The sequence below is a fragment of the Mus caroli genome, unplaced genomic scaffold, assembly GCF_978045245.1.
Source record: "Mus caroli unplaced genomic scaffold, Mus_caroli_1 scaffold_18, whole genome shotgun sequence".
Taxonomy (NCBI): Eukaryota; Metazoa; Chordata; class Mammalia; order Rodentia; family Muridae; genus Mus; species Mus caroli.
The window spans coordinates 67,099,169-67,219,686 of record NW_028227273.1 but is presented as its reverse complement, the minus strand read 5'-3'; the positions used below and the strand labels follow the sequence as shown (position 1 = coordinate 67,219,686).

General features: G+C 43.1%; 2 protein-coding genes across 4 annotated transcripts; both read left to right on the top strand.

The window, feature by feature from the left end:
• The first annotated feature begins 15,051 nt into the window (after window positions 1–15,051).
• On the top strand, window positions 15,052–74,256 carry Crebrf (CREB3 regulatory factor). Of its 2 annotated transcripts, XM_029471005.2 has the most exons (10): window positions 15,052–15,152; window positions 36,758–36,955; window positions 37,132–37,175; window positions 39,576–39,701; window positions 41,954–43,043; window positions 57,301–57,495; window positions 57,885–58,074; window positions 60,287–60,360; window positions 61,370–61,492; window positions 68,907–74,256. In XM_029471005.2, the coding sequence occupies exons 4-10, from the start codon at window positions 39,591–39,593 to the stop codon at window positions 69,020–69,022; spliced, it is 1,899 nt and encodes a 632-aa protein (XP_029326865.1). In that variant the 5' UTR covers window positions 15,052–15,152; window positions 36,758–36,955; window positions 37,132–37,175; window positions 39,576–39,590; the 3' UTR covers window positions 69,023–74,256. The 2 variants fall into 2 exon arrangements, with proteins under 2 accessions (XP_029326865.1, XP_021041620.1); XM_021185961.3 differs by lacking the exon at window positions 37,132–37,175.
• Window positions 74,257–78,430: 4,174 nt separating this feature from the next.
• Bnip1 (BCL2 interacting protein 1) lies at window positions 78,431–89,945 on the top strand. Of its 2 annotated transcripts, none has more exons than XM_021185963.3 (6): window positions 78,431–78,664; window positions 80,939–81,031; window positions 84,252–84,343; window positions 87,167–87,268; window positions 88,412–88,530; window positions 89,377–89,945. In XM_021185963.3, the coding sequence occupies exons 1-6, from the start codon at window positions 78,581–78,583 to the stop codon at window positions 89,571–89,573; spliced, it is 687 nt and encodes a 228-aa protein (XP_021041622.1). In that variant the 5' UTR covers window positions 78,431–78,580; the 3' UTR covers window positions 89,574–89,945. The 2 variants fall into 2 exon arrangements, with proteins under 2 accessions (XP_021041622.1, XP_085689471.1); XM_085833345.1 differs by having other exon boundaries at window positions 78,569–78,664; window positions 80,745–81,031.
• Window positions 89,946–120,518: the final 30,573 nt, after the last annotated feature.

Below are 120,518 nucleotides of genomic sequence, written 5' to 3'. Positions count from 1 at the left end.
ACTGACACAAGGTCTGAGCTCAGGCTGGACTGGGACTCACTAGGCTGACCTCAGAGTTTACGATCCTCCTGCCTCCCTCCACCCTGCTTTCTATCCTCTCTGCATACCGGGGCTTGAAGCTAGGGCCTCACGCATGTGTGAGGCGAGTGTGGGGTGTAAGGTGACTCACATAGGTGAGTGCTCTGGCCCTAAGATATAGTCCTAGCCCTTTACTGTCACTTGAACTTAAATGTTTGTCTACAAGTTTAGCTGGGGATTGTAGCTCAGGTAGATGGCCTAGCATGTGCAAAGCCCTGAGTTTCTCTTAGCCCACCTTCTTGTCCTCCCCAACACACACACACACACTGAGGATTCTTTTAGAGTTAGTACCTCCATGCTTTGTATTTCCAACCAAGGAGGCTATTTTGTTATTTTTAAGTATTTATAAATATAAATATAAAAATATTTTTGCTGTATTTATTTATTTGGGGGATGAGAGGATATGCCTCGGTCTGCATGTGGAGATCACTTGCAGAGAAGTTGATGGTCTCACTCTTTCCATGGTGTCAGCTATGGGGATTGAACTCAGGTTTGTCAGGCTTAGCAGCAAACACCTTTTACCCATTAAGTCATCTCAGTGGCCCTCAAAGAACCTCATGGAATCTACAAAACACTAAAGATTTGAGGTTGAAGTTGCCATGGTAATGCATATGAGTGATCTTCATGTATGTTTGGTCCTCTGGAACAAGAGCTGCAGGTGGTTGTGAGCAGGCATGTTGTCCAGGGTCCTCTTACAAGAGGAGCGAATGCTCTTAACTGCTGAGCAGTCTCTCCAGCCCCAGGATCTATGCTTTAGAATTTCCACCCTACTTTGTCCCTGGCCACCCACCCCTGCCTCTCTCAGACTGGCCAGTAGCCTGCTCTGGATATCTGGTTAGGGAAGGAATCTGCCATTACAGAGCACCATGCTGTCTCCCTCCAAAACAACGTGTGTGACCTTTAGTGATGCTTTGTCATGAAGAAAGCAACAGCAGGTACACAGGGCTCTTCGGGCTTCAGCTGTAAGCACACAGAAGTGTTAACTGCCATAGTCATGTGTCCCCTAAGAAGCCTTGCAGCCCACTATCACTGATAATCCATCCAGAACCTTCTATTTACCACTGTGTATCCCCCTCTCAGCAGACTGAAGTGTCTGCCCAACTGTCTGCTGCAAAAGACACCGTCTCCTTGTGTTGCCAGGGCTACCGTCCGTTGAGTCCCCGTCAGTGGCTTTGAGGCAGGGTTCTTCAAGCTGCGTCACACTTGGTCCTGCAGGGGTAGGAGAGCAGTAGCTGTGGCGTGCCTTGCCGTGGTGGTGAGGGGCAGCTTTGGGAGTGCTTCTCATGGATGACTGGCTTATTAGCAGCATAGTTGAAGGACTCACAACCCCGGCTGACCTACGTCTGAAGGCTGTCTTTGCTGATCCGCTTTTATGCTTGTTCTAATCAAATTACTCCTCAACAAGTGGTCTGGATTACACTGCTGGTTTGCTTGTGATCTCGTTTCCAGATGGGTGGGGTCACTTCCTGCAGTCATCTGTGAGCATGCTTGCTGTGTTAGTACCTGTACTGAGCTGACAACAGTGTCAGTGACAGGTGTGCATGTGGAGGGATCTGGGGCTCAACTGGGCCAGCCATGTGTTGATGGTTTTGAGGTATCAACCATCTTGCTCCAGAGCCCTCAAGGGATGAGAAAAGCCTGGACCTTCAGTGTGTCTCTCTCCCTTCCTGTGACTTTGTTCTGATGAGGCCTCATGGCACCAGTGTGAAGCAGGAGAGCATGAGAGGTGAAGAAAGGAATTTGGCCAAACTGGAGATGGGAGACGTCTCAGAAAGACTGCAAGCCTTGAAGGGGCAGGGGTTGTTCTTGTCTGTCACTCAGCCATGGGAGTGGCTTTGAAATGAAGGGGGAATGACATCTATTCAGTTGGAGGGGAAGCTTTGTAAGGTATTTTCACCCAAGAAGTCAGTTTATTCTTGAGCTCCAGTTTCTTCATTTAAGAAATTTTAATTTCACCTGTCCGTTTAGCATGCCAGGGGTGCCCTCCACTCACCCCATGCTTTCCGTTAATGTGAAAAGGTCAAGCTGACCTTTGAACTCTGTGTCCTAAGAGGTAGGATTACAGGTGTGAGCCAACACGCCCAGCTTCTACCCAACTTTTCTATTATGCAAAGCTATTACCAAATGAAGGCGAGATGGCGATACTAACCTGTGAGCTGTAATCACACACATAGGACATTTGCCCAGGAAATGGCCCAATCCTCAGAGCACGCTGCCAGTACTTACCTGTTAGAATGGGATGACTCGGAGGGGCAGCTGACTGCTCTGTTGTGTTTTAGTCCTACCTAGGTTTCTCTTTTATTGGTCATTTGGCTTAGAGGACTCCAGAAAAAATCAGTAAGAGGCACCTGTGCCCAGCCTGAGCACTGAGAGCATAACACGAGTGGTCGGACCTCACCCTCCTGTCTTGCAAATTCGACTACATTACCCCAGGGATTCTGGTATAGGTTAGAAAAGCCTTTTGGTTGCTATGGATGGACCCCAGGGCAAGTACAGCTCCTTTTGTCGCTTTGTTATTGATCAACTTGATAAGTATATTTATAAGATGCTTCGTTAGAGTCAGGCATTTAAAAAATGACTATAGCTCATAGCCCTGTTTGAGAACAGATGTATTTACAGTGTAAATGAAGACTTAAGCGGCAAGCGTGTGTTATTTTTTTCATCCTATGTGTCTTCTAAAGCTTTCCACTTAAGTGGATGAAGTTGTAGAAAATCCATTATTTTGAAAAGAAAATGACACAAAATACTACATAAAAGATATTTATGGTGGAACAGCTGGAAATAGTATTGCTGTCCTAGGCCAAAGGCTTACTAAAAAGAAGTGGCCCGTGCCTTTCATCTCAACACTCGGGAGGCAGGTGGATCACTTGAGTTCAAGGTCAACCTAGCACACAGAGCAAGTTCCAGGACAGCCAGGGCTATACAGAGAAAAACCCTGTCTCGATAAAGCCAAGAATGAATGAATGAATGAATGAGTAAATAAAGGTATGGTGGTGCACAGTGAGTACAGGTGAGGGGAGAGGATGGGCACATAGACATGTCCCTCCTACCACTGCATCTTAATCACTGATCTGTTGTTTAAAACTGTATCTCCAGAAGAGATAGAAAAGAGACAGAACAGTTACTTTTCTATCTCTACCATAAGACACCAGGAAAAAGGCAACTTACAGAAGGGAGGGTATATTAAGGACTTACGTTCTAGAGAGATGAGAGTCCATCATTGTCAGGGAGCATGGCAGCAGACAGACAGGCAAGGTGCCAGAGCAGCAGCAGAGAGCTTGCATCTGATCCACAAACAGGAAGCAGCTCCCTAGGGATAATGAGAAGCTGTGAAGCTTGAACACCTACCTGTAAACCCTTCTCCAAACACTCCTAATCTCTCCCAGACAGTTCTACCAACTGGGGACCAAGCACTCAAACATGAGCCCGTGTGAGCCATTCTCAGTGAAACCACTGTGCCTTTAAATAATGATTTTATTTATTTATTTTTTACTTTTACAGCACATTCTTTAGCAAAAAATGTAATCTATTTAAAGACTTGTGGGGGGAACTAGGGAGATGGCTTGGGTCCCAATTAAAAGGGATTTCTGTTCTTCCAGAGGACCCAAGAGTCAGTTCACAACTGCTCATAACCCAGCTCAGGAAATCCAATAACCTTTTTTGACCTTTCAGACTCCTGCATACAGGTAGTAGATAGACATACACACACATACACACACACACACACACACACACACACAGATGTTTCTTTTATAACTTTTGAAAACATTTTTTTGTGTGTGGCTATTTTGCCAGCATATATTTCTGGGTAACATATGTGTGCCACCTTGTTGGCCAGAAGATGGCAACAGATCCCCCGGGACTGAAGTTTCAGATGGTGGTGAGCCACTGTGTAGGTGCTGGGAACCAAGCCCAGGTCCTCTAGAGGAACAGCAGTGTCTTAACCACTGAGCCATCTTGCCAGCCCTTAAGGAAACAATACATTTAAAAGGCAAGTGTAAGCCATGTCTGTAAGTCCTTGGGAAGTGGGAGAGTCTCGAATCAGAGACTAGCCTGGGCTGTAGAGTGAATTTCGGACCAGTCTATACTGCATATCAAGATCCTATCTCAACCAACACAAATGTAATAACAATGAAAAAAGCTTACTGATAAACGATAATAGAGTATTAAAAGACAATCCCTGTGGACTGGAAATGGTCGCAGAAAAATGCATGGTAGGAAGTAATCCACAGTGTTATCATAAATGATTACTTCTTTCATAATTATGTATAGTTTCCTTTTTTTTTTTTTTTTTTTTTTTTGATTTTTTGAGACAGGGTTTCTCTGTATAGCCCTGGCTGTCCTGGAACTCACTTTGTAGACCAGGCTGGCCTCGAACTCAGAAATCCGCCTGTTTCTGCCTCCCATGTGCTGGGATTAAAGGCGTGCACCACCACGCCTGGCTGTATAGTTTTCAAAATGCCACAAAGCATGCATTACTTCTTAATGTATGCTTTTTAAAAAAGATTTATTCTATATATGTGCGTACTCTGTTGCTGTCTACAGACACACCAGAAGGAGGCCTCAGATCCCCTTATAGATGGTTATGAACCACCATGTGACTGCTGGGAATCGAACTCAGGACCTCTGAAAGAGTAGTCAGTGCTCTTAACCTCTGAGCCATCTCTCCAGCCCAACGTATGCTTTTCTTAATGGGTATGTGTGTTTCTTGTGGACTGTTGTTTAAAACGTTAGTACTTCTACACTCCCCCACAGCCCATGAACATTCAGGATCAGGGGAAGTGAAGTCAGATTTATTGAGACACAGAAGCTATTCTGAATCAGCAAAAAGCAGTGGGTTCACAGGGAATGTTTGAACGGTCCTGGCAGTTCAGAGCCTTCAGGGAATGAGGCCTCTCTCTGGCTTCCTTTTGTGTAGGTGTTCACAGTGACCTTGTGGGGTGATGAAAGGGAACATTGAGGTTGATTCTGCCCACATAGAAAGTTGGAACTGTGGGGCTGCGAATGTGCTGGGGTCCCACACGGGTTAAAGAAAGCCCCAGTGTTCCAGCCAAACAAGAGTCTGTTTTAGACTATCATCAGGATTTTGGCTTGGTTTCCAACGTGTCTTCACACTGACCAGAGAACACTACTACCGTGGGCTGCCATTCCAAAATTGAACAAGCAAGATAAATGTTTTAAATAGTAAGCCAGTGTTTGAGGAAGTATTGCCTAGGAAGCTAAGAGCAACTATCTCAGCCCCTCCATGCCACGCCATGCTGTCCCCCCCACACACACCCCCCAACACCCCCGGGCTTTTGAGCAGTATTTCCAGCCAGCCCCTGTTTGTACCGGAGGAGCCTACTTTCAAATGATAAGCAAACTGGTGACCCTGCCCTGTGCATCAAGGGAGACACATGATAAAGGGTTGTTGTTTATAGGGCTGGAAGGGTAGTTCAGAGCTTGCCTAGCAAGCTTAAACCCTAGGTTTGATCCCCATCAACCTTTGGGGTGTGTGTGTTGGGAATGGGAAGTGGCTAGAGAGATAGTACAGCTGCTCTTCCTGAGGACCCAAGTAACTGACACCCATATATATATATGTGCTTTCTCTCTCTCTCTCTCTCTCTCTCTCTCACACACACACACACAAAATTGAATTTTTTTTTGTTGTTGTTTTTCAAGTCAGGGTTTCTCTGTGTATCCCTGGCTGTCCTGGAACTCACTTTGTAGACCAGGCTGGCCTTGAACTCAGAAATCGGCCTGCCTCTGCCTCCCAAGTGCTGGAATTTAAGGCATGCGCCACCACGCCCGGCTCAGAATTGAAAATTTTAAAGTAAAGCTTTTTGCTTTATGTGTTTACCCCAACTCCCACCCCATCCAGTGCTTCCTAGGAAAATAAATTTACTAAGTAAGGGCATTAAAATCACAAATGCTGGAAGAAAGGATTTTTGAAGGAAAAAAAAAAAAAACCCGCCGTTAGTGGCAAACCCATAGAAAGAGAGCGTACCGAATTCCAGGCTAGAGAAGAGGTTGCATGACTCAGGAGAGGGAGACATGCAGGGCTGTGGTTATCTGAATGAAATGGAAGCCAGGAAGCAGCTACCTTCACCATAGCTGTCAGCTCCTACAGATCAGTCATGGCGATGGGTTGGCTGTGGGCAGGGGTGGGGAGGGCAGGAACGGGTTAAGGATTGCATCTAGGTCCCTGGAAAGGCGGATCCTGCAGCTTTCCAGCTGTGATCAGGACACAGGTGATCCGTTGCCCTGGCAGAGTGAAGTTCAGCAATAAGTCTTGTTGACAGAGCTCATGGGATAGTGACTGGGGCTCCATTGCATGGGGTCTTGAGGGCAAGAAGGTCTAGCTGGAGATAAGAGTGTAAGAGGCCGACACAGATAGCTGGGGTATTTGTGTGTGATTATGTGAAGAAAGGAACTGTCTAGAGGCCCTCACATTCATGCAATCCTCCCCAGGAGGCAGGCCAAGGAAGGGGTCTGTAAGAAGGAACCCTCTGAAAGGACCACGGCCCAGGTAGCTGTCAGCACCACCTTCCCCTACACCGTACCAAAAATTGTACATATATTAACCTATGAAGTAAACAGACCACAATCCTATTGTAGCTGGAAAAACAGGTAACGGTGCATCAGATTCTCGTCTCAGAGGCTCTGCTGCCTGTAAGTCCTAAGTTATAGAAGTCCATTTGAAGGGCTGTAATTAAATATGCAGGGCAGGCTACTTTATAAGGAAAAGGGGGTTATTTTAGCTTACACCTCTAGAGGTCAAAAGTGTAGGGCTCACATCTGCTGATGACAATAGGGACAGTGTCCAAAGGCAGCACAATATGTCACACAGCAGCAGATGAGACATGCCCTGCCTATAAAAAGTGCCAGGTGATTCTGGCCCAGAGGCTTTGCCCGTAATATTTTAATCTCCATCATTCCCAAAGGCATCAAACACCACGATGAGGTTCCTACCATTCAACTGAGATCAACATCAGATACAAGAGGCTTTGGGAGACATTTAAACTTAAGAATAAACCCAACCAGCCCTTGTTCAACGGTCCTATACCCGTGTCTCATCCCATTTCTGAGACCTCAGGAGCTTTTAGAGCTGTTTTGGGGGTTGCCGTTGTCACTGTTGTTTGGTTATCCTGTAACAGTGTGGCAGTTCTCGGTACTCGGGTGCAACAACAGTTGAGGGAATGGCCAGAGAGATGACTCAGTGGTTAAGAGCACTATTGCTCTTGAAAACAAGAAACAAAATCAAGCTGAGCGGTGGTGGAGCATGCCTTTAATCCCAGCACTTGGGAGGCAGAGGCAGGCAGATTTCTGAGTTCAAGGCCAGCCTGGTCTACAGAGTGAGTTCCAGGATAGCCAGGGCTATACAGAGAAACCCTGTCTCAAAAAAAAACCAAAACAAACAAAAAAAGCAACCCCTTGAGCTTGGTCCCTGACACCCACATTATGCCACTCAGCCCCACCTATAACTCCAGCTCCAGGGGACTCAATGCCCTATTCTGGCCTCTGTGGACACCCACACTCACAAGTGCACACACCCACATATAGAAGGAAGGAGGAAGAGAGGGAAGGAAGGGAGGGAGAGAGAGAGAGAGCGAGCCAAAGCTCTGTGCATGTGTTTGTATAAAACAACTGCATAGCCACTGAGCTGTCGTCCCAATTTCCCCACCTCCACCTGTTCTTGAACTTGTACTCCATCCAGCCCAGCATCCCTAATATCTTGAGACTGCAGGCATGCATCACCAGGACATACTCCATCTGTCCATCACTTTTGTGCCAGGGTCCCGGCCTTTTGTTCCTTATTTGGCTCTGAAAATTATATATTATAAGGGTGCCTCTCTCTGAGCTCCATAGTTCCTAGCTGAGATCCATGAATTCCTGTATCTATGGTGCTCTTTGCCCCCCCCCTCAAGAAATGTTCAAAACCATGTATTTTTATTAGTGATAACAGCCAGTTGTAATGGTGCAAGCCTCACTCCCAGCTTATCAGAAGACTTGGGTCGAAAGAACACAAGTTTAAGGCCTGCTTGTGCAATTTAGTGAGACCCTGTTCCAAAATAAAATGGAGCTGGCGAGGGAGGGTTCTCTAACATAGCAGAGCCCTGGGGTGGGATTGAAGCCTTTGTACCTCAAAGTAATTACAATATCAATAGCTAACATTTAGGCACAGCTTGCCTGTTCGAGGCTGGGTGTGTGTGTTGCCAGATTGTAACTGGGTTGGATCTGGGCCAATAGCAGCATAGGACTTTGCCTTCTTCCTGATCTCAACTCCTCAGTTACCGACCCTCCAAACAGAAGAAACCCACCACAGGATCCTCCCTTCCGGCAAGGCGTTTGCAGGAGCCTAGCCCTGCCCTTACCTCCCTTGTTAAGAGAGACGGTAACCAGTAACCGCTGCATACTTTGCTCTAAATTCCCACATCAATTCCATCATTACTCCTCTCTCACAGAGGTGGCTGCCTCCTCCGCCAGGCTGGGAAGAAGGGACTCTCTGGCAGACTGGCGCTAGTTGCTAGGAGCTAGTGAGTTCCAGCCAGCTCTGTGGGCAGAATCTTCTAGCTCTCCTGACCTAAGAGGAGCAATCTTTAGTGCAGTATTAGCAGGTGCAGTGGAGAGGCAGGCTACCTTACCTCCCTGTGGGGGACCTAGAGAGAGGTACCTTGCAGGCTAAGCTAAGCGCTGAGATGGGGGCTTGGTCCTTCCTTTTAGCATTGCTTCTCTTGACAAAATCTGCAACTGCTATTGGGTCTTGTTAATCATGTTTGTGACTTGGTGATGTAGTTGTGGTTTGTTGAACTCATTAATTACTTAGTGAGCCTAGGCTGTGTGAAAACAAAAGGAAAACTAAAACCTAAAAAGCAAGCTGATGGTCTGTCATATCTCATAGCTGATGGGCACGTCCTGGGTTTTTCTGCATCTCAGGGAAACTTGTGACCTTGTAAATTTGCATGAAATCAAATCTTTGGTTGCAGAGGACTCCGGCTCTACCCTGTGCTCTCTTAGCTTTGTATTACTTCTTTCCTTTAGAAATCTTTGTGAATTGTTTATTTCCTGCCCCTGAGAAGTTAGTTTTGCTATTATACCAGTTTGTTTGTTTGCTTGTTTGTTTTGGAACAAGCCTTCTCTCCTAGTTCAGTCTGGGTTCCCGCCTCTTATCATCTGTCCCTCTGCTTCTGGCTTTTACCCTCCCACTCTGGCCTCACCAGCAGAATGTCTTATTATACCTGTGAGTAGGGAGTCTTTCCACAACAAATGCTAGATTGTTCTCACTCCCCAGCCTCCCGGTTTGCTATCACTTACAGCCACTGAGCCGAACAGTGTATGTTCGGCTCAGCCCTGATAAAACAAAATTAAAAACCCGAGTCATTGTCCCAGGAGTGTTCGGTCAGCAAAAGAGATGAAACAATTTTGACAAGAATGCTGCATTGAAAGATAAGCGAACAAGCTCAGCTGCCTGCTGAGGCCGCTCTGCCAGGAGGCATTTTTCTTTTCTAACTGCCTCCCTCTCTTCTAAGAAGTTTCTGGTCACATTCCTCCCTGAGAGGCAGAGATGGGGAAGCCGCTTATGCACCAGTAGTCTTTCAGATCAACCTGGGAGCTGAGTGAGGAGATGGATGTAGTGTCAGATGGGCTAGGAATTTGTTCAAGTAAGCTAACTGAAAGGGGCCCTGAAGCCTGTGGCCCACACTTAGTACAAAAGTCCCTTCTCATGAATTTTGTCATCTTCCTTCACTGGGGTCTAAGGTCCTTCAGGGCGAGGGCAGTGTATCGTGTACACATCCAATATTTCACAAACAAATGTCCATTTCTCTCCTTTCCCTGAGTTGTCAATAAAGACAGGCTTGGATGTTTAACTCAGTAGCTAGAGCGTATGCCCACTTGGCACACTGAAAAAATAACCCCAGCATATATGGCATGAATAATACAAGAATTATATGCTGTGCTTAGATGGAGAAGGGGGAAGAGGAGAGGAGTGAGGGTTTAAGCAGATTGCACGGAGGAGAAGGGGGTCTTGCACCTTGGAAGATGGGATAGGGTTTGGATCTTAATTGGTTCATCAGATCCCCAAGTCTGCCCTATACCATGGCAGGCCTGTAGCTGAGTGTGGGGTAGGTTGTGGAATCAGGATAGATAATGGGGTATTTCGGGCTGAAGTTGGTACTGTCAGGGAGAAATGAGAAACTGACACTCAGGGCTATCAAATAAGGACACCGTCCCATTGAGAGATCACAGTGGGGACAAGTTCTCCCCCAAAGAATACTTGTCAGATGAAATGAATGAGGGATGGGATCCAATTACCAGTGTCAATGAGTCTCTTTTAGACTACTCAGCAATACTGTCATCTTATCAGGAAAAAGTCAGTGCCAAATATCAGAGCAACCCAGCTTTTCCTGGAGATCTTCCAGGTTTGAGTTAATTAGTCCCACTTTTGAAGCTGTGACGTCGACCATATTCCACAGTCCAGATTGTCCAGAAAGAAACACTTAGTCCCAAAAGGTTGACACTTAAAAAGATGCGTCAGGAGTCAGCAAGCAGAACCCAGTCTGCTAATGAGGATTCACACACAATACAATCTTCAGGTCATAAGGCAAAGTAGGGCTGGGTGTGTTGGTGCTCATCTGTAATCCAGTGCTTGGGATTCAGAGGCTAGAGGATCAGGAGTTCAAGGACTGCCTTAGCCATATAAGGCCCCGCCTCCAGACAAGCAGAAATAGTAAGAAAGCGCTAGGCTTTTGACAGCTGTTTTTAAAAAAATTCTCTGTTTTTCATGTCATCTGAATTTTCAGTTGCCAGCACTACTTTGCATGGCCGGGCACAGCTTTAATTCTCAGAGCACACAGGATCAGAATGATGGAGAACAATTTGAAACCCTGGTTGCCTTGCATCTCATAGCTCCTATTAGGACAAAGCTTGTTTGTCTGTCTGTCTATTTGTTTGTTCGTTCTTGAGACAGTATCTCAGGCTAGCCTGGTACTCATTGTGTAGAGCAGGCTGGCCTGGTACTCATTGTGTAGAGCAGGCTGGCCTGGTACTCATTGTGTAGAGCAGGCTGGCCTGGTACTCATTGTGTAGAGCAGGCTGGCCTGGAACTCATATAGATCTGCCTGCCTCTGCCTCCTGAGTGCTGAGATTAAAGGTGGGTGCCACCATTCCCGGAATCTTTCTGTTTTTGACAAAGGAAGTAATGCCCTGTGTTACCCAACCTGGCCCTAAAGCCCTGGAGTCAAGCTGCTTACCTGCTTCAGCCTCCTGGACTCTAAGGTTTAAAGTGAGAGAAATGTCCACGTATACAGAGAATACCTGTGAAGCTTCGGCAGAGCCCGAGCAACTTAACACTTATCAAATACATTTTTGTACTTTTAGTTTTTGAGGCAAGGTCCATACTCACTATGTAGTACAGACTGATCTACTGGGATAGAGGCATGAACCACTGTGCCTGGTTCTTTTTGAGCTTTTGAATATTACACCATATATGATGCTGCCTATTGAAAACTAAATTACTTTGAAGAATTTAGTGGCATCCAATGTATCTCTTACTGTGTTTGTGCCGTTGTCTCACCTTTGTGGAAAACTCTTTATTTTCTGATTCAGCCTGTTCTATGACATAATTTTTTCTAAGGAACATTGTTACAGACTTTTGGAAGTGGTGTGCCAGCTGGTCACCACTTTGTGGCTAGGATAAAAACCTTCTAACCCTCAAGCCAACACTGTCCCAGAATCTTTACGCCAACTTTGTGGTAGAATCTGGCTACATCTAGCCCCCCCACCCCACCCCCCGCCAACCACCGATCAATTAGGAGCCTGTGGTTTGACTCCATTCAGAGCAGGATACAGTCAGGCACAAACCTTGATTGAAAGTCTGCACTGCCCAAGCTCCATCCCTTCCTAGATAACAGAGAACATAAAGACTGGACAACAGTGTAACTGACCAGCATATGCCACTAATGGCAGAGCCCTGTGATAGGATGTGAATGTGTTGCCTGGACGATGTACAAATGCCTGTCTAAAAGGTAGTATGATAGCAGAAGGGCTAGCCTTCTGTGGGAAAGCTTCCATGTATGGAACTCTGAGAAGGTAAATAAGTGTGGGTCAAACTCCTGGTGCTTTAAAGTGTGAGCCCCACAGAAACAGGTCCAGAGAGCCTGGCTTCAACTTCTCAAGCCAAGTTTTCCATTGGACTTTTTTTTCAATTTTCAATTCCACCTAATGGGGAAAATTAGAAGGAGCTATGGTCAGACGTAACGAGGTAATTATAATCCTTTTAGTTCCCATGTGGCTGGGTATCAGGGTCTTACGTGCGGTTGGCACTCTGAGGGAGAGGTTTACTATTTTATTTTCTTCCTATGGAGCTACAGTTACCTATTAATCTGAAGTCCAAAAAGTTTGTTTTAGCCCAGCATGGTGGTTCATGCTTGTAATACATGTGCTCAGGAGGCAGAGTCCGGAAGACTGTCACGAGTTTGAGGTTAGCTTGGTCTAGGAACTGTTAAATTGCTGAGTTGCCTAGAATTATGACTTGCTATTCAGTCTACAACTGGTCTTCCGATTGAAGTCCGTGGAATCGTCTAATGCTGCCACGGTTCATTGTGTGCTTACTGCACGCCAGGCACTCTGGTAAGTGCTCTATATGACTTATTTTTTAAAACAATCGTTTTATTTTTATATTATATATGCAGCATGTATACAGATTGTGTGTGTGTTTGCTTAAACTCCTGTGTAAGAATGTAGGCATGTACACATATTCCAGTGTCCACACCGTTTTAGATAGGGTCTCATTATCACTGTGTGCCAGGCTGGCTGGCCTGTGAGTTTCTGGGGTTCTCTTGTCTCAGACTCCCATCTCCATGAAGGAGTGCCGCGATTACAGATGTTCCTGATACCTACTTCCTGTGACCTCCATGTGTTCCCCAAGCTGGCCCTGAGCCCAGAAATCCCCCGGCCTCAGCCTCTGTCCCTGCTTGTATTTTTCCCTGCTTGTATTTTTGGCTGTGGCAGGCCTGAGTGCTCACAACAATGTTGCGTTTCTCAGGCTGAGACCGAGCTGAGGTTCTCAGAATTACGTCTCCCAGCATGCCTCACCCGTCCGGCTTTAACATAGGTTTTGGAGATTCATATTCAGGTCCTCACATTTGTGTGATAAGTGCTGTACCCATTAAGCCATCTTACCAACCCTATGTAAATTATTTCACCCAGTTCTTACACCAATCCCATTTTTACATAGGTAGAAATTTAGCTTCCTGGTTCACATGTGGTGAAGCAAGGATTCCAATCCAGGTTATTACTAAGCCTGTAACATAGTGACTCACTATTTAATATGCCAGGCATGGAGAACATAGGACAAGGGGCGTTGCTAGTCCCACCCAACCTTTTTCAGGATTATGATCTAGGCAGACTTTTTATCCCCAAATCCGTGGTTGCTTGCTTTTGAACCAAGGAGCAAATTACAATGTAGTTCACACTTACCCTGAACAGAGACACACCTGCCTCAGGCTCCCTGCTGAAGTCACAGGTGTGTGTCATCACCTTTCATCCCAGACCATGACGGTGATAGTGAGACGCTACCACAATGGTTCTCAACCTGTGGATTGTGACCCCTTTGGAGGTCCAATGACCCTTTCACAGGGGTAGTCTAAGCCCATCAGAAAACACATTATATTACGATTCATAACAGTAGCCGAATTACTGTTTTGAAGTAGCAATGAAAATTATTTTATGGTTGGGTCACCACAACATGAGGAACTTTAGGAAGGTTGAGAACCACTGATCTACCACTTGCCTGAGTCTTTGTGCATGGGGGAGGGGGAGTCTTAATTTGGCGGAGAGCGGAAGGTTACTTTGAGACTTGGTCTTATGAAGACCGCCCGGGCATGCAATTCAGTGTAGCTAAGAACACACTTCAATCTTCCTGCTTCCATATCTCCAGTGTTGAGATCACAGGGGTCAATCACAATACCCCCTTCCTACATCCTCGACTGCTTTGAAGCCCCGAGTACTCCCAAGGGAAAACTGTTATTTGAAGGGAATCTGATGAGGTTTCTCTGTCCTTTAATCTTCTTTTCCCCTGCTTAAGAAAGTATGTTTTTCTGTGTCCATATGTGTGTGCGGGTGCAGACCTGTAACCCTGCACCTAGAAGACTAAGACAGGAGGATCCAGAGTCTAAAGAGAATTCTGGAAACACAGGCTGCTATAATTAGGTAGGTTGTTTCCTTGAACAATAATTCTCCTGAGGTTTGTTTTTGTATTTTTTTAAAAAAATAGTTCTCTTATCGTATGTGTCTGTTGGGAGAACTATTTGGGATAATGAACCTACCACAAACTACACATCCGATAAAATATCAACAGGATTAAGAGGCATAAATCATCACATTATCACAGGTTAGACAGTTTTGTCCATAAAGCATCTAGTAGCAGTTTCTACAGCTGAATACAGGTCCTATCCCAAAGGTGTATGCAGCCGACTCTGGGTCTGGGGATCCAGACTCAATAAATATGAGTTGATGAATGAACAAACAACTGAAGGCCAATTCAATCGGGGAACAGGTACGTCATTTACTAAACAGAATGTCGATGCAGCCCCCTACTAGTTAATATTCCTGTAATGCCCCGTGGTTCAGTTAAACTGTAAAGTGGGCATTTGGACTCCTTGGCCATCATCTTAGTTCTGAGACTACAGACTGAATATGGAAGCCTCTGAAAAGAACATCACGCACGAACGCGAGCTTGCTGCTCGCTATCCCCAGCGGCCCACGCCCACGCTCAGCAGCAGCCTCCTAGCCCCCGCTCCGCCCTCTCTTCCTGGTTTTCCCCAGCAACCCGCCCCTCTGGTGTCACGTGACGGGCGCCAGCCGGGCCGAGCCCCTGATTGGCCAGACTTCAGGGCGCCTCGCGATTGGCCTGGGGCGGCGGGCCCCCGCCTCCCTCCTCCTCCTCGCCGCGGCCCACGTGAGGGGGGCGAGTCACGCGATTTCCGGGAACCCGTCAGGAAGGACATAAACAAAACAAACCGAGGCAGCATGGAGACGGGCCGCGGCCGCGTAAGCGCGGCCGGACCCAGTGCCTGAACCGCCTTCAGTCTCAGGTGAGTGCCGAGCGGTCGTACGGGCGGGCGGGATGCGGCGGCAGAGAACCGCGGGTGAGAGGCGCGGGTGCCCGGCTCCGGGAGAGCGGGGCGGGGGCCGCCGGGCCGAGGGCGCGCGGAATGGGGTCGCTGATGCGAGCCGGATCGGGCTGCCCCCGCGGCCGACGGTTATATAAAGGGCGGGCGCGCGCGGGCGGGCGACCCCGTTAGGGCCGTGCCCTTTGCGCTCCCGGGAACCGGGGATCGCGACTGCCGGCAACCGGCCTGTCAGAGCGGCGAGCGGGTGGGAGGGGCCGGGAGGGAGGAGAGGAGAGGGGCGTGTGAGGGAGACCCGCACAGCTAGTGTTCGGAAGGCCCGGGACGGAGGAGCGGACCGGGAGAACTCTGGGCAGGGGCGTCGTGGGGCTGCTGTTCCCCCCGGCCCCTCCCCGGAGGCTGCGGGACGGGGGCCTCCCTCTCGGGATTTGTTTATATGTCCTCTCTAAGCAGCTTGAAAAGCCCGGAGGCGGAGCCCTCGCTGTCGAGTGGCGGCCAATGCTGTCCAATGGAGGAGGCGGATGGGGTCCGTGGCGCCAATGGGCGCAGGGAGGCGGTGCCGCGGGCCCCCCAGTAAGTTAGGTTGTGCTGGGGGTTGGGCCGGCAGGGCGGCCATATTAGATGGGAGGGGACGGGCCTGGGGACGAGGGGGTGCTGTCACTGAGCGGGGCGGAGACGGGGCAAAGGGCGAGGAGCCGAGCCGAGCCGGGCGCGGGCCGGGCGGGCCGGGTGTGGGCTAGAGTCCCGGAGGGACCCGGAAGACGCCCGGAGGAGCCTGACCCGGCTCAGCCGCTCCCGAGTGGAGGCGGCCAGGGAAGTAGCGAGGGCAGTCTAGCCTCCCAGGGGGCGGTTCCTGGGTCTAGATGAAGCTCAGTCTCTGGCTTCTCCTTCTTGGTCGGCCCTCCGCTGCTTGGTAGATCCTGCCGCCAAACCCTTTAATCGCCCTCCTTTAACCCAAGAAAGCAAACCGTTTTGCTATTTCTGAGCAGGCCTGAATCTTAAGACTACCTTAAGGAGGTATTTCTGTAGTTAGGGGTGTGTTTCTATACCATGTCTCCCGTGTAGAGGCAGGCATTCAGAGGAACTTCTGCTTTTCTGGGTATTGCAAAAAAAAAAAAAAAAAAAAAAAAAAAAAAATTGGGACTGGAAAAGCAGACAAAATTGAGTGAGCGGCGTTTCTATCCTCCACCCCCCCACCCCTCCTCCCCCGAAACGTGGATATCTTCCAAAGATCAGGCTCTTGTGTTTCAATTCTTAATATGTCTCCCTTACTCACAGAAATTGGAAGCTAACATACATCAACTTCATGAGAAAACAGCCTTGAGAAAAGTATTTAGGTCTGATGAGTCTTTAGACTTTTGTCTTTCCAGTACCAGCAAGTGAGAAAAAAAATGAAGGTCTGACTTATTTTTTCAAAAGCAGAAATAGGAATTTTTGTAAATTTTGTGACCTATGGTAAAATGATTGTCACTTTAATTCTACTTTAAAATAATTTTCAGTGTTGCCTAGTTTTAAAAAGCTGAGAGATACACCAAAGGGGAAAATGTGGATACAAAATTGGAATTGTTTTGGCACCATATTAGCCTTGTTAAATGCTTTTTAAAGCTTTTAAGATGCGTTTATAACCTGTGACCTCATTCATATTGTCAAAGGTAGCAGGCCATTGATACATCTTTGGTGAAGTACTTAGGAGTAGGTATACATCATAGATATATCACCCTAGGCCGCTCTTCAAGAGTTGAGCTGAAGAATATTAACAAATAGTAAATAAATTTTCATCAACTTTGGTATTGGTTTTATGTGACTGACCCTCAGTTTTGTTAAAACTTGGTAAAAATATAATCCCGGGTTATTTGATATATTTTTAAAATTAGATATAATTTTTAATTTTATTTTTTGTTTGTTTCTCAGGCAGCATTTCTCTACATAGCTCTAGCTGTCCTGGAACTTACTCGTAGACCAGGCTGACCTGGAACTCAAAAAGATTCATTTCCCTCTGCCTTCTCAAGTGCTAGGGTGAAAGGTGTGGGCCACCCCCCCCCCAGCTATATAGAATTTTTATAGTAAGTAAAATATTACTTATATTTTTATCACTTAATGTTGTATTGCTCAGTCCCAAACTATCCTAATGCTACAATCAGTTATGAAAGGTCTGACTAAAGTTAAAACCAAGCAAAGTTGTTTTGATGGTACCTAGAACACTTAGTCAAGGGGTGTTCGTTGTTTTGTTTGAAAAGTTAGTTTTCATTGCTTATGTACTAATTTTTTTCAAGATTTTTTTTTTATTTCTTATGAGTACACTGTAGCTGTCTTCAGACACACCAGAAGAGGGAGTCAGATCTCATTACAGATGGTGAGAAGCCATGTGGTTGCTGGGAATTGAACTTAGGACCTTCCGAAGAGCAGTCAGTGCTCTTAACCGCTGACCCATCTCTCCAGCCCCATGAAGTAATTTCTTTTTTTTGTTTTGTTTTGTTTTTTGTTTTTTTCGAGACAGGGTTTCTCTGTGTAGTCCTGGCTGTCCTGGAACTCACTTTGTAGACCAGGCTGGCCTTGAACTCAGAAATCCGCCTGCCTCTGCCTCCCGAGTGCTGGGATTAAAGGCGTGTGCCACCACTGCCCGGCTGGTAATTTCTTAAGAATGGCAAATATAATACACTAGAGATTATTTTTGGCTAAAATTCTTTCATATGTTTAATATACTTTGGGGTTTACAAAATGTTGTTATGGAGTTAGTGTTTTACTTTGTAGTCCAGTTGGTTTTGAATTCCTGGTCCTCAAGCATTTCTTTCCTGCTGGGACTACAGATAAGTATCACTATGCTCAGGAATTTCTAGTATAGTAAGAATAGAAAAATAGATACTTCCAGAGCAATATTGGGTTCTCCACCTACCTTGACATTTTGTATGTTGTATAACAAACTGAAAAATAAACTTTGATGAAGAAAATAACCTAATAGGTGTAAGTTCTGTTGTAAAAGGGTAACTGATTAAGGTCCTTGGTGGTGGTGACTAAATCCATTGGATAATGTGAAGACGGAGACATTCTATTTAACTGTCGTAGTGTAGTGTAGTAGTTTTTATTTCTTGTGCTGTTCTCCCTCTCCTCCCCACCCCCTGTCCTGGAACTGATCGTGAAGTCTAGTCTGGCCTTGAACCCACAGATATCTGCCTGCCTTTTCCTCCTAAGTGCTGGGATCAAAGGTGTGAATCACCACACTTGGCAGTGTAGTGGTTCTTAAAATAGTAAACTGAATTCACTGTTAGCTTTTAAAACTTAATTTTTAGTCAAGACTGATGATAGGATTTTGAGAGTCATTAGTATAGGCTTATTTCCAGTTAGGTTTGTACGTGGCTGTTTTGGCAAAGGTCTCACTGACTTTTACTACATATAGTAGTGTCTCATTTTAAGGTAAACACATTGGCTGGTCATAAATCTATCACACTATTTTGTTTGGTTCTGTGAGGTAGGGCCTTGCAGTGTTGCCCAGGTTGGCTTTGAACTTCATGATCTTCCTGCTTCAGCTTCATGAATTCCTGGAGTCACAGTGATGTGCCACAGTGCCTAGTTGTTCTAATCATACCAGAACAAGAGTAGTTGAACTTTTCCCTGCGTAGGATTAAATAGTAAATATTGAATAATCTCTGTGGTGGCTGTTCACCTCTGCAGTTTGTATGGTGATGACTGATAAGATAGTATAGAAAATGTATTTGGACTGTATACCAATGAAACTTTATAAGAGGTAAGGTGTGTCTATTAGTAGCCCATGGTCATTGTTAACCTGTTTTTAAAAATATTGCCTTGAGTTTGAAGTTTTTGCAGAGAAATTGCAGAGAATGTGAATACACACTTCAGATAGTATTGGATCAATAGTCTATTGTATATATATCTCCTACCTTGAGAAAGTTTCATTGGATGAACATAGGGCACAATATCCATGTAGATGTTTTGAAACTGTTTAAAGTAGCTATTGGTATATATTAATATAGTCCTGTTTGTTTTATAGGCACCCCACCCCCACCCCATTTCTGAGACTTTCTTTTTGGTATATATTCCAGGCTGGCTTTGAACTGGCCTACAACTTTTGTTGTGTGATGTTTGTTTGTTTGTTTGTTTATATTTTTTGAGATAGTGTCTCCTGTTGGCCAGGTTGAACTCAAATTATGTATCCAGTAATATGACCTTGAATTCCTGATCCTCCTACATCTCCCATTCCAGTAGGGGATTGTAGGTGTACACTACCATGCTTGAGAGAGCCTTGCATTTTACTGGTTTGTGATAATTGGGTGTTGTTGTTGTTGTTGAGACAGGGTCTCTCTTCATAGCCCTGGTTGTCCTGGAACACTAGTCTATGTAGACTAGGCTGGCCTTGAACTCAGAGAGATCTTCCTGCCGCTGCCTCCCAAGTACTTGAGTTAAAGGTATGTGCCACTAAGCTACATCCGGTTTGTGATGATTTTTTTTTAAGATTTATTTATTTATTTATTATATGTAAGTACACTGTAGCTGTCTTCAGACACTCCAGAAGAGGGAGTCAGATCTCGTTACGGATGGTTGTGAGCCACCATGTGGTTGCTGGGATTTGAACTCTGGACCTTCGGAAGAACAGTCGGGTGCTCCTACCCACTGAGCCATCTCACCAGCCCGATTTTTTTTTTTTTTTTATAGCAAGGTCCCTTTTGATTGTGTGTGTGTGTGTGTGGGGGGGAATGGACACAAATCCTTTTTCAAAAAAAAAAACTGTATTGAATTTGTGTGTACAGGTCACATGTGCTACAGTGTGCACAAGAAGATCAGGCACCAGCTTTCAGGAGCTTCTCCTCCTCTTTCCATTGTGTGGGACCTATGAATTATACTTCAAGATTGTCAGGCTTGGTAGCAAGTGCCTTATTCACTGAGCCATCTTGCCAGAGTGTAAAATCATTCTTGCTGGTTTAGTTTGAGTCATACTTTTGGAACAAAGTAGACTAGGAGATTTGCAGAGGACTTCAGTGTTACTTCATGTCTGTAATGCTGTTCTGTTCCATCACTAGCCACTTCTTGTCTGCTTTTCACCAAGTTTATGACTTTTCTTCCCAAACTCTGTATCTGAAGTCACTCTGTAAGCAGTTTTCTAAGCTGCTGTTGATTTACCAGTTCCAGTTTATCCAATTCTTCTTTCCATCTGTCTTTTTTGAGACTATCTCAGGCTAGGCGTGTGCTCTATATAGTTGAAATTGGCCTTGAGGTCCCACTAGTCCTGCCTCCACCTTTCAGGTTCTGTGATTAAAGGCATGAAACACAATGTTTACCTATTTTGTCCTTTCAATACCAACACTGATGTGATATCTTGTGTTAGAGACTTGTGTTTTCAATTAAATATCTTTTCTTTCTTCAGATAGGATCTATGTAATGTAACAGTGCTTGCCCTTGAACTCACAAAGGTCCACCTGCCTCTCTCTCCTTGGTGTTGGGCTTAAAGGCCAGTGTCTTAGTACTTTGCTGAGCTTGCTCATCTTTTAGTTTTTCCAGACAGGGTTTCTCTGTGTAGCGCTGGCTGTCCTGGAACACACTCTGTAGACCAGGCTGGCCCGGAACTCAAGAACTCTAACTGCCTGACTATTGGGTGTGTGTCACTACAGGCAAACACTTGTTGGATGTCTCCATGTGCCTTGAGTATAATACTGTGTCTGAGGGTTTGCTACTGCTTGCTCTTCCTGATGGACCTGTCACCTTCTCTATTGCAGACTTGCTGTTCACTGAGGAATTTGAAACACTACAAGAATAAAACTTAAAAAGAAGTCTTTATTTTTGTGAGGGAGGAGTTAGGGATAGTATGCATTTCTGTTTATAAATTTCTGTGTAGAAGGGCTAGAGAGATAGTTTAGTGGCTAAGAGTACTGGCTGTGCCTGCAGAGGACCCCCCCATGTAGTTCCCAGCACCCACATGCCGCCTCACAACTATCTGTAACTCCTATTTCAGTAGATCGTACACCTCTTTTGGCTGTTCCAGGCACTTCCTACATTTGGAGCAGAGACATACATCCAGGCAAAACACTTGTACACATAAACACAGTAAATACATCTTTTAAATAGAGACTCAGAACACCTTGAAAACAACAAGGCTTAGTGTAGTATAAAGTCAGATGAAGGAGAACTGAGGGGATAGATAGCTAAGTGACTACAGGTGCTTATCACAAGCCTGATACCATGAGTTCAGTCCTCGGGTGGAAAGAGAACAGTCTCCTCTAAGATTTCCTCCGACTTATTTGTTCACTCACACAAAGAAATGTAATAAAATGAAAAAATTTAAAGTCAGACTTTTACAATGTTACTATCTGGTGGTATGTGTGTGTGTGTATGTTTGTATGTATGTGCACATGAGCATGCGCATGGTGCCATGTGTTTGTAATGTATATGTGGATAAAAGTGATACTTTTATTCAAGTGTCTTCCTTAGTCACTCTCAAATTATTTCTGCACTTGAGCATGCATGATGCTTGTGGGCGGGTTGGTTCTCTCTCCCACTTTTATGTAGGTTCTTGGGATTGAACTCAGAGTAACTGGTTTGCACATCAAACACCTTTACCTACTGAGCTATCTTTCCCCCATCACATTTTCTTTCCATTTTTAGCAAAGTGAACAGATTTACTAGGAAAAAGAAAAAAGGATTCCCCAAGAGTGGGAAGGGTGCAAGGGAGATTACTTTGAGACAGAACTCAGAACGTGGAGGTGGCTCGCTGGCTGGCTAGTAAACTCCAGGGAACTGCTTGCCTTCCTCACCACACATAGTCCCTGTTCGGAGCTTACAGTCGCAGCACCAGCACCTGACTTACATAGGTGCTGGGGATCTGATTTAGAGATCCTCTAGCCACTTTAATTCCAAATGCTGGGATTAAAAGCATGCACCATCACCAGTTAGCCTTTTCCAGTAGGTCTTTAAACTGATTTTTTAGTAAGGTTTTCGCCCGTACTCTTAGAAGTGAATTGTCTATGGAGTAGGAGAGAAGATGACAGCTCTATGGTTAGGTTTCTGAGATCTGTGTCTTTTTTTTTTCTTTCCCCTCACCCCAAGCCCCACATGCTCTTAACTTTGATTAGTTGGTCTCTTTTCACAGTGCTTTCTGTTTTGGAGGTGTGTGTGTGTGTGTGTGTGTGTGTGTGTCTAAACTTAGGCCATTTGTTATTTTTCAGCCTCTCGTGCTAGAATTTTAGGAATGTTCCACCACATTTAACTACTGCATTAGTTTTTAGTTTTTCTTTTAGTCTCTGGCTAGTGTCTACCCACACCACCACTTTGCTTCTTTCCCGATGTATAGGTGCTCAGATCCCCTCCTTTCTTTTACAAGGTTTTACTTCTTTCGTCTTGCTTTTTAAATTTTTAAATAATTTTAAATTTTTGTTTCACTTACATATTACCCTTTCTAAATTTACTTTTATTTCTTTTTTTTTTTTTTGGTTTTTTTTTTTTTTTTTTTTTTTGGTTTTTCGAGACAGGGTTTCTCTGTGTAGCCCTGGCTGTCCTGGAACTCACTTTGTAGACCAGGCTGGCCTCGAACTCAGAAATCCACCTGCCTCTGCCTCCCGAGTGCTGGGATTAAAGGCGTGCGCCACCATGCCCGGCTTTTACTTTTATTTCTGTTGCATGTATTTATGAATGTGTACCTGTGTTGCACGTTTGCAATGGTGTGCATGTGGTGGAAACTCAGAGGAGTCAGTTCTCCCTTTCTACAATGTGGGTCAGATCGTCAAGCTTGGTGGACGTCAAGCTCCATTGAGCTGTCCTAGCCAGCCTTCATTTTTTTTAAACTTAATTTTTTTTTTTTTTTTGAGACAGGGTCTTACTATGTAACCTTGCTAGCATGATCACTTGTAGATCAGGCTGGCTAAGAAGTCACTGAAATTCACCTCTCCTCTGAGGACTGGGATTAAAGGAGTGTGCCACTACATATACCTTATTTGCTTTTTGAAAGAGGGACTCATAATGTAACCCAGGTTGGTCTGAAACATTCTGTAGCCCAAGCTGTCCTTGAACTCATGGCAGTCCACCCTTCTGAGTCTCTTGAGTGCTAAGATTACAGGCATGTGCCACCTACTTCTTTAAAATCAGCATTATTAAAGAATATCATATAAATAAATCTTCATTCAGATTCAACACTGCTCTTGCCTACTTCCCCTACCAAGAAAAAAATAGAAGAAAGTTCACAGAATTTTGAGCTTTAATAAATACTACCAATCTAGCCACTGCTGTGACTAAATCTGTAATTCTGTACATAGTTCCTCTTTGGTAGTTAACCCTCTTCTCTCACCACTGGCCCCAGGCATGAAATTGGTTTGTCTTGTTATGGTCAGCAATGGAATTTCCTATACACATAGGCATCTAAGCTGTGACAGGGTTTCTCTGTATAGCCCTGGCTATCCTGGAACTCACTTTGTAGACCAGGCTGGCCTCGAACTCAGAAATCCGCCTGCCTCTGCCTCCCGAGTGCTGGGATTAAAGGCGTGCGCCACCACCGCCCGGCATGCTAGTCTTTTAAATAACTTTTCTAATATTAACCACCTTTTACTTGGCATCTCTGCAGAACTGTTGAAAGAAAATTCATGTAGTTTCCCTTCATAAATTGGCTTTGTGTGAGGTCTGTTGTTTGGAGCGTCTTTCCCCTTAGCCACCTATGTGTAAATAAATGGTCTGGGTAGAAAGTGGGGCAAGCTAAAGAGCACAGTGTGGAGGAAATGTCTCCGCAGGGCTCTGTGATCGTCCTAGCAGTGTGTGCCCGGGGTTGTCTGGTCTGATGCTTACCAGAGAGAGATAGGAGGGATTAGAAACTTTAATTGAAATGTCTACATTAAGTGCTGTGGTTGAATTTAAAATGTTAACCCCTCCCCCAAAAGTAAGCAACCCTTCTGTAGGAACTAAACAGAAACATTCTATGGACATTGGTTTCTGGCTGTGGTCCATTTTGATACTTGTGCTTTAAAATGTTAATTTCTACCTTCAGTTTTATTTACTGTCCAGACAGGGTCTCACATATCTTAGACTATCCTTGAACTCACTATGTATTGAGGCTGATCTTGGAACTCCTGCCTAAATCTCCTTAGTGCTGGGATTACTGGCTTGCACTGCCATGTCTGGTTTATTTGGTTTTAGGGGTGGAACCCAGGGTTTTGTGTACGCTGTGCAAGTATCCAATCTGCCAGCAGAGCTACATTCTCTCTAAGCTACATCCTCAACCTAGTCTTCTGCTTTGAAATGCACTCTCTGCTGGTAGGACTCCTCCCCTTTTAAGTAGCTGAGCATAATAACTCGGTTATTGTTCAAACCCCCAGGTTTACATTTTATTTTATATGCATGAGCTCATCATGGCACATATCTGGAGGGGAAAGGACAACACGTGGGTTCTAGAAATTAGCTTGCAGGTTTGTGAACTGTTTTGTGAATTCTAAGATCATTTTGTTGATTAAGCCAGCATAATTTACAATCACACTCAGAAAACAGAGACAAGAGTGTTTAATAACCTTGAATGGACTGAGTAAATGTATTTTTTAAAATTATAGTTCTTCTCTGCCGTAAAACGTGGTTCTCAACCTTTCCAATGCTACAGCCCTTTAACACAGTTCTTCATGTTGTGGGGACTCCAGCCATAACATTATTTTTGTTACTACTTCATAACTGCAATTTTGTTACTATTATGAATTATAATCTTAATATTTGATATACAGGTTACCTCACATGTGACTCCTGTGAAAGGGTCATTTAGCCTCCAAGGGGGTCTTGACCCACAGATTGAGAACCACTGCCTGAGGAAGGTGGGATTGTAGGCTTGTGTCACAGTCTCGGTTCTGAATAAGTTTCAGGATTAGATTCTGAACTTGGTTTGGGTTTATAACTTTATAACAGCACAATCCCAAGAACTTGATTAAATGCCAAAGAAGGAATCTGAGAAAATGGCCTTCATTTATTGTCTTTTTTTGTGTTCTGGCTATACAGTTTAATACAGAATTACAATATCTCTGCAAAGTAAGATGGAGCAGTTCTTACATAAAAAGGCAATTAAATGTCTGGAATGATGTTCCCAATATTTACTTAAATAGAACCCTTTCCTCTCATGGTGATTAATCACAACATTTTGGAGGCTGAAGCATAAGGATCATTAGTTTGAGACCAGACTGGCTATGCAATAGTGAGGCTGTCTTACAAAAAGAATAACAACAACAAAAGAAAAGTAAACTGAAAAGGGAGGAAGACTAGGCTAGCCAGTAGCCTGTTCTACATAGTAGGCTACATAGTAAGACCCTGACTCAAAACAAACCAACCCAGTTTTTTTGCATGGTAGTTGTTAGGATTGTCTTTGTTTGAGCTTTTCTTTGTTTTGGTTTTTTGAGACAAGGTTCACTCTGTAGCATAAGCTGGCCCAGAACCTGGGATCCTGGAGTTGGAATTAGAAGTCGTTGTAAGGTTTCTGATCTGGGTTTTGGGAATCCCACTCTAGACATAAGAGCTGCTGAGTACTCTTGACCAGGGAGCCATCTCACCAGCCTCAGTTTCCCACCCCATGAAAATTTATTTTTGTGTGTGTATATATCTGTGTATGTCACATGAATGTGGGTTTTGATGGAGGCAGTTGTGAGCAATTCAAAGTGGGTGCTAGGACCCAAGCTTCAGTCCTCTGGAAGAGCCCCAAACTATTATGTTCTCTCTCTAGCTCATAGAGTTAGTATTTGAGACAGGGTCTTAATTTAGTGCATACTGAAACTCAAGAAAGATGGCTTGAAATCATCATGCTGCTGCTGGTGCCTCTGCCTCTCTCTAGTGTAAGAATTTCAAGTATAGGCCACTATGTCCATCTTAAGCAGAGTATTTAATCTAGAATCTCCTTATCATAGAAGTCGTTCTGGGCACTAAGCAAAACAACACTCAGCTTTTGTCTTTCAGTTGAGAAGAGGTGACTGCAAACTTGATTCTGCAGTCCTCTAGCCCTGTGTCTAACCTGTCACAGACCCTGTTGCTGTAGTGCCAGGCTCATGTTACAGCTTGTGCTAACATGGAAAAGTGCGAAATCTGAAAAAGAGGGAAACAGTGAGTTTTGAAGAGCAGCCCAAGTCACTGAGGACAAGAGTACTAGAGTTGTGAAGGTGCCTTCAGGTGTCTCCTTGTCTTGCTACACTACTGTTCTTAATCAGTTTCTCTTCCTGTTTTCTGTAGCTTTCTGTAGAACAATTGAGAAAGCCATCTGTTAAGGGAGATGGATTATTTTAAACAGTCTGAACAAATGATATCTATGTCAGTTCTAAGCAAGGGTTGAGTTGGTTTTCTACGTTTTAAATCTTATTCCTTCACCCTTTACTTCTTAGATAAGAATTATTGCAGGTCTCTAAAATCAACTCAAGGGTTCTAGGAATTAAAAAATTTAAGAGTTCGACTTTTAATATTTTTTCTATCACATATTAGTATTTTAAAGACAAATTAAGAAGCTGTTATAAGATGCTTTGGCACACATACAGAGTGCTCAGTAAGTTAGTACTGAATGTTAGACTTCTCTCTGGTGACCTCATTGAGTATGAAAGTCAGAGTGCTTTACCTCTGATTCATTGTCCCCAAGGATCTTTGGAGATTTTTCATTCATTGTCAGCCAAGCTTCCCAGTTTCTGTTATTGGTTTTGGTACTATAGTGAAATAGACAAAAGGAATATGATGATTAGTTTCAGAGGCATCTGTCAGTGAAAGCAGGGAAGAAGAAAAACATGAACAAAATACACAAACCAAAGTCTCACTGTTGGAGAGCCTTAGGGGAAGTGAAGTTGGATTGTAAGCATCTCAAGGGTGCCAGGGAAGCTGGTGAGGTCAGTATAATATTCATGTTTAGTTAAAGTGGACAATAGGGGTGGGAAGATCGTTTCACTTGTTATCTTGAATATTTCAGATATTACAGAAGACTTTGGAGTACAGTGCTAAGTAAGATCTGGCAGGCAAGGGAGATTAACTTCAAAATAGGCCTCTTGTCAGGTGTGATAGCACATACCTGTAATCTAGCATCCAACTGGCACAGGCAGAAGGATTGAGTCAAGATCAGCCTAAGATTCTTTAGGGAAATAGGACAGTGGCTGGTGGCTGGCATGTACCTTTAATCCCAGAGAGGCAGAGGCAAGAGGATCTTTGTGAGTTGGCCAGCCTGGTCTGCATAGTGAGATCCAGTCCCAGGCCAGTAAGGTTATACAATGAAACCTTGTCTCAAAATAACAAAAGTAGAAGTAAAGCCTAAGGACTAGAGAGAGAAAAACTGGATAGGCAAATGTTAGAATGATTCAAGGTAATGAGCGCCAAGTAAAGATTACATTCCATGGATGTCTTTGTGTGCTTAGTAGGTCTTTATTAATGAATCAGCAACATGATTTAGTAAGATGGTCAGGGAAGAGTTGAAGCTAAGATCAGTCCTCTACACCCGATTGTCAGAGAGAGAGAGAGAGAGAGAGAGTTCTGTTTTATAGTAGGAGTACTTTGATGGAATTGCTGGCACAATACCTGTGAGGTGGTGGGCTATTAGCACAGAGATACCCTAGCTGAAGGTGGTAGGCACATGTATGTGTATGTAGAGGTTGAAGGGAATTTGGGAATCATTTAGACATTGGGGAATTGAGAGTACAGTGTCTGTAGTGGTAGGTTTGTTCAGAGGCATCATTTAGTTAATGACCTTAGGCAGATCTCTTTCTCTTGCTGAAGTGTGTTTTTAAAATTAGTATAAAATAGACAACATGGGAAAGTGATGAACTTTCACCAGTATAATTTTACCAAAACAGTGACTCCTGTTATTTCACTAGATTCTAACATGTACTTTGAATCTGTAAACAGCAGTACAACTATAAACTGAATATTTTGTCAATAGCGATCACTAAGAGTAGCTAGGTTAGAAATGAAGTCTCTGCTTCTGTCAAGAATTTACCCCGCCCTTGTGCTCTGGACCAGGTTAAATAGAAAACACAGGCTCTATGGAACTCCCCTAATGTCTTCTAGTCATGAGTTTTTAGAAATAAGAAGGAGCCCTCCAATCTAACTTAAATTGATTCATTAATGTCTTCCATATTGCTTAAAAGGGCCTTTAGCCTTCCAAAGAAACTGAACAAAGTGTGAGAAGTCTTCAAGACTTCAAGGAGAGCAATCACTGTTTTGTTTTAAAGGAAAAAAGATTATTATGTGTATGAATGGTTTGCCTACGTATATGCATTTGCACTGTGCATGTGCCTGGTGCCCACAGATGTCAGATGAGGACTTTGGATCCCTTGGAACTCCTGGGTTACAGATGGTTGTGTGCCACCATGATAGTGCTGAGAACTGAACCTCTGTAATAACGTGTTTCTTTTGTTGTTTCATCTTTCAAGACACAGCTTCTCTTTGTGGCCCTGGCTGTCCTGGAACTTTGTAGACAGACTGTCTAAAGATCTGCCTGCTCTGCCTCCAGAGTGCTGGGATTCTAGAGAGGCATGTGCCACCACCGCCTCGCTAACAAGTGCTGTTAACCACTGAGCCATCTCTCCAGCCCCAAGAGAAAGCACCTTTGAGACCTGAAGATACTCTTAGTTCCTAGAAATTTTCAGCAAAATGTGGCTTTCATTCTTCTTATTTATATTTTTTGGTTGCAAACCTAGTTCAGCCCCTGTATTTTTAAAATTCTGTGAAGCTAGTAGAATATTTGAATTGACTTCAATAAAGGGGTTTACAGGGTAGCAGTGCAGAAGGAGCACAGTGGCTCAATACTGTTTGGGCTACTCAAGTGACCTTTTGATCTTCATTTTTAATATTTATTCTTCAAGAATTTCATACACTTATACACTGCATTTTTATCATACTAATCTCAACTCCTCTCCAGTCCACTTCTCTGATCTTAAAAAAATTAATATGTATCTAATTTATTTTCTTTGTCTTGTTTTGCCTTGTCTGTCTCTGAGATCTACCAGCAGTAGAACTTGAGAAATAAACAATGAGAGTCTTATGATAATAATTCTTGATATAATCCGTAATTGTCTATTTGGGGATTTACATGTCTGTAAATTCTTGAGTCTAAAGGACTCTAGCAAAGTGTAAACTGTAGTGAAGTTCTTCCACAAGGCAGGACTGTGTTGTGTGGGACTCTTGACCTTGCCCTTGCCCTCAGTGCATCCTTGCAAAAGAGGCCTTTGCTTTGTCAATGGTCTAAGTCTTGTGACCTCTTAGCTCTGCTGTATTAGCAAGCAGTGGCTAAATTAATAATGTCTAAAGGATTATTTTGACCAGAGTAGAGTAGTTTTCAAAAGGGAAAGAATTGTTAAAGAGAGTGACTGAAGTGTAGCAGGATGGAACCATGTGTGGCAGGTGGGCTCTGGTTTGCTACGGTACTTAGATGACTGGTAAGCTGCTTTTCTTTCCAAACAAGGGAATTCTGTGGTTCACCCATTGTATAACCTTTATACATATCCAAATCAATAGTTTAGCCTTCTGCTTTACCGTCTCCTCTTCCTCTGTTCCCCTGTTTTTACTTTCCTTCCTTCACATGTTTCCTAACTTTTGTTCCTTTGTTCCCTTCCTTTCTTCCTTTAAGCCTCTGGAAAAATCCTATTTAAATTAGTTATTGGGAAAGTTCCACCCATTGTTTGTTTTTATGAGCTGGGATCTCTCAATACATAACCTGGCTGGTCTGGAACTTTTGTATAAACAGGGCTGGCCTCACACTCACAAAGATTTTCCTACCTCTGCTTACTGAATGCTGGCATAGTAGATGTGAGCAATGTACTTTAGAATGGCTAGTGTGTATAGTTTAAAGATAACAGATACTAAGACCTCTGTTATCAGGTGGGAAAAAATCTTGAATACAGACTAGTAAAGATTAGGACAGATCAAAATAAACAGTGGTCTGTGAATTACATAATAGTATATAATGCATTGGTATTTCTTGCCTAAAATACTTAGAAATTTGTGCACATACCTTCCAGTATTTTTTGGTTTATTCACTATAACAAGGAATTGAAACCAATTTAGTTGTCCATCAACAAGTAAATGGATAATGAAAATCTGGTGCATACTGTATTAAGGCCACACAATCTCAGAAAGAAGGAATCCACATGTCTTCTCATCAGTTCCTAGCCTGTATGGGTATAACACAGAGGACATCAAGAAAGGTCAAATATGTGATAAGAAAGAATGGAACTCAAGTAATGGACACATGAGTTATGAGAAAAGGTAAAAAGCTAGAAAGCTAATTGTTTTTCTAGTTTTAACTGTCATAGACTTTTTTATGTGTGATGGATAAGTACATAAAAATATAATAATTTTAAAAAAGATTTATTTATTTTATGTATATGAGTACACCATTGATTTCTTTAGACACACCAGAAGAGGGCATCAGATCCCATTACAAATGGTTATGAGTCACCATGTGGTTGCTGGTATTTGAACTCAGAACCTCTGGAAGAGCAGCCAATGCTCTTAATCACTGAGCAATCTCTCCAGCCCAATATAGTAGATTGTTAAAGTGTAAATCCAAAGTGAATCTCAAAGCTTCAGCATGGTTGCTCTAACTCTGCTCATTGAGATGGATAAACTTCAAGTCTTTCTAATCTTTCTGTGTGATATCTTTTATTTACAAGTTCTTTATAATATGTTACTAATAACAGCTTAAAATATAAAATACATTTGTTATGGGTTCTCATTGTGTGATCCTGGCTGATCTGTTAATTGCTGTGTTATTATGGTTCACCTCAAACTTAATGCCAATTCTTCTGCCTCTGCCTCATGCATGAGTGCTGGGATTACAGGCATGAGCCAGCATTCCTGGTACCATTTTACCATTTTTAAGTGTGTAATTGTCAGTGTTGTATAGCCATCACCATTTTTTTCCAGAACATTTTATATGTGCCATTTTAAACAGAAACTGTCCATTAAACCACAACTTCTAGCCCCTGGCAACCCCCATTCTACTTCCTATCTTTATGAATTTTTTCTGTTCTAGGCTTGTGATATTAGTGGAGTCATACAGTTGTCCTTTTGTATTGGACTTATTTTACTTCACATACTGTGTTGATGGTTTGTTGTAGCATCTGTTAGAATAGCATACATCTTTATGGTCAAACAATATTCTGTTGTGTGTCCATGCATGGCTATTTCAGTTGTTTTCATGTCTTGGCTCGTGTGTTTAATTTAATGCTGTTCTGAATGTGGGAGTGCACATCTATCTGGGTTTTGCTGTTTAAGTCGAGAATAGAGTTGCTGGATCATGTGATAATCCTTTAACCTTTTTGAGGAACTGCCAGATTCTCCCTTACCATCTTTGTCATTCTGCATCTCTACCAGCAAACAGTTCATGAGGGTTCTGATTATTCCTGTCCTCTTCGACACTTGTTATTTTTCTTTTTTTCGAGACAGGGTTTCTCTGCGTAGCCCTGGCTGTCCTGGAACTCACTCTGTAGACCAGGCTGGCCTCGAACTCAGAAATCCACCTGCCGGGCTGGTGAGATGGCTCAGTGGGTAAGAGCACCCGACTGCTCTTCTGAAGGTCCAGAGTTCAAATCCCAGCAACCACATGGTGGCTCACAACCATCTGTAACGAGATCTGGTGCCCTCTTCTGGAGTGTCTAAAGACAGCTACAGTGTACTTACATATAATAAATAAATAAAAAAAAAAAAGAAAAAAAAAAAAAGAAATCCACCTGCCTCTGCCTCCCAAGTGCTGGGATTAAAGGTGTGCGCCACCACTGCCCGGCTACTTGTTATTTTTCTTCTTTTTTTAGATAATAGCTATACTATTGGGTGTGTCAAAAATTTTAAATGTTGTTCCGGTGATGTTGAATGACTCAGAAAGCACTTTATCACTTACTGTGAGGAGCTATTTTTAAGTTATTAAAAGGAGTCAGTGGCCTAAAACAAGGCAATAAAAAGGAGTTCTGACTGTATAGTATCTGCTTCCTCATTCATAAGCTATTACATTTATAAAGAGGGCTTTCTGTGTATATGTGTGTGTTTCTTTCCTTTTTATCTTAAGAGACAGACTGACTTATTATGTAGTCCAGATTAGCCTGGAATTTGAGCTGTGATCCCTCTGCCTCAGTCCCCAAGTGTTGGGATTATTGGCATGAGCCACCACGGTTCCAATAGTCTATAAAGAGGCTTCTATGTTTCTTGATGTGACTAGAGAGTATAGCAAAACTCAGGAGATGGTCTTGGGGCTCAGCAGTGAACTCTTGGATTTGCTTTTGACGTCATTTATGATGAGTAGTTTGCAGAGAACTAGGAATGAGCTTCTGTAAGATGACCTTTGACTGTGTGTACTGTCTTGTTTTAGCTGTTGCCTTGTCTAACATCCATAGTAAGCCTTAGCATATGTTTGGAGAATGAAAAGTCTGAGAGCAGGGACAGGGCTGTGAAAGAGAGTGGAACTATCTTCTTGGTGTACTGTTATTGCTCAGTGTTTACTGACCCCACTGCCTTAGAGAACTGGCTCTCTGGTGCAGAAGTGATTATGATACCTAGAAAATGTTGCTGAATATTTTTTTGAAACCCAAGTACAAAAATTCTATTGACAGATATTCTGATGGTGCAGTTTTGTCTCTGATAAACACACACATACACAACTGTCGTGAGAACTGGAAAGCCAGTGTGCTATAAGCAAAAGAAGGAGTTACTGGAAAACTTGAACTTTTTCCTTGTTTGTATTTTATCTGGAAATAGTAGTCTTTGGGGTCTGGAGGAAAGTTTCATGAACAATTTTAGGAAATGGCACGTGTTGTGTTCAGCTCTTAAGATGTACAGTGCACAGAAGCTCCTTAAAGTTCTGAGGAGTCCCATAGTGATGGCCGTAGGTAGTTTTGTTCAGTGTTTTCCAAACCATAACTGTCCTCTGGTTGAGTAAGTATACCTTGTAACAAGTATTTTAGCCACATTTTGAGAAATTATAACCCTTGATTTTGATGTATTTTGATATAAAAAATTTGAATATTTTTGAGACCCATGAAGTGTAAACATTCCCTTAAGTTCAAGTTAGACCTTCCCTTAAGTGTTATTCTGCCATCTTTTTAGTACCTGGGCTTTTTCAAGACTCAGCAGATACTAATGACCCATTTTTAAATGCTGGTCATTATCGGGGTACAATTTTAGAGCAGTGTCTCATTATGGGAGATGCTGTGTGTTGGTGAATGCTATAGAATAGATACCTTATCTTTTCTTCCACTCTTGTTACACTGTTAAAGTAAAATCACCCACATCGCAGATCTAAATGGTAAGGCTTTATTTTATTTTAAGACAAGGTCTCTTGCTATGTAGTCTTGGCAGTCCTGGAACTCACTAGAAATCTGCCTACCTGTCTTCTAAGAGTTGGTATTAAAGCTGTGTGCACAGGCCCTTTCAATTTTTTGTGTCTGTGCATGCCAGAGTGTACACATGGATGTTGGAGGGCAGCTTTGTATAATCACTTCTCTCCTTCCACTCTTATGTGGGTTCTGGGAATGGAACTCAGGCTTGAGAAGCAAGTGTCTTAGCCCTTTGAACTATCTGGTCAGCCCTTTAATTAGTCCTTAAAGTTAGCGTATAAAGTAATGGGTCTCATTACATCACCTTTGTACATATGTGTAATTATACTTTGTTCATCCCCCCCCCTCCATTGTTCTACCCCATTCCGGCCTTTAAATAGTCTCCTTTCTGCTTGTTTCCTTTCTTTCTTCCTTCCTTTTCTTTCTTTCTTTCTTTTTTTTAAAAGATTTATTTATTTATTATATGTAAGTACACTGTAGCTGTCTTCAGACACACCAGAAGAGGGCATCAGATTTCGTTATGGATGGTTGTGAGCCACCATGTGGTTGCTGGGATTTGAACTTCGGAAGAGCAGTCGGCGCTCTTAACCACTGAGCCATCTTGCCAGCCCCCTCCTTTCTGTTTTCATGTCATGTTTTTCATTGCCTTTTTTCCCTGTCTCTGAGCTAGACTTTTGCTGTGTATACCTTCTAGGCTGACTTTAAATTCACTACTCTCTGCTGCAGGTTTTCTGGGTACCTGACATTACAGACACGACATCTCACCAATTAGGTTTTATCTTGTCTTTTCCTTTCCTTTTTTGTTTTTGTTTTTGTTTTTTTTTATTCTTTTTCCATTTATAGATGACCCAATGCTATGTAATGTACAAGTGAAAATTGTGTCTGACTGAGTTGCCCTCTTCTGGCTGCTCTGTTAGTCTGGGCTGTTCAGGTGGCATTATTAGTAGACACCAGTAAGTATGTATTGACTAGGATTTTTATTTCTTCCCAGTTTCAAACCCTGGTGTTCGTAATGATAAGTTTGAGGTTTTAGAAAGTAGCAGCCCCAAATTCAACTGATGTAGACTACCAGGATTTTACTTTTGATAAAATTTGATGTACATTTGATTGAGTGGCATGGCATGAAGGAGTTGTCTTGGAACTAAATAATGGATTTGGAAAAGATGACATGACTTTCCCCCAGGAGTCGGGTGGGAAGGTCAGAGCAGGACCAGGCTGCACACCTGTAGGGCTGAGCAAGAGCAGGTTACCTAGCGAAAGCGTGTCTGGCAACTGTGCGCATAAGTTTTCAACCTTCCTAATGCTGCCTGCAACAGTTCTCATGTTGTGCTGACTATTATCCATAAAAATATTTTGATGCTACTTTAAAACTGTAATTTTGCTACTGTTACGAACTATAATATAAATATTCTTGGAGGTAGACCTTTGCCAAAGGTCAAAGGAATCAAGACCCACAGGTTTGAGAACCACGGCTTTAGACTGTTGCACTGGGGTGAAAGGCATTGCTGACTGTTTCTGGGCCTACCTTGCCAATGTTTCCTCAGCTGGACCAGTGTAAGTAGGAGTGAGAGAGCCCAATGGAAGGGCCAGCAGACATCCAGGAAATACAAATCACTGTCAATTCATTAGCCTAATTAAGTGAACAATTAGCATTCCTTCTCCACACTCATTTGTTCAAAACATCTTTGAAATCAGAGCCATGTACCATTCTTACCCTCTAATCTGCTGAGTGTGAGAACTGCAGAAGGCAGTTCAACTTAAGAAGTGATGGCATTTTTTCTTTTTATTTATTTGTTTTTGTTTTTGTTTTTTGAGACAGGGTTTTTCTGTGTAGCCCTGGCTGTCCTGGAACTCACTCTGTAGACCGGGCTGGCCTCGAACTCAGAAATCCCCCTGCCTCTGCCTCCCAAGTGCTGGGATTAAAGGCGTGCGCCACCACCGCCCGGCCCATTTTTCTTTTTAAAGAAGTGACATTCTGTCTGGACTGTAGAGCAAGACCAGGACACTGGTTCTTAGCCCCTGTGGAGTCCAGGAGAGCATATTAAAGTGCACTGCTGAACTCCACCGTTCCAGTGTGCGTTCTGGTGGTGAGATTAGGGCCTGGGATTCTGTATTTCTAATACATCCAGGTTGATGATGTTGGTTCTAAGATTATACCCCAATAGTCACATTTTGGAGAGGATGAAGGTGGGTGTAGCTTTTCAGTTTCTTTACATTAAGGTTTTCATAAGCAAGGAAAGAAAGCTTCCACCTCTTTAAGACCCCATGCCAAGTGCTTATAGTCAGCTTAACTCAACCCTTGGAAATACTGTGCAAAGTAGCTCTTGTTCCATTTACCATATGCATGCCATTAAAAATGGACTAACTTGGTCTTTCTTTGGGAGCAATAGCTCCTAAGTATACTTTATGAGGGAACTGGACTGGGCAATAAGTAGAGAGCTCCTTGCAGCCTAAAACAGTAATTTTTTTTTTAAAGATTTATTTATTTATTATATGTAAGTACACTGTAGCTGTCTTCAGATACCCCAGAAGAGGGCATCAGGTCTCATTACAGATGGTTGTGAGCCATCATGTGGTTGCTGGGATTTGAACTTGTGACCTTCAGAAGAGCAGTCGGCGCTCTTAACCGCTGAGCCATCTCTCTCCAGCCCAGTAATTTTTAAAGGACAGCTTTTACACATATATAAATCATACATAATGTTGATGAATCTACAAGTATTACATTTACTGTAGAGGATATGTCAAATTCTCTGTTTATTCATGTCAGTTGTGTAGGTTATAAGATCTATAAACTGTAGATCACTTTATAGTCGATGATTATACAGTAAAATGTTAAGATTTATTTCTTCACAACAATGGTAAAGGGAATAAAAACTTGACAAGAATTAATATATCTTTCAAATCATAGGAAAGATAAGGATATATTAAAGTTTTTTTTTTAAATACTGTTACTAATTTACTTTTTTTACTTATCTTTTTGATAGAGTTTTTCTGAATAGCCTGGGCTGGCCTAAAACTTGTTTTGTAGTTCAGGATAGCCCAGCCTTGTGATCTTCCTGTCTCATCTCCAGATGCTGCCCCACACACATTAGGTGCATGCCATTGTTTTCAGTTGCTAGTTGGTTATTGACAAACCTTATTTCAGAAATAAACAATGTTTAAAGGGTATATTTCAGAATAGTAGATATTACAGCATAACGAAATTCTTGAAAATTCAACTCTAAGACTTATTTAAAGCACAGTGTCATTTATTAATGTTCATTTGAAAGGTCAACTTGTTTTCAGTGGAGCTCAGTGAAGTTACTTTCTGTTATTTGACAGAACCGCAAATTTATTTTTTTAAAAAGTGGTGACCCAAGCAGTTGAACTGAAGTGAAGGTATCTGGGAAAATCTGCTGTTTATTGTGAAAATCATCTTTGATCTTGGAACTAAAAGTAAAGCTGGAAAGGAATTTACAAACAAGAAAAAGAAGAAGTTTGGAATTGGACTCACAGGATCTGGGCTTGGAAATGCCTCAGGTAAATCCCATGTGGAGTAGTGTACAGTGTGATTCTCTGTGATGATACAAAGGGCATGGGGTTGCTGCTGGAAGCCTTCTGCATCTTAACACAGCTTGTCTCACTAACTTCAAAGACAGCTTATTTCTGTCCTTAACTAGATGTGAGTATGTGCTCTTTGGTTTCCTTATTTGCAGTAGCCTTGAAGATTTCAGTGAGCTTGACACAAGCAGCATGGTGGGTAAGTAGGCTACTTGCTAAACCTGCTGGCCTTACGAGGACAGAATGAATTACCCGAAAATTTAATCTGCCACCCAAACCCTATTTTTGGTATTCTAATATTTTGCTTCCCAACTTTCCCATTTACAAGAGTTGACAAGTGGTGATTTTTGTCTCACACATAGAAGTACACGCATTTGTATGTTCTGTAAATGCATCCAAGAGTGGTATATTCATATTCTTATACCTTAACCCCCCCCCGACATCCAAGCACATACGTACGTACGTACGTGCGTGCGTGCGTGCGTGCGTGCGTGCGTGTGTGTGTGTGTGTGTGTGTGTATTTGTATGTGTATGTGTATGTGTATATGTGTATGCATGTGTCTAGCTTTTCTTTCTGTTGACCTGGTCTTGCTGTATAGGTGAAGCTGGCTTCAGTTTCACAATCTTCCTGCTCTGGCCCTGAAAATGCTGGAATCATAGGCGTACAGTACCACATCAGGCTGAGACAACTCCTTTTTTTTTTTTTTTTTTTTTCCCGAGACAGGGTTTCTCTGCATAGCCCTGGCTGTCCTGGAACTCACTTTGTAGACCAGGCTGACCTCGAACTCAGAAATCCGCCTGCCTCTGCCTCCCGAGTGCTCGGAGACAACTCCTTTGTATTGGTCTCTTTGAGTTTGAAGCAATCACTGAAATAAAAACCAGGAGCTTATATTTTCTTATCCAAACTTTCTCTTATTTCTATTCATGCTTGATTTTCACAACCACCTACCCACCCACCCCCCAGTTCGAGTACTGGGAAGAAATGTAGAAATAATAAGCAGGTAGAGACTTCTAAGTAGGAACCCCTTGGGCACAGGGATCAAAAAAGAGCTACGATGGCTTGGTGACTCTGCAGCAGAGGTTAACAAGGAAGACTTGGTAACTGAGACTTAAAGGACTAGAAGCCGCTTCCATCCCAACTTCTTTGCCCAAAGAGCCACAAACAAGGTGTGGTCTTCTATCTATTGGCTGCTTGAATTAGGACTCTAAAACTTGTTGGCTTAAGCTAAATTTTTGTAAAAAGAAAGGTCTCAGTTTTGGAGGGTCTGGCAAAAATGAAACAAATCTGAGCACATGTGATGTGGGAGTACCTAGAACAGAGAAGGCAGGTCAGGGTGAGAAGAGGAGGAGTAAGTAGGTAAGCCTCTAATGCTTATAAAACTCTTGAAACTTGTGGGAAACTTAAGTTGGATGTGTTTAGTTCTTGCAGTTAGAGTTCAGAGTGTGGCTTCTCTTTTAGTTGAGCCAAGGTGTGTAGCTGAAGTGGTTTGGACAGGTGATGAACTGTAAAAGGCAGAGAGGAAAAGAGTAGAGCAAGTCCATATTTCTAGCCATGTCTTAGAGACTTAGGAGGCTATTGTTTTCTTCCTGTTGGTTGGACTGAAAATATCTAAATTGGGCTGGCAAGATGGCTCAGTGGGAAAAGAAAGGCTCTTGCGACAGAGCATGATTGGCTTGCATTTAGTTTCCCAGACCCTCAAGATGAAAAGAGAAAACTGACTTCAGCAAGTTGTCCTGTAACTTCCACATCCCCTCCCCAAACTTACAGAAAGATACCCAGATGTTCTTTGTTTGGGGAAGTAAGACACTGAACTCAGGAATATAGTATAGGTCTGACTTACTTTTGCTGCAGTCCTCAGAAAATAGGAGGACATTCTCTTCTTTAGGGTAATTAGAATAGAGTCTTGTTAGAGAAGGTTTTTTTGTTTTTTTGGGGGGGGTTGTTTTGTTTTGTTTTGTTTGTTGTTGTTGTTTCTGAGACAGGGTTTCTCTGTGTAGCCCTGGCTGTCCTGGAACTCACTTTGTAGATCAGGCTGACCTCGAACTCAGAAATCCCCCTGCCTCTGCCTCCCAAGTGCTGGGATTAAAGGCGTGTGCCACCACACCTGGCAAGAAGGATTTTAAGAAATATTTATATACCTTAAAAAATAAAGAGTCCAATGTTGTATTCTGACTCTAGTGCCCAAACCTCAAGTTTTAGAAGTTAAGATTTACAGTTCTGATATTTTTATCTGTTCTGATTTTATATATATATATCTTAGCTCTTTTCCTCATAGAGGTCCAAGTTCATTGCTAGGAAAGCTCTTGGTGTGCTACACAAAAGAGACAGGGTTCTTTCTTTCTTTCTTTCTTTCTTTCTTTCTTTCTTTCTTTCTTTCTTTCTTTCTTTCTTTCTTTCTTTTTCTCTCTCTCTTTTTTTTTTTTTTTTGGTTTTTCAAGACAGGGTTTCTCTGTATAGCCCTGGCTGTCCTGGAACTCACTTTGTAGACCAGGCTGGGAGACAGGATTATTTCTTGAAGTTAATTATGTACTGAGGTATGTGTAGTAAGTTGGGCTTGAAGCTGTATGTAAATGAAATGTGGAAATGGTTTTGTTGTAGCCCAGCGTAAGCGGAATGGACCCGCCTTTTGGGGATGCCTTTCGAAGCCACACCTTTTCAGAACAGACTCTGATGAGCACAGATCTCTTAGCCAACAGTTCTGATCCAGATTTCATGTATGAGCTGGTAAGCAACATTTTTTTTTTAGTTTAATTGATTTGAATCAAAATGATGATGCAGAGTTTTTGTTTATGAATGTCTGAAAAGAGAAAAGAATGTTCATGATGTGAAGCCTCACTCAGGTAAAACCATTCCCCAAGAGGCTGAAGGAGGAGGATTGTGGGGGCCACACAGATCTGGTTTTAAGAAAAGGGACGTGACTAGGGGCTGGGTTTGATTCTTGTGACTAAGTCTGGTAATTTTAAAAAGATACCCAAATTGATGAAAGTAGTATATGAAGAGATTATCTGTCCAGTTGTTCACGAGGAAAGTAAGCTGTGTGTGTATATAGTACAGTAAACTGCTGAAGGGCTTTTAAGCTCACAAATTAAGAAATGATATGTGCACAAGATGTATGGCAGAGATGATGAGACAAATTAGCCACTATAAGCAGTGTCATAGGGTATTGACTTGTTTCTGAGGTAGACACAAAGTTCCCAAGGTAAAAAACAACTATTTTGTGTGCAGGGATAGTTTACTTGCATATGTCTGTGCACTACATGTATGCAGTAGCCACAGAGGCCAAAAGGGCATATGTTGATCCCGTGGAACTAGATAGTTTAGTTGTAAGCCACCAAGTGGGTGCTAGGAATGGAACCAAGGACTTCTGTAAGAGCATCAAGTTCTCTTAAGTTTTCTGAAGCCCCACTCCTTTTTGTTCTTTTTCTTTTTCTTTTTTTCTTTTTCTTTTCTTTTTTTTTTTTTTTAAGGCAGGATTTCACTTGTAGCTTTGGCTGGCCTGGAACTTGCTCTGTAGACTAGATTGGCCTGAAACCTCACAGCTACCTGCCTACTTATGCCTCATGAGTGCTTGGATTAAAGGTTTGTGCCACTATGACTAGCTCAATGGTCAGGGGTAGGGGACTTATATTTTAGCTGTGCACATCAGTGAAGGTGCCTAAATAGGCCAGAGGTGACACATATCCCTGAAGCTGGGAGTTAAAGGTAGTTTTGAGCCTCCAGACAGCAGTGCTGGGAACCTAGCTTGGGTTCTTTAGAAAGTCAATAAATTCTCTTAACTGCTGAGCCATTTTTGTAGCCCCCAGTATAATTTTAATTACATGTTATTTAAACAACACAGAAATGCTGAAAATTTGTAAAGTTGAGTATATAAGCCTGTGAGTTCATTAAAAATCATTGTTCTATATCTAATAAAAATAGGGTATGGTATATAAACTACTAAAGTGAAGCTACTACTCACACATACACAAACTATAAATTCATTGGAACAAAGTAAACTGGAAAACTGAAAACCCATTCCTTTTTTGAGCCTTCACTCTTGAGATTTTCCCCAAAAGGTAACTACTGCTAGCAGATACAGATGAATATGTAAACATTTGAATATGCCTTTTACCTTGGATGGAATGGTATATAGTTCATTCATCCCCCACCCCACACTTACTGAGTGTGTGTGTGTGTGTGTGTGTGTGTGTGTGTGTCTGCACACATAGCATAGTGTAGATGTTTAGGACAGAGGGTAACTGAGACTGGTTCTTTCATTACATCATATGGGTCCTGGGGTAGACTAAGATGTGATGGATAGACTAAGATGTCATTTTCCATGGCTATAGAATATAACTACATTTTATTTATTTATTTTTGAGATAGGGTTTTATGATGAAACTCTGACTGGCCTGGAAGTTGCTATATAGACCAGGCTGGTCTCAAACTCATAGAGATTATCCTGCTTCTGCCTTCTGAGTGGATTAAAGGTGTATGCCACCACTCCAGGCCTTTTACTACACTATAAAATCACATTTTTGTGGTGCGTGAGGACTGTTTGACTTCCCATGCCAAGAATTGTTACCTAGGTCTTATCCAAGTCCTTAGAATTTCACAATTAACTTTCAGCACTCTCTGGGCTCTTTGTCTTCATATTTAATTTCTTCCTTAAGTGGAGGGATTCTGTGATGGAGGGAAAGTCTTCAATATTTGGTCCTTCCTTGAAGTTCATTTCTAAAGAATACTTCTAAGATCAGGAGAGGCCTTAGTGTGTGGGCCCATACCTCAGCCTCTCAGAGCATTTCCCCATTTGTTCTTTCCCAGTGAAAGAAAGGTAATAGATAGAAGGGGAAGGAAGCTATCATGTCAGTCAGTAGCTTTTCTCTTAAAACAGACCAGAGGTAGAGTATTTATTTTGGCATTTGCAGGTATGGGTGGAGGTGAATATTTTCTTCCTAAAGCATGGTATGTGACTTCCCGTTTTAAACCTTCCTTAGGATAGAGAGATGAATTATCAACAGAATCCTAGAGACAACTTCCTTTCTTTGGAAGACTGCAAAGACATTGAAAATCTGGAGACTTTCACAGATGTCCTGGACAATGAGGATGCTTTAACTTCAAACTGGGAACAGTGGGATACATACTGTGAAGACTTAACTAAGTACACGAAGCTCACCAGCTGTGACATTTGGGGGACAAAAGAGGTGGATTACCTGGGTCTTGATGACTTTTCTAGCCCTTACCAAGATGAAGAGGTCATCAGTAAAACTCCAACACTGGCCCAGCTCAATAGTGAGGACTCTCAGTCTGTTTCTGATTCCCTTTATTATCCTGACTCACTCTTCAGTGTCAAACAAAATCCCTTGCCCCACTCCTCTTTTCCTAGTAAAAAGATCACAAATAGAGCAGCTGCCCCTGTGTGTTCTTCAAAGACACTTCAGGCTGAGGTCCCATCGTCAGACTGTGTCCAAAAAGCAAGCAAACCTACTTCAAGCACACAGATCATGGTGAAGACCAACATGTATCATAATGAAAAGGTGAATTTTCATGTTGAATGTAAAGACTATGTAAAAAAAGCAAAAGTCAAGATCAACCCTGTGCAACAGGGCCGGCCCTTGCTGAGCCAGGTCCACATAGATGCAGCAAAGGAGAACACCTGCTACTGTGGAGCTGTGGCGAAGAGACAGGAGAGAAGGGGGGTGGAGCCTCATCAGGGTCGTGGCACTCCTGCTTTGCCTTTCAAAGAAACCCAGGAACTATTACTTAGTCCTCTGCCCCAGGATAGTCCTGGGTTGGTTGCCACAGCAGAGAGTGGCAGCCTTTCTGCCAGCACTTCTGTTTCAGATTCATCCCAGAAAAAAGAAGAGCACAATTATTCTCTTTTTGTCTCTGACAACATGAGAGAACAGCCAACCAAATACAGTCCCGAAGATGATGAGGATGATGAAGATGAGTTTGATGATGAGGACCATGATGAAGGGTTTGGCAGTGAGCATGAGCTTTCTGAAAATGAAGAGGAGGAAGAAGAGGAAGAGGATTATGAGGATGACAGAGATGATGATATCAGCGACACGTTCTCTGAACCAGGTATAACTCTTGGAGCCTACTAAATTGACCTTTCTAGTCACTGTTTGAAATAGGAAGCTTGTTTTGGATGGTTGCTATATTTTAGTCAGGATTAAAAAATAAATAAATAAATAACTCAATGTCTTTATTTGGATCAAAAGTAGCTTTCTTTTAGCCACATGATTCTAAAATCATTATTTGTGCTTATGATCATTTGTGCCTATGTCATAGTTTATCTTGATTCTTTGAGGGCTTATTCTTATTTTTTTTCTTTTTTCTTTTGTTAAGTGATCTACTTTGCCACCCTCTTGAGCACTTAAGTAAAAACTCCAAGAGTATGTTGGTTTAAAATCGGGTGCCCTGTTTTGCATGTGCCCCTCTTGTGGCTAAGATGGGTGTGTACAGAATAAAGTCAAGTGGTGTCATCTCATGTCACTCATGCTCAGTTAACAAAAGCCTGCTCGGCCGGGCGTGGTGGCGCACGCCTTTAATCCCAGCACTCGGGAGGCAGAGGCAGGCGGATTTCTGAGTTCGAGGCCAGCCTGGTCTACAAAGTGAGATCCAGGACAGCCAGGGTTATACAGAGAAACCCTGTCTCGAAAAACCAAAAAAAAATAAATAAATAAATAAACAAAAGCCTGCTCAGTAGACAGTCTGAAGACAAGCATTTTCTTTGTCTGCCATATTAAGAAAATATATATTGTGCTAGAGATGTTACATGCTTATAATCCCAACACTTGAAGGCAGGGGTAGGAGGATCACCAAAAGTTTGAGGTCAGCCTGGTCTACGCACTTGGTGCCAAGGCAGTCAGGACTATATAGTGAGACCTTATCTCTAAAAAGCAACAAATAGGGAAAAAAAAAACAACAACCAAAAAACCCTAAGATGAGAAAGTTGATGCTACAGTTTGAAGATCATGAAGGAGGATGCTTCTTCATTTTGTGTACAGTACATACAAATGAAACAGAAAAGAAACAGATCTGTGGGCAGCTGATTCACTTTAGCATTTACATGTTTGGGTTAGAGCCACTGTTGGCTTATAACCATTTATAAAAACGTTGTGGCACACAGTTAAAAATACTACACAAAGAAGTGAAGATTTTAAATTTTAAGCAAAAGTTAACTTGCTTCAAAATTAGTCTTGATACTAATAATTCTGCATAAAACCAATTAAAAATTAAACTTTGTGAAGTTATCAGAGTCCTTTTGTTTAAAATGGTGATTTCTGGCATTTAAGGCACAGTAAATAATGACATTTTTCTGAAACTGTGGACAGTGACTATGTCAGAGTGCAGCACTGTGTCTGTGTGCCTGTATGTGTATGCATGTGTGTGGGTGTGTAGGTGTCTGTGAATGTGCATGTATATGTGTGTGCAAGAGCATGTGGTGGGTATGGCTGTGGCTGGTGCAGTGTTGATTTAAACCTCAGCCTCACATATACTAGGTAAACCTACCTCTGAGCCACACCCTACCAAAGCATTATTATTCATCAAAGATTTTCTCATTTTTGATAATTTTTTAAATTCAAATACTTACATTTATGCATTTGATACCACAAATTGTTTGGCTTAGGTATTTTTTAAGTAAGTAAAAAATACCTCAAGTTTAACTTGGAGGAAAAGAGTTTATACCTTTTTTTTCTTCCTTTGGTTTAATTTAGAATCCTGGATAGAATTGTCTTTTCTCTTTGTCAGGACCATTTTTCTCATAGTACATTGATAAAAATCTACATTGAGATGTATAAAGGAAATGTGACTGGGTATAATAGGGGTAGTTTCTGTAGCTCCATCGTTGTTGTTCAGGTGTGGCTCTTGAAGACTGGCAGATTAGATCTAAGCATGAGGGTCTTGTACAGAGTCGTGGTGGGGTGTTAAGGGGTCTGTTAGCACAAAAGGATAGAGAACTGAGGGGAAGACTGTGAGGGAGGAAGTAGTGCCTTCGCCAGTGGTGCTTACAAGCAGTGGATCCTAGGACCAGGAACTCTCAGTGCCACCAAGGCAAGTAATAGGTGTGCTGTTGATGTCATATTAGATGTGATTTTGCTTTGCCTTGACTTTGTATTACTTTCATTGAGATATATTTAAGATACACAGCATGGTATTTTGATACATTTATTACATTGTTGTTATCACATGCTAATTAACATGCATTACTTGACATAATTATATTTTCTTTTTTGAGTACTAGCTATAGTTCTTGTATTGTCTATATGCTTGCTGTTTGTACATTCGGTTTTTAGAACTTACTCTGCAAAGCAGCAGTGTGCTCTTTGATGAGCACCTCACATGGCCACGTCTTCAGTTCCCGACAACCATGTTCTCTACTTCTATATGTTTGATTTTAGTCCCACATGTGGAGACTTTGCAAGCTGTCTTTCTCTGCCTGTTCTGTTTTAGTTGGCATAACAAGTAGATTCACCTTGTCATAAATGTAAGCATTAGAGGATAAGTTATATTGTATGTATTTGCATATTTGTATCTGTACATTTGCTTGGATATTAGAAGTATTATGGTAAGTATAGGAGTACAGGTAGCTTTCAAGAGAATGCTTTCTATTTTCTTATTAATATTTTTGGAGACATAGTCTTATATAGCCCTGGCTGTTCTGAACTTATGTGCAGACCAGCTTGGCCTCTACTTTACAAGGGATTTGTGTGCTTCTGTCTTCTGAATATCTTCTGATTAAAGGTATGCATCTTGCCATTTAAAACAAGCCAAAAAATTATGTTTATTATTTTAAATTATGTTTGTGAGAGGCTGGAGAGATGGCTCAGTGGTTAGGAGCACTTTTGTTGCTCTTACAGAGGACCAGAATTTAGTTCCCAACACCCAAGCAGTATCTGACAACTATTTGTAACTTTAGTTCGGGGTGGGATGGGGGGCTCCAGTGCCCTCTTCTGACTACCTTGAACAGCAGGCACACATGTGGTGTATAAATACACATGTGGGCAGAATACTCTTACACATAAAATAAATCTTATTTTAAAAAATTATAGTGGTGGCGAACACCTTTAATCTCAGCAATTGGGAGGCAGAGGGAGGTGGATTTCTGAGTTCGAGGCCAGCCTGGTCTACAGAGTGAGTTCCAGGACAGCCAGGACTGCACAGAGAAATCCTGTCTGGAAAAAAAAAAATGTGTTTGGGTAGGTATGCTCACCTGAATGCAGGTGCTTTCAGAGGCCAGAGGTGTCAGATTCTCTGAAGTTGGAGTTTCAGGCAGTTGTGAGTGGCCACTGAGTATCAAACTCAGGCCTTTTGAAAGAGCAGAGCCATTTCCTCAGGCCTTTATTTAGGGATGTGGGACTGCTTAATCATTTGGTTTTTTGTTTGTTTTTTTTTTTTTTTTTTTTGAGACAGGTTTTCTCTGTGCAGCCCTGACTGTCCTGGAACTCACTTTGTAGACCAGGCTGGCCACGAACTCAGAAATCTGCCTGCCTCTGCCTTCCAAGTGCTGGGATTAAAGGTGTGTGCCACCATGCCTGGCTGGTATTTTTATTTAGTTAGTTTAGATGATTGTGCTCAAACTCAGGGCCTTGTGTATTCTGTGCTGGACTACTAAGCTAAATCTATGGCCATTGCTTTTTGTGTTGTTTTTCTGTACCGGGCAAACCCTGTTTGTTCCATGTGCTAGACAAATAGCACTGAGATAAATCCCCAGTATCTGGCCTGCCTTTTTTGAGCTAGGGTCTAGCTCTCTCCTTTTTTTTTTTTTTAATAAAGATTTATTTTATTTTATTTTATTTTATTTTATTTTATTTTATTTTATTTTATGTGTGTTCACTGTATCTGTCTTCAGACACTCCAGAAGAGGACATCAGATCTCATTGCGGATGGTTGTGAGCCACCATGTGGTTGCTGGGATTTAAACTCAGGACCTTCAGAAGAGCAGTCGGTGCTCTTAACCACTGAGCCATCTGACCAGCCCTAGCTCACTCCTTTATATTGGCACTGAATATGTAACCTGGGCTGGTCTCTAACTTGTAGTCCTCTTGCAACACAGGCTTCTGAGTACTGGGATTGTAGGTTCATGCTGCCATGCCAGCTATTTTCAGTTTCTTGAGGAACTTCCATACTGCTTTACATAAAAACCGTACCAGTTTACATTTTCACTGACAATGAAAAGAGTTCTCTTTACACCATTCTTTGACAACAGTGTCTGTCCAACTGCTGACAGGTCATTATGAACTTTGTAGCATAGTGTCTCTCTGATTTTTATTTGTGTTTTATTGATAATTAATGGTATTGAGAATGTTTTCTTATACCTGTTGAACATTTGGATGTTTTTTGAGAAATGCCTATTTAGGATCTTTACCATGTTTGTAAGATGAGTTGCCTTTTGTGTTTTGTGTTTTAGATATTAACTTAATGTTGTGTATACTGTTAGTATACATTTCTTCTGTTTTATAGGCTGTCTCTTCACTGTTTTGATTGGTTTGTTGTTCAGAAGCTTTTTAGTTTGAGAAAACCGCATTCCTCTGTTTCTACTTGCATTGCTTATGTTTATGGAGTCTTCCCTAAGATTTTCATCTCCAGATCAATATCATGATTTTTCTGTCACCTTTGTTATTTAGGGTAGATCTGTAGCCTTCTCCATTCTGCTTCTGTCTCCTCCCTACTCTTCGCTCCTTCCTCTCTTACCTTTCTTTTTCCCTCTTCTCCTTCTCTGTACCACCTTTTCTTCTCCTCCTCCCTGCTGTTTTCCTTCACATTAAACTTAAGGTTACATTTTTCTTAAACTATTCCTAAGCCAGGCAACTTTTGTGTGTTAAATGTACAATCTCTATACTTGTGTAAAAGGAATTGTACTGGCTGGTTTTGCGTGTCAACTTGACACAAGCTGGAGTTATCATAGAGAAAGGAGCCTCCCTTGAAGAAATGCCTCCATGAGATCCAGCTGTAAGGCATTTTCTCAATTAGTGATCAAGGGTGGGAGGGCCCTTTGTGGATGGTGCCATCCCTGGGTTCTATAAGAAAGCAAGCTGAGCAAGCCAGGGTAAAACAAGCCAGTAAGGAACATCCTTCCATGGCCTCTGCATCAGCTCCTGCTTCCTGACCAGACTTCTTGAGTTCCAGTCCTGACTTTCTTTGGTGACGAACAGCAATGTGGGAGTGTAAGCTGAATAAACCCTTTCCTCCTCAACTTGCTTTTTGGTAATGATGTTTTTGTAGGTAGAAACAAACTGACTTAAGACAGTTACAAGGAAAAACTTCAGTTGGCCTTTGTTCTGTAGTCTGTTGCTCTTTATTCTGTAGTTCCTATCTGTCCCTCTCTCCCTTTCTTGCTTTCTCTCTTTCTGCAAGGTCTTACTGTATTGTCCTGGCTGACCTGATACTTGCTGTATAGCACAGGTTTTTCTTAAATTCATGGTACTCTTGCCACGGCCAGTTGAATTGCAGACAAGAGCCACAATGTCTGGCAATAAAATCCTTAAACCATTTTTGTTTTTCATTGCACTGATGTGTGTATGTGCTATTAGAAATTAAAAAATGGGCCAGGCAGTGGTGGCACACGCCTTTAATCCCAGCACTTGGGAGGCAGAGGCAGGTGGATTTCCGAGTTCCAGGACAGCCTGGTCTACAGAGTGAGTTCCAGGACAGCCAGGGCTACACAGAGAAACCCTGTCTTGAAAAACAAAAAAGAAATTTAAAAAATCATATGGTTTCATCCTTCATAAGTTTGTGAGACTACTTTAGTTTTGTAGTTTTTAGCAATCTGTCCTAGATAATTGTTTATTCTCTAAATGAATCTGAAGTTCACTGTTATGGGATGGAAGCTTCTATGTTTGTCCATCTTGTTTTCAGTGTTGTTCAAGTCTACTATGTCTTGCTTTTTCCTGTTATTTTAATGTTGGTGATGTGAGTGTGTGTGTGTGTGTCTTTTTTGGTTTTTCCTGGAACTCACTCTGTAGACCAGGCTGGCCTCAAACTCAGAAATCCACCTGCCTCTGCCTCACAAGTGCTGGGATTAAAGGTGTGTACCACCACTGTCTGGCTGTTTGTGTATGTCTTACATCCCTTCTTTTGGTTTTGTTTGTGTCAAATTATTTATTTCCTGTGTATTGGGTATTGTTAAATTAACCTCCTTGGGTTGGAGTTTTCCTTTTAGTATCTTTTGTAGGTTTGTATTTGTGGATAGAAAGGATAGATAGATGGTCCTGTTTTAAGTTACTTTCCCCAGTGAAGGAGGATGGTAGAGGGTGGTTAGGCAGGAGTTTGTGAATGGGTGGGGGAGTACCCTCTTAGAGGATCCTCTTTTTGATCCATCCATTATGGAAGACAAGTAGTAGTTAAGTTCCTCACCACTAAATTAAGCATTTTTTCTTGTCAGTAGTGTTATTATTTGCTTTATATAGTTAGGTGTTTTGATGTGGGTATATTTAAATGTTCTTCTTGATGAAATAACCCCCTTGGGGCTGGTGAGATGGCTCAGTGGGTAAGAGCACCCGACTGCTCTTCCGAAGGTCCAGAGTTCTAATCCCAGCAACCACATGGTGGCTCACAACCATCCGTAACAAGATCTGGCGCCCTCTTCTGGAGTGTCTGAAGACAGCTACAGTGTACTTACATATAATAAATAAATAAAATAAAATAAAATTAAAAAAAAGAAATAACCCCCTTTATCAACATACACAGCCTTTCTTTCTCTTTAGTGAGAGCTTGCTACTTAAAGTTCACTCCAAGTCTAGCACACAGTATCATGGATCACCTTCCCCTCTCATTTGCCCTTAATTGTCTCTCTTGCCTGAAGTATGCTATGTACTTTAGGCTGGCATTGAACTTGTGTCCACCTGCCTCATCCATCCAAGTACTGGATGAGAGGCATTTCCCTATCACACTTTACTTTACTTTGTAGTATCATTAATTATTGATAAGTAAGGATTTATTGTTGGTTTTTGACTGTCGGCATGTAATTTTGAAGTGCTGGCAACAAATCTTGGGACTTGGATATGCTAGGAAAGTATTCTACCACTGTTGATACACTTCCAATCTTTGTCTTTAGTTCTTTGATATTCATCATTCATTCTCTCTCTCTCTCTCTCTCTCACACACACACACACACACACACACACACACACTGAGCACATTCTCTTCATACCCTACTACACCCGTTCTCAACCAGTGGGTCATGACTCCTTTGGGGTCCCATATCAAATGTCCTGCATATCATAGATTTACATTATGATTCATGACAGTAGCAAAATTACGGTTATGAAGTAGCAACAAAATAATTTTGTGGTTGGAGGTCACCACAATGTGAGGAACTGTATTAAAGGGTCAGAACATTAGGAAGGAAGGAAGGAAGGAAGGAAGGGTGGGACACTACCGTGCTACTGCTCTCCCTTACCTCTGCACTTCCTTCCTATGTAGTTCCTCTTTTCCCCTGATGGCACTTGTACTTCCATATTATAGATGATTTCATCTATGTAAAATCTAGGAAATCAAAATGAGATAAGACATATGTGTCCTTATAAGATAGAGTGATCCCTTCATGATAGATCTTTCTCTTTAGCTCAGAGCATCCCTTCAAATATCTTCTGTAGAGCTGGTTAGGTGGTCACAAATCTTTTTAGTCTGATTTTATCGTTTAAAAACTAGCCAGCACTGTGTACAGTGCTGACTTCTTGTCTCCTCCTCCTCCTCCTCCTCCTCCTCCTCCTCCTCTTCTTCTTCTTCTTCTTCTTCTTCTTCTTCTTCGCTGTTTATATTCTCTTGAAATTCATTCAGGATTTGTTTATGTCCTTTTTGTTTCTTTAAATATAATTGTTGTCTGGAATTTTATCTGATTCATTGTCATTGGAGAATATTACTATCCGATTGGTAAATGTTGGAGGAACCATGTTGCCTTTTTTTGTTTGTTGTTTTTATATTTTTGCATAGGGATTTATGCATCTGGAATTAGGTTGATTATTTTTATAACTCTTACTCTTCTATTAGAAATGTTTAAAAGATTTAAGAGAGACTCGGATGTAATAGGATTGAGATGCCATTTTGCTCTGCTATACTAGTGCTTCGTGCACTAGTTAAGTCTCCAGGACTTAAAATGTTGTCTACAGAAAAAAATCACTAGCAAAATATAGGCCTAGTATGAATTTACAGTCATAGTTAAGTAACAATCATCCCCTAAGCTCTAATTATTTCAGGAAATAAAGGAACACTAGTAGCATGATAGACTAAGGTGTCAGTTCCTGTCAGATGAGTAGAAATGGGAAAAAAAGAATTTGTGATTAGTATCGGGTTGATACAGAAAGAATAGAGGAAGAAAAAATAGAAGGCGAAATAGGGACACAGTGAGGCAGTCTGCCTAAAGGAGAATGAAAAAACAAAATGATGGAAAGAAGTGCAACAGAATACTCTAAAAGATCCCAGGGCCCAGCAGGATGCGATAAGGAAACCGTACAAATCAGGCTAGCCTGTAATTTTTGGGAAAACCTATCAAATGAAATGTGAAAAGGCAAAGAGTATAAGCTTAGGAGAAAAGAAAATTGAAAGGGGACCAGAGGAGTAAGGGTAAAGGGAGAAGAGGACAGACCGATGTGGTTAATTGGTACTGGGTATTAAATATAAAGGGAAGAGCTTGGTGGGGTATAGTGTCTGAATGCAGTTTCCCCTGATTGCTGCTCGAAACCTCAATTCTCAGTGGCCCTTCCTGCTTGTCCAGATGTCTGTTAAACTCTTAAGTTGTTCTTCACAGTTAGGGTCACAGTTCTTCCAGTGTTCAAGGCTGCTTGGAATTTACATCTTTTATGTTTCTTTGCCAACTCTGTCTCTAGCCATGTTGTTGAATACTTCATGGTTCTGATGCAGACTTTGTTAGTCAGTTTTCGTCAGTCTGCTTGCTAGATTTCAGCACACAGCCTGGTAATGCTTTTCCTGTGTTTTACAAGAGTATGGGTTGGCAAGCTTTTTGTTGTTACTGTTTTTGTCTTGTGTGGTTTTTTTTCTTTTCATTTCAGTAGAGTCAACTTAACCTTTTTAGTAGTATGTGGCTTCCTCTTCCCTTTAGCACCACCACAAGGTCTCAACAAAAGATGAAGGTGGACTCCTTTGAACGTTGTGTCAGACAAAGCACATCACTCCTGTAGTTGCTTACCAGCAAAGATCAAACTTTGCTGGTCAGGAAAAATTCTTCCTTCTCTTGGATTGTGGCCTTTCTGGTTTTCATAGTGTCTGAGGGATCAGCGGGTGTGTGCCCTGCCCCATAAGAGTCTTTATGGAAGACTGTGTCTAGACACCTCTTCCATTGTAAGGGGCAGATCAGAAAGGTCCTCCTTTGCTTTATACATTTCTGTTTTCCTTACTATTAGACTCTGGATGCTCCCATCCACATCTTCAAACAGCTGGCATCTAGCTTTTCCCGGTTTATTACCCAGAGATTCTTCTAACAGATTATGCTGGTATGCCCACCATATTTGATTTGCATTTTTAGTGTTTTGAGATCACATAGGTGAATTTAAGAAAACTCAGTCTCTATGACACCATTTCCATCTTCTCAGAATTTTGATTTATACAGCGACTACACGTTTTTTAGTCTGTCTAGCCATATCCTCTTTCCTTTTCTTCCATAGCATTTTCTCCTTGATTGGAGACTGCTCCTCTTGAGCAGCTAGGCAGTGGCTTTATATATTAGGAGGAATTTAGTGTAATCTGGCGCTCTTCCTGGATCTAAGTGATAATGCTGCTTAATGTCTTAATGAATGAATACGCCATCTAAATTCACTCACTTTCAGTTGACTTGAAGTGAAGCTTTGGGTTAGGATTACTTGTGCAGTATTCTGAATGTTAGTGAATGACATACTTGCACCATAAATTAACACAGTTTTGTAGAACTTATTTGGGCTTTAAAATTTGGGGGGTTACAAATTATTTCTTTTCTTGAAAGAAAGATTTAAACCAACTTGAGGGGTGCAGAAGGAAATTGTGGGTGAGAAATAGGAAGACATTTTTTAAATCAATAAAATAAGGCTAGTTATACTCCTGTCAGAGCAGTTGTCTGGGGTTGAGTGAGTGGTTTACAAAGGTCCTTTTGTGATGACCAGCTCCTGAAATTCTGTTTCTTGGCAAATGGCTATGCAGTTGATGATCTTGCAAAGTTCCAGGAGAGGTGCAAAATCAAGTTTCAGTTTCTCTTCTGAACCAACTGCCAAGTGCTAATAGAGCCTATTCTGTAGACTGGCTACAACTGGTTCGGGTTGTTAAATTGCATGGTTCAAGAACAAGAACTCACTTCCTTAAAAGTGAGAGCTTATTTTTTAATTCTCATGAACGTTTTTTCACAGTTGACTTTGCTTGTAGTCTATTCAGACCATAGCTGTGTGGCTGGACATTTTGTATATATAGCATTTTTACTTTCTTTTTGTTGTCATTATTTGGTTTTTTTGAGGCACAAGATCTGTAGTTCAGGCTGGCCTAGATTTGATATATACCTTCAGTTGACTTTGAACTCCTGATCCTCTCACCTCTACTTCCTAAGTGCCAGGATATATAGTGAACATCACTATATATCCTATCCTATCCTATCCTATCCTAATTTAATCATGTCAACAAGAAATGAGTTAGATAATTATGGCAGTATATCAACAAAAGAGAAGCAGGGTCAAGAAGAGAATCAAGAAATCATTTATGAAAACATGTTTTAGTATCTTTTATGTTAGGCATTGCATATATTAGGTATTAATTATATGGGAATTAATGGAATCCTTGGCTTAACAGAATTTAGAGTTGAACAGATTTATTTGCTCTTGGGATTTTTCAGTCATCCTTCCCTACCATTGTAGTGGTGGGGATGGAACCTTCAGCCTTCCACATGGTATGCCATAGCTACTCCACCATGAAGCAGCCTCCCCAGATCCTCCGAAAGTCATGCTTTTATTTTTATTTTTTGAGACAGGGTTTCTCTGTAGCCCTGGGTCCTGGAACTCACTATGTAGACCAGGCTAGCCTTAAACTCATAAATCTGCCTGTTCTTGCCTCCTGAATACTGGGATTAACTGTGTGTACCACTATAGCAGGCTCTTTCAGAGTCTGTTAATATGTTTATGTGCTCTGTGGCTTGGCCAGCCAGGGATGAAGGAGAATGGTTTTGTAAAACTTAACTTGGCCACAGATTCATTTTGAGTGGTGGTGGTTAGACTTATGTTATAGAAAAGAGTTCCTCTGGGCATATTTTGTGAGAAGAATGAGTGGCTGTGGATGTTAGATCAGTGAGTAAGCATGTCATTTTTCATTTTACTTGGTTCCATGGCCTTTATATTGAACAGTGTGTGGCTAGACACACTCTGTGAGTTGGGAGTGGAATGGTAATAAATTTATAGGACATGTTAGTAGAAAAGATTGGGTCAGAAAGCTGGCAGCTCCTAAATGCTCCTTGGGAGTATTGAACACAGAAGTAAATCTAGTACCTGTTTTGGGTGGGATGAAGAAATAAACATTGCTGTGACTATGAATTTGGCATAAAAGTGAGCAAGACTTTAGACCACTCAACCAGTTAGGTAGAATAGTGCAGTGTGGATCCAAAGCTGGGCTCCTTGAATCCTAAGAGCTGACCCAGCTCAGTTTTGCTATTCATGCCAGGCTCCTCTCATCATGTCAGTCTGTGCAGCTGAGGCAGTCAGTTCTTAGAAACATCAAATGAGTTCCATGAGTATTGAGTGAATAAACGAGTCTTGCCACCTGCAGACTAGCAAAGGTGGATGCTGACTAAGGGAACATACTGAAATATGGTGGGAAAGGGGGTTGCTTAAGAAAGTGGAATAAAGTCTGTCCCTATGCTTTGGACTGGGGTAGTACAAGATGTGTAAAACACTGGTTATGGGTGCTGGTAGGGAGACAAGATTCTTTTGGTTGTCCATCTTTCTGTTTGGGGTTGAATAATCTCTTTAAGCAGTAATGTTTTGCTTAGTTTACTGTGGAGCAAGCACCAACTAAAAATGCCTCAGCTGGTGGCATGTGACCCTTTACTCTGTTCTAAAGATAGGTTAGTAACAAGAACAAAGTGAAATCCTTTATCTACAATAAAATATATACTCTACACCATTTTTAAAAGATTTTATTTCATTTATTCATCTCTCTTTGTATATTGTGTATGTGCAGGTACCATAGTGCATATATGGAGGTCAAAGAATGACTTGTAGGAGTCAGTTCTCTGTCCACCGTCGGGGTCCTGGGCATCACACTGAGGTTGTTGAATCTGGCAGCAAGTGTCTTCACCTGCAGGACCATTGCCCTTTTTTTTTTTTTTAAAAAAAGAAAACCTAGGGTTCGTTGTCACACTGCATTCCACGTTGTTTTTGGTGAAAGGTAGTCTACAGTGATTGTGACATAGTTTGATCAGGGGTGAAGTGAAACACATTCAACGTATACAACAGCATGTACCTCATTATCTCTCTGTGTACACTCTTTGAAGGCCAGAAATTTCACATTTCTCTACATTGTTGAGCCACACAGAATGTACTGTGAATGTTAGGAATGAAGCACCAAGTTTGTCTGCACCATTGCCCAGACACCATTCTGTGACTTTGGTTTTTTTCCCCTTTGAGTACAAACCTCACATATGCCAACTAAGTGGCCCAAACCACTGAGTTACAATCCAGACTCCTTTCTTTAAATCCTTTTTCTTTATTTATTTTTGTTTTGTTTTTTGAGACAGGGTTTCTCTTTATAGCTCTGGCTGTCCGGAACTCACTCTGTAGACCAGGCTGGCCTCGAACTTAGCATTCCGCCTGCCTCTGCCTCCCAAGTACTGGGATTAAAGGCGTGCACTACCACTGCCCAGTCTAAATCCTATTTATTGAGGTATAATTTTCACACAGCAAAACTTGACTCTGCTTGTCATGCACCCTTGTATGAGTACTTTGGGTGTGTGAGTTCTGACAAGTGAATATAGTCATAATCATGATACAGAGATTCCCTTCATATTCCTTTATAACTATGTCCTGATCCTACCTGAGCCCTGAGAGCCACAGTACCTCTTCTGCCTTCTCATATAAATAGAATCACACTGTCCTGATTGAGACTCTGAAGAAAAGTTGGTAAAATTCTAACATTCAAAGAGCTTTCTCCCTAGTGACCAGGCATCCTCACATTGTAGCCATAGTTCCAGCGCCATGTTTCAGAAGGAAAATGTGGCCATTTTACTTGGCATGTACCTTCCTCAACCCCGCGCCACTGCCCTGTGGAGTTCATCTGTGACCATCATTCTCTGAAGGCATTTTAGGTTACCAGGCTTCCTACACTGACTTTGTTCAACAATTCCAGCAGCTCAGAATTAAGTATTTTCAGGAACTTCTCATTAGTAAGGGAATTCTATACCCTTCAGTGGTATAGAATAAAGTAACAAGTTCACTAAAGAATGATCTAGAATAGACCTGTATATTTATTTGCTTAGGAACTGTCTTTTTTTGTACTCTTTCAGAAGAAGTAGAAAAAAAGAAAGAAAAGTCACTGCTGCTATGGAACTAGGATGCCACTGTAGATACAGCTCTTTGTGAGTGTTGTAGATACAAATATTAAAAGGAAGACTTTTAGAAACCACAGTATAGTTCTAACCTAAGGACCATTTTATGGTGGCACCTTTTTATTTGCAGACTATTAGTTTCTATAACCAATTCATGTAGATAAGGTCTTACATATTTAATACAGTACAATACTCTTGTATACATGGAATAAATGTAATTTGAACTCTTCTAGGCTAATTCTATCTAACCCTAAACCAACATGGTAAACTGGGGTACTTTTGTCCATAGTTGACAGCATTGTTAAACTTTCCAAAAATTCAAATTATACACATATGTGTGAGTACTTCTCAATGCATCGCCAACAATGACATCTCTGCCAGGTTTTATATCATCTGAACAAATTTATAAACATCCAATATACTTGATTTGTAAAAAGCTAGGCATCAGTGAAGTTAAGTTTCTACGTTGTGCCTGGCACCATTTCTTATTAGTTACTTATTGTAATGACACGTTGATTCCTACATAGTATTTAATTATGTTCTTAATCATGTGAAGATACTACAGTATCCAATACTAATTTCAAAAAACAAAAAGAACCCCATACCAGATAGCTATGTAATGAAATGTTTATTAATTTCTGGATATTATGAGTTTGAGATCTACATACTATAATTTATAAACTTGATACATTGTTTTTAACATGACTTTGATACTTCAGGTGAAAGAAATATCTCAAGTTACAAATAGAAGGATTTTTGTTTGCTTATTCTGAGAGACTTATTGAATGTCTGGAGCTTGACAATTGTGGGACCATGTTTTTTAAGGCTATGAAAATGACTCTGTAGAGGACTTGAAGGAGATGACTTCCATATCTTCTCGGAAGAGAGGGAAAAGAAGGTACTTCTGGGAGTATAGTGAGCAGCTTACACCATCACAGCAAGAGAGGATTCTGAGGCCTTCTGAGTGGAATCGAGATACCTTGCCAAGTAATATGTACCAGAAAAATGGCTTGCATCACGGTAAGAGGTTTAAAAAAATATTTAGTGCCCTTTTCTCTTTCTTAGTGGGGGTGAAGGTACTTTTTATTGTGAGTAGATAGCCTAGACTGGCCTCGAAGTCTCTTTTGTAGCACAGTTTGGCTTTGAACTTTGAATCCTCTGCCTCATTCTTCTAGATTCTGGGACTATAAGGTATATGCTACCAAACCTGTCTTTGTCACTGTAAGCAAAGATAAGGAACCAAAATGCTTAGTGTGCTTGGGTTTTCAGCCAGTCATAGGCAACTTGAGAGGACATCAAAGAGAGCTTTTCTGTCTAAAATGAAAAGCAGCAGCCGCTGGGAGCTATAGAAGTTGCACGTCTTGTTCACTAAAATGATGTAACTTACCCTCCTTTCAAATGACTTGTAGGGAAATATGCAGTTAAGAAGTCACGGAGAACTGATGTGGAAGACCTTACTCCAAACCCTAAAAAACTACTCCAGATTGGTAATGAACTGCGCAAGCTGAATAAGGTGATCAGTGACCTGACTCCAGTTAGTGAACTTCCCTTAACAGCGAGGCCAAGGTCAAGGAAAGAAAAAAATAAGCTGGCGTCCAGGTAAGTTTCTAATAATGTTCACCCATGTGAATAGTCTCTAGGAGGTAAGATTAGACCTTAAGATGTTATAGAAGAGGTGACCTTCAGAAATTACTTATTAAATAACTACTGTAGTGAGTTGTTTTTTGTTAATTGTTGTTTTTAAGTGAAATATGGCATTTATGCTTTTAAGAAGAAGTTTGGGGGGTAAGGCGAATACAGTAAGTACACTGTATTATGGCATAACTGAAAAGTTTTAAAACTTAAATTTGTTTTTTTTGTAAGTCAAGTTGACTACATAGTTAACAATAAAATTAATTTATGTATGCTATTATGAATTTGAGACATATACTCAGTTAAATAACCACTAACATGGTCAAGATATATTAACATTTTCATCACCTTAAAACTTATAAAACCTGGTGGTAATGTCACACACCTTTAATTGTAGCACTAGAGAGACAGAGGTAGGCAGACCTCTGAGGTCAAAGCCAATCTGGTCTACAGAGCTAGTTCCAGTACTAAGAAACCCTGTCTGGAAAACAAAACAAACAAAGAGGAAGATTATAAAACAAACCTTTCACTATCATCCTTTTACAGCCATTGGTTATTTTATGTGTGTGACGTTCTGCCCACATGTCCATATAGCCTGTGTGGGTGCTGGGAATTGAACGTAAGGACTTCTTGAAGAGCAGCCACTGCTCTAAACTGCTGGGCCATCTCTCAAGACCCCAAGATCTTTTTATAAATTAACAGTGTCTCATAGTGTTCTCTCCTGTTCCAGAGTGTCATGTAGATGGAATATACTGTAGTAGTCTGGATATGTCTGTCTTTAACTTAATGGGATGCCTTTGAGATCTGTCCATGGATAACTGGTTTCTTTGATTACTGTTTAGATAGTCTTTATAGGAGTAGTCTACATTTTATCTGCTTACCAGATGAATGCCTTTGAGATCTTTCCAGCTTTTAACCTGTTTGAATAAAAAGCTACTATAAACTTTGACTTAGAGATGTTTGGGTGGTTATGAATTTATATTTTAATGTTGACCAATGCCCATGTCTATATGGTTTATTTTTGCCAAACAAACAAACAAACAAAAACCTACAAGTAGTCATCTGTGCAATGGTGGTGCATGTATTTAATCCCAGCACTCAAGAGGCAAAGGCAGGTGGATCTCTCTGAGTTAGAGGCCAGCCGGGTCTATAGAGTGAGTTCCAGGACAGAAAGTTGTACAACAGAGAAACTTTGTATCAAAAAAAAAAAATCATAAAAACAAAAACAAAACAAAAAACTATCAACAACTTTGTCTCAAAAAAAAAAAATCAAAACAAAAAACTATTAACCAAACTGTCTTCCAGCATAGCTTTGAGAACTGTTTTAACCCACCAGGACAGACAGTTCTACCTGCTTTACATCCTCTACAATAGCTGGGACCTTGTCTGTTGCTGTTTTTTTGTTTTTTGTTTTTTTAGTCACTTTAGTAAGTGTCTACATAGCAGCTTTAGTTTTTGAAAGTGAACTTAGCTTTCTAATGTCAATTTGGCTAAATGGTGGTGTGGTTTATGATGAGGTTCTTTGGTAGGCACAAATAAACAAGTGACTCATTTACTATTACAGCATTTGAGGTCTTGCGAAATGGCTCTTTTGGGAGACCCAAGTTTTGTTCCCAGCACCCACATGGTGCTCACAACTGCCTATAACTCCAGCTCCATGAGGATCCAATGACCTCTTCTGGCCTCTGCAGGCACCTACAGACATACAGCATTGTACCCTCGCTAACACACAAGTAAATAAAAATCAGTCTTAAAAAGAAAATGCCCTATAGATGGCTTCACCAGATAAAAGTACTTGCCAATAGAAAGACCCTCATAAACAGATTCAATTCCCAGATCCCACAGTAGAAGGAGAGAACCCTCTAAAATCTGTTCTTTGACCTCCATACATGTAACATGCGTCTGAACACATAGACACATTCACATACACTCTTACTCTCTACCACCCCACACAGACTCGCTCACCCACATTCACTCTCTTGTTCTCTAACACATACCACACACACATATAGACTCTCATTCTCTAACATAGACACAAGAAGAAGAAAATTTCAAAGAGAAAAATGTCTGATAGTGATAAAGCATACTCATTTTTATTTTTTTTTTTCTTATTTAAGAAAATACATTCTGAAGTCTCTTAAAAGAGAAGATGAACTAATAATAGCTCTTCCTTTCACAGAGCTTGTAGGCTAAAGAAGAAAGCCCAGTATGAAGCTAATAAAGTGAAGTTGTGGGGCCTCAACACTGAATATGGTAAACCTCAGTCTTCAACTTCGCTTTCTCTTTGGTTTGCATATTCTTGCCTGAGCTCTATATACTGTTTACTTCTCCTCTGTTGTTGTTGTTGTTGTTGTTGTTGTAGAGGGAGAGGGTTTGAGACAACATAGTCCCAGCTGTCCTGGAACTCACAATATACACCGGGCTGGCCTCGACTTTACAGGAGATTTACCTGCCATTGTCTCCTGAGTGCTGGGATTAAAGGGGTGCACCAGACCCAGCTTGGCTCTCCTCTTTTACATTTATCTATTCAGAATGCCACATGCCCAGCATCAGTTCATTCTTGTCTGTAAGTGTGGCTGTCTGGATCTCTGCTCCCTTAGATAATATGCCACTAGCGTTCTCATGAGCTAATCCATAGTTAGGTCTTTCTTGTTGTGATTGTGTTTCTAGCCAGTGTGGACAACTGACTTCAGTATTTCCCTTCACTTGAACTGTGTAGATCATTTAGATCTGTGTTTTTCAGGTTAGTTGTACATTGAAATAAATCCATGTGTATTTATTAAAATATAGAGTCCTGGACTTTCTTAGATTTTCTGAATTGTAATAGAACCCAATAGAACCCAGGAATTCTCCTTTTCTTTTTTTTTTTTTTTCCTTTTTTCTTTTTGGTTGTCATTGAATATCTCAAATCTATAGCTTTGGCTAGCCTATAACTTATTATAGATCAGGCTGGTCACAAACTTGCAATGACCCTCCTGCTTCTGTTTCCTGATGGCTGGGTTAAAAAGATTCACCATCATATCTAACATAATCCATATTTTTGGCATTTCCCCAGATACTGGGTTATTTTGTTGTTTTATTTTTTTTCTTTCATGGTTAGAAATCCATCCCAAGGCTTTGTGCATGCTAGTAAGGTGAGTGTTCACCCACTGAACTGTGTTTGCAGCCCTTTCATTTTCAACTGAATATGGTTTTACTATAAAATTAAAAGTATATTCTCTCATGTTAGTGACATTCTAAGTGTTTTTGTTCTGTCTTATAGACAATTTATTGTTTGTAATCAACTCCATCAAGCAAGACATTGTAAACCGAGTTCAGAATCCAAGAGAAGAGAGAGAGCCCAGCATGGGGCAGAAGCTTGAAATCCTCATTAAAGACACACTTGGTAAGGAGAGCACTGTTAGAGACAGACAACAGCTTATGATGTACAGTATCAGAGTCAAAGAGGAACTCCTTCCCTCTCCATGCCTGCCCCATCTGCTCCCACCTCTCAGTAGGGATTTATCTTCCTCAGCATTTTCACAGGGTTCTAACAAACTTGCATATCTGACTTTTCATCCCTGACCAGATTGAACACTGTGGAGAGGATCAGGGAGAAAGGCACAGAGAGGGTAGGCTGGTTGGTGGCTTGTGGGAGGAATATCTAGTACATAAATTTGAGATGCTACAGGGTCAGAGCTCAGCTGCAGTAAGAGCAAGTCACCTGTTAGATCACACGCTTCCTGAGGGCTGCACAGCTTATTGCTGTCCCAGAAAATCCCGGACATATCTATCACATTAAAAGGCCAGTTGTTCATCTTGAGTACAATCAAAAATAATTTCAGATGAATAGCAGGTCTTAAACACCAGTATTGTCCTAGAAAATCACCTAGTGAAATTGCATACAGGAAGTAAGGCAGTTTGCTTGGCCTAAGAGGATGGATGATTTTATGTATTCTTTTAAAGTACTTCCAGTATTCTTTTTCTTTAAAAAGCATTTCATTTTTGTGTAGTAGTTTGAGAGAGAATTTAGTTTTATAAGATAAAATTACTTTTTACCTTTTTGGTTTATAATGTAAAAGCTTTTGTATATCCATTAGTGTATGTTCTCTTATACTAGACAGATAACTTGACCTGTTACAAAATGCTTGGCGCACATTTTCTTTCCTTGCCTATCTTAAGATTGTTTCTCCTCCTCTTCTGGCATAAAATATTTTCTGTTAAATAACTGATCCTGCATTGGTGTTTCTTGGTGGGTGGTGTGTTACTTTTGCCTAGGTACAGACTGTCCTCAGGCCTAGATATAGACTATGCTCAGGCCTAGATACAGACTGTCCTCAGGCCTAGATACAGACTGTCCTCAGACCTAGATACAGACTGTCCTCAGGCCTAGATACAGACTATGCTCAGGCCTAGATACAGACTGTCCTCAGACCTAGATACAGACTATCCTCAGGCCTAGATACAGACTGTCCTCAGGCCTAGATACAGACTGTCCTCAGGCCTAGATACAGACTATCCTCAGGCCTAGATACAGACTATGCTCAGGCCTAGATACAGACTGTCCTCAGACCTAGATACAGACTATCCTCAGGCCTAGATACAGACTGTCCTCAGGCCTAGATACAGACTGTCCTCAGGCCTAGATACAGACTGTCCTCAGACCTAGATACAGACTATGCTCAGGCCTAGATACAGACTATCCTCAGGCCTAGATACAGACTGTCCTCAGGCAGGCTCGCTCTGTTTTTCTCAGTGTGCACTTTGAGGTCCCTGTTACCTGACTTTGCTCTGCTTCTCCTGGGTGTACCTTATCACCTGAAGGTCAGATCACCCTTGCTTATCTCTGCTCTTTGTTGCTTCTTTAACCTTTCTTACCTCCTTTTTTTTTTTTCATTTTCACTTTTTCTTATTCAGTATTCTTGTGTCATATTGTAGGGTATGAGTACATTCGTGTGTGTGTGTGTGTGTGTGTGTGTGTGTGTGTGTGTGTGTGTGTGTCTTGGGCATGGAAGTCAGGGTCTCAGATATACTTGTCAAGAATACTATCACTGGATGTACTGTATGAGAAAAGGAGAAGGAGGAAGAAGAGGAGGAGAAGGAGGAAGAGAAAGAAAGAAAGAAAGAAAGAAAGGAAAGAAAGAAGACGGTGACAACAAAAAGAATACTACCACTCACTCCTCTTGTTGCTTTCATTTTTTTTTTTTTAACTAAAGGAATACTTTTCTTTTCTGTGTTCTATGTCTGTGTTTACCATGTCAGAGGACAACTTGGAGGAGTGGTTGTTTCCTGCTCTGTGGATCCTGGGGGTCAAACTGAGGTTGTCAGGGTTGACAGCAACCTTTACCCTCTGAACCCTTTCTAGCTCCCTTCTGTTTTTTGAGGGTCTTTCTATATAATTCAGTCTGACCTCAAACTTACCAGTCTTCCTGGTCTTAGCCCCCTTTCTTCATGTCTTTGTTTTTTATTTTTTTATAGTTAATATTTGTATGTATGAATGTGTCCCATGTCACACCATGAGTGTGGAGGTCAGAGGACAGCTCCGCACCATCTGATTCCATAGACAGAAGTCAGGTTATCAGGCTTGGTGGCAAATGCCTTTATCCACTGAGCCATCTTACCTGTCTTCTTTCATTTATGGACATTTTCTTTAATATCATTTAGTTTATTTTGAAATAATAGTGGATTAGGGCATTCATGATCCAGTCTTTTACCCATCCTTCCATTGTTTGTAGATAAGATTTTATTCTCTTTTTTCTTAAAACTACTCTTTCACAGTATTTTACTGGATATTGGAGTTCTGAGGGTACCTGCTGGTGTTGCTAGGTGCTTAGGTTCCCTGAACAGAAATTTGCTCAGAAGAAAAGCTTTTGAAGGAGAAAGGCACTTCTGAGGGTAGACATGGCCTGCTGTAGGTCATTTATGTAGTGCTTACTGTGTAACACATTTGTATGCAGTGAGGTTTTCTCTCACATGCTGACCCTCATATGTAGCCTGTGGGAGAGTGGTGGTGGGGGTGAGGTTCCAGTCTTTTCCTCTGTCATTTCTTCTTTCATATGGCAATAGTTTTTAAACATTTTATTTTTATGTGTATGAGTGTTTTGCTTGCATATATGAGCATGTGCCTTCCGGGGTCAGAAGAAGGGTCGGGGCCCCTGGAACTGAAATGGTTGTGAACTGTCTTGTGGTGCTTGTGGGTCCTCCAGAAACGATCAGACAGTGCTCTTAACTGCTCAGCTATCTCCAGGTGCTTGTATGCTAATGTTGGTGGCCACTATCCTGACAGTGTTCTGGTGGCTCCATTTTTTTTTCTTGAAAATTTTTTTATTTAAAAAAATTAGCAAAAATAATACATTAGGTTTGTTAGGACATTTTCAGTCAAATTTATTCTTTTTAAAATTTTTTATTAGATATTTTCTTCATTTACATTTCAAATGCTATCCCAAAGTCCCCTATACCCTCCCCCACCCCTGACTGCTCCCCAACCCACCCACCAGTCAAATCTATTCTTGTCGATTCTTCTCCTCTCCTGTTCTTTCCTATCCCCTTGTAGTCACTGCTTGTGGTCACTTTTCCATTTCCAAGTTATGTGTGTCCTGGTGTCCTCTCCCACACTCTGAACCCTTCTTTAGTTTCATAGCATATCCCCACACACCCCAACATTCCTACTCATAGACATAAGCTAGGATTGACAAGAGACCATGAGGTATCCTTCTGAGTCACCTTTGTTAACATAATGCTTAGCAAATCTATTCATTTTCCTGAAGCTGTCATGACTGCAGTTCTTTTAAAAGTGGAATTTACAAAATTTTATTGTGTGCATACAACACCTTTTCATGATCCATTTGGCTTGGCTCAGATTAGCTTGTCTAGCTTCATGGAGTCCTCTCTTATCAGTTTATAGCAGCTTACTTTCTACAGTTTTTCGTTTTACTTTATCTAGTCCAACTCTTCTTTCATACAACTCCTACCTTTCTTGTCAGTTTCATTTCCAGTCCTTGTACTACCAGTGATTGTGGATACTACCAGCTCTTTTTCTGGCAGAGTTCTGACAAGGCAATTTTTTTTTTTTGTTTCTTTGCATCTTTCTGAAGTTCCTCACCTTAAGCTTACTCCTCGATTGAACAAAATCCCTATGGTTTCACACACAGACCTTGTTGACCTCTGATTTCTAGGGAATTCCCTGTTTGACTGCTTTAGACTTTTTGTTCTCAAGTTCATTGGTTCCTTTTGTTTGCTTCATATGGACTGTTAGTGTTGACATCACGCAGGTCTTCATATGGACTGTTAGTGTTGACATCACACAGGTCTTCATATGGACTGTTAGTGTTGACATCACGCAGGTCTTCATGTGGACTGTTAGTGTTGACATCACGCAGGTCTTCATGTGGACTGTTAGTGTTGACATCACGCAGGTCTTCATGTGGACTGTTAGTGTTGACATCACGCAAGTCTTCATGTGGACTGTTAGTGTTGACATCACGCAGGTCTTCATGTGGACTGTTAGTGTTGACATCACGCAGGTCTTCATGTGGACTGTTAGCGTTGACATCACACAGGTCTTCATGTGGACTGTTAGTGTTGACATCACGCAGGTCTTCATGTGAACTGTTAGTGTTGACATCACACAGGTCTTCATATGGACTGTTAGTGTTGCCATCACGCAAGTCTTCATGTGGACTGTTAGTGTTGACATCACGCAGGTCTTCATGTGGACTGTTAGTGTTGACATCACGCAGGTCTTCATGTGGACTGTTAGTGTTGACATCACGCAGGTCTTCATGTGGACTGTTAGTGTTGACATCACGCAGGTCTTCATGTGGACTGTTAGTGTTGACATAACGCAGGTCTTCATGTGGACTGTTTGTTAGTGTTGACATCATGCAGGTCTTGCAGATCTGGGTACCTTATTCCCACCTTGAAAATTAGGGATGTAGAAGACTCCAGATCTCATGGAGATTCCTTTTCACTTGTTCATGTGCCATGGGCTGACTATTTTTAGAAATGGTTTTTCACCAAGTGTAATGCTTCATAATTCTAGTACTTGGGAGGAGACTAAGACAGGAAAAGCCCAATTTTGAGCTAAATAAACCTTCATAGGGAGACCTCTTTTCAAAGAGAGAAGCGAAAGAGTTGATGGAGGTGTTCCCCAGGGCTGGGGGCGGGGCTCCTAACTCCTGAGCCAAAGTGATCCTCTTACTTAGCCTTCTGGGCCACTGAGACTGTAGACACACGCACCACTGAGCTCAGTTTTCCAGTGGTAGAATTTTTGTGGAATTTATTTTGTTGTTTTAGGGACAGGATCTTGCTATGTGCCCATGGAGGGTTTGGATTTGAGGTGGATGTCTTGCCTGTCTACTTGTTGTTTTATGTGGAGAAATAAAAGTGAGTCTCTGCTACTACACATGTGGCGACACGCTCCTAGACATCACAGTTACCTGAGTCAGGTCGCGACCGTCCTGGCCAATACAGACAAACACTCATCCTAAAATGAATGCCTGACTGCTATCATTCCAGAGTCTCTGTCAGGTTAAAAGCATTGGGATTTCTTTGTATTACTGGTTTGCTAGAACATTTGGAGCAGCTGTTGGTGTGCTCATGCATTCGTGGTGTGTGTGTGTGTGTTTTGTGCTATTCTTTATTCTTGGATCAATTACTTACAGATTGTTGTATGCATTTTTCCTGGAGAGATATGAACTAACATGTTGATTCTAGATGAACACCAACAACAGAGCAAAGCAATGCTTTCTCACAAGTCCACCTGGGTGAACCAGTAAATTTATCTGGCCTAGAGTAAGGAGTTGCTTGCAGGAACATGGGTTAGCTCTAGACAGCTGTTACTTCACAGTCCCAGCCTATCATGGTGTTGCCCTCCTAGCACTCGAATCATAGAGGCAGAGGTTGTTCAAGGTCATCCTGAGCTATAGTGAGAGTCTAAGGCAACCTATGCTACATAAGACCTTGTCTCAAAAAAAAAAAAAGAAAAGAAAAGTGACATAAAATTCCCCCAGAGATAAGAAGTTCTTTGCTTTTGCTAATCTTTTTTTTGTTTTGTTTTGTTTTGTTTTGGTTGTTTTTGTTTTTCGAGACAGGGTTTCTCTGTGTAGCCCTGACTGTCCTGGAACTCACTCTGTAGACCAGGCTGGCCTCAAACTCACAGGTGCTGGGATTAAATGTGTGCACCACTACTCCAGCAAGTATGTTGTCTTAACCACAGTACCAGAATGATATCTAGACCTATGAGTACTGATGTGATCTCCAGTGTGGAGCCCAAGCTTACAAACTCCTGCTGCCTGCTCAGTTATGCCTGCCTGCCTGCCTGCCTGCCCCCTCTCTCCTTCTGTGTGTGGTTGTCTGTTCTATTTGAGAGTGATTTTGTTGGATTTAATTACATCTCTTTTGTCCCTATTATTTCTCAGCCTTTTTTTTTTTAAATGAAAATTCTAAGTAATTGATTTTCTGAGTGTCCTAACATTTGGATTTACCTGTTTCTTCATGGAAAGTGGAGTGATTTTTGTGTCTTGAGTGTGCAGGTACACACATATGCACAGTGTACATGTATATATTGTGGGGGCCTGTGTGAAGGCCAGATGTCAACCTCAGAAGTCATCCACCCATGTTTTTTGAGTAAGGTTTTAGGCTAAGCTGGATGGTCAGCAAGCCCCAGGGATCTTCCCGTCTCCAACTCTGCAGCTCTGGGATACACACACACATAACCACACCCAATCTAACTTTTCACATGCTTGTCATCTAACTCAGGATTGAGCCCAAATAGAGTTAGGTTTATTGGCAAGACTAGATCTCTCCTGTTGGGTTAGCCAGTAGTGTGCTGTGAGTTTGTTGTGTTAGTGATCATCCTGAGCTTGAATGAATAGTTAAGGTAGCATTGATAGCTTTAATTTGTTATACGTCTTTTATCAGTAATGAATGTTCTCATTTCCACTCTCTTTTCTTTTTCTTATGTGTTACCGTCTCCCCATTTCACCCTCAGACAAGCTCTCACTATGTAGCCCAGGCTAACCTTGAACTCAAGATCTTCCTGCCTTAGCCACTCTAGTGCTGAGATTACTTGTGCTATCCTGCCTAGTTTCATTTTTCTTAACACTTAAAAAAATTCTTATACCTGTAACATTCTTATACTTGTGCTATTTAAGTACTAACATTATCCTGGCCATCCCAAAGGAAGTCAGCATACTTGGGCTGTTCGTAATTTCTCTCCCTCTTTCATTCCATCTTTTTTTTTTTTTTCTTTTTTCTTTTTTTGGTTTTTCAAGACAGGGTTTCTCTGTGTAGCCCTGGCTGTCCTGGAACTCACTTTGTAGACCAGGATGGCCTCTGCCTCCCAAGTGCTGGGATTAAAGGCGTGAGCCACCACCACCTGGCTATTCCATCTTTTCTTACTCACTTTTATTTAAAATAAAAGGGAACTTAACATTGTATACAGTAATTTTAAAAATTGTCATGTGTATCTTTTGTGCTTACAGTTGTAGTTGTGTGTATGTAAATACTACAGAGCACAGTGAAGTCCAAACAGATGATAGACACAGGCAGCAAACTTACAGGCTTAGGAAACAGCCTGCCAGTGGACCTCAGGTTTCTTTGGGAATTGTTATTTGTCATCTACCACGTTAAAGTGCCTCATGACTCTTGATGTGGGTCTCCTTGGGAATGAAGTCTGCCATAGGATGGTTTTCTGGGCTGCAGTAGCAAGTAGTGGTGGAGCCCTTGTTTTGGGGCCAATATCAGCTTTCAGACTTTTTCCCTTTCCTTTATGCCTTCTCCATATTTGTGTCTTAAAGTGTGCCTTTTATTCTCTTCAGGTCTCCCAGTCGCTGGGCAAACCTCAGAATTTGTTAATCAAGTGTTAGGGAAGACTGCTGAAGGAAACCCCACTGGAGGCCTTGTAGGACTAAGGATACCAGCATCAAAAGTGTAATCAGCCTCATTGGACCACTGGTCAGAAATGTCTGTTTTTGTCATGTTATCCATTGTAAATTTTCATTCTGTTTTGCATGTCAATTAGCATTATGTAAACATTTATAATTAGGTTACATTGTTTTAAAAACAATACCGTAAGTGAAGCATGATCCAAAATACTTGATTATTGCATTTTCAGAGCATAAACCAGTGACCCTGCTGCTGGCATGAGAAAGAAGCTCACACATTAAGTAAATGTGAGGTACAGATTGTAAACATTTGTTGAAGCAGAACGTTTTGGATGAGTGAATATATTAGTATAATGCTAAGTGTTAGGTGGGTTTATGCTCTGAACCACACAAAAATACCGAGGAAGCATTTTTTTTTTCAAAGTCCATTTAGATTGTTTTTAGAATGACTGCTTTTTGTTCTAATTTTTTACAGCCATTAATCTCACATGTACATGGTGCACCCAGCACTCACGTGTGTACCATGTTTAGATGTTTTTCAGAACTCAATATGATATATAAATACATATATATATATATATATATATACATATATATATATATTTAATTGTCTGTGCAAGTAAGAAAAAAGCATATTCTTTGTGCCTTGTATTTTGGGGAAACTCTAAAACTGGTAATATTTTGTATGATGAAAATCCTAATGAGGAAAACCAAGATATATAGATGAGAAAATAATGGGGTTTAAATGTCTTTTTGTTCCAACTCTTTTTCAGATTTTTTTGAATGTATATAGGACTATGTCGAAATGTAGATATATGCCACAGAGTCTGTGTATTGTATAAAAAAACAAAACAAAAACAAAAACAAACAAAAAAAGATGGCTCTAGAAAACTCCTATTTCGGTACTTGACCGGAAGAAAATACTTGCACATTATTGCGATTGTTTTATTTTTTCTACCAAAGACAAATGCAACTGGTATGGCAGACTGCCAGTCTAAGTAAAGTTTTGCACAGCTTACATGATACTGTATGAATGTATGAAACAAAGAGAAACAATTAAAAGGTCAGGGTTAGGGATCTTACTCAACTGTGAACTTTATTTCTGTTTGGGTCCAATTATCTACAGAAGGAGCATCCATACATCCAAATATTATTTTGCTGTCCTCTAGTTTGCTTCCATAGTAGATAAGTTGGTGGCCACTTAGGTGTCTTTTATTTCTGCAGTTATTGTAGGAAATTTTAATATATTTCATATTAGTAAGCTATTGATAAAATAGTTTTTGACTTTGAAAATTAAAGTTTATTTAGCTTATTGTAGTATACTTCCACCAAACAACCAAAATACAGATTATTTTTATCGTATTATGTATATATATATGTAAAGAGATAAAAAAAGCTAAAAATATCTAATACTTTAGTTGCCACTTTTCCAATTTAATCTTATTGTGCATGTAATATTTTCAAAGATCAACACAAGCTTAAAACAAATTTATAAATTTTTATATTTTTGTACAGGTATTTTCTTCAAACTTCCATGTGACTTATCTTGTGTGGTTTCTAGACTTGAGAAACATGAACACGTTTAGTTTTAGGTGCTCTTCTTTGCTTTAGTAGTCAGTTGTAATTGTGCTCAAGCTTTGCCTCTTGATGAGAGATTCCTATGTCCCCACAGGTCCTTCCATCCTGTCTTTCTTGACTGTTTTATCTCAGATCTTGTGTTTGGAACTATGAAAACTGGTGGCTTCAAAAGTAAAAACAAACATATCTAGAAGAAAAGCCTGAAATGTCAGACGTAGTTGCTGTCTCTCCACCACCTTTTGATAGAACTAAGATAGTTGTCCTCGGTCTGCACAGGAGTTCCTTTCCTTTTTCTTTCTCCTCCCCTTTTGTAAGCTGTAGCACATGAAGGTTCGATTAGAAAACACAGTTAACAATCCAAAAATGTGTCTGACTTGCCTCTTTGACATCATGAATCATAAGAAACCAAGACTTGTCTTGACACGTTAGCTGAAACTGTGACAAAGTTCCTGTGTGTTTGGTGGAAATGTACCTCTTAGTTCATCCATCCTAACAGATAATAAGCTCACATGTCATGGTTAGCAGAATTAAAGTTTTACTTTTTAGGTGGGAAAAAGCAAACCATAGGTTCACAAATGGAAGTGTATGAAGTCTCGAAAGTGTTCCAGAATATGGCAGTTTTTCAGTCAAGTGACTGCCACTTCATGATGGTGAAGTTTATAAAATTGCCCCTTTCTAGCTACCCTGTTTTAGGAATTCTGGTTTTTTGATACCCTTTCTTGTCTGCAAACCAGAATTTGAGTTTTTGGTCTTGCATTTCAAAAACCTTTGAATCTGTTTAGTAGATTCCATACCTGTGCATTTCAGTGTTTATATGTACTCCTTAAGTTAAATAGTTGAAAGCCTTTTAAATAGTTGAGCTTTTTAATGTTGACACTTTATTTTGTACCTATTTATATATGTATGTATATCTTAGGAAAGCACTTTGTTATAAAATTGCATTTTATATGATTCCTGCCATTTGCTGCTAAACTTGGGCTGGTCAGAACGCTGCAGCGATACTTGATCTAAATAAAAACCTGGCAGTAAAATGTAGAGTGCAAGTTAAATCCTCTTGCTGTTTAAGATGACATAGGCAAGCTGTGCAGCTTTACATTTTAACCAGGGGACTCTGTGGCATTTAAAACCGTCTAGAAATGGTTGTACTTTTAATGCCAGTAATGAACTGCTTCCTCTATTGTCTTTAAAATATCCTACACCTAGTGTATCACAGACGGACGGTTCTCACGAGTGTGTAAAAACCCAGCAGTTTTATATGTTGTATTTTTAAAAATCATGGCATGTATTTTTGGGTGGAAACCATTAGAGTGAGAGCTGTCTAGAGGTTTTCTGTGTTCATACATGGTATACAGAGAGCTCATGAAGTCCAGAGCCTTCCCTTAAGTGAAGGAAGGCATTGTGAATTCTCCTCAGATCAACCCACCGTTCCAAAGGCAACCATAAACTGACTACAGTACTACTACAGTAAAAAATAACAAGGAACCTTCTGCTTCCTGGCTCCAGATACACTGGATTCTTTCTTTAGTCTGTGCCCACATGAGAGCATGCTGCCGGGCTGCTCCTATTAACGTTGCGTGTGAGCTTTGCAATCAGTGTGGTTGCTTGCTGTGCTGTACCATGTATGGGTCCTTATCTTTTCCATGTCCTTCATGCGAGAGTTGGGTGTGGCTTAATCTTGTGCCTTACTTGTACACTTAAGTGATACATCTTCATTCCTTCCCATTCCCAAACCTTAACTCTGTTCTTTTTGTAAGAGAATCACAACTATTCCAGAAGCATCATGGAGGGTTTCAGATGGGCGTCGTTTCATAGCTCCCTCTCTTTGTAGTTGTTTTATACTTGTATGAGAGAACAGTTTTGAATGATCTTCGAGTAATCTTGTTACATCCCTTCTCTCTGGCTTTTGTGAGGTTGTCCTGCGTCTCTCTGATGCTTGGCTTCATTCACACCTTAGCAAGAGCCTGCACTACAGACAGATGTATGTGCTCACTTCATCTGCTTGACAGTGATTATTTTGTTTTCCAGAAGTTTTTAGGAGAAGAGTACCCATTTTGTTTGTTTTTTACAACAGATGACAAGTCTCTTTAAAAGAAACTGAAGTACAGTACTTTTGAAATACAATGCTATTGGTATGAAGTTCTCTTTTATATATAATATTCATACAATTATCTGATGTTTGCCTTCATTAATAAAGCTGTTAGTTTATTCACCAAAATGTCAAGAATGGATGTGCTTTTCTTTATTCCATATATTTAAACAATATTTTAGCTGCTAAGATTTAGTTAACTTCCTAAGAAATGAATTCAAGTTGCCTTCAGCAAGAATTAACAAAACTCATGTCCCCTTTCTTTATATAGTCTTCCTAAACTTCTGTTCAACTACTTTCTGGTTAATTATGTGACAGAATGTTAGCATCTCTCTAAATCTTGAAACTTGAATTTTGAGAATGCATTGATTTCAGTGTTAATGGAAAAGGTCTCAGCTATGTTTCTAGTGGAGTCTTTTGTGGAATACCATTTCCCATGGAACTGCGACCACTTGCACAACTTTGCACAGAACTGCAGTCTTGTTCTTCCCTGGATCGTGACAAATGAGTCCCACGCAGTGCCGTAATACTTGTGGATTCTACCGTGATTTTTGTCATCTTAAATAAGGGCATTATGAGAAAATTACTCCATGTCTTTCTTTTTTTTTTTTAATATTTCAAACACAGTGGGATGAAACAACGTCAGAAGTAGGGATGGTGGTTTCGTTTTAAGGAATAAGCATATTGGAGGAATGTGATGAAAACGTACTACTGAGAGTTCCACACTTCCACAGCAAGTGGGATTATGTGTTGAAGCATAATCCCCATGCTTAGTAAACTGACTGAAATAGAAATCACACCTAGGAACTGCACGATGCCAAATTGCCATTTGGTTTTGAAGAGACTTTTGGAGGTGGCAATAAGGTGATGAAATCTTACAGCTACTTCCAAATAGTATTGTGGAACTGAAGACTTGGTGGCTAGTAAAGAGCACCCAGGTCTGTGTCTCAGCGTGCCAAGTGTGACCTGGGCTTGCCTCTTTAGTCACAGTGTGACACCGAGTGTAGTTACTCAGTTCCAGGTGCCAGAAGCGGGACTGATTCTGTGTCTTGCCCTTTATCCTTTGGGGTTTTTTGTTTGTTTGTTTGTTTTCAGAACTAAATAACAAAACTGTATGTGTACTGTATTTGCTTCTCCACATGTTTTGCGACACTGTACTCCCACTGCCTGCTATTGTCTTCTTGCCCTAGAGTCTGTCCTGTGGTGTAGCATTTGTGGTTAACAATGACTCCGGAGCTGCCAACACGGAAGGCAAGAGTACAAAGCATTTGCTCCTGTGGTTTGGCAGCCTCTCCGAATAGTTGCCCTTAGGACCCGCTCTGTGATACGATCATAAGTACTCCGTAGTTCTGTTTATTCCCTGCCCCCAGCTGGAGCTGTGACTCTTTATTGGATTCAGTCTTGTCTTTTGTCTAGAAAGAATTGTTATCTCGTTCACGCATGAGTTGTTTAAAAATTACTCAACGTTGGTTAATAGCCGTGCAGTTTTCCTTTTAGGAGGCGGCCATGCACAGGTTACGTTTTCTGTCACCCTCTAACTGTCAGCACTGTAGTTAGACACAGAATCATTAGTGTATGCAGCACCCTTTGTAATTTACAATAAAAAATATGAAAAGAAAAGGTTTGGAATTGTTTGCCTCATATTTTGTCTTTTCTCCTTTCCATTGCCTGCATGCGACACAGTAGCCATCCATTCCTCAAGACAGCCTTTTCAAAGACTATTCCAGTCTCACGGAGCACAGGGAGCCGACTCTTGCTGCCTCTCTTTGGGGCATGTTCAGAGAGCTAAGGTTTATTGACACCCTAAGCTGGCTTTTAATTTATTTCAGTGAGATTTAGCTATACAGAAATTATTTGATAGAAACATTTGCTTTTCTGTAAACAATAGTTTATACTTAATATGTCCTTTGATAACTTGGACAAAACCATCTTTAGGCTAGGGGAGCTGTGAGCCTAAGCTGGTGGAACCTGCCTGGGTGAAGGTGGCATAGGAGTAAATGTTGTTCAGCAACAAGCACTTGTTGAGAACCTCCTCTGTCAGGATGGATGTGTAGATGCTGTGTTACAGAAGGATGGAAGAGAGCTCCACAAAATTAGTCCACCAAAGAGGTTGCCGTGTGGCCAGAAAACACAAGCAAAGCTGAAATTATAACATCCTGTGGGGATGGTAAAGAAGCTACTGAGGACTGGGGAGATGGCAAGTTTTTTAGAGCGCCAGGTGAGCATGAGGACCTGAGTCCCGTCCCCGACACGCAAGTGAACAGCAAGGTCTGATGTGGACACTTGGTAGATACCCGGGGCCCACAGGCCAATGTGGAAGCCAAGACCTGTACCCAAAACAAGACAGTACCTGAGGGATGACACCTGAAGCTGACCTCTGGCCTATACACAGACACATAAGACTTGAACTTGTTTACAACCCCCACCCCCCAATTTGAGTGATACTGAGGCCGTAAAAAAGCAAAGTAAATGTACTTTCCTGTGGGTGGGCTCTCCTTCAGGACTTAAGTTTGAAGACCACTCTTTACAAGGGCTCTTCTCAAAGTGTTGGGTACTCTTAGGAGCTAGGTGAACTAGGTATTCCATGATCTCATCAATGAGATACATCAACTAGTAAGTTCCTGAGTTCCTTTGTTCTTTTTTGGGGGGTGGGGGATCTGGTTCTCTGTGTAACAGTTCTGGCTGTCCATCCTTCAATTTGCTTTGTTGACCAAGATGGCCTCAGACTCACAGAGATCTGCCTGCCTCTGCCTCCCAAGTGCTGGGATTAAAGGCATGTACCACCATACATTTTAACTGGTGAATTCTTAAGCAACAGTGCAATGAAGAATTTGAAAGAAAAATACTGAGAAGTTCTGTGTCCTAATTCAGCTGAAAGATTTAGAATTAGAAGGTAGTAGACGTCCTTATGTATGGAGGTGGCACCCCTAAACCTTGCTAGTTGTCTTAATAAGAGCCTCAGCTACTATCAGGCCCAGTGAAGGTGGTGGCCTTGTCCCTTCTACAGAAGAGTCTGACAGCACTCAGATGATAGGACAAGCCCTATATCCAGCCAAGGATAATACAGTTCAGTTCACACTCCAATCTGCCTGAGGCATTCTGAGGACAATTCATACTTACCTCAGGTTTGCCAGGCCAGTATTTGAAAGAATGCCCATGCAGGGGAAAGCAAGCTGTTTAAAATGTGAAAGTCAAAGATCCAAAGCTAGTCAGTGTAGAGGAGTCAAAGACAGATACTGGACAAAAGGAGCAAGATGGGATTCAGGACTGGGTGCAGAGGGTATGTGACTGCTCCTTCAAGACAGCCTCGAGCTTAGGGTTGTCTTACTGGAACAAAATGGCTTGGAAAGAAGAGATATGGGGAGCTCCTTGCTTTGACTGCTGCAGACACAGCTGATTGCATAGAAATTCCCCCAAGAAGGATGATAGGCTAGGATCCAAACACATGAAAATAATTTGTCCAGGGCTGACTGGGGGTTTTCTCCAGTGTCTTAAGTGGGGAGCTTTACCCAGAACATTGCAGTGATTTGAATGGCAACCTAGTTCTTTTAAAAGTTTTTCATCTTAAAATAGTGCTTGGACTAAAGAACAGAAAATGTACTAAATTGAAAAAAAAGTGTACTATGGAGAATACAGAAGAAACTTGAATGAAAACACACACTGGATTCCAGAGCAGGACCTGTCAACAACTTAGGAGTTACTGGTACTGAGTCTCATTGAGAATGTGACTCCCATCTTAACAAAACAAACCAAGGATATAGTAAAGTAGTGAGAGAAAAATAGGTGTGAAATATGTTGTAGTTGGAAGAGGATAAATCAAGTATTCAGTCCTCTATCATACAGAAGTCTCTGTAGAGAAACATTTAGAGCATGAGTAGACGGGCAAGTAGATTAGAGTTTGAAAGTAGTCTGAAATATACAAAAAAACAGGATGGTCAATGTGGCATCCAGAACCAAAGTGAAACAAACGGGGGGCCCTTTAGTGTTGGAGCCCCTGAGTAACCTAGAAAATGTGAAGTTGGTTCTGCATCTCAACTGTGAACCACATATATTTCAAAATGGCTAAGGAGACAAGTGTTTTTTAAAAGCATAAGCAGTAGACGGAGATGTGGACAATCCTAAATCCTTGTAGAAGAGGAAGGACTTTTTAACATAGACTCAAGTCCAGAGTCATGAAGATCTTCCAATGCTATGCAAAATTATGGAAATTTAAATCCTCTTTAAGGCAAAAAGCACCATCAGCAAAGTCAGAGTCTACAAATTCTGCAGCTCATGTGAATACTAATTTCAGTCTCGTTCATTATGAGAGATGCAAAAGAAAGGCGTTTTTTGAAAAAGAGACAAAATGATAACACCAGTGTCAGCACACCATGCTGGTAGGGCTATAGGAAATAGGCATTTCCACAGTCTTGCTGATGCAGTGTAAACTGATACAACCAGTGTGACGAAACGGGCTTCACACCACAGTCCTGGCTGGTTTGGAACTCATGGGGATCTCCCTGCCTCTACCCCTTGAGTGCTGGGATAAAGTCATATGCTACCACACCCAGATAAAAAAAAGATATAGGAAAGCTTGTGTGGAGCTAAAACACACGTCTAGTAGCTGCGGTGTTAATCAGTGCCTGTAATTCCAGCAGTTCTAGGTCATCCTTGGCTACATAGGTAGCTGGGAACCAGCTTGGGCTCTGTGAGACTCTGCCTCAGAAAAGCAAAGATAAAATACTTAAGGCCTTTCACCTGTCCCGTGTGTTCTGTCATCGTCCTCCTCCCCCTCCTCCTTCCACTTCTATAGCCTAACAAATCAAGTGCAGCTGCTGGGCAGAAGCATTTAATAGAAAATGGCTGCAGGTAGGGAAGTAACTCCCAGAGTGTTTCTTAACAGTACGTGTATAGCAACTAGCCAGCACTGAGTTCAATGCTACATTATCAACAGTGCTAGGAGCGATTCATGTCTTACCTCATTCCATCCTCTAGGTGACCTTAGGAGTGATGCTACTGAGGAAACTAGAGCAAGGTGGCTGACTACAAGCCTGGAATCCAGGCCTTTGACACTTGCAACCAACTACTGAGCACCTTTTAAGAAGTGGGTGGTACACAGTGCTTTGGGACAGGCAGGCGTGGAGACTGGGGGCTGTGTGTGCAGTTTGAGAAAAACATTTTAAAAAGAGGGAACCCCATATCCAAGACGACAGAGCCTGGAGAATCCCGGAGGATGGGGGAAAGTGTCCAGTGGTGTTGAGGGCTTAAGAAATAATAATTTTAAAAAAACACTACCCTTCTTTGAGGTTTGCACTGACATTGTTTCTATCACACCACAGTCAGAACTACTCCTATGAGATACTTGGAATCCAATTTTACACAAAGGGCAGGACCAGAGCCATAGAAATGTGTAAGGACCGCAGTGCAGGATCATGGTTGTACTAATGGAGGTGCCCCAGTGACCTGTATTTAAGTCTGCACTTTTACAAGTTTTGTGTCTTACACCATAATGCATACCTACTGTAGACATTTTGTTTTAAATTTTAAAGAAAAAATAATGTAACTTTGGTGACATCCAAGTTGATCCTTTTTTTTTTTCCCCTATCCAAAAGGTCACTAGAATAGAATAGGTTGTTGTTGTATCTCTAGTACTGGGAACAAACGTGAAGGCCATGTGGCATGCCAGCCCATCATCATGGCCTGAGTTGTATTTCCCCCTCCCCCAACCCGAACTCTAATAGTTCTTCATAATCACACTCCACTTTTCCGTTTAGTAGGAGAAGACCAGAGAAGTTGTGCGTGTTCTACGTGACAAGAAAAGTTTCAGGTCTGGACTGGTGACCTGGTTTGATCCACACAAGGTCTCCCACAGCATCACATTTGGAGAAATACGGAAAGGCGGGCAGGAGCCACGTGAACGCGCTCAAGCTTGGCTGCTGCCGCTCGCCGTAGCCGCATTTCCAACATGGCGGCTCCCCAGGATGTCCACGTCCGGATCTGTAACCAAGAGATTGTCAAATTCGACCTGGAGGTGAAGGCGCTTATCCAGGTACAAATTCTTAGGCTCCTGTCCGGCTCTCGATGGCCACCCTGACATTTTCCAGAATATTCGCGCCTGGTCCGGTTCCAGGATGGCTCCTCAGGCACCATTCGGTCGGTTCCCGGAGATCACTGACCTTCAGGGCTTTTCTTTTGCGAACGGTTGGTTTGCCCACCCCTGAGCTACCCTAAAACGCCCGCTCCCTTTCCTTGGACTGCTGTCGTGCTGGGCTAGCCCGCCCACCCGCAGTCTCGGCTGTAGCCCCGCCCCACCCCTCGCCCTGCTCGCCTCCCACGCCCACTTCCCTAAGTTAGGGACCCTGAGGGCACCCAAAGCCACCTGGCCCGACAGTCCCTGCCCGAAGCTAACTAACTAACCTGGGACGTGGTTCTAATTTTTTTTTTTTTTTGCACGAAGAATTCAAATATTGTGCAAAATCCTGGGTCAGAAGGCAGGCAGTGCCAGTACTAGGACCTGGATGGGGAAAACCAGCCTAGGAAAAGCATTTTTGAGCTTCCCTACCCGGAAAGAGACCGGAAAATGAGGCGCTTATCTGGAAGCAGGTCTAAGTAGGAGACAGTAGTGCAAGAAATCGAACACAAGCAAGAACAGGGAATGTAGAAATGGCTCCAGAGTTTGGCAAAAAGAACCCAACTGGCTCAGAATACAATCTGTGACAGCAAATAAGGAAAGGGTAGGGGTGCGACTCTGCTGGTGAGGACTTGCCCGGCGCTGGGTTCACCATCCCCAGTGCTGCATAAATGGGCTGTGCCTAGCTGCTGGGGTAAGCTTTGCCTTACTAGCCCCTATAAAAAGGAGCGTGGAGAGGAGTGTTCTCTGGTAAGCCAGATGTACACTCTGCCACATTAGCAGTTTATCCTGTGCTGTGAGGAAGTGTAATTTTGTGAGTAAGCTAGAGAACAGGTGAAGAAATGCCGCAAACTTTACTCCTGAGATGTGCAAACAAAAAACATGGGCCAATTCTAGAAAAATAAACAAGATTTATACAAGTGAGATTACCAGAGGCTGGGGGTAAATTTAGCTCAGAGTAGAGTTAAAAGTTTAGCCATGTGCAAGGCTCTGGTTTTAGTCCTCAGAATGCATCTATAAATACATATACATACATAACACAGAGTTGCTAGTGTAGTGGCTCTAGCACTTGGGAGGCATAAGCAGGACCAGCATGCATTTGAGGCCAGCCTGTACTACATAGAGTCTTCAAAAAAACAAAACAAAACAAAAAAACCCTTATATCCAAAATTTGAAAAGTTGGGTTTTCATATTATACCTTAATATAAAATTATATACTAGTATCATAATACTTTATATTATCATAAAGTTTCCTGTTAGGTAGGCCTCTGGTGACATACGTGTTTTGGGCTCTTATGGTTACTAGTGAGTAGGCATAGGCCCATACATTGTATTCTTACAGTGTTCCAGCTGTTCTGCTAAGTGTTCTACACAGAGAAATACGATCTTGGCATAGGTAAGGTGAAGAAATGGAGACCCAGAGAACTGAAGTTTGCCAAGATTGCACTAATAAATTGCTATAAGCAGGATTTGAATATATGTAGCTTAAGTCTAGAACCTGCTCTAAAATTTGGCTCTCATAATTCTGACTTTCTTTCCAGAAGCAAATTCTCAGTTCATCTTTAAACGTTTTGACTTGCAACATATGGTTTGTAAAATCAGACTAAATTAACTTTGTTACAGGTCACTAGGGATTTAGGCATCAGGATTTTAGAGTTGGAAGGATCTGAACTTAACAGTATTTTTTAGATGTCTATTTTTGTTGAACATGGAAGGTGTTTAAGCCTTTCCTAGTGAATAGCACTTTGTTAAACATCTAAGACAAGGTTGAGGCTTACCTGTTTATCTATCTGTCTATCTACACACATACAATGCATATGGAGTCTATGTGCATGCAGAGGTGTGTATTCATGTCTGTGTGTATTTGTGCATGCCTGCACGTGAGAGTCAGTCTCTCTCTCTCTCTCGTGTTTTGCTGCTGTTGAAAGCCAGGGCTCCAAGTGTGCTCTGCAAGTGCTGTACTACTGAACTGTACATCCAGTCTGTTTATTCATATTAGGCTCTCGGTGTTAATCTTACGAGGAAGCTGAAAATGAGGAGTTGGCTCTTGTGTGGAGGAGAGCAGCACTGAGCAGGATGAGGTAGAGCTTGGGCCACCTTAGCTGTGTCTGAATCTGCTTTCTCACTGTGCCAATGAGGACACTTCATTTCACTGACGGGAGAAAGGCCCCTCATCTCTTCATTGCCTTCCAGGATATTCGAGATTGTTCTGGACCCTTAAGTGAGCTTACTGAACTGAATACTAAGGTGAAAGAAAAGTTCCAACAGTTAAAACAGAGGATCCAGGTGAGTGAGGCTGCAGAGCCACTGTTCAGGAAGGGTGGGGAGCAGGGGTGCGTGATCCGGCCAAGAAGAATTTTTGCTTGAGAGTTGACCAGGTCCTTCACATGCCACCTGGAGAGAGTAGGAAACATTGTGACTGTGAGGGTGACTGGACTAACCAAGTCTGGAACCTACACACTCATTCGTTCCCTGCGTGAGTCCATTGCCAGCGCATCCTTGGCGTTTCGGGTGCTATTATTTTGCACAGTAGCCTCCTCCCAATTTCTGGAGTTACAGCCCCCACCGCTTGCTCATGACCACGCCTCACTTTCACTGTGGTGCCCGTGTCATGTGACTAACAGCCATCTCCACTGCTGTGTCCTAGGGATGAGTGCTACGAATCTGCCCAACACTGGGTGGGTCTAGAACCACCTGGCTTTGCTGCATCTGGTAAATGATATTGTCCCCAAACCGTCCTTCAACAGATACTGTTCCTTAGCCGATGAAGACAGTCCCTTCCAGAGCTGGCGGAAACGTAGGCAGAAGGAGAGCTTAGACAATGCTTCTGCCTTGAACTGACTTCAGAGTGTCAGCACTGTCGCTGTCCCTGGGTGATCTCCATCTCCGCTATTGCTTCTTCCATCTGAACTTTTAAAAAGCATCTTGCTTTCTCTGTGTTATAAACATATCGTATGTGCATATGTAGGGGTCCACAGCCATTGGTCTCTCCTTTATGTGTCTTGGGGATGTCCTTTATTTCTTCTCTGCCCCCCTCCTCCCAATAGGTAACTGTTCTGATCTGATACTTCCACATCTTCCCAGGGTTTGTTTCGCTGATATCTTCCCACTGTGGGAGTGGACATGCTGCAGCCTAACCATGTGTGTGTGGGGGGAGGGGACCTCCACCTGAACAGCCTACCAGCCTGTTTATACAGCTGTAGTTTTTTCTAGCCATTTCTTTCCTAACAGGTATCCGTTTGGGCTGCTTGCCTGCCTTAATTCTTAGAGCTAATCGTTTTCTTTTTTTTTTTTTTTTTTTTTTTTTTTTAAAGATTTATTTATTATATGTAAGTACACTGTAGCTGTCTTCAGACACTCCAGAAGAGGGCGCCAGATCTCATTACGGATGGTTGTGAGCCATCATGTGGTTGCCGGGAATTGAACTCAGGACCTTTGGAAGAGCAGCCAGTGCTCTTAACCGCTGAGCCATGTCTCCAGCCCGCTAATCGTTTTCTTAAAATGCCTTTCTTCAAACTCTGCAACTCTGACGACTACTGTCTCCTAAGTGCCTGCATGTTTAGCTGGTGTTTATTTCCTTCCCTGGGTTTAGGTAAATGTTCTCATGTAGATGTACTCATTTGTCATGTTGTTACCCCTGCCTCCCTCCAGCCTCTCCTTCAGCATAGCTGTGTGGCTGGCATCTAGCAGGGCGATAGGCCAGTGAATGAGATTTTATCTGCGCTTCCTCAGCATTTGCATGCTGTCTAGATCTGGAGACTCAAAAAGCACTGAGGCAAATGCTTTTTGTATTTCAGCAAGGTTGTTGTATGCTAATAGGAGAGAACTGGCCTCCATCTTCAGAGTTAAGCTGTTCCTGCATAGTACATGCATCGGGCAGGGCGGTGTGTAAACATCTGTCTTTGCATAGTGATCTTCAGCTAGAATTCAGCAAAGCACACTTTTATCTTTCCAAAGAGTCTGGGTTCTCTGACAACTGCCAAGCGGCCTTTTCTAAGGAAACTGTACGTTTCTCTTTGCTCTCTTCTATCTCCCATCTTCCTTGTCATCCACTCTGCTTCTTCGTGACCCACTGCCAGGCAGAAGAGACCAGTGTAGCAAAAGATAGAATATGAGCTCTTTGTGCCGTGACGGCATTGTAGGGAATGGGGTGGGGTCTAAACAAAAAATATAGCAAAGAACTGGTGAGATTTGCACTTTTTTTTTTCTGAGACAGGATCTCAGTGTGCAGTTCTGGCTGTACTGAAACCCGTTCTGCAGAACAGGCTTGCCTCAAACTCACTGAGAGCCAGCTGCCTCTGCCTTGAGTGGTGGTGGGATTAAAGGTGTGAGCTACAACGCTCAGTCACACCTTCCCTCCCCCCACCCCCCAATTCACAGTCAGTTTTTCTTTTTTCTGCTCTAACAATATTTGTAGGGCATAAACCTGAATGTAATTTCTGAGCTGTTCAAATGACATCGGTAAGCATGCTTGTTCCAAACCAGCATATGCAAATTTGTACAGGGATAAGTAGATTGTTATCTGAATAAACTAATATGTAGATGTTTTAGCTCTGTTGAATCTTTACAGTGTGTGAGACATGAGGTATAGTGGCATCTTTACAGTGGTGACCACTGCATTACCTTGGAGTTCTTAGGACCACTGTTGGTCACCTCTGTCGTCCTTTGCCCATGGTAGCCCTTGCCTTGGTGCTTGGTTACTTTGGGATCATGAGCTCTCATCTTCTGCACATCTCTTCGGGAGTCCCTGCAGCCTGGCCAGGCCAGGGCACATCTTCCAGTGCCCAGAATTGTCACAGGTCTGGGGACACTGCTTATGTTAGTTTTGCTTCCATTCAGTTCTCAAACCACTCAGGAAAGAGAAATCTTCTCTCTGTCCAAAGTCTGTAGGGCACTGCTTGCGTCCCCTCCAACCAAACAGAGTTAACAAAAAACGTGTCCGCGCTTTCACTCTGCTGAAGAGTGGACATCCCAAGACTGTTTTATGGCTACTGGAACCTTCTGTGGGTCCTAGGTTTGGGACGCTTCTAGCTCAGCGTCAGCCCCAGGTGGCCTTAGGCTTCCAAGTTATGTTCACATATGAACTCAAACTCCCCCAAAGCTCTGTTGGAGTAAAGTACAGAGAAGGACAACGTTTAGAAACACATATAGTGTGGTGTCCTCCTGGCATTGCATTGGTGTGGTGGGCTCTTGTTTGATGTTTTCTTCTTTATTTCTGCAGGCTCAAGGTTGTAGGAGTGGCAACCCCTGCTCTAGCCAGGGCAGTTGTTCTAGAGCTGACCACTCCAGCACCCAGTTTCCTGCTCATCTTTGGGCTGCCAGGATTGCCTTCTCTTTCTTGCAGACTTGCCTATATGTTTAAAAGGATAGTTGATTACTTGGGGCATGCTCCCTCCCACTCCCAAGTGTCTGTCGTGAAGGACGCTTCAGTTACTTTTGTGCCTCTGCTAGAAACAGAAGCGCTCTTAGGTTTTCATCCTGGCTAACAGCTGTTTTCCCCTCCAAGGATCTTGAACAGTCAGCAAGGGAGCAAGACAAGGAGTCAGAGAAGCAGCTTCTACTTCAGGAAGTGGAGAACCACAAAAAGCAGATGCTCAGGTAGGCAGAGCTTCCCACAGCCACCCTGCTGGGTCACTTGCTGACTGGGAGGCGTGTACATGTGTTTGTCTGATAAGCCTGGCTTCATGGCGACATAGTGACATCACACAGGCTGCGAGTTTTCTAGATCAGAAGTCTCAGATGTAGGAGAGGGGACGGGTAGGACAGTCGTAGCTGAGTGTGTTGACAGTGCTCATGTTGTCTGCGTAGTTACCCGTGTGTGGTGTCATGTATATTCAAGGAGTTGTGCAGTTTGTAGGTCTGGGGGCTGTGTGTGGTGTTGGTTCTTTCCTGCCACTTTGTGAGTCCTAGGGTGGGACTCAGAGCTCCCCGGGCCTGTAACACAAGCACCCTGCCCTCTGAGCCATCTTCTTGACTCTGGTTCTGTTGTTGTTTATTTTTTGAGACAGGGTCTCTTGTATTCCAAGTTGGCCTCAAACTCAACATGGTGCCGAGGACGACCTTGAGTTTCTGATCCTCTTGTCTCTGCTTCCCAGGTGCTGGGGTTAGAGCACGCTTTGTTTTATGCTCACACTAAGCTGACAGGGTTTGGTGCAGTTGCTACACTGCGCAGGTGCACTCCTAGTGAGTTCAAGTACATGGTCTTAGAACCCTTGGTGCCATCACCAGTGAGCCAGGCACACCATCACATTCACTTCCGTGGCCCTGTCCGTCTTTCCCGACAGCTGAGTGTCATTCACACAGCTGCGGACAGTGAGACTGCAGCTGGAAAATAGTAAACCATAAGCAAAGAGCTGTGACAGAGGAAAACCTGTGGGAATCCCATCATGGCAGAGATTACAGAGATTGCCATGGAAACCATGGGACTGGGGAAGCTAACAGAGTCCTCCGTGTGTCTGCATTAGCAAGACCCTTTTGGGAAGGGAGAAACAGTGATGCATATTGCCAGACTTGTTTAAAAAGATGTATTCCCTGAATAGAAATTAAGAAATGTCATGTGCTGGGCATGATGGCGCACGCCTTTAATCCCATCACTTGGGAGGCAGAGGCATGCGGATTTCTGAGTTCGAGGCCAGCCTGGTCTACAGAGTGAGTTCCAGGACAGCCAAGGCTACACAGAGAAACCCTGTCTTAAAAAAAAAAAAAAAAAAGAAAGAAAGAAAGAAAGAAAGAAAGAAAGAAAGAAAGAAAGAAATGTCACGTACAGCCTTATAATCAAAGATTAGCACACAGTGGCAATGTCATCAGAACTCTCAATTCTGACATAAACTTATTTACATTTCTGTGCATCATTTATTCAAATAATGCCACCCTGAAAACTAAATTTTGGTCCATCTTGAATAGGCTCACTTTCAATGAGCTTTTCTAGTACCAGTTATTCTTGAAAAAAATTCACCCAGTATTACAAAAGTAATCATATTTTTTAGAGTTTAATTCTTATTATCTTAATCATGTATATATGTGTGTGTATGCACGTAAGTGTAGGTGCCTATGGAAGTGAGGGGCTTGAACACGTGGGAGCTGGGGTTACAGGCAGTTGTAGCTACCTGGTATGAGCACTAGGAACAAAACTCAGGCCCTCTGGAAGGACAGTACGGCTGAGGCATCTCTCTAGCCCCCAAAGGTAATCATGTTTTTGTTTTTGAATATTAAAAATGTGGGTTAGGGAGATAGCTCCATCAGTGCGGTGTTTGCCTAGCACACACGAATTCCTGGTTTTGACCCTCAGCAACACACAGAGCTGTGTGTGTGCGGTGTAGTAAGTCACACCAAACACTGTCAGTTTAGTGTGGATGGAAAGCAAAGCAAAGCATGCTGGTCCTGGTGTGGCTTAAACATCTGCGGGAAGAAAGCAGGGGCCTGATGTTGAAGCACATCAGCTTTTGGGCTGTCTGTACAGGTGCTGGCTCGCTCAGCTATGTGCCCTGCACCTCTGAGAACACCTCTGTGAACATTTTGAAGATACGATTGATTGTTTGAAATGGCAGGTCAGCCTGGTCTGCACAGCGAGTTCCAGGATAAATAGAGGGATCCTGTCTCAAAAAAGAAAAAAAAAAAAGATGAAAGGAGAAAATCAACTCTATAGATGCACTGTGGCATGAATCATCCTCCCCAGTCATAAACACATAGAATTTAAGAACCACTTTAAAAAAAAAAAAGCCACCCTTAATAGGGTGAAGAGCTCTGTTGGAGTAGTGTGTGTGTCCAGGGCTTAGCATGCTTGTTTTGAGCTGGCTGTATGTGAGTTCCAGAGCATGGGTTGGATTCTCAGAGGGATACGGTTAGCTTTTCCCATTTGTCAATGAAGAACGGCTTGCTAGTCTCGGGTGCTGCTTACGTTCGAGCCGCCACTTGCAAAGGAGCAGGGGAAGAGTGAGAATAAGACCCACCAGTCACCAGTCAGGGTGCCCTGTGATGTTTGTAGTACCTGTGCTTGGTGTCAAATAGGCAAAAGTAGCAAGCCCTGGAGGAATGTTGAAGGATATTGGTTCTTGTGGCTTGGACCCCTCTAGCAGGCCCTACGGGAGAAATGGTGGCCTGGGTATTAGGGATGGAGGGGAATGCTAAGTCATGGTTTTCAAGGATGACACCCAGACACTCGCCAGGCAGTGAAGCCACCGTGGGCCTGTGTCTAGCAAAGTACCATGTCTCTGGTCTCCCAGGGACCAAGCAGGAGATGGGTATTGACAGAACATTCTAGAGACATTACCCAGAGATTGAGAGATGTTAGGACCTGTGCTAAAGAAGAGGAAGTGGTAGGAGGCGAGGTTGAACCCTGGCTCGCACAGGGAGGATGAACTGGTTAGACGGAGCAGCCCGGTGGAGCCTCCAGGACCTCACATGTAACCCTTCCTCTTCCAGCAACCAGACCTCATGGCGAAAAGCCAATCTTACCTGCAAGCTTGCTATCGACAACCTGGAGAAGGCAGAACTTCTGCAAGGAGGAGACTCCTTACGGCAAAGGTATCATCTGTCCTTCTGGGTCTGATGTCTCAGGACCATGGGAGGCGGTTCTTTGTTTTCAGAATGTTTGCACTTTATGTTATTCTATAAGTAATTTTTTTTTCTGTTTTGATACTGAGTCTCATACATCCCAGTCTGGTCTCAGACTTGCTGTGATTTTACAGGTGTGTACCACCACACTGAATTTGTGCAGTTCTAATAGAAGATGTAACCAAGGGCTTTGTACATACGAGGCAAGCATCAACCAGCCAAGTTATGTCCCCAGCCCTGACTACATTTGAATAAACTTGGTTTGGGGTTTTTGTTTGTTTGGTTGGTTTTGGTTTTTGCAGTAATGGGGGTTGAACCTAGGGCCTCATGCATGAGGGCCAAATGTTCTACCATCCACCCCCCAGTCCTCCTATGCCAGTCCTCCCTGATAGTTTTTTAAAAGACTTATTTTAACCACACATGAATTATGGTACTAACCAGTCCTGTTGGTGTGACTGCATTCTGCCTTTTCAGTATTATATGAGACGCATCAAGGCAGGCCTTTGGTTCATTTGAAGAAGTTCTCTGGCATGAACAGACATTTCTGAGTCTCTCTGTACCTAGTTGCTTTACAGACAGCTATGTGGTTTCTGTTCCCCTTAGCAGAGCTCGAGAGCGTAGGTTTAACACACATCTTTAGCCATACTGACTGATGTTCTAGAAATGTACAAGCAGGTTGTTGTTGGTGCACACATTTAATGTCAGCATTTGGAAGGCAGAGGCAGATGGATTTCTGTGAGTTTGAGAACAATGTAGTCTCCAGAGTGAGTTCTGGGACAGTCAGGGCTACACAGAGAAACCATGTAATGAAAAACAAGAGAGCGAGGGAGAGGGGGAGAGGGAGAGTGGAGAAGAGAAGAGAAGAGAAGAGAAGAGAAGAGAAAAGGGAAGGAAGGAGATGAATGAATGAATGTGTGCTAGCTGGCTGTGTTACCCACACACCTGTCATCTGGGTGGCTGAAGAGAGGACATTCTGCCTCCTAGGCCAGCCTGAGCTACATTTTGAGGTCCTATCTCAAAGCACAAAAGAAAAAGCACTGATGTGATAGGTTAGAAATGGTGCATTTGCAAGCTAGGCGTGTGTTGCTATTGTTCCTTCCTCTGGACTTGCAGGAAAACCACCAAAGAGAGTTTGGCCCAGACCTCCAGCTCCATCACAGAGAGTCTCATGGGGATCAGCAGGATGATGTCACAGCAGGTGCAACAGAGCGAGGAGGCTATGCAGACTCTAGGTAAGGAGGAGGAGGCTCTCCCCACCCAGGGCTTCCCAAGTGTGTCCTAGGAGATCGCAAGACAGCTTGATCCTGGCAGGGAGGTGTCCTGCCCCTCCTCTTCTTCCAGTTATGCATCTATGCAGAACTGGCCGGCCTCTCTGGTGATGGTGTCAGCAGTGCTCTCAGGGGGTCTGGAAGTCTGGTTTGCAGCGTGGGCGCATGGGTCTAGGATTGCCAGGCAGGTTTGGGAATTAGGGCCACTGTTACTGTGAGTTCCTTTCAAATGTACCAGCTAGTGGCCAAGGAGAGGCTGCTTGACGCCACTGCATTCCTGGCAAGCGCCTTCTTACCATGGCTTCTTGTAGAGACGTGGCCTTTCCGGGACCTTTCAGTGTAGGATACAGGAAAGGCACATGCTACTGTTCATGAGACTTCACATGTCCACCAAAGTAGACGACGAAGGTTGGTGACTTCTTGAACCTACCACCTTACTCTCTTGGCTGTCACTCAGCCATCTTGCTTCATTTCTACCCTTAGTTTGTCCTCTACCACAGACATCATCCAGGAAAATGGCTCAGCACATCTAAAAGCTGAGAGAGCTGGAGACTTGGCTTAGTGGTGGAAAGCAGGAAGTGCTCCTGAGGAAAGCCAAGTTCAGTACCCAGCAGCCGTGTCAGGCTGCTTTCAATTGTGCATACACCCACACAGACACGCACATAGTTAGCAAGGAGAAGAATAAATCTCACCCACCACACACACACCCTCGGCTCAGGCACTGGCCTTGTTGACGGCCAGCCCACAGCTTCAGCTCCTTATGACCCTGGAGGTGCAGTCTGAATCAGGATCCTTCCTCTTGTGTTGCAGTCAGCTCCTCACGGACTCTCCTGGATGCAAACGAAGAGTTTAAGTCCATGTCAGGAACCATCCAGTTGGGCCGGAAGCTCATCACAAAGTACAACCGCCGAGAACTGACGGACAAGCTGCTCATCTTCCTGGCCCTGGCCCTGTTCCTCGCTACAGTTCTCTATATTGTGAAAAAGCGCCTCTTTCCATTTTTGTAAGCGAGAGTGGCAGCTTTGGCCTGTGCATGCCTGCTTCAGGATCCAGGGATCTTAAGGACTAGCCGGGCTGCCAAACTGGATTTCCCTCGAGTGCTCGGTGAACCCAACAGAGGGAAACACAGCAGCCCAGCCTCCTGCCAGAGGGCTTGGCAAGGGTGTGTGGAATAGAGGATCCGAGAACCTTCAGGATGGAGGCACTCCAGCTCACCCAGCTTCCAAGGACTGCAGCTGCCATAGAGAGCACATTAACACTGGGACTTGGTGTACCTCCTCTCACCATGTCCAGAGGCATGAGTGCTGGGCCTGTGGAGGGAAGAGAGGAGAGGCCAATGGGAGGGATGGCTGTTCCCTGAATAAACCTCATTTATTTAATAGAGTGGTAAATGCTTAACATTAGAAGATATCCCTTCGGTTATGTGCATGCCTCCCCGTGTTCTGATTCCTAGGACCTGAAGTTAGACAAGGAGTTACAGTGGCAAAGGGAGGGCTCAGAGGTTAAGAACAGGCTCTGGCCGTTCTTTCAAAAGACCAAGGTTCCATTTCTAGCACCAACATGGTGGCTTACCACCACCTCTAACTCCAGTTCCAGGGACCCTCTGTAGGCCTGAGGCAGGCACATAGTACATTTATATATGTAAGGCAAGCACTCATGTGCATACTTTTTTAATTTATTGAGGGTGAGAGAGATGGCTCAGTTGTTGGAGGTACTTGCCGGTTAGCCTGACACCCTGAGTTCCCTCTGCCCCATGGGTGGGAGGGGAAAAGCAGCTCCAGGGAGCTGTGCAGCTGTGGCATGTGTGTGGGCTGTGTCTCTGCGTACGCACAAATAGAACAAAGTTAAAGCACCACAGAGCATCTGCCACAGGCTGATCCCTAGACATCACCAGACATGGACTTGTAAAGCTAACATGCTCTCTCCAGCATCAACAGAAGAGAGGTGTCAGTGAGAGAGACCCAAAGAGCTGCACTGGAGCAGCCCACACTGGCATCTCTGAGTGCCCAGATGGGTCTTTCTCCTAGCATCCTGGCATGACCTGGGGCATTGCAGGGTACTCTGTGACTCCCTTCTCTCTGGTCCAGACTAAGCACGACAGAGTGAGAAACCAGTCCTGTTGACACCCAGCTGTGCCCAGTTCTGTCCATGCCCCAGGTACAGGCTCCCAGCTAGGTCAGCCCTAGAGGTTCCCTATGCTGTCAGTCTGGCTGGCATTGTCCTTGAAGTTCATAGCTTGTTCATAGCACTGGAGGCTCTGGGAGGTAGAGTGAGTGGAAGATCACAGGCCCAGAACTGGAAATGTTCAGACCTCGTGGTCTTAAGCAGTTTACCTTATGTTGCTGTCATTTTCCCTGTCCACACAGTGGAAGTCAGAGTCCAAACCAGGCTGGTGTGAATGAAGGGGAAACAGGAAGTAGCTAGCAGGTGTGGCAGACGTTAAGCCTTTGTCATGAAGGGACAGGTCACCTTGGGACCAAGTGTATGCTGTTGGCTGTACACATCAGACTGATTTACTGAGTACATTGTAAGTGGAAAGGTGTGTGTGTGTGTGTGTGTGTGTGTGTATGTGTGTGTATGATGGTGGGTGATAGAAATTCCTAGCCCAGTAGTACAGAATCCCACACATTCAAACTGAACCGTCAGTCTCCTGACTGGGAAAGCTCCTAAGGCAGTAGTAGTGGATTGCATATACAGAGTGTACACTGGGCATACCCAAGTCATTGGTTCCATCATGGCAGTATGGAACAGAACCACATGAGATTTCTGTAGAGACGGTGTGAGACTAAAATCCCATGAACTGTTCAGTTCTGCAATTTTCCATTTTATATTTTTATCTGTGGTTGGCCACAGATAGCTAAAGCCATAAAGAGCAAAGTCATAGATAAGGTATGTATGTAAAGGAGGACTTAACACACACACACACATATACATACACACACACCCCAAGTACATACACACACATACCACACACACACCACATATATACATACACACACATATATACATATACACACACCACACCACACACATACACACACACACACCCAGTACACACACACACACATACCACACACACACACACACACACCCAGTACACACACACACATACCACACACACACACCACATATATACACACACACACCACACACATACATACACACCACATATATACATATACACACACTCATACATTCTTAATTCTTGACCTCCAAAGGCACTTGGAGGTGCAAACTATACACACAGATTATAGACAGATTAATCTGAGAGTGCAGCCGTGACGGGAAGCTCCCCCTCGGATTCCAGCCTTAAGTGTGGCAGGTGGGAGCTTTCAAGCAGGGATTTGTCTTGTCTTAACGTTTCTCTTTACTCTCCCCACTAATTGTCAACATCCTCACGCTGTGGAAGTGTGTGGGCCCTGCGCTCCCTAGAAGTGTCCCTTTGGCCCTTCTACTTTGCCTTCTGAAACTAGAGTCTGATTTGACCTATTGAGTCACCAGGGCCTCATCTTGAACCTCCACCACAGCCTGACTCCCTCTTCAGGTTAGCTGTGCAGAAAGCGGCCTTCCGCACTCAGCCAGGAGGGGGCAATGTCCACACTTACTCTGCACTCCCGAAGGAATAGAGCTATCTCCAGGGACTGAAGTGCTCTAAAGGCTACCTTAAAAGGAGGGAGGGTGAAAAAAAGACAACTAAATGCACAAGACCCCTTCGTGTTTTGGTTGGGCTATGTTCCATAAGTTCCTTTAATATTCAATTAAGCAACAAGGCAAGCTCATATACTACATTTTGATTGGCCAATGGTGCAGCCTTCAAAGGGCTGTTTTTCCAGAGGTGTTTTGCTAAGCATCTAACCATATCTACCATATCTGTATCGACTGTATCTGAAGCTGCAGTAGTGGACAAGGTGAGCAGATGTACATGCTAAATACATCCTCAATGTGTCAGAAAATGCAGCGAGCTTTCTGTATCTTTGGGTTCCCCATCTGCAGATTCAATCAACTTTACATTTAAAAAAAAGAAAAATTTTATACTCTATAGACTTTATTTGTTATGCCCTGGATAGGACAGTGTAATGAGTACTTTTCCAGCATTCACACTACTTAGGATGCCAAGCAAGAACCCTGAGCACACAGGGCTCTGAGGCCCCTTAGTACAGGGGAAAATGGATCTGCCTGTGGAGGATCTGGGTGGAGGAGAGAGGGCAGCTTTGAAATATTAAATGAGGTCAGGGCTGGGGTGTGGTGCTGTACACCTTTAATCCTGCCACTCAGGAAGCAGAGGCTGGCCAGTCTGGTCTACATGCTAAGTTTCCTGCCAGGCAGGGTTGCATGGTAAAACTCAATCTGGGGGGAAAAAAAAAGTGGTCAGCTGATAGAAGAGGGGCAGCCACCCAGCAAGCTGGGGAGCCTAACCAGCTCTCAGGTAGTACACATCTTGTTCCCCCCCCCCCACTTCTCTGTCAGCTAGCGCTCTTTCTCTCTCTCTCTCTCTCTCTCTCTCTCTCTCTCTCTCTCTCTCTCTCTCTCTCTCTGTTATTCATTTTCTGCACTAAATGCCCACTTAGATCAAGCTCCCTCTGCTTTGTCCTGCACAGTCTCTAGGAGCCCAGGTCCATGTACCTATAGCTTCAGTTATCTATAGGAAGTCATCTATAGGAAGAGCACCGACAGCCCCAGAGTTGTAGGACAGATGAGCCTCCTCAGGTGCTTGGACCGCAGCTACCTCTGTCTCTATGTACTGCTCCTTCTTCCCCAACACACTTCTTCCTGGAGCCTGTTAGGGGTAAGTATATGTCATCCCAAAATGTGAGTGTGTGAGACCGGAATAATCTACTCAGGGTAGACTTTTCTGGGGGCTGGAGACATGACTCAGTTGTTGCTCATCCAGAGGACCTGGGTTCAGTTCCCAGCACCCACATGGCACCTCACAGTTATCTGAAGTCCTCTTCTGACCTTGGTGGGCATCAGGCACATACATACATTCAGGCCAGACACTCATACACATAAAATAAATCTTTTTTAAAACATTGCTTGTTTTAAGAGAGGTCTATGTAGCCCTAGCTGTCCTGGAACTTGTTCTGTAGACCAGGCTGGCCTTGAAATCAGAGATCTGCCTGCCTCTGCCTCCCAAGTGCTGAATATATGCTACCATGTCTGGCACTTTTTTTTTTAATTATTGAAAATGGACTGAAGAGAGGGGTCAGCAGTTAAGAGCACTGACTACTCTTCCAGAGGTCCTGCGTTCAATTCCCAGCAACCACATGGTGGCTCACAACCATCTGTAATGAGATCTGACGCCCTCTTCTGGTGTGTCTGAAGAGAGCAACAGTGTACTTCTATACATAAGATAAATAAATAAATTAATTAAAAAAAAAAACCTTAAAGCAATATCTGGCTATATCTGTGTGGCTACACCAGACACCTGACTCCCTGAGTGGCACTTATCTACATAAAACAACCAAAAGTCACCATCCATTCCCAGGTCCTCCTCCTTTGGTTCCTTGTGCACCTCGGATGCTGGAGGAAGGTCAGTCACTGTCTTGGTTTGCAGGATTTTCATGTGCACATACAAACCAAGTGTGGTTTCCTCCTGTCAGTCTGTTCTAACTTAGTTTATAGCCTGGCTTGAGATCCTGGAAGTAGGACAGTCATGCTCTCCTTCATCACTGTTCCTTCGCCCACTCTATCTTCTTGAAGCCTTGTTGCAAACCAGGAAGCAAGACTGCATCATTGCTACTGAACCAGTCATTTTGAACCTTCGCATTGCTGGCCGTAGATGACCTCTAATGCTCTAATGCGGGGGGGGGGGGGGGGGGAGGGGGATTCTGCAATAGGATTCAATTTAAAGGTCCTTTAAGGAACAAAGATATTTTAAAAGGCTTGTTAGGGGGATTTTTCAAGATAGGGTTTCTCTGTGTAGCCTTGGCTGCCCTGGAGCTCACTCTATAGACCAGGCTGGCCTCAAACTCCTACCTCTCTTTCTTGAATGCTAGGACTAAAGATATGTGCTGCTGTGCCCAGCTTGAAGAATTAAAAAAAAAAAAAACACATCTATATAAATTATTTTTTTCTTCCTGAGCTAACAGTGGTCTTCCCTGAGCCAATGGTGGTCTTCCCTAGGCCTCTACTCACAGCTTTGTCCAAGCTACGCTTGAGCAAGGGCAGAATAAAAATAGCTATAGCTATCTAAGAGATAGATGGTCTGGTGGTGCTGTCAGGGATGAAGGACTGCAGCCTGGGGCTGGAAAGTGTTATTACACCACTGTCCCTACAGCCTCCAACAGTGGGCTCAGGCTACACGAGTCACCCGGGGACCCACAGCATTGGGTGTAGTGTTTATGTTCTTGGCTCTTTAAATGGGTCATGGTAGCATGGTCAGGGAGACCTGAGTCCTAGTTGTACTCTCACTGGCCTGTGTCCCGGGGCTGTATTTGTCTGTACTTGTCCTTGTCTGTGACTAAGGCGCCTCTGGACAGTAACGGTGTCTCAGAAGTCCTGGGAGGATCATAGGATGAATACAGCAGCTGCTCGTATGCCAGCTGCTCCCAAGTCACTTGTGCAGAAACTCTTATGGTCACCACCAAGCAGAAGCAAATGGCTTCGTTTCTCTTTCTCATTTTGAGTAAAATGTGCTCAAATAAAGAAGCTGCTGCTGGGGTTGGAGAGGAATCAGGACCAGGTGTGATGGGTAATCTTTGGCTGTCAACTTGATTGGATCTGGGATTAACTAAGATGCCTCAGGGTGAGTCTGTGGGGGGACTTCCTGGGGAAGGAGTAACTGAGCTGGGGGCACAGTGTGGCAGAGCCTTCCGGGAGTCACTCAAATGTAAAGACATCTGAGGGAAATGCTGTGTTCTTGCCTGCCCACTCTCCTCCTTGCTGGTGAGTGCATCTGCACAGCTGCTGCCTCTGCCGCTGCCTCAGAACCCAGTTTCTTCACCTTCTAACATAGAACACCAGTGGCTCTCTAGAAATCCACAGAGCAGCAAATTAATAGGGACTGACATATGAACAAATGGTCCATTTTCATTGAAGGCATGATTGGTATGACCCTACCAAAAGTAACCCCACAAGAGTGCTCCCAACCAAAAAGTCATGGTCTCAAACAAAGGCTCCTGGCATCTATAAAAGGTGCTTCCCTGGCGTATTAGTCAGCATTATCTAGAGAAACTACTTAGAGAAACTAGGTGTGTGTGTGTGTGTGTGTGTGTGTGTGTGTGTGTGTGTGTGTGTGGAGAGACAGGGAGAGAGGGGGGGAGGGAGAGGGGGAGAAGGGGAGAGGGAGAGAGAGAGAGAGATGGTTTGTATATCCTTGGCTCAGGAAGTGGCACTATTTGGAGGTGTGGCTTTGGAGTACATGTATCACTGAGGGACTTTAAGACCCTCATCCTAGCTGCCTGGAAGTCAGTATTCTGCTAGAAGCCTTCAGATGAAGATGTAGAACTCTCAGCTCCTCCTGCACCATGTCTGCCTGGATGCTGCCATGCTCCTGCCTTGATGATAATGAACTGAACCTCTGAAACTGTAAGCCAGACCCAATATTGTCCTTATAAGACTTGCCTTGGTCATGGTGTCTGTTTACAGCAGCAGTAAAACTCTTAAGAGAGAATATTCTTTCTATAAATATATATGTGATATATATATGTATATATACATATATATCCAATGAAAACTGACTGACTATTCATACTTCAGTCACATTAATTTGATATTCTGTGGATTTATTTTATATATCTATACACACAATATAAATTGAGAGAGAGAGAGAGAGAGAGGAGAGAAAGAGAGAGTTTATAAAATGACTTATAGGCTTTGGACCTACTAATCCAACAATGCTGCCTATGAATTGGAAGTCCAAGGATGTAGAAGTTGTCAGTCCATGAGGCTGGGTGTCTCAGCTGGTCTTCAGGATCTGCCAGAATCCTGAAGAAGTAGGCACTAATGCCAGTGGAGGAATGGACTTACTAGTGAGGCAAAAGCAAGCAGACCACCTCCATGCCCTCCAGCAGAAGGCATGGCCTGGATTAGAGGCGAGTCTTTCCACCTCAAAGATCTAGATTCAAATTGGGTCTTCCCACTTCTGATTAAGCAAGAGTGCCTAAAAGGTGTGCCCCAATTTTGGGTTTTAGTTCATTCCAGATGTAGTCAAATTGACAAGAGTACTAACCATATCTGGCCATCTGCCTCCGTGAGGTGGTTGGTTAGAGGACCAAGTGTGGTTGTAGGCATGCCAAGCTCCTGGGTGGTCCATCCTACTCTTGGTGGATATGCAGCTGGGGTCACCAGTGAGTCCTGAAGACAGAAGAGGACAATCACACCCCCTTCTCATGCCCAACAGCCTGGCTGACCTTAAGCTAGACAAATACATTAAAGGGTAGGAAGTGCCTGTGGGGGTCTCTGTGCCCCTTAGAAATACTACGGAAGTGGTAGTCAGAGTGAATGGGCAGCCTTGGGCTGGCAGAAAATTCTGAGAATCTCTATATTACTGAAAGTGGCCTCCAGATCCAACAAACACCCCATCAGAATTCCATGGACATTTTTTTCACAGAGCTGGAAACAAAAATCCTAAAATTTATATAGAAACACAAAAGACCCAAATACCCAAAGCAAGGGAAGCCAAGTGCATATTTCTTACCATCGCCCCCCCCCAACTAAAAATGGACCAAAGCCTTTAACAAAAAACTTCAAAAGCCAATATTGCCAGGAGAAAACATTTCAAGACACAGACGAGAGCTTTCTGGAAGAGTCCAGCAACACAGGCACTGACTCCTAGAGTCAGCAGAGAGAGCGCATGAGCTCAGAGTGCAGACTGCAGAGCCACGGGAAGCCCTTGTCAATCTTACCTTACTGTACTAGTCAGGGCTTCTATTCCTGCACAAACATCATGACCAAGAAGCAAGTAGGGGAGGAAAGGGTTTAATCAGCTTACACTTCCATACTGCTGTTTTATCACCAAGGAAGTCAGGACTGGAACTCAAACAGGTCAGGAAGCAGGAGCTGATGCAGAGGCCATGGAGGGATGTTCTTTACTGGCTTGCCTCCCCTGGCTTGCCCAGCCTGCTCTCTTATAGAACCCAAGACTACCAGCCCAGAGATGGTCCCACCCACAAGGGGCCTTTCCCCCTTGATCACTAATTGAGAAAATGTCTTATAGCTGGATCTCATGGAGGCATTTCCTCAACTGAAGCTCCTTTCTCTGTGATAACTCCAGCTGTGTCAAGTTGACACAAAACTAGCCAGTACACTTACCCAAAGAGAAAATATCAAGGTGGAAATGAAACATCAGAAAACCCCCAGATCATCTGGTTAGTGCATGAGCCAATGACCTGAATGGACAGTAGAAAGAGAGAGAGAGAGAGAGAGAGACCATGGCCAATGGAGTGATAGGCCAATGGCTGGAGGGATAGGTGCCCAGGGTCAAAAGCATGGGCCGCTCTTCCAGAAGACTCACATTCAATTCCCAGCACTACATGACAGCTCACAACCATCTATAACTCTAGTTCCAGGGGATCCAATATGATCTCCTTGCCTCTATGGGTACCAGACCCATTGTATGCAGACACATACAGCCAAATACATAAAATGTAAATTTAAAAAGAGGGAAAGAAAACAAACAAATAAACAAACAGACAGACAGACAGACTAATCCTGGCAAAGAATTTTTTGTTGTTTTTTTTTTTTTTTTGAGACAGGGTTTCTCTGTGTAGCCCTGGCTGTCCTGGAACTCACCCTGTAGACCAGGCTGGCCTCGAACTCAGAAATCCGCCTGCCTCTGCCTCCTGAGTGCTTAACCTATGACCTGGGACTAAATTATCTTTATCTGGCAAAACGGGGAGGGGAGTGGTAAATTGAGTGTTTTTTTTGTACGATCACCCTTCGGTACCTGTGGGTCTGGTTGACGCTTTCTTTATTTACTTTGTCCAAGTCTCGTCTCAAACTCAACAGGCACCTAAGGATGGCTGTGAACTCCAGCTCCCCCTTCCTCTACCTTCTCATTACTTGGATGACCGGAGTACACAACTGTACTCATGGATGTGATGTGGAGATGGACCAGGGCTTTGCACATGCTAGGCAGGCACCCCATCAACTCAGTTACATTGCCAGCCCGATTTTCATTTATTACTATTATTTTTTTCTCTTTGAAATAGTGTATTTCCTGGGTTAGGCTGGAACTTGTGTAGCCCAGGATACCTTGAACTCAGAACCTCCTGTCTCTATCTCCTAAATGCTGGGATTACAAGTGCAGGCCACTACGCTGAGCCCAGTCCCTGCTTACATAGCAGAATCCACAGGGCAGAGCCCCTTAGATAGAATACTGTAGCATTTGCTTAGGACCTGCTGTGCAAAGCCTCCATGAATCAGCTCTGGGTGGCTACCAGTGGTGAGTGTAATAGCTTGTGGCGGAATGGTAGGTACTCTTTTTTTCTTAACTTTTAAAATTTAAAATATCTCGGGCTGGCGAGATGGCTCAGCGGGTAAGAGCATTGACAGCTCTTCTGAAGGTCCTGAGTTCAAGTCCCAGCAACCACATGGTGGCTCACAACTACCCATAATGAGATCTGATGCACTCTTCTGGTGTGTCTAAAGATAGCTACAGTGTACTTATAATAAATAAATCTTTAAAAAAAATTTAAAATATCTCTATATATGGGTGTTTTGCCTGCATGTATATTGGTCACGACATGCATGAAGCACCCCAGGTCAGCAGAGGGCAGAAGATCCTTTGGAACTGGAGTTACAGATGGTTGTAAGGCACTGTACAGGTGCTTGGAACCCAACCATCTCCTCTGCTAGAGTAACCTCTTAACCACTGAGCCATCTCTGCGGCCCCTGCTCCTGAAGAGTTTTGATGCACATTTAGTTGACTCCAAGTACAAGACTCAGAGATATGGATGTGAACCAGAGGACAAATACTTCATAATTCCACTTCTGTAAAATAACTAAGGAGTCCGCTTCATGCATAGTGAGTACGTGATATACAATGTCTGCAATTTTTTTTTTTACCACAATAATCTTTTAAGTGGACTAGAAGCTTTTGGAGTGACCCCAGATTGGCGGGTAAGCTGTGCAGCCTGGGCTGCATTGCCGAGCTCAGGGACCTGACCCCAGGACTCTCTCCTGTCCATCCCCATCTCTGCTTTATCTTTTCTGCTGGGATTTAAGAGCAGGGTAGAGCTCTCTTCCAACTGAGTAATGCAAACACTAGTGAAAGACTCTGGACGGCAGGAGCCAGAGCCTCTGGGCCACACTTGGTACCCTGAAATCCTCTGTGCTGTTACATGGGGGACCAGTTCCCAAATCACCTTTTCTTTGGCCCTCTTTTTCCTATTACTGAACTCTGACCTTGACTGTCTTGTTGCAAAAGTCTCCAGAATGTCCCCAGGCTTGAGGAATAGTTTTATTTAAGGGGACCCTAGGACATTCCTGAGGGTGAGAAGGAGGGGTTGGCCGAGGCCATGGCTGGCATGGATATGCTTGCTTGGTTCTCCATAAAAATTAAACATTTGATGCTGCACGGTGTAGAGCACCTTACATGTTTTTCAGAATCGATCAATATTTTTTTATTTTATAATGGTCATGTCTGAGAGTGGTATTTTGCACAAATACACAGGTACAAATGGCAGAAGTACGTTTAGGACCACTTTAAAATGCACTAGAAATTCTATTCTCAGGCCAAGGCAAAATCAGTGAATGATTTTTAAGATTTACCTTTTTTTTTTTAACTTAAGTGTATTTGTGTTTGCATGCGTGAGTTTATGTGTATTGCTTGCATGCAGCTGCCTGCAGAAGCCAGAAAAGGGTGTTGGATTTCCTGGACTTGGAGTTTCAAACCACTGTGATCTGACAGATAAGGGCACTGTGAATCAAACTCAGTAAACACTCAACATATGGATATTTAAAAAAAAAAAAAAAAACAAATTCATCAGTAACGCATACAGCTACTTTTACGATCAAGCATTCTAACACAATCCAACAGAAGATATGCTAATTAGATGATATGCTAATTAGATGTGCGTGCATTAAGGGAAGATGTGGACAGTTCTTCATTTTCCCTAATTAAACTATATTGTTCAGTAAAGACATTGCAGTTTGAGACGAATATGGGTCTGGATCTGAATCAGAGCTGAGGTGGTTCAGCAGCATTTATGGGCATTTCACTGTGTGACCACACAGCACTCACAGTACAGAGTGCATGTGCTGTGTGCTCAGAACCAGAGGAGAGTCCTCAGGTGAGATCTGCCAGAAACAGCCCAGACCTGCTAACTCATTTGACTTTGAGCCAACGTTTGGTCATTTGGTGTTCAGAACCTTTTTATTGTCATCAAGTTTTTTGTTTTGTTTTGTTTTGTTTTTTGTTTGTTTGGTTGGTTTTTTTCGAGACAGGGTTTCTCTGTGTAGCCCTGGCTGTCCTGGAACTCACTTTGTAGACCAGGCTGGCCTCGAACTTAGAAATCTTCCTGCCTCTGCCTTCACCCGGCTTGTCGTCAAGTTTTTAATGATCCCATCAGTATTCAGTTACCTCATGTGGGGGTGTGGCCCAATCTAAAGAGCTAAATGGCACTGCTTAAGATTAAAGTGTTGGGGGAGCGGGGAGGGTATAGGGGACTTTTGGGATAGCATTTGAAATGTACATGAAATAAATACCTAATAAAAAATTGGGGAAGAAAGAAGATTAAAGTTTCTTGGAGCTGGAGAGATAGCTTAGTGGTTAAGAGCACTGACTGCTCTTCCAGAGGTCCTGAGTCCCTGCTAAGTACAATTCCCAGCAACCACATGGAGGCTCACAACCATCTGTAATGGGATCTAATGCCCTCTTCTGGTGTGTCTGAAGATAGCAATAGTATATATATATATATATATATATATATATATATATATATATATTAAAAAAACTTAAAAAAATTAAAGTTTCTCTGGGTATTTGCCCTAGAGAAATGGAAAGGTGTACAAGTTTCTGTGTCTACTCCAGTAAACACACACACACTCTCTCGGGTACTTATGGAGCACTACTCAGGAGAGCAGGAGCATGCAGGGATTGTTCTGGGCAAGAGTGTGGGTGGATCACATAGGAATGGTGCTGAGTGCAAAGTCATTCGGTGTTGATGCTGTGCCACAGAGTCCATGGCAGCCCATTCTCCAGAGATGCAGCCAGTGATGTGAAGGGCACACTGCTGCCTGCCAGGAGACAGCGGGTGAGCGCAGCTCAGCGAAAAGGGGCACACCCATGAGATGGTGGAATGGGACAATTTTTGTTAGTTCTTGTTTTCCAGTGCTGGGGCTTGAACCCATGGACTTGCACTGTACTACTACAACCCCAGCCCTCTTGTTACTTCTTATTTGTGAGACAGGGGGGTCTCATTAAGGCTTCCCCTTAGCAGGGACTGCAGATCTGAGCCACCACACCTGGCTTCATTTGCCTTTTGATGTTGAATTCCAACTGTAGTTGTGTGCCAGTTTGTGAGGACACAGTCTGACATTCATCTTTTTGCAAATGTCACAAAGGGTACTTTGACAAATGAAGATGGCCAAGACTCAGGAGGTTATACAATCCTATGTAACCCACCATCACACATGTGGTCTGTTGCAGACCCAGATGTTATGGGAAGCAAAGCTGTGGTAGTTTGAATAGAATAGTCCTCAATGGGCTCATATATTTGAATGCTTAGACACCAGAGAGTGGAACTATTTGGGAAGGATTAGGAGGTGTAGCCTTATCGGAGGAGGTGTGTCATCAGGCCCAGTCTCTGTCTCTGTCTCTCTCTTTCTCCCTGCAGATGTCAGCTACTGTTGCAGTGTCATGCCTGTCTGCTTTCTGCATGATGATCCTGGACTCGCCCTCTGAAACTGTAAGCAAGTCCCGAATTAAATGCTTTCTTTTACAGGAGTTGCATTGCTCATGGTGGCTCCTCACAGCAATAGAACAGTAACTAAGACATGACTTATACTACTTATTATTATTAAATTAGAAATCATATTATATTTATTGTAATATAATTAAATAATACCACTGAGGGAATAACTCTTATGAGCTGCTTGACTCTACAGTCATTTTGATTCTTTATGAATTACATATCATGTACCCCAGTCCCGCTTGTCTCCCTTTTCCTTCATGTCTGCCCTTTGCCCTTGCAACCTCCACCCAAAAGAAAACAATATCCACTCACTGAGACTCCTCTTAGATACTCAATCATTCCCCTGTGTCATGGAGACCCCGCCATTTTGGATCAGCAGGACCAGCCCCTCTATGTGCGTCAGCAGATCATGGATGGGGTAGATGTTGGGGTGGGCCAACTCAAAGTCCTAGATCTGGGCCTGCGCTGGTCAGCTCACCAGCTCTCCTGTGCCACAGCTGGGGAGGGGCAGGGCCAGTACTGCACAGTCCTTGGATATCCATATGGCTCCAGGCAGCAGGCCAGACCAGGGATGTGCACGTTGCCCTTGGTGGTGACACAGGCCATGGACATCAATGTAGATCCCTGCAGCAGCAAGGCCATGGACCCAGACATGACCCTAGCTGGCAGCACGGGCCAGGACATTACCATGACCTCAGGCAGCAGTGTAGGCTGCTCACATGAGGCTGTTCCTTTCCACCCTTGACTCTCCAGGTCGGCCTCTCTTCATAGTGCACAAACCATTCTGCTTCTCTTTCTCACCCATCTGCCCACCACCTAATTGCTCACAGTGGTGGTGCCCAGTGGCCATTCAGTGGGCAGGCCTCTGGGTATCTTTTGCCCACCCTGCACTACTCAGCCATGGTCAGGGTCCCTAAAAGAAGAATTTTTTAAGTGGGTGGGGAGATTGTTGAATGGTTAAGACCACTTACAGCTCATTCAACTTATTTTTTGTCAACGTGACACAAACTAGAGTCACCTGGGAAGAGAAAAACCTTGCCTGAGGCATTGTCCCCATCAGACTGGCTTGTGGGCGCAACTATGAAACATTTTCTAGATTAATGATTGGGGGAGGGCTGGCTCCACACTGCACGCAGGTGTCCCCAAGTTAGGTAAGAAAGGTGGCTGAGTGAATTACAGGGAACAAGCCAGTAAGCCCATGTCTCCAGGCCTCTGCTCCAGCTTCTGCCTCTAGGTGCCTACCTTGAGTTCCTGTCCTGGCTTCCTGCAATGATGAACTGTTGTAAGCCAAATAAACTCTTTCATCCGCTCCATTGGTCTTAGTCATAATGTTTATCAGAAAGCAAATGGACCACTGTTCTTGAAGAGGGCTGGACTTTAACTCCCCGACCCACATCTGTCATGTCCACTGTAACTCCAAAGGGGATCTGATATCCTGTCCTCTGGGGACACACACATACACACACGCACACGCACACACGCACACACACACACACTTAAAATTTTAAAATCTTTAAAGATGTTTTTTATTAAAAATTTTTATATAATATAGTTTGATCATGTTCCTCTCTCCCAATTCCCCCAGATTCTCCCCACCTCCCTACCCACCCAACTTTGTCTCTTCTCTCTCTTTAAAACAACAAAGAAACACATACAAAAAATGAAAATAAAAATAAGCAAACAAAATAACAGTAAGGAAAAAAAAAAGCCCAAACAAAGCAAACCAAGACAAAAGGTCTTAAAAACGTCATTTTGTGTCAGTCAGCTCCTCCTAGGCACTGAGACTCCATTGGAGAAAATTGGGTTTTTACTTCTGCCTATGGGTATCAACTGCTTTCCCAAGTCCACTTCTCTGTTTCAGTGCTAGGGCCCCATCTGACTTGAACCTATGCAGGCCCTGTGCCTGCTGCCAAGGTCTCTGTGAGTTTCTTTGTGCATCAGTCCTGCTTCGTCTGGAAGACACTGTTTCCCTGGTAACATTCATCACCTCTGGCTCTCACGATCTTTCTGCCTCCTCTTCTGCATAGATCTCTGAACACCGAGGGAGGAGTTTGATGGAGACATCCTATTTAGGACGAAGTGCCCAGAGTCACTCTCTGCACATGATTCAGCTGTGGGCCTGTGTATTAGTTCGCGTCTGTTACCGGAAGGCACTTCTCTGATGAAAGCTGAGCAAGACACTGCTCCATGGGCATAGCAGAATCCCATCAGGAGCCATTCTACTGCAGGGATTTGTTGTGGGAAAGTTTAATCCCGAGCCAAGGTTTCTACCCTGTCTTTGATCACTTAGTTCCCAGATTAAAAAAAACAAAACACTAATAAAAAAATAATTCAAAAAAAAAAGAAAAAAAACCCACAACTTTTATTATTTACCATAAGCCTTAAACAGCACAAGAGCTGAGCAGATATCTACCCTCTATTCTAATAGACTCTACTTTCCTATAGATAACCCTGAGTTATTATTTACTATGTTTTATCTGGGCTGCTCTTAACTCCAATTGGCCAGCCCTTAGGACCACGTTTTTATGGCTCACCTAACCCATGGCAGCTTTTTCTTCCTCCTCCTTCACCTTCATCTCCCCTGAGGTTCTCTTCTGACCCACAAGCCTATGAACCCTAAACCTCACCAATGTTTCTTCTGCCAAGCTCTTGACTGTCAGCATCTTTATTTACCAATCAGAAGTAACTTGGGGGCAAGGTCACAAAGTTCACTTGGGTCTACATGCAGACTTTTCACTTTTAAAAGTGAAATTCCCAGCTGGATGCTGGCATTTGCTCCCTTGGGCAGGTTCACTGGGTACTTCTCAGGGCACACACACACACACACACACACACACACATGCAGGCCGTGTTACTTGCCTTAGGTGCTGTGGATTTGGTACGTTTGATCCTCTTAGAGTTCATTCTTGTCCAGGAGCTCAAAGGCCTTTGACAGTACCCCACAGGTGGCCAGTGAGGGTGTGGGGAGTGGAGGGGGACTTATGGCTTCATGTTTCAGCATCCCACTTAGAAACCCATTACAGGGCTGGTGAGATGGCTCAGTGGGTAAGAGCACCCGACTTCTCTTTCGAACGTCTGGAGTTCAAATCCCAGCAACCACATAGTGGCTCACAACCATCTGTATCGAGATCTGACTCTGTTTTCTGGAGTGTCTGAAGACAGCTACAGTGTACTTACATATAATAAATAAATAAATCTTTAAAAAAAAAAAAAGAAACCCATTACAGAGCATCCCTTGCTTCCAACAGAAAGGATCAGCCTTCCCTGGGCCCCCGTCCTGTGAAAGGCTAAATGTGGCACAAACTGTCTTATGTGGGTCATCTCTACTGTGGCGCTGTGCCCGGGGTGTCCCGAGTTCACCCTGTAGGAAGGTGGACGGTCTCGTCTAGGGTGATGGTTTGCTGGGTTCCTGTAACAAATGGGCACAAAGTGGCCAAGTGTCCCAGTCTGGAGGCAGGAGCTGGAAAGGCCACCACCAAAGGATATGAGGGAGAGTCCTTCCTGCCCCTTCCAGCTGCATGAGGCGATCTCACTATCTCTGCTCAGTCTTCACACGGTGTCTCCTACCTCACTGCTCCCTCCGGGTATCCTACGTAAGGACACTGGACATTGGTTTTCAAGTTCCCCGGGTAGGGCAGAAAGACTTCATCTGTGTGTTCTTAGTCACACATACAAAGACCTCTTGCACATGGTCTAGGAATTTGACAAGGACAGATGTTTGGGGAGCACAATTTACCCCTCCCACCATTAGACTTGGCTAAGACAGGATGTGAACTCAGGCTGCTCCGATGGTCTTTGGAGGGAAGAGGGATTGAAGAGTTTGGTATTGGTCACCTAGAACTGCAGAGCTGAAGCTGGCAGAGCCAGTGTGGGCCCTCCACTCATGGTTTCATTCTCTCTCTCTCTCTCTCTCTCTCTCTCTCTCTCTCTCTCTCTTTTACAAGATGAGGTCTCATGTAGCCCAGGCTAGCCTCTGAGTGTAGTTGAGGGTGATCTTGACTTTCTGACCCTCCTGCCTCTACTTCTGAGTGCTGAGATTCTAGGTATGAACCACCACACCCAGTTTTACTGGGTAGATGGGACTGAACACAGGGCTTCATGCACTCTAAGCAGGCACAGTACCAACAGAGCCCAGGGCTTCATGCATACCAAGTATCAACTGAGCCCTATCCACAGCCCTCCATGCAGCCATTGGACTGAAACCACAATAAAGGAGTGGAAGGGGAAAGACCAAAGCCCATGACTGCAGCAAGAAGGGCTTTGCTCCCAAACCTTTGTTCTCTGGCTCATTCTTCTGGGCCACAGCCATGCACAGGGAGCCGAGGTCCTTGCTAGCAGAAGCAGGGGTTCCCTACCGCTTCTGTCTTCTTCCTAGGGGTGAGCTTGGCCACTGCTCCTGAGGTCTTCCAAATCCTACTATAGGCTTTAAAGTCAGTCTTTAAGGGTGCCTTGTGCTCCAGCGATGGGACCTGTGGGGAGTTACCATTGAGCAGGACTCAGCTTCCATCTGAGCAGAGTTCAGGGAGGGAAGACAGATGGTGGAGTGGTGTGCAGACAGTCAGGGAGCATCCTACAGCTGGGAGCATGGGAGGAGTCTGCAGAGGACCGGAGATCATCTTTTAGCTTGGGAAGGGTCTGCATGGGTCCCTGGAAGAGGCCTGAGCTTCCAGAACAGTCCTAGGATGGCTCCTCATGGATCAGTGGTAGACTTTTGACAGTATGTAGCCACTTTGGGAGGATAGTTCAGAGGGCCAAAGAAGGGTTTGGGAGTAGCTTGAGTGGTGGAGTTTCCTCGGGAAGAGCCATTGTGGAAGGGCAGAGACCAAGGTGAGGGGACTAGGGAGATAACTGCCGGACATAGACTGTCACGTAGAAAGCATCTGAAGTCTGATTTGTGGACGTTCCAACCTGAAAGCAGAATGCCGCCTGAGCCTTGCTTGGAGATAAGGCGTCCAGCCCAACGATAACAGTGCCCCAGGAGCCAGGCAGGCGCTGGACAGTGATCAGATGGACCAGTAGTGGTAAATATAGAACATGAAAGCCACAGTGCAGTCCCAGCCCCCCTCCAACATGCAGCACTAACATATGACAGACCTGGGCTGCCACTCACGCCCTCCAGCCCACGCTGGCCCATCACACCACCTTTCGTTTTTGATAGCTTAAATGGACCTAAGGTACCTAGGGACAGAGACAGAGGAGTGGACAGTATGCTGGGAAGAACTCATTGTAAGAAATGATCTCGCTGGCCATTGCTGGGCAGCAGCTGTGGAGCCTGTGACCTTGTCATCCTGACCAGACCTGGAACTGTTTTGTGATTTTTCTAGTCCTTGAACAGCCATCCTGGACATGGTTCGGGCCTCCATGGCCACAAGCAACCCTGTGGAAGGGTGACAGATGTCCACTGGTAAAGGGCCTTGATCAAGATCACACATCCAGGAAACGGGGCTACGGCAGTGACCACTCTACCATCTCATACTGGGTTCTGCTTTCAGGAGTGTCTACAGGGAATCCTGGTTTTGGTAACTTGGGTGGAAATTGCTTGAGGCCCAGTTTCCTTCTCTAGCTGAGCTCAGAGAAAGGAATCTGTATTTGTCGATATAATAATCTTCAGGACCCCCTTTTATATGTCCCAAAACAGGGCATGGTAGGGTGGCTAGTCTTGTTGCGGGAATATTAAAAAGAGTGGCAAGCTTCCACACTACTCTCTGCCCCAGAGGTGGTCTCCTTAGCTAAGCTAGCCTCAGCAGTGACTGATTGCAGTCTTCCCAGCTCTGGTTTGCTTGTCTCAGTGGTGCCCATACCTTCTCAGCCATAAACCCCCTGTGGTTGGCAGTCCCACACTCCAGTAACCCAGTGACAAAACTCTAGAAACATAATTAAGCAGTCAGATTTATATATCAATAAATTCTCAAAACACAAGATACCCACCCAGTAAATTCAGGGCCAATTGATAATGGTACAAGCTGCCCACCTAGATTAAACAAGTTACCCAAATTATTCCATCCCTATATGATGTTATATCTCCCTGTGGCTGTTTAAAACCACGCAGAATCTGAGTCATCCTGTTGGACCTCCATGTCTCTCCCTTCTCTCTTCTCCTGGGTCACTCCCTGTCTCTGCAACTCTTAGCTCTGCTTCCCTTTTCCGTGTCTAATCACAGGCCTCCTGCTACACTGATATTTAAATTAATTGGACAGGGAAAGTCCTGCCACACAGCCTTGGTTCCTTACTCATGGAAGTAATGGTTCAGAAGTAGAAGATGTGCTGAAGGAGTCTCTTTGGTTGTTATGGGGGTGTTTTTTGTTGTTGTTGTTGTTTGTTTGGTTTGGTTTTTTTTCCAGACAGGGTTTCTCTGTGTAGCCCTGGAATTCACTATGTAGACCAGGCTGGCCTCAAATTCACAGAGATCAGCCTGTTTCTGCCTCTTGAGTTATGAAACTAAAGGCATGTGCCACCCGCATCTGGCTAGCTGCAGGATTCTTACACGGCATCAGGTTCAGGATCTGTCAGCCAATGGCAAAGCCATTGATTGCCAGCAGACTATGGATCTCTTTTGGAAGTGCTCCTCCTGCACCTTACCTTCAGCTTCCCCAAGATCAGGTTCCCATTTGTCACACCAAGGGTTCTTGCTCTAGCCACGGTTAGCCTGGGCCTCCTGCACCGGGACTTCCTCACTGGATGACATTCCAGAAGCCCCAGATTCAATCCCTCCTTGCACAAAAACAAACACTAAAACCAATGGAGTTTCAGGTAACAAGGAATTAGATCATGTCATAGAAAGGATGGAGCTGGAGATGACAATGGAAACAGCCTCTGAGGGCTAAACAGCTCTTATGGGCCGCTTGAGATTCAAGAGTGGGACTATTTTGTAGCCGATGGAGGTAGACAGAGCACAAGGATGAGTGAGCGTCCTTACAGTGCATCCTGAGCCACCAATGGGAAAACTATTTGCTTCATTCGCAAAATGTTAGGTAGCACTGAGTCCAGGAGGAGCAGGGTGTGTGGGGGGGGGTGAGAGTGGGGAGAGGGAAGGCAGAGTTTAGAAGCATGAATTCTAAGGAGACACAGACTGGTTCATCATCTCACACCTCTAATTGTTACTGTAGAATTGGCCCTGTCAGAGTATACTTGCTTTTTTATAATTCTTTTTGTATCAGTTTACCACAGCCACTATAATGCCATGTAACAAGGTATACTACGGAATCTCAGTAGCACACAGCAGCAAGTAGGAGATAAGTTCTTTGGCTGTCATAAGCCATCTGAGGACTTGATGTGATTGGCCAACCTTGGGCATGCCTTGCTGTCTTCCAGAACCTATAACTTCCTGCCCTTTTCACAGGAAAGGCAGGAATGCAAAGCATGAGTGCCCAGTTCAGCGGCACACACACTAAAATTGGAATATTGAGATCTGCATGCCCCTGAGCAAAGAGCTGCATGCCTGAGTATGCACCTGCTGCTCTAGCCTCTGCTGCTACATTGTTGGCTGACATTCTATTGACATCCTGTTCCCATGGTCGGTGATGTGTTTGATGCCCATGGAAGCTAGGAAGGAAGTGGGTGGCAAGATGGCCCAGCAGGTGGAGGTGCTGCCACCTAGACATGATACTGTGCAGGTGAACAAGGTTGCATTGAGTTCTTATGTGCAGGAGTCACGTCACATCTAGAGGGCAGCCGTTCACAGCACCCCTTGCAACTCCCACCATGACGTGATAGATCCAGGGCAGAGGTCCCTCACCAGAACCAGCACTATGTTGTTTAGATTTCAAGAGTCCAAAATTAAAGCAAATAAATCTTTTAAAAGTAACCAATCCAATGTAAATGAAGAAAATATATAATAATAATAATAATGATAAAAAGTAACCAACCCCTTCTCTCCCCGGAAGTAACTAACCTCCTCACCGCCACCAAAATGTAACCAACCTGGGGTCTTTTGTTACAGTAACAAAAAGCAGATGCATACAGGCCAGGGACTTGGCTAAACTTATACTGGGGGCAGGGAGGGGGTGGGGGGGTGAGGTGGGGGGGGTGTTTTGCAGCTAACTAGTTACGGTGTAGTGGTGCCTTTCAGATTATGGAACACAAATGAGAATTCTGGGTTGTTCTTAAAGGATCAAGAGCACACTCCCTGCTTTCCCCACCTCCTCACCCCACCCCCATCTCACTGTCTGGAACATGGTATTATGGTGGAGCCAGCTCAGACCATGAATCCACTGATGTATGTGGACAATGACTTTCAGAATAAGATAGGAAGAGTCTGATCCCCATCAGGCCACAAGTCAGAACAAACTTTGGGGCTGAGGACGTAGCTCAGTGGTAGAGCACTTTCCATGACAGCTCACGGACTTGGGGTTGATTCCCAGACCACAAAATCAAACAGTAAGAGGAAGCAACAAATTCTAACCACAAGATCCCACAGCAGCTGCTTGTTGGAGGCTGTGTCACTCAGCTTTCTGTGACTATAACTAACACCTGGGGTGACCTAGTGCTTTGGGTGAGACAGAGCAGCGAATTGTGTTGGTGGCACACGGCAGAGTAAATCTGCTGAGCTTCCTATTAGGTATCGCCTCTTGAAGATCCCACCACCTAAGTGCTACGGAGCACTTAGGATCCAAACTACCCCCGAAAGCAACAGGGAGTCGTGGTGACTGTGGCAAATTAGAGTGTGGGTGCCCCCAATCAGATGGCAGCTCAGCTTCTCTAGTTCTTGTCACATGGGAACAAGATCACCCTCCTTGGCCAGGTGTTCTAACTTTTCAATTCTCAAAGTCTGGATTCATGTATGGCAGTTAAAGGACAACTCTTGGGAGTCAGCTCTAATTTGATGGAATTCAGAGCCCAGGCCCGCCTGCTGGCCAGCAGCCCCCTGCCATGGCAGTTTGTTCCTGGCATGCTAGGCCATGAGAAGCAAGATGCTAGGAAAAGAGGAGCCAGTCTGGCTGCAAAGCCTGCCTCCCTGAGCCAAGTGACTAGTGTTAACCTATTTCCTGTATTCCCAACAGACTATGAGCCATGTTACCTGAGCACCCAGGCAAGCCACATGCCCAGGAACAACCTTGGCTCTAGACACCTAAAGCCATGACAGTTTGAACAAGACCACCATAGGGGACTCTTTTCGAAATAGTGTGGACACTGGATTAGAGGGAAGAGACAGGCTGGTGCTCCCAGCTGATGGGACAGCATGGACTGACTGTAGTAGTTACCAACAGAGGTGTCAATACAGTGACCTGGAGGCCAGAGTATAGACACAGCCACATGGAGAAGGCTGGTTCATGCTGGACTTTATTTGGTTGAGTGTTGGGGAGGTACCCCAGCTGCCTCTCCAGTAGGCTTGGAGGTATGGAGGGGCCCTGCCTCCCACAGACAATCACCCCTGTCCCTTCAGGTATATGTACACAAGCAGAATCCCTAGCCAACCCACAACTCCCTATTTAAAAAAGAACTCCTTCATACCCAGGAAGCTGCCCTTGCTGCCTGGTCAAGATCATGTGTTAGAGCCGTTACTGGGTGATACAGCTGACATGGAAGTCCATCCAAGCTTGGACAGCAGTGCTGAGACCCCTCACACAGTCCAGGGGTACGGTGCACCATTTCCTAGCTTTGGCTTATGTCCAAGTACTTTGGGGGAGGAAAATCTGCCCCATCAAAGCTGTAACCTCATGCCCATGATGGCTGGGGATTTAGTGAGTGCAGGCAGAAGTCCATTAAGGAGAATTTGGAGGTAAGTCTAAAGCAAACAGTGAGCAGAGGACAGGGCTGGAGTGAGTTCCATTCCACTGCTGGTGCATTCATTATCCTGGCTGCACCAAGCACAGCTCTGCCCAAGAAGTCTTCACACACACACACACACACACACACACACACACACACACACACACACATAAGAATGAGAAACAGAAGGGCAAGGACCTGACTAGCTTAGGACCCTACTCCAAGGTAGCATGTGGCTGTTAGGATTAGGGTGATGTGTGCAGTGTCCTTTCTGGACCAGGGCTGGTCCTTAACTGATGGAACTGCTTGGCAGAGCAGCTCTGAGGTTCCAAAAGGGGTGAGAATCAGATGTGTGGTCCAGTTCATGATCTCTCTGTCTCTGTGTCTTTGTCTCTGTGTGTCTCTATCTCTGTTTCTCTGTCTCTGTCTGTCTCTTTGTCTCTGTCTGTGTATATGTGTCTGTCTCTCTGTCTCTGTCTGTCTCTATCTGTCTCTATCTGTGTCTCTGTCTGTCTCTTTGTCTCTGTCTCTCTGTGTGTATGTGTTTGTCACAATATTCTCTCTGCCTTTTTGTCTGTCTCTCTATATCTGTCTGTCTGTTTCTCTCTGTATGTATCTGTCTCCCTCTGTGTGTCTCTCTCTGGCTCTCTGGCTCTCTCCTTCCTTTCTTCCCCATCTCCATCTCCCTTTTGATCATAACAACAACCTCTTCCCATTTTTCTGGTACCCAGTCAATTTGCTTTGTAAGCTTCAGAGACTTTCCACTGGTCACTGCAGAATGGGTTTCCACTGGGCTCTGGTACCCAGCATGACACTGCTTCCAAGTGCCTTTGCCTGCCCACAGGGTCCCTTATGAATCACAAATACCAGAGCAGATTGAAAAGCCAAGGTCACCATAAATGGGTGACATACAGGTAGGTGACTGAGACAAGCCTGTTCTCAGGCCACCCTTTCACTCCCATGGTCCCCCATCCCCTGAAAGTTCCATGGAAATTTGTGTGGGACATCCAACAGACTATGTCTCTTCCCTGCTGTCACTGGATCTACTTTGGCCTCTCACATGTCTGCACCCCCTCCAAAACCCTCTACCATAGGAGCAGGGGGCTGCTTGGTGGCCCTCTTCATCCTCCTGATACACTGCCCTGAAATGCAATAATGCACATGATCTTGAAATGGTCCTATTCATCAAGGTTGGCCTTGAAAACTGCATCCTCCTGCATCCACCTCTGAAATGCTCGGGTCAGGCAAGAGCTACAAGCATGTTTGGTTGTCAGCCTTATTTCAACAAGTACAGAGTCTTTAAGGTTTGCCCAAAATGTAGCCAGAGTCTACTTCCTTTTTATTTCTGACAGAGCACATGGTGTGTCCACCATGAGTGTAGAGCTTGAGAGGAGCGTGCATGGCGCATGGGAGTGTGCAGTGAGTGCCCAGCGTGTGTGGACAGCACATGGCCAGTGAGTGTTCAGCATGTGAGGACAGCACACGGTCAGTGAGTGTCCGGCGTGTGTGGATAGCACACACTGTGTCCTTTTCTTGTATGGAAGGCGTCCTCTGTGAGTTCTAGTGGATAGTTTTTTCTCCGTCTTCACTGATGGACGTTTGCAACTTTCCTCTGTTTGGTGCGCATATTGCTGCTGTGAACCCAGGTCTCCCCACACTTCTTCTGCTTCCCTTTTCCATGTCTTTTGGTCATGTATGCATAAGCAGATTTGCTGTAACTTATGACGTTTCCCCGGCCCTGCAGGGGCAATCAGTGGGGACCCAGGCCAGGAAAGAGAGAGAGAGAGAGTGGGAGGGACAAGAGACACGAAGAATGAGAGCAAGTCAATCATACTGATCAAGCTCTGAAAAACTTTATTCAGGAGTGGCAATATAAGCATAGGCAAGAGGAGGCTCCAAGGGAGGGGGGAAGAGCCCAGGGGCTCTCTGAAGGTCAGGTGGCAATCTTCAACTCCTAGAACCAACGGTGTCAGTGTCCTCTTTACCCACAAGCTTTCTTACTGTTACGATCACGAATGTTCTCTCAGGATTGTTTATGTAAGATAGAAAATATCCACAAGGTCATGGCTGAGGCCATGGCTCCCAGCATCTTCTCCCTTTTAATTATTTTCAATAAGGCCCCACGTAACTGGGGTGATCAATAGTCATCTCATCCTTAGATGAGTGGGCGTTAGCCAGCAGGGGGAGCATTGACCTGATTCCTCCCATGGGTACCGTCATGACCTACAGTCATGACTCTTGGTATCTTTTGGGGAGGGGAGGCAGAGCCTTAGAAAAATCCTTAGGATAAGGTTGAAAACAGATACCAACCTCCTTCCAAACCAGGTTTGTCTCACGGGGAATTCAGAGATGGTCCATGTTACACCTTCCCCTGCGGTGCTTAGCCTCGCAACCCACGCTGGTGCCCATACTGGATCCATTTTATCAAACCAGTCTGCACAGGTCTGAATCCTATGCAGCTCCTGAAGGAGAATTATCAACCTCAGGTTCAGAAAGGCCTCTGTCAGCCAAATCAAGTCTATGATAATGAATTTGCAAGGGTCTTGATGCCAAGAAATCAATGTGCTGTTTTATAAAACCAGTAATTCTGTTAAAAATGAAAGGCCCCAAAGTTACTACTAATAAAATGCTTATTAAAGGTCCAAGGAGGGGCATCAAGAGGGTGAACATAGAGGACTTCCACCAATGATCAGCAGCGGCTGAAAACTGTTTTCTCTGGAGCTCCAACTTAAGTTTATATAACTGTTGGATTCGAGTTTCCACTACACCTGATTCATTTACATAAAAGCAACATTCTTCTTGCAGAAAGAGACGGGTGCCACCTTTCTCAGCAGTCAGCAAATCAAGTGCTCTTTTGTTCTGTAAGGCAACTTGGGCGAGGGAAGTTCATTGTCTCTGTAAAGAAGCTAATGACTCAATGGAGACTTCCACTGCCAACGCAAATTGTTGAGATAATTTGGCAGTGGTAAGAAGAGAATGAGTTAAAGTTCCTCCAGCCAAACTGGCAGCCACAACAGAGGTTACCAAGAAGATGCCGGCCACTACAGGGAGGAAAACAGATCGCTTGATTCTAATATCTGAAGGCTATTCTAGGTCAAATACTCGGTGGGGGTTAGCAAGGTCAACTGAGGAACTAGGGTCACAGGAAGACACAGCAATTCTTTATTTATGTTATAATTCTCTCCTTGCAAAATTAGGGCAGGAGTGCCTGTAGCTGTACCTCCCACAAAAGTATATGGAGGCTTAGTTTTAAATCTTTAGCAATTAATTTCTCTATTGATGGTGAAATTTCCTCCAGCAGGCATATCCATCAACTTAGTGTTGTTTACCATTACCACAACTTCTAGGCCTTCCCATACTGTTGGATGTAGTAAAGGGTGGATCAGGGATGAAGGCCCAATACAGCTTCTCTATCATCATTGTCAGGACACTCTACAAACTCACCGTCAGCATCGTTCTTTGTCCCAGCATCAGTATTAACCACTCTGGCAGCTAGCATGCTCCTTCAGCATCCTGCAGAAAAAACATAAACACGCCCTCTTCCCCACACTCAGAGAGTTCCTTAGCATTGGAATTTTAAAATTTTTGTGGTGTACGGGGATATGGTTCCCCCTTTTCTTGTATTCAAAAGCCAATTTTTCAGAGTGCAATGCACACATTCAACAATTCCTTGTCCCATGGACTATAACAAATTCCAGTTTTATGTTCAATTCCAAATTCCTTACAAAACTGTATAAAGTTGTTTCCATTATCTGTCTCGATGATTTTAGGCAATCCCATAGCAGTAAAAGCCTGTAAGCAATATCAATTACATTTCTGGAAGCTTCTCCTGTATGTAGAGAAGCAAAAATTGAGTCCTGAACAAAGTCAATACAGACATGTATATATTTCAATTTTCCAAATTCTGAATAATGAGTTACATCCATTTGCCAAATATGATTGGACATAAGGCCTCATGAATTAACCTCTAAACGAGGAACTTGAGACAATGTAAGACAGTCAGGACATTGCTTTAAAATCATTTTAGCTTGCTCCTTAGGGATCTTATGTAGGAACCTTAAGGTATGACTAGAAGGATGAATTTTATTGTGACCACATTTAGCCATGTTCCTACAAATAATTATTTTCTGAGGAAAAACGGCTTGATATGCAAGCCTAAATCCTAAATAATTAATTACCTTGGATCTTGAGTTTGTACTTTTTCTGGAGTTATTTGGAATCCTTTATCAGATGATGCCTGTTGTAAATTTCTATAACATAGAAGCAAGTCCTGAGGATCTTTCCCTGCTAATAAGATATCATCCATGTAACGTATAATGTATATTATTGGTTATTGCTGTCTATTAGGCTGAATGGCTTGTGCCACAAATTTTTGACATAATGTAGGACTGTTAGCCATGCCTTGAGAAAGAACTATCCATTGATACCTTTTCATTGGCTTTTTAAAATTAATAGAAAGAACACTGAAAGCAAATCTTTCACAATTCTGAGGATGCAAAGGAATAGGAAAGAAACAATCTTACAAATCTACTGCTATTTTATAATATCCTTTATGAATGTCTCCACTTGCTTGATTTTTCAAGATTTCAAAACACTGGCTACAGCACACAATTCGATTATCTGTGCTGAAGCAGAAGGAAACTCAAAAGAATAAACATGTGATCCAATCACATATACTTCTCTCCCATAGAAGGGCTGTTTATAAATACAGTAGATGTATTCTTTATAGGATGCATGCATAATTTTATAGGAAATACATAGAAGCAATTTTAACAACTTATCTTTTGTATAATGATTATCAATTTTACCTACAAAGTTTACTAAGTATAGACCAAATATCAAAATTTTGTAATAACCAATTTAATTGCTGTTTGAGACAAGAAACAGACATCTCATCAGGTTTTTAAGACTTTTTAAAAAAAAAATCTTCATGATTTTATCTTACAATTTTTCATTAACACCACACCAGCTTCATAATAGGATGTTAAAACTTTACTTGGAGATGAAGAAAGATGATTCCACATTACTGTTCTCTTTTACCAAAGAATTGCTGTGGGCACATTGAGATACAATAACTAAAATAAGCAGCTAATGTTTGATTATCATTGATTACAATTGATAACAATTGATTATAGAAGCTTCCTCTACTCTATATGGAGTAGGCAGGCCAGATTGTAATGCCTTTAGAAGTTCCACAGCCTCATTGACATTTCATATGTCTTAAGTTTAAACTTTATTTTGAACAATATCTGAATAGATCTGTAATAATGTTGTTTTGGCTTAAAAATAATCCCCGGGAGGCAAGGAAAGGTGAGGTCCCAAAACTTCCCTACCAGGGTTTGCAAAACAAAAGAAATGCTACACAAGCCTGCTGAGGCTGCTCTGAGCTTTGTATTAACTCAAATGTAAATATTTCTTAATGTGAGCATACTGCCAGAGTCCTGGCCCAAAGATTATCCCTTCTGCTGTTAGGACAGATTCCAGAAGAACAATTCAACTGTCTGTCTACGCCTCTAATTTTTGGACAGTCTTTCTTAAGAAGATTTATACTTAAAACATTCCTTATTGGTGGCGCACGCCTTTAATCCCAGCACTCAGGAGGCAGAGGCAAGCGGATTTCTGAGTTCAAGGCCAGCCTGGTCTACAGAGTGAGTTCCAGGACAGCCAGGACTACACAGAGAAACCCTGTCTCAAAAAACCAAAAAAAAAAAAAAAAAAAAAAAAAGAATTCCTTATAACCTTAGTGCTGGAAGCATTGCTTGTACTGTAGTCCCTGCAAGGCAGCAACCATAGCCAAACTGATTGTATAAGGGTCCAATTTCTACACAAAGATGAATATATCCAGATAAGTCTGTCTTTGTTTTGTATGGCTGAATGGCTGCAGGGAGCTGCATTAGTGTTCTCATAAGATAAACTCTTGTAATCATCCTAATTACAATATATGGGTGAGTTAAAAATTGTGAGCTTGTGATCAAACTGCAAACTGCACTCAGAGGAACACTGGCGATTTTAACCATAATTTTTAGGTTTCTTTTGCAATAATAGAATATATCCATAACTTTTGGAAAGCAAAACCCAATTTTAAACAATCTATTCTCTTTGAAATCATACCAAAATCATCACTATCATGTTATAAAGTTTGGCTGTCAATTCTTATATATGAGTGCATGACAGTGCAGCTTTTCATACCTCATTGAAAAGACATTGTTTTAAATTCTATCCTTTATAAACTTAGTTTCTAGAATAATAATTACACAAAATATTATCCCAATTTAGAAGTATCTTTAAAGACCTGTTTTCCTCGGTTCGCTCATGCTACATGTTGTTTAGAATGACTCCAACCCTGAGTTACCAATTTTAATCTAACTTTCTGTTACAAGCAAAAATCTGTTGGCCCCTTTAAGAGCTGCTTGTGTAGCTAATCAGCCTGTAGCAGGGCTTTTCCAGCTGTACTTGACTCCCAGCCACAGTGCAGTGTAACTTATCAGTTTCTGCTGTGCAAATTGAAACTACCTTTTAAACAAGTTAAACTAAATCAAAGAAAGGATGGACAGCCAGCAGATAAAGTTTTAACCTTTTTTTTTTTCAACATGAAACAAAGAACAACAATCATTCAAACAACAAAACAAAAACAAACATAAATTGACAGACATATGGACAATTTGGTGCACCAAGGACAGACAATAGACAGAGAGGGAATAGAACTTGATGTCTCAAAGGGACCCAGATATCCTAACCAGAACTAAGAATATCTCCATAGGAGCCAGAGAGGAAGCAGGACGTCTCCCGATTTCCTCCTGTCCCTAGGAGAGCTCTGAAATAGCTTATTTCCATTTTCCCTCTTTTTTTGCTAAAAGGTCCCAAACAGGGGATAACTGCTTTTCTGAAACCTATTCTCTCTCTCTCTTTCTCTCATGTTCAAATTCTAATTCTTTATCTCCTTCTTCTGGGAGGTCTGCCAGAGAAGGGAGAGGAGGCACAGTGGTAGCTTCTGATAGTTGCTCCCCAGTGCCCTGCTTTTCTAACTTTCCTAATTACTCCTCAACTTGTCAAATTCTTTCATTTATATACTTACCATTCCTACTTCTGGGAATTAAGAACAACATAAATGTACTTGGGCTAAGAGTTTTTCTAACACCTGTTATTTTTGTTTTTGTAGTTTTGTGTTTTACTCTTTTTATTTATTTTATTTTATTTTAAACCCTATTCCTCCCACCTGGAGCAGCTCTTGGCTGTGCACAAATTTTCTTAACCCGTATTAAGGGATTCCTTGCGATCCCGTTAAAAACAATTCATGTTTACTTAATGTTTGTCCCATAGTCTAGCCACTCTTCCGACCTTTCTCGGATCTGTCTCACAGTGCGGGTGACACTGTGGTGATCTCTGTGCAGATCTTCACTCACTTCCTAAGGAAGTGGTGATCCAGTGCGGACCTTCACTCACCCCCGATGAGGCAGCGGTCCAATGCGAGTCTTCACTCACCTCTTGATGATGCAGCGGCTCAACGTGAATAGTGGTCTCTCTCAGACCCCAAACCCAGAGCCACACGCTGGGCGCCACCCCCTACCCCCCCCCCACCCCCCACCCCCGGCCAGGAGAGAGAGAGTGGGAGGGATAAGAGACATGAAGAATGAGAGCAAGTCAATCATACTGATCAAGCTCTGAAAACTTTATTCAGGAGTGGCAATATAAGCATAGGCAAGAGGAGGCTCCAAGGGAGGGGGAAGAGCCCAGGGGCTCTCTGAAGGTCAGGTGGCAATCTTCAGCTCCTGGAACCAACGGTCACAGTGTCCTCTTTTCCCATAAACATTCTTACTGTTATGACCACAAATGTTCTCTCAGGATTGTTTATGTAAGCTAGAAAATATCCACAAGGCCATGGCTGAGGCCATGGCTCCCGGCAGACGAGCCTCTGTCTCACTGTCTGATGCTTGCTATGCTGTCTGTCCTAGAAGCTGCACCATTTGATAGACTCTCCCTCAGGAATGCACCATTTCCCTGCATCCTACAGTGATGGGGGGAATCTAGCTCTGGCTCTGCTCTGTAGCCCCTGACTGATGATGCTGGTCAGACTCCTATGTATGTGCCAGCATTCCTGGGGCTTCTTTGGGGAGACATCTGTTCAATTCACTTGCCATCTTAAAATCGGGGTGCTTGTTTCCTGTGGCTATTGAGTTGTGGCAGGCTGTTGAATGTTTTGGATTAAGATTCATAGCAGAGAGCCAGACATGATGGCACAGACCTTGAATTCCAGCACTTGGGAGGCAAAGACAGGTGGATCTCTGTGAGTTCAGGGCCAGCCTACTCTACATACCCACTTGCAGGACAGTGAGACCCTGCCTCAAAAAAGCCAAAGATTGGGGCGGGGAGGAATCATAGATGTGTTGT

Excerpts from the sequence above, each read along its gene's own strand:
- Crebrf (XM_021185961.3), top strand. Across the intron at positions 58,075-60,286 it reads AAAAATAAGCTGGCGTCCAG|AGCTTGTAGGCTAAAGAAGA; the intron begins GTAAGTTTCTAA and ends TTCCTTTCACAG. Across the intron at positions 60,361-61,369 it reads GGGCCTCAACACTGAATATG|ACAATTTATTGTTTGTAATC; the intron begins GTAAACCTCAGT and ends TCTGTCTTATAG.
- Bnip1 (XM_021185963.3), top strand. The coding sequence starts at position 78,581 with ATGGCGGCTCCCCAGGATGTCCACGTCCGGATCTGTAACCAAGAGATT. Across the intron at positions 84,344-87,166 it reads CACAAAAAGCAGATGCTCAG|CAACCAGACCTCATGGCGAA; the intron begins GTAGGCAGAGCT and ends TTCCTCTTCCAG. Across the intron at positions 87,269-88,411 it reads GGAGACTCCTTACGGCAAAG|GAAAACCACCAAAGAGAGTT; the intron begins GTATCATCTGTC and ends CTGGACTTGCAG.